Raw genomic sequence first — 144,179 nt, forward strand, 5'->3', positions numbered from 1 at the left:
GATTTAGTCTTCGTTGGCGTTGCACATACGTTTTATGACCTTCTTCCATAAGGATTTTATGTGTGCAATACGAAGGACTTATTCCTTTAATATCATGAATCTTCCATGCAATGGCTGGTTTATGAGCTTTCAACACAGAAATGAGTTGTGATTTCTCATTTTCAGTAAGAGAAGACGATATTATTACAGGTAATTCAGATTCACCATGTAAATAAGCGTATTCCAAATGGTTTGGAAGTGGCTTTAATTCTAATGTCGGTGGTTCTTCTATCGATGATTTATATCGATATCTGTCTTCTTCTTTTAGCATTTGAATTTCTTCTGTTGTTGGTTCATATCCATTAGCTATAAGTGTAGCTAACATTTCAACTTCATCAATTGGTTCAGTTCCTTCTCCTAAAGAACATTCTCCTGTTCCTTGTAATTCTGGAAATTCTTCTAACAATTCTGCATGTGAATCTATAGTTTGAATATAATAACATGTATCATCTGCAGATTGCGGTTGTTGCATTGCTCTATCAACTGAAAAGGTAACACTCTCGTCCTCTATACTTAGGGTCAGTTTCTTACCAAACACGTCTATCATTGCTTTAGCCGTGTTTAAGAATGGTCTTCCTAATATGAGAGGAACTTGAGAATCTTCTTCCATGTCCAGAACAACAAAATCTACTGGAAATACTAAAGTACCAACTTTAACTAGCATGTTCTCCATTATCCCTCTAGGATATTTTATTGATCGATCGGCTAGTTGTATGCTTATTCTTGTTGGTTTCAATTCTCCAAGGTCTAGTTTAGCGTATAGTGAATACGGCATTAAATTTATACTAGCACCTAAGTCTGCCAATGCTTCTATTGAACTAAGACTACCCAGAAAACATGGAATTGTGAAACTTCCTGGATCAGATAGTTTTTCTGGTATCTTATTCAACAGCACTGCTGAACAATTAGCATTCATAGTAACAGCCGAGAGTTCTTCCATTTTCTTTCTATTCGAGATCAGATCTTTCAAGAATTTAGCATATCTAGGCATTCCTGAAATCACATCAATGAAAGGAAGATTGACATTTATCTGTTTAAACATATCCAAGAATTTGGATTGCTCGGCTTCAAGTTTCTCTTTCTTCATTTTACTCGGGTAAGGAAGTGGTGGTTGGTATGGTTTAACATAAGGTTTAGCCTTAACTGTGTTATCTTCATTAACCTTTTCAACTACCGGTTCTTTTTCCTTATCTTGTTCAGGTTGTGGTTCTTGTGGAGTAGAAATAGCTTCATCAGAAGTTACAGGTATTTCAGGTGGTTTAAGTGTTGTACCACTTCTTGTGGTAATGGCTTTAGCTGTTTCATTCCGGGGGTTAGCATTTGTATCACTAGGTAAACTTCCCGATTTTCTTTCACCTATTAACCTTGCTAGGTTACTTACTTCTTGTTCCACATTTTGAATAGAAGCTTGTTGATTTCTAAATGCTTGAGCATTTTGTTCATTCGTTTGTTTCTGAGATGTGAAAAACTGCGTTTGAGTTTCAACTAGCTTTGTCATCATATCTTCTAAATTTGGCTTTTTATCATCGATTTGTGGTGGTTTGTTTTGAAAATGAGGTCTTTGCTGATTGTAAGTATTATTGGATACTTGTTGATTGCTAGGACCTTGTTGGTTGTTGTATGGAATATTTCGATTATAATTCTGGTTTTGATTGTAGATCGGTCTTGGCGGTTGATAATTATTCTGATAATTATTTCCAGGCCTTTGGTTTATGTATGAAATATTCTCTCTTTGTTCCATTGTTAGTTCAATACTATGACAATCTTTTGTCAAATGTGGTCCTCCACACTGCTCACAACTAATTTGTATTGAGTAGATATCTTTAGTCATCTTTTCCATTCGTCTCTCGACAGCATCTATCTTTGCAGAAATGGAATCTAAGTCATGGCTAGAATCGGCTCTAGCTGCTTTAGATGATCTAACGATATCTTTTTCTTGGTGCCACTCATGTGAGTGGGAAGCAGTGTTATCAATAATTTTGTAAGCATCAGTTTCGGTTTTCTTCATAATAGAACCACCAGCTGCTATATCGATGTCTTTCCTTGTAGTGATGTCGCATCCTTGGTAGAATATTTGTACTATTTGACAGGTGTCTAAACCATGTTGCGGACATCCTCTTAATAACTTTCCAAATCTTGTCCACGCCTCATATAGAGTTTCATTCGGTTTCTGTGTGAACGTAACAATTTCTCCTTGAAGTCTTACGGCTTTAGATGCCGGAAAGAATTGTTTAAGAAATTTTTCAACTAAAACGTCCCATGTATCAATCGCCCCTTCAGGTAACGATTCCAACCAATCTTTGGCTTCTCCCTTTAAAGTCCAGGGAAATAACATGAGATATATCTGTTCATCCTCCACTTCTCTTATTTTAAATAGTGTGCAGATCCTATTAAATGTACGAAGATGTTCATTTGGATCTTCCTTCGGCGCACCACTAAATTGGCATTGATTAGTCACCATATGTAGAATTTGTCCTTTGATTTCATAATCTGGCGCATTAATGTCTGGATGAGTAATTGCGTGACCTTGGCCAGTGCGTTTAGCTCTCATTCGGTCTTCCATACTTAAAGGTTCTAAATTCTCCATAATTGAATTTGTTGAATCGGAATCACTAGAGGATTCTGATTTAATGGTTCGTTCCTCAACAATCTCTGTTTGAATGATTGGTGGTTCCGGAGGAAAATTTAATGGTTCAGGATCTATGAATCGTCCCTGAATATTCTCCGGATTCTCAATTGTGAGGTCGGTTTCAAAAAATGGATTATCAACGGCGACAATATTAGCTAGATGTCTTGATCGAGTTACAGGTGGTGAACGTACAAAAGGTGGTGAACGTCTTGCTCGGTGCATTCACTGAATATCCTATTAGTTTTTAAAAAGGAAAGAAAAATTATATAAGTTATCCAATTAATAGACTTTTCTGATTTTGCCCACGTTTCGAATAGCCAAAAGATGCAGCAGAGGGGCAGGATTCGTTTGGTCTCAATATAATTGAGGACTGTTTGGCTCCAATAACCCGGTCTACGTACAAATCCAACTATTACTACGAACCAGAAAATTTTGATGTCTATCAATTTAACCACTTAAAATAAATTTTCGTAATTTTAAGAAATTTAGATAAGAAGTAGAAAAAAAATCTATGTCCTAAAACTAGAATAGCGAGAAATAAGAAAGAAAAAAGAGCGCGTCGAAAAAGGTCGAAAAATAAAAAGGGTTGAAAAATAAAAGGCGTCGAAAAATAAGAAAGAAAAAAAAATGACTCTAAAACTTAAAAAAAAACTCGACTAACCCAACCTTATTACTATCACTAACTTAAAATTATAATCGCAAATTGAGATTACTAATTGGAATGATAATTGATACATAGGTAAAAGGTGTCTAAAAATATTAAAGCTTAAAAGTAAAACTATATCTCAAATAGCAATATCTTAAAAAGGTACTAAAACTTAAAAAGGCGTCGCAAAATTCTAAAGCACCTAAATCTTAGTCTAAAGAAAAAGCACTTAAGGGATTTTACGGCAAAGCCTAAAAATCTAGAAATAAAAATAACTATGGCAAAAACTAAGTTTAAAACTAAATACGAGCGAAAAATACAAAAGTTACGCTAAAACTATTAAAAAGGGACAAAATATAAAAATATACTAAAAGTTATAAAAAGTACAAATTTTATAAAAATATTATTTTTATATTATTTATTTTATAAAACTATTAATTTTGTAATTTAAATAATCTAAATAAACTAAAATACAAATTAAATAAAAAGTAAAACTAAATAATATTAAAATCTAAACCTAATTAGGGTTTAAAATTAATTATAATTAATAATTATCCGTAATTAATGCGAATTAGGGCTTATGTGTGGCCCGTGTCAGACGGCTCCGCGAGTCGCGGTGCCTCGTGGCTACAAACGCCGCAAGTCGCGGGATTTCAAATTTCAGATCAGGTTGTTTCGTTTGACAGGTTTCGACGTAATTATTTTTTTTATTTTTTATTTTTCTGTTTTTAATTTAATTAATATACTTATATAATTTAAATAAAACTTATCTATTAAAAACTAAAATAGAAATAAAATACTTTATAATTTTATAAATAAAAATCTTAAAACTAGATTTATATATATATATTTTTTTTTTTCGGTTTTTGATTTTATGTTTTAAATAAAAACAAAATATTTAAATAAAACTTATATTTTTATAAAATAAAAATAAAGAAACTTTATAAAACTTAAATATTTAAAAAACTTTTAAAAATATTTATATTTTTGTTTTTCTTTTCTTTTTTTTTTATTAGATTTGCGCTTCCGGCTTTTAAGCTAGATTGTTCCCCGGCAGCGGCGCCAAAATACTTGATGTCAAAGCTAAGGGGTATAAAATACTATTAAATTTTACAAAGAAATACTATTAAATACGATACAATTTTATACAAGATATTTATTTATTTAGAGAATGGATATACTTAAACCTTTCTACAACACTTATAGGCAGTGTACCTAATCGTACAGTAGTGTAGTTTTTAGTAAGTCCGGTTCGTTCCACAGGGAAAATCTTTTAATCAAAGCTTAACGCTATATTAGTTTAATTTATAAAAATACAAATATATATAAGTAATATTATTATTATAAAGGGGGATTTTTACCGTTTAATGACCGGTTTGTCGATTTTAAAACTTTAGTCGCAGTTAAATCCAAATGTAAAATATTAAATAAATAAAAGACTTAATTTAAAGCGTAAAGTAAATAACGATAATGAAATTGCGAATAATAAAAGTGCGATAAAATAAACTTGCGATAATTAAAAAGTACGATAATTAAAAGTGCAATTAAATACAATAACAATAAATAAAAATGCGATAATTAGAAGTGCAATTAAATATAAAATAAAGGAAATTAAATATGAAATAAAAGAATTATGCTTATTTAAACTTCCGTAATCATGACGTTTGACGTGTTGATTTTAGTTTTATGCCCATGGTTAATTGTCCTTTGTCTTGGATTATTTAATATGTCCGTCTGATTTTTGTCCATAACAGTCCATCAGTCATAAATATAAAGTGCGAGTGTCCTCGTCAAATTATCCTTATACCCGAAGTCAAATATTTCAACTAATTGGGACTTAAACTGTAACAAGATTTTAATACTTTGTTTAATAATTACACCAGGATGTCGACTGAGTGTAACCCAAGGTTTTAATACTTTGTTAACAATTATGCCAAGTGTCCTTGTACATAATTTCACCCCTGTTTTAATAATTCTAGTGGCTATTAATCCATTCCCGTGTCCGGTTAAATGAACAATTATTCGTACATATAAATACCCCACCCATCGTGTCCGATTGAGTTTATATGGTTATTTATAGGGACGTCCAATTGTAAATCTTTATATTAAAATTAACAAACTATCATTTAGTTAAACAAATATAAAGCCCATTAATAGCCCATAGTCTAATTTCCACAAGTGTCGTTCTTTTGTCCAAACCCCAATTATGGTACAAAGCCCAATTACCTAATTTTAATATTTTTAGCCCAACATCATGATTACTTCAGATTAAATAAGCATAATAATAACTTAGCTACGAGACATTAATGTAAAAAGGTTGAACATAACTTACAATGATTAAAAATAGCGTAGCGTTACACGGACAGAATTTCGACTTACACCCTTACAAAATTTGCTAACATACCCTTATTATTAGAATTAAAATTAAAATTAAAATTAAAATATAAATTATAAATATAAATATTACGTATAGATATATAGAGAGATTGATTTTATGGATATTTTTGTGATCAAACTGCGTTTGCTTTTATAGGGATTTGAGTCCAGGTGAACTCCGCGACTCGCGGCATTTTTTGCCTTCAAACTGTAGTGACCCGAACTTTTCCATGTTTATATATATTAATTTCCCGAACTTTTCCATGTTTATATATATTAATTTATATTGATATTTACATGATTAAATGTTTCCAACATGTTAAGCAATCAAACTTGTTAAGACTTGATTAATTGAAATAGGTTTCATATAGACAATTGACCACCCAAGTTGACCGGTGATTCACGAACGTTAAAACTTGTAAAAACTATATGATGACATATATATGGTTATATATATAGTTAACATGATATTATGATAAGTAAACATATCATTAAGTATATTAACAATGAACTACATATGTAAAAACAAGACTACTAACTTAATGATTTTGAAACGAGACATATATGTAACGATTATCGGTGTAACGACATTTAATGTATATATATCATATTAAGAGATATTCGTACATCATAATATCATGATAATATAATAATTTAAAATCTCTTTTGATATTATAAACATTGGGTTAACAACATTTAACAAGATCGTTAACCTAAAGGTTTCAAAACAACATTTACATGTAACGACTAACGATGACTTAACGACTCAGTTAAAATGTATATACATGTAGTGTTTTAATATGTATTCATAAACTTTTGAAAGACTTCAAGACACTTATCAAAATACTTCTACTTAACAAAAATGCTTACAATTACATCCTCGTTCAGTTTCATCAACAATTCTACTCGTATGCACCTGTATTCGTACTCGTACAATACACAGCTTTTAGATGTATGTACTATTGGTATATATACTCCAATGATCAGCTCTTAGCAGCCCATTTGAGTCACCTAACACATGTGGGAACCATCATTTGGCAACTAGCATGAAATATCTCATAAAATTACAAAAATATGAGTAATCATTCATGACTTATTTACATGAAAACAAAATTACATATCCTTTATATCTAATCCATACACCAACGACCAAAAACACCTACAAACACTTTCATTCTTCAATTTTCTTCATCTAATTGATCTCTCTCAAGTTCTATCTTCAAGTTCTAAGTGTTCTTCATAAATTCCAAAAGTTCTAGTTTCATAAAATCAAGAATACTTTCAAGTTTGCTAGCTCACTTCCAATCTTGTAAGGTGATCATCCAACCTCAAGAAATCTTTGTTTCTTACAGTAGGTTATCATTCTAATACAAGGTAATAATCATATTCAAACTTTGGTTCAATTTCTATAACTATAACAATCTTATTTCAAGTGATGATCTTACTTGAACTTGTTTTCGTGTCATGATTCTGCTTCAAGAACTTCAAGCCATCCAAGGATCCGTTGAAGCTAGATCCATTTTTCTCTTTTCTAGTAGGTTTATCCAAGGAACTTAAGGTAGTAATGATGTTCATAACATCATTCGATTCATACATATAAAGCTATCTTATTCGAAGGTTTAAACTTGTAATCACTAGAACATAGTTTAGTTAATTCTAAACTTGTTCGCAAACAAAAGTTAATCCTTCTAACTTGACTTTTAAAATCAACTAAACACATGTTCTATATCTATATGATATGCTAACTTAATGATATAAAACCTGGAAACACGAAAAACACCGTAAAACCGGATTTACGCCGTCGTAGTAACACCGCGGGCTGTTTTGGGTTAGTTAATTAAAAACTATGATAAACTTTGATTTAAAAGTTGTTATTCTGAGAAGATGATTTTTATTATGAACATGAAACTATATCCAAAAATTATGGTTAAACTCAAAGTGGAAGTATGTTTTCTAAAATGGTCATCTAGACGTCGTTCTTTCGACTGAAATGACTACCTTTACAAAAACAACTTGTAACTTATTTTTCCGACTATAAACCTATACTTTTTCTATTTAGATTCATAAAATAGAGTTCAATATGAAACCATAGCAATTTGATTCACTCAAAACGGATTTAAAATGAAGAAGTTATGGGTAAAACAAGATTGGATAATTTTTCTCATTTTAGCTACGTGAAAATTGGTAACAAATCTATTCCAACCATAACTTAATCAACTTGTATTGTATATTATGTAATCTTGAGATACCATAGACACGTATACAATGTTTCGACCTATCATGTCAACACATCTATATATATTTCGGAACAACCATAGACACTCTATATGTGAATGTTGGAGTTAGCTATACAGGGTTGAGGTTGATTCCAAAATATATATAGTTTGAGTTGTGATCAATACTGAGATACGTATACACTGGGTCGTGGATTGATTCAAGATAATATTTATCGATTTATTTCTGTACATCTAATTGTGGACAACTAGTTGTAGGTTACTAACGAGGACAGCTGACTTAATAAACTTAAAACATCAAAATATATTAAAAGTGTTGTAAATATATTTTGAACATACTTTGATATATATGTATATATTGTTATAGGTTCGTGAATCAACCAGTGGCCAAGTCTTACTTCCCGACGAAGTAAAAATCTGTGAAAGTGAGTTATAGTCCCACTTTTAAAATCTAATATTTTTGGGATGAGAATACATGCAGGTTTTATAAATGATTTACAAAATAGACACAAGTACGTGAAACTACATTCTATGGTTGAATTATCAAAATCGAATATGCCCCTTTTTATTAAGTCTGGTAATCTAAGAATTAGGGAACAGACACCCTAATTGACGCGAATCCTAAAGATAGATCTATTGGGCTTAATAAACCCCATCCAAAGTACCGGATGCTTTAGTACTTCGAAATTTATATCATATCCGAAGGGTGTCCCGGAATGATGGGGATATTCTTATATATGCATCTTGTTAATGTCGGTTACCAGGTGTTCACCATATGAATAATTTTTATCTCTATGTATGGGATGTGTATTGAAATATGAAATCTTGTGGTCTATTATTATGATTTGATATATATAGGTTAAACCTATAACTCACCAACATTTTTGTTGACGTTTAAAGCATGTTTATTCTCAGGTGAATATTAAGAGCTTCCGCTGTTGCATACTAAAATAAGGACAAGATTTGGAGTCCATGTTTGTATGATATTGTGTAAAAACTGCATTCAAGAAACTGATTTCGATGTAACATATTTGTATTGTAAACCATTATGTAATGGTCGTGTGTAAACAGGATATTTTAGATTATCATTATTTGATAATCTACGTAAAGCTTTTTAAACCTTTATTTATGAAATAAAGGTTATGGTTTGTTTTAAAAATGAATGCAGTCTTTGAAAAACGTCTCATATAGAGGTCAAAACCTCGCAACGAAATCAATTAATATGGAACGCTTTTAATCAATAACAACGGGACATTTCACAAACTCCGCGAGTCGCGGAGTTTGAAATTCCAGCTCACCAGCTTTGGCTTCTTTCTTGCCGACGATTTTAAATATTAATATAATATATATATAATTTTTAAGAATTATTTATATATTATATTATATTCATGTGCATAGTTGACTTGTAATTTTTAGTCCGTTGCGTCGAGCGTTGAGAGTTGACTCTGGTCCCGGTTCCGGATTTTCGAACGTCCTTGCGTACAATTTAATATCTCGTACTTTGCGTTTTGAATCTTGTACTCTTGTAATTTTGAGACGTTTCTTATCAATAATTGGAACCTCTTTGATTGTATTTTGTACTTTTGAGCTTTTTGGACCTTTGCGTCTTCAATTCGTCGAATCTGTCTTTTGTCTTCACCTTTTATTATTTAAACGAATATCACTTTTAAATAGAACAATTGCAACTAAAAGCTTGTCTTTCTTGAGGAATAATGCTATGAAATATATGTTCGTTTTTAGCATTATCAGAGATCATCATGGCTGACAATAAGTATGTTTTCATGACGAATACGAGTTGAAAATTAGAGATTTCTCATCAGTGAGTAGTATGGATAAAATAATTTGTTTATGTGAAGAGTACGAGTGAAGCTATCACAAAAGAGTGAAATGAGTAAATGCAGGTTCGTCTTAACCGGTGACGTAGTCACGGTTGATTTCTGGAATTTAAGGGATTTAGAGGAAATCTTCGTAATAAGATTTGATTCTTCGGTAATTAAGGAAATTAGGATCCTCTTTGGTTAAATGCGATAATCTGTCTTGATTGCTCTGTCTGATATTTCACTATAAATCCACTCCTTCGTTTCCTTATTTCCACATCCCTCATCTTCTATACTTTTTCCTCAATTCATACTTCTAAAACATTCGTCAATATGCTCCATCCGGTTCTAATTCTGGATATATTCCTGACTATCGTTTCTGTCATTCTTCTTTTTCATCTACCACCGGAAGAATCTGTTTACTTCTACTATTACCTTGGGGTTATAGTGTTTTTAATTCTCCCGTGTCTTTATGTTTCTATAGGTATTGATATACACAGTTTGTAACTTCTGTGTTGTTGTTGGGCTTTATATTTTCCCTTATATTTCGGAGCTCCATGCTTTTATTTTCTCTTCTCGACTTTAAGTAAAGCGAGTAATGGTCCAGAATTTGTAGGTATGGAGATTCGAATGGACATAACTAATGTTCTTAAGAAATAAATTGTAATAACACGATCTTGATTGGTTAAATTACCAGAAGTTACGGGAAAAGATAGAACTATCAAGAAAATATGTTCTTGATATGTTTACAGACTAGGTAGAATGTAAGAGTCGTGTAACATGGCACATGATGACGGTATAGTCTATGAATCATCATGTTCCATTAGAAACTCAGCATGACTTACTGTAATATAATCACGTTGATCAAGTGTCATTATATTATACTAACTCATGCTTCAATTCCCAACACTACTTCAAAAACATTCATAATTTAAACTCGAAGGTTTACAGAATATAGAAACTAAACAGTTTTCTTTATGATGTAACACTGATAGCGCGAAAAGTTAAATAATTTCAGATAAGAATAGTTATGAAAATATCTTCAGAAATATCGAGGATATTTATAATGAAAGATACGACGATATCTTAGAATTTCTAATATCAAAGGATGATGAAGAAGATTTGTCTGCAAAGGTTTAGAGTCAGGAGCAAGGTATTCGTTAATGACTTCAGCAGATACTGAATCATTTGGATTCTTTGAAGGCAGGTTTAGTCTTTGTGATTTGTCCACAGTCTCCTTCATGGTTTGCTCAATCCGTTTTCCAGTTCCAACTTTTCCGAGCTTTGCCAACACACTATTCTTAATCATCAAACCTTCGACTGTTAAGGTCGTTTACAGTTTTTGCTGCTTCATTCAGCTTTTTCAACATTCAGAGTATCGATTCGTAGACTGGGTACTTTTCAGAATTTCAGAATGGAAGATCATAATTCTAAGAGATAAATGTTATATGTATATACATAACTATTGATGTAGAAACGCTACGAGATTCAAAATACTGATTACTGATTCCCGGTAATTGGTATGGCAATTCTCGTTACAAGATGCGAATGAGTATATGATAGGGTTTTAATGAACAATTATAATGGTTTTTCGGAGAGACTTAAGCCAATGAGTAATGAAGTTGCTGGTAAGTTTACTGCTAATGTGGTGGGATATAAAAGGTTCCCCGGTAACGATGACGAAAAGGGCAGACGTATATATTAAGGTTACAATAAGGTTAAATTGAATGAAAAGTCAAAGTTGATTTGTTGGAGGTGTTACAAAATTGGCTATTTTGGAAAAGGATTGCAAAGTAATTTTCAATGCCATAGGGTCTGACACATATACGTGTTAAAATTTTACTTAGGTTCCGAGTGTTCTTCAGGTGTATGACTATTATGGCTAATTCTTTCTTTTCATAGATAACGTGTGGTTGGTTCCTCTTCTCGATTGTTCATTATTTGAGGTGTCTTCAGGAATTTTGAAGGGTTTAAATGCAGATTGTCATCGTCAATATCCAAATGATGAAATCGTCATGAATCTTGAATGATTCTAATATCTTTCTGAATGTTATGAATAAATGTGATGTTCTAGCACAGTTTTGAATTCAAAGTATGGCTTTGAAAGATGTAAGAATCCAAGAGTGATGTCATCGGTTAAAGTTTTGACTTGAATTCTGTTCTGTCAAAATCAGAATATGTAATTGAATTTGTATGAAAATGATTGTGTATCGCTGTAAATATAGTGAGTATAGTTTATGATTTTTGAATCAAAATTGAAGAATGTACAGTGTAACATATTAATTGTGAATTTAAATATTTCTCGGGTATTACCTACTCGTAAAAAAAAAATTCACAAGTAATATTTTGTACAAGGGAATTTTCTTACAGTTTTTATGAAAATATATGTGTATTTTCTTTAGATGTAATACAGATTTAATGAGTTAATATAATATTAAACTCATTTGATTTTCGACTGAAACTAGAATTGAATAGTCTAAAACATTAGAGATTATATAACCTTTATGAAGTATTTCACTAATGTAGTCAATACTTCATTATTTATTCTTATTGACATTTCTTCAGTGAATGATGTTAATGTGCGTGGAATTCTTGTGAATTTCGCAAGGCACGAATGATATTTTCTAAAAAGTTTCGAGTACATCGAAAATGAAAGTGTGAAATCAAACATGCACTCGAATAATACACTTGGTTTATTATGAAATGGAATCTATTGAGTTGAAGCAGAGATTATAGTTAATGGTTGTTAAGTTATTAACGAAGGATGTACATCATAGCATATTAGTAATATGAATTAACCGAGTAGTATCTACCCTTTAAAATTCACACGTAATAGCTTAGTACGAAAAAATATATTGTGGTTTAAAAATTCATATATATAAAATATACATATAAATTCTTCAGAGGGAATGAATTAATACTTCATAACTCGTTGATACAATATGCTCGTTGTTGATTTGTGATGATGTCGGTGATTATGGAACTGGCGGAGCTTGTGGCATTGTAGGTGCTGCTGGTGCTGGTGATGCTGACGGTACTGTTGATGCTGCTTGTATAACAAGTCTAGCTTGTAAATCGCGCACCATTCCTGTCATGGTTTCACTTCATTATTTCTATTCGCCCACTCATCTGATTTACAATTTTCACTAGAATATATAATCTCTAAAACTTTTAAGAACTACATATTCTCTATAGAATATTTCTTCAATGAAGTTATGAATCAATACTCCATCGTTTGTTGTTGTTGTTGTTGATATTCCTTGGTATCTACAGGGTGTGTGACATTGATGCTCGTGGGACAGATTGTGAAGTTAAGGTTTGCGATGCGGTTGTTGTTGGTGGTGGTAATGGTACTGTTGGTGTTGTTGTCGGTGGTACTGTTGATGCTGGTGGTACTTGTGATGCCTGCAAGTTGTGCATCATATTCTCCAAAGTCACCACTCTAGCGCGAAGCTCGTTGACTTCTTCTAGTACACAGGAATGATTGGCGGTTGGAACGAGTAGATGAATAAGATCTAGAAGTTTAGATAATATATAATCGTGGCGAGATACTCTGGAAATGAGGGTGAAAATGGTATTTGGGACAGGTTCACGGGTAAATGCTTCAGGTTCTTCGTCGAGAGGGAAATTTGGTGGATGGAAAGGATCGCCTTCTTCTTATCTCCATTGATTAAGTCGGCTACGAACCCATCCCTAATCCATCCAGAATAGATAATGGCTAATTGGTTAATCCATTCCGATTACACTACTTTTGGAGCTCAGGTGGATATCCATATCGGAATAGCTGTCGGAATTCGATGAACTTGAACTAGTTAAGGGATCCATCTCGTACAATTAGGGAAATGAATTTTGATATGTAATAGATTATAGGATTTAGTTTGGTATTCTTCGATACATAATTTACATATGTATATATAATACCAAAATCCCATAAGTTACGGAGGAATTTTCGGAAAGTGTAAGGTAGGGTTTACTGTAATAGATATGCTTAAGATATGAAATTTATCTATACACTATCTATGCAATAAATGCAGTAAGACGCGTTTAGACTTAAGATGATAAACATGTAATTTTCGACAAGAAATGATAAGCAAAAATCGGTAAAAACAAATACGTTCATATTCCAGACTCAATAATGCATCCTAACAATTACCAGTTAAACATACTAATGCAAATTCTGGTTCCCTATGACCTCAGGCTCTTATACCAACTGTAACGACCCGTCAAAATCGCTATTGACGCGGTACATTATTCATTGATTTCATAGTGAGGTTTTGACCTCTACATGATATATTTTGTAAACATTGCATTCTTTTGAAAAGGTACACCATAAATGAATATCTAATTCCAAGGTTTTTGATATCTGATGATTTCTACATATAGACAATCACTGTAATAAATAGTTTACAATAACACATCCGTTGACAATGCAGTCAAAATAAGATACATGGTGATGATTTTGTGAATGCAAAGTTTTCTCGAATAAAGCATGTATGACTCCATGCACATAGTTTGTATAACGTATAAGCAAACAATGGAAGACTTCTAGAGACCTGAGAATAAACATGCTAAAAGTGTCAATACAATGTTGGTGAGTTCATAGTTTTAATATTGCTCATAATCTGTATATAAAGGTGGATCACAAGATTTCAGTTATTTCATCCAAAACGTTTATCAAAATATTCTACGAAATTGAGCACCCTGGTAACTAAACTTAACGTATATATAATAATTACCCCTATTTTAACATACATGCAACCAACATGTACAATACACGTAAACCAACGTGTACTAAATTCAAATAGCATACGTCCGCTTTATAGTTCAGGCTAGGGTCTCTATACCTGGAACGGACGGGGATGTCAAACCCTATGGATCCATATACAACTACTCGCGCCTACCAGTTCTTATAACCGGCAGTTACTAGTTACCAAAGCTAAGGGATTTTCAGTTCAAACTCAGTGTAGAATTTAGTATGTACTTGTGTCCATTACGTTTAAAATAAAGTGCATGTATTCTCAGCCTAAAAATATAGATTGCAAAAGCATTTAGTAAAAAGGGATCAAATGAACTCACTATACGATATTTTATAGTAAAAATATGCATACGATGGAACTGAACAATGAAGGGTTGGCCTCGGATTCACGAACCCTCAACATCATCTAATAATCATCATGATCATCGTGTTCAACATTCGTATCTCCATCGAGCACCCGGTTATTATTATTATCGCATCCTATTTATTATTACCATACCATTATCATCTATATCATCATCTAACCTAATCGTCATCATAATCTAATCACCATACGCGTTTCCTCATTGATCATAACATGATCATCACTATCATCATCATTAAATCGTTTATCATTTTCATAATCATCATGCATCACATGCTTCCATGATCAAGATCATCATCATTTTTCACAGACTCATCATCATCATAATCATTCTCGTGATCATCATCACCATCATCATCTAACATCTTCAATGTTATCATCGTCTACACTATCGTTCATAATATTAATCATCATCGTGATCACCTCACTGTACCACCAGCAACTTACCATCATCATCATCTTCGACATCCATCCTCACCATCATCATCTCCATCGTTATTATTCCCATCATCAACCTTAGTGTGGGTATGTGTTGGGTCACGTAAGGCAGCATCAACAACAAGAAGCAGTTTAAAAGTTCTACTGTAAACCGAACCAGAAAACAGAAAAACAAAGTGGGTTTCATACATAAAGGTGGTGGAAGTGGGGTGTTGATTATGGTGATCGAGTAGGGTGTTTGAGGTTGATTCTTGGCGGTGGTTTTTAAGGTGGTTCATGTTTGGGTTGCGTCTGTCCGTACAGTAAGCAGAAAACAGCTGAATTGGTTTTATCAGGAAGAAGCAGAAATAGGTCGATTTATACACTCATTCTGGCACTGACACCTCCGCGATCGCGGAGGCTTTGTGGGTATGAGGGCCGCGATCGCGGAGCCTCCCTTTCCAGCTCATGCACATTTTGGCTCCTAGCTTGTTGACATATTATTTTAATTATATATAATATATATAATTTATATTAATTAATGGTATATTATATTATATTCGTGTGCAAAGTTGACTTGTAACTTTAGCTCCGTTGTCTTGTACGTTGATGCCCGGTTTATGTCTCAGTTCCGGTTTTTCGAATGTCTTTTCGTACGCTTCAAAATCTTGTACGTTATGTTTCGCGGCTTATACTGTTGTCAATATTTAAACTTAAATCATCGATAAACTATATCACTAAAAGTGTAACTTGTACGTTTGAGTGTTTTGACCATTTACTTCTTTAGATCATCTTCTCGTTATTTACTACAATATAATTAATAGTATTTTTAATCAAGACGTTTTATATCTAAGTTAATATTATATTTTATAACATTGTAAAATATACATAAACACGTTTTAAATACACGTTTTATTTTAATGCAAATTATTTATATTATCAATTAATATTTCGACTTATTGTACATATATATATATATATATATATATATATATATATATATATATATATATATATATATATATCCATATATTTATATACATGTTTATTTACAAATAATTGTTCGTGAATAGTCAGGAACAGTTGACGTTAAATGAATGTATGAAAACATTTCAAAAATTTTGAGACTCAACATTATAAACTTTGCTTATCGTGTCAAAATCATATAAAGATTAAGTTTAAATTTGGTCGGGAATTTCCGGGTCGTTACAGATAGTGTTGGTAAGTCTTAACTCCGAGTTTTGAGTTTAATTTGATTTATAGCTAGGATTTGTTCATGTGTGACTTGTAAGACCCATTTGGGGGTTAAATGGGTGGATTTGGGTTAAACTTGTTATATGGAAACCCTAAGGTATGTAATCTAGGGTTTAGTCACGAAATTTGGTGTCCATAGAGTTGATTGTGTTGTTAAATCACTAATACACTTATGTGCTAGTGAAAGGTTTTGAAATGGGTTCAAGTTTGACCAAATTATAGGTCTTGATGTTAAATTGAGTCAAATGGGTAATGGTTGACCTAGCTGGGCAAGATGGGTATGAAAATACCCTAAATTGTGTTAGTTGGTGTTATTAGACTTTAATCACTAGCTTTTAGTGATTAATGTTGAGTCTTGGCCGTGGATGGACAGTTTTGGTGCAAATGGGTCATTTAATGCAATTGGGTCAATAAATGCACAAGAGTTAAGTGTTGGTGGTTAGTTCAACTAGTTTGTATGTTGATTGAGTACTTAATGTATTAGGTACTTTTCTTTGAAGCTTACGGAAGTGTTTAATCATCACCGACGTGATAAGGTGAGTGGAATAATTATGCATGTATGTATATGGTGTATTTATTTATGAGTTATGGTATGAACCTCAGAGCCGGTAGTGCCATAGCATGTGCGACTGTGTTGTATTGTGAACCACGGAGCCGGTAGCACTATAACACGAGTTGTTGAGGTGTGAACCACGAAGCCGGTAGCGCCCTAACATGAGTATGACTCGAGTTATGATGTGAACCACGGAGCCGGTAGCATCATGACAATTGCGTATGGTGTGAACCACGAAGCCGGCAGCACCATGACGCGTGTATGGTTAACCATATGGTTTGAGTATGCGTTGTAGTGTAGCATATTGTGTTGTTTCGATTATATGCTATTGATTATGCTAGTTGCGGTATTGGAGGTTATTAGCTTCATACTTGAGATGGTATGCTAATTATATTGCTAGCGTATATGCGGTATGTGAGTAAGTGTTTGCAAGTAGGTATATTATATTTGTAGGTGTATAATTATTGCATTCACTAAGCGTTTTGCTTACCCTCTCGTTGTTTACCTTTTTAGGCTCCGGCGTGGACAAAGGCAAGGGTATTCGTTTGGATTAGAGATCTCCCACTTTTGATTATGATGGTGGACGCTTTTGGAATTTGGCCTAAGTGCAGGGTAGTTTAGTCCCAAACACCATGCTTGTTAAATGTTTGGAAAGTAAACTATTTGGATCAAAATTTTTACATTAATGTATTTGACGGGTCGTTGGAGTCCCAAGGGTCGTTGTGCTCGTTTTGATGTTTATTTAATTTTATTCTATGAATTTATGGTATTTTGGGTCCCATTAAACTTATGTTTGAGCTTTGGGGTTGTAAATTGCGTTGTGGTTCGATGGATTGGTTGAACACTTAGTAAAATTCGAGTTTGCATCAGTTCAGGTCTAAAAGCACCACTCCTGAGGATAAAAGCACCGCTCTTGGGCAGCAGTTTGTAGTCTGTTTGATCAGACGGCAAAAGCGCCGCTTTTGCCTGTAAAAGCACCGCTTTTGGGTAACAAAAGAGCCGCTTTTGGTAAAAAAAATAATAAAATAAAATAAAATTCAATCGGTATTTAATTAAATGGTTTGGAGTCGTTTCAAGTGGTATCAGAGCATGGTCTAAGGGATTTAGGCGACTTGAGATAGGTGCCTAGACTTAGACTTGAATTGTGTATGCGCATTATGCGGGACTTGTAGGAGACGGGTCGGACCGGGATTGGTTAGTGCCTACGTTTATGTGAACTAACCTTGCATTATTTGCTTTGTGTTGTGTTTGTAATCATCAAAGCGAGATAGACGTTGTACTAGCAAGTTAATGCGACGTGCTCGCGTAATAATGACTAGCTACCATTGTTACGGGTTTAAATCGTGTCAAACGAGCGATGTACAATGAATGTCAAGCAAGATGGGGTGGTGTGGTATATATATATATATATATATATATATATATATATATATATATATATATATATACACTATTCGCGCCCAACAGTTCTTATAACCGGCAGTTACAAGTTACCAAAGCTAAGGGATTTTCGGTTCAAGCTCAGTGTAGAATTTAGTATGTACTTGTATCCATTGCGTTTAAAATAAAGTGCATTTATTCTCAGCCCAAAAATATAGATTGCAAAAGCAATTAAAAAGGGAGCATATGAAACTCACCTTAGCAGCACATAAGGTCATTCACTGAAATGTGACCTAAACTCGGAATGAAAAATAACCGTAGATCTCAACCTAGAGAACATATGTTGGTCAATACATGTCTAACAAGCTAGGTCAGGTCATAGTATATCACAATCCTAATGCTCGAGACCGACATGCAAAAGTTAACAAAAGTCATCTCAAAAGTTAACCTGACCCAATATGATCTTTAAATCTATACATGTTTATTAACATAATATAAGTCTTGATAATTGAACGAATTTATAGTTTATCAAACTCAAAATATTATTTATTTCAGGAGCTATATTATATTTGAATTATCATGACAATCGAACATATTTTATTATTTCACATAGTGTGATGACCCAGAAAATTTCACATTAATAAATTAATTACAGGATAGAATGTTTCCGACACGATAAACAGACCTATTATGTTGAGTCTTAAAACTTTTTGAACTAGTTTACACGTTCAAGTACCCTTTTATCATTTCCGATGATTCACGAACAACGATTTATAAATGGATATATATATATATATATATATATATATATATATATATATATATATATATATATATATATATATATATATATATATATATATATATATATATATATATATATATATATATATATATATATAACGATTTAATTAAATAATTTAATTATATATGTTATATAAATAACTTGATATATATATCATTGAAAATGGCAAGATTGCATTTAGACAAAATGTGGGACTTTCTATTTTTCACTTTTGATAAACATGCATATCTATATAGATTCGATATTAGACGAGGAAAAAAATTTAAAGTAGCTAGACATTTGATCATGCAAGCTGACGTGTGTGTATATAATTAGTCTCACTTAAATATTGTTAAATATAAAATAAAGATTTCTAATGAGCAACAAAAGACTACAACATTTTGTATCAAGATTTCAAGTTAAAATGATGGAAATCACTAAACATGCGCACTTGCACGAGAAAAATCATAACTAAATCAAACTGACTCGAAAAAGGGTGATTCTGGTGTCCAGCCGACTGTAACTCATAAATCTACAAGTTTCATAAAGACACCATACGCGGACCGCGTACCTATCTACGCGAAAAGCGTAATGTTTGTCGACATAAAAAGTGATGGCGGCTTTTAATTTAACACGTTTATTATTATTATATTATTATATTATCTTATCATAATTATTATATTATTATATTTATATTATTATATTTATTATATTACATATATGTACATATATATATATGCATCCGCGAATAACTCTTGACACAGAAATATGTCCGTATCAGTTTTTATCAATTTCAAAATATTAGAAGTTATATACTACAATAAGTTATGTACCGGTTTTTTAATTAGGGTTTCAAACCGTTTTAAACTAAGGAAATATTGGGTATTGTTTGGGGTATTGTTCTTGAATCCAAGACCAACCATACAGTCATCAACTATCTTTACATCTACATAATTTGCCTACAATATTGAACCTCAATATTGAACAGTGAGTTTATAGTCTCCCTTTTTAAATACCTTAAATATTTTTGGGCTGAGAATACATGCATTTTATTTTAAATGCAATGGACACAAGTACATACTTAATTCTACACTGAGTTAAACCTAAAATCCCTTAGCTTTGGTAACTAGTAGCTGCCAGTACATAGGATATGGACTGGTGGGCGCGAATAATTGTATATGGATCCATAGGGCTTGACATCCCCGTCCGAGCTAAAACGCTAGCCTTTTAGCGGACGTATGTTATTTGAGTTTATGACACGTTGGTTTGCGTGTATTAAAACGAATAGGGTAATTATCATTATAGCGTTAAGTTTAGTTACCAGGGTGCTCTGTTATGTAGAATCTATTGATAAACTTTTGAAGAAATCTTGGGTCCATCTTTATATATTTATGACTCGAGCAATTAAACCTATAACTCACCAACATTCGTGTTGACATTTTTAGCATGTTTTTATTCTCATGTCCTTAGACTGCTTCCGCTGTGATGTGCTTGTTGCCTGCATGGAGTCTCTCATGCTTTGTATAAAGTTTATTGCATTCAAAACAAAACCACGTTGTGTAATAAATAAATTGACTGTGATGTCAACCTGTAAAATAAGACTTATGTATTTTGGGGATTTGCTTATACTTAAGCACTCGCCCACATGTTTATAACTTTCTATGTTTAGAAAGTCACTTATTTTAATGAATGCAATATTTTATCAAAACGTATCATATAGAGGTCAAAACCTCACTGTGGAATCAATGATTAACCTGCCGCGTCAATAGCGATTTTGACGGGTCGTTACTGTTGGTATTCGAGCTTGAGGTTATAGGGAACCAGAATTTGCATTAATGTATTTAACTGGTAATTGTTAGGATGCATTAGTGAGTCTGGACTATGACCATATCTGTTTTTACTAAATTTTGCTTATCATTTTGTCAAAAAAATTATATGTGATATATTTATATGCTAACATAATTGTTGTTTCAATTATGTGATAGATGACTTCTTCTAATCCCATCATTTTGTACGATTCTGAATCGGACACTGAGTCTATTCTTTCCACAACTAAAAAGGGCGTTCCAATACCTATTAAAGAAGAAATTGTGTTAGCCGGGGAATCTCAACTCCCCGTAAACCCAGAGGAGGATTTCGCTAATGAAATAAAAGAAATCACTAGGAAGGAATTCAAACTTGCTATAAAGAACCACAAAAATAAAAAGTCCTTAATTATTAAAAAGGAACATGACCATTTGATCCGTAACCACCCTTATTGTATTAAACCCACTGAGGCAACGGGTACCTCAAAACCCCGACCAAAAATTAAATACACTGCTAGAATGTCTGTCGGACCATGCACACATAAACAATTGGCAGAGAGAACCAAATGCGAAGAAGCTTCTGATAGTTCTGAATAAACGACCTCGCAACCATAAATCTTCCATGCGCTATTCTATTGCTTATGTGCGCTACTCTATCTTGTTATATAAAATAAGCATATGTAAAATATCGGTATTGTATGGTATTGTATTATTTTGGTTTATTAATAATAAATGCATGGAATGATTATTTGTATTATTATTACTTCTTATTATTATTATTACATAATAACGTAGTAACTCGCTATAATTTTTCATAGTGGAATATTATTAGGATTTTAGTAGTTAATTCCTTGTACTAGCTATTATGTATGAACTTAACAGGTAGGTACTACCCGAGTTATAATTATAAAGTGCTAATAAAGAAGAAACAACTTTTATAATAATGGGTCCATATTATTAATATGCCATGATGTACCATTAATTACTCGCTACATATATAATATTCTAAGTGATTAATTATATCTGTTGTGTTTATTGAAGAAACATGTCTCAAATGTCGGATGCTGAGTTTGAGGAACTAGTCGAGAAACGTGTGAATGAAAGAATTGCTACAGCCGAGGCGGCAAAAGCAGCAGCCGAAGCAGCAGCCAAAGCAGCAGCTGTAAATACAAACTCACGAAACGGATGCTCATACAAAACTTTTCAAGCATGCAAACCACAGACGTTTAGTGGAACTGAGGGACCAGTCGGTCTAACCCGATGGTTCGAAAAGATGGATTCCGTTTTCAAAATCAGTAATTGTGCGGACGGAGACAAGTCAAAGTATGCTTCGTGTACGTTACAAGACGGTGCACTTACTTGGTGGAACAATTATGCTAAAGCCGAAGGAGTAGATACGACATACGACATCTCTTGGGAAGAACTGAAAAAGATGCTAATTGAAGAATATTGTCCCCAAAACGAGATTAGAAAGATGGAGACTGAGCTACGTAATCTAAAGGTTTTCGGTGCGAATCTCAAGAACTATGAAAAGCGTTTCATGGAACTAGTCTTGTTATGTCCCGAATTAGTGCCAAACGAGAAATGGAAGATAGAGATGTATATTGACGGTTTGTCAATCAATATCAAAGGAAATGTTACATCGTCCAAACCGAATACAATGCAGGAAGCCATGACAATGGCACACCAACTCATGGACCAGATTACGGAGAGTTCAATTAAGGCACCAATTACCGAAGTCAAGACAACTGAAGGAAAGAGGAAATGGGAAGACTATAAGGGCAAAAGTACTCACCTGAAGAGGCGAGAGACTTTTAAAGGTAAACAAGATGGGGCAACTGCTAGTCCAAACTATAAGGGACCCCATCCATTTTGTAAAAGATGTTACACCCATCATTCAGGTTATTGCCAGGTGGTCTGTGATAAGTACAACAAGAAAGGACATGTGGCGAAAGATTGTTATGCCACCGTTTCTGAAGTAAAGACAAAACTGACCGATGTCAAGAAATGTTTTGGATGTGGGAAGCCTGGTCACTTTAAAAATCAATGCCCTGATAATGAGAAGAATAAAGAACCCGCACGGGGAAGGGCATTTAACATTAATGTCAGCGAAGCGCGTGAGGACCCTGATCTTGTTACGGGTACGTTTACCGTTAATAATCGACTAGCTTCTATTATGTTTGATACGGGTGCCGATAGAAGTTATATGTGTAAAGACTTTAGTTCTAAACTGAAATGTGCATCATTGCCTCTAGACGATAAATATACTATTGAATTAGCTAATGGTAAATTGATAAAAGCCGATAAAATGTGCCATGGTTGTGAAATAAATCTCGCTGGTGAAACCTTCAAAATCGATTTGATACCCGTAGAATTAGGAAGTTTTGATGTAATCGTTGGCATGGACTGGATGTCCAAAACAAGAGCGGAAGTTGTTTGCGCTGAGAAAGCGATCCGCATCCCTCGTAAGGATGAAACATCATTAATGATTTATGGGGAGAAGAGCAACTTGAAGCTGAACCTTATCAGCTGTATGAAGGCCCAGAAACTTATAAGAAAGGGTTGTTATGTTATTCTGGCACACGTAAAGAAGATCGATACTGAAGAAAGAAGCATTGATGACGTGCCAGTTGTGAGAGAATATCCCGAAGTATTTCCAGAAGAATTACCTGGGCTACCTCCACACAGATGTGTAGAATCCAGATTGATCTCGTAACAGGAGCCGCACCTGTAGCACGATCCCCGTATAGACTTGCACCTTCAGAAATGCAAGAATTACAAAACCAGTTGCAAGAATTATCGGATCATGGATTTATTCGTCCCAGTTTTTCACCTTAGGGTGCTCCTATTCTGTTCGTCAAGAACAAGGATGGATCTATGAGAATGTGCATAGATTACCGAGAATTAAACAAATTAACGATCAAGAATCGGTACCCATTACCGAGGATTGATGATATGTTTAATCAATTGCAAGGATCAAGTGTTTATTCTAAGATTGATCTACGCTCCGGATATCATCAGCTGAGAGTGAAGGAAGAAGATGTTCCTAAAACTGCGTTCAGAACCCGTTACGGTTACTATGAGTTTTTAGTCATGCCTTTTGGATTGACTAATGCTCCAGCAGTATTCATGGATCTAATGAATCATATCTGCAGACCATATTTAGACAAATTTGTCATTATTTTTATCAACGACATATTGATTTACTCGAATAACAAGGAAGAACATGAGCAACACTTAAGACTGGTACTAGAGGTACTCAAGAAAGAAGAACTGTACGCAAAATTTTCGAAGTGTGATTTCTGGTTACAAGAAGTACAGTTTTTGGGCCATGTTGTCAGTAAAGATGGAATTAAAGTTGACCCCGCCAAGATCAAAGCCATTAGTAAATGGAAAACCCCGAAGACTCCAACACAAATCCGCCAATTTTTAGGTCTTGCTGGTTACTACCGAAGATTCATTCAAGATTTCTATAAAATCGCCAAACCCTTAACTGCATTGACCCAAAAGGGAAAGAAGTATGATTGGTGAACAGAACAAGAATTCGCATTTCAACTGTTAAAGAAGAAGTTAACGTCTGCACCCATTTTGTCATTACCAGAAGGAAATGATGATTTCGTGATCTATTGTGATGCTTCGTGCCAAGGTTTAGGGTGCGTATTAATGCAACGCAAAAAAGTTATCGCATACACCTCACGACAACTAAAAATTCACGAAAGGAACTATACGACGCACGATTTGGAAATTGGAGCAGTAGTTTTTGCACTCAAAATATGGAGACACTATCTATACGGCATCAAGTGTATAGTGTACACCGACCATAAGAGTCTTCAGCATATTTTTGATCAAAAACAACTCAATATGAGGCAATGTCGCTGGGTAGAGTTATTGAACGACTACGATTGTGAAATCCGTTACCAACCCGGAAAGGCTAATGTTGTAGCTGATGCCCTAAGTCGGAAAGAAAGAGTAAAACCTCTTAGGGTCCGAGCTTTGAACATTACAATTCGTATTGATATCACAAAGCAAATTTAAGCAGCACAGTTAGAAGCTTTAAAAGAAGAAAATGAAAAAGGCGAAATGAGCAAAGGAATAGAAAAACAACTTGAAGTAAAAGCCGATAGAACCCTGTATTTTGCTGGTAGGATATGGGTACCAAAACATGGTAACCTAAAGCAACTTGTACTGGATGAAGCACACAAAACGAGGTATTCAATTCACCCAGGAAACGGGAAAATATACCAAGATCTCAAGAAGTTCTATTGGTGGCCTAATATGAAGGCAGAAATTGCTACTTATGTAAGCAAATGTTTGACGTGTGCAAAGGTCAAAGCTGAGCACCAGAAGCGCTCAGGATTACTGCAACAATCAGAAATTCCTCAATGGAAATGGGAAAGAATAACCATGGATTTCATTACGAAATTACCAAGGACTGCAAGTAGTCACGATACTATTTGGGTGATAGTTGATCGCCTTACTAAGTCAGCTCACTTTATACCAATAAAGGAGATAAACAATATGGAGAGATTAGCACGCTTATATTTGAAGGAAATAGTTTCCAGACATGGTGTACCTATCTCCATTATATCTGATCATGACACCCGATTCGTATCACATTTTTGGAAGTCATTACAAAAAGCATTAGGAACTCGATTAGATATGAGCACCGCTTATCACCCACACACAGATGGTCAAAGTGAAAGAACAATACAAACATTGGAAGACATGTTACGGGCATGCGTGATTGACTTTGGAACCGGTTGGGATCGACACTTATCTTTGGCAGAATTTTCATACAATAACAGCTATCATACGAGCATCAACGCAGCACCATTTGAAGCACTTTATGATAGATAGTGCAGATCTCCTATTTGTTGGAGTGAAGTAGGAGAAAAACAACTTACTGGACCAGAAATTATTCATGAAACTACCGAAAATATCTTTCAAATACAACAACGATTGAAAATGGCCATGAGTCGTCAAAAGAGTTATGCTAACAAAGGAAGAAAACCGCTAGAATTTCAAGTGGGCGACAAAGTCATGTTGAAAGTGTCACCCTGGAAAGGCGTTGTACGATTCGGTAAACGAGGAAAGCTAAGTCCTAGGTACGTAGGACCCTTTGAAATCACCGAAAGAATTGGAACAGTTGCTTATCGATTAAAGCTACCGCAAGAACTTAGTGGTGTTCACGACACATTTCACGTGTCAAATTTGAAGAAATGTTTAGCTGAAGAGGATGTCGTAATTCCTCTTGACGAAATACGAATCAATGATAAACTCCATTTTATCGAAGAACCTGTTGAAATCATGGACGGTGAGGTCAAACAATCAAAACAAAATAAAATACCGATAGTTAAAGTTCGTTGGAAAGCTAGACGAGGACCCGAGTTTACTTGGGAACGTGAAGATCAAATGAAGCAAAAGTATCCACATTTGTTCACTGATATCGCTTATAAAACAGGTACTACTCAAAATTTCGGGACGAAATTTTCTTTAACGGGGAGGTACTGTGATGTGACGACCCGGAAATTTCCGATCAAATTTAAACTTTAATCTTTATATTATTCTGACACGATAAGCAAAGTTTGTTAAGTTAAATCTCAAGAATTTTAAACTGTGTTCATACATTCATTATAACCTCGACCAAATTCCGACGATTCACGAACCGTTATATATAAATAGATATGTATATGTATATATATATTATAACTTGAGAATATTAATAAAGTATTAAACGTATAATACCTTACACGAATGTATTTGTTTCAATATGATTTTCGATGAAATTAAAAAAATATATTAAATGATTGAATTATCAGAAACATTGAATTATGATTACAAGTCTCTGTTGAGAGGTCCACTATGATTTGAGAAAATCTATTCCTCTTAACGATATTCAGAATAATTTGTAAAGCTATTTATAAATAAAAACAAAAAGTGTCATTTACGAAAGTTAGACAAAAGTTAGTGGAGTATTGGTTTCCATAATATTCTATTAATTTAGTTTCAAAAGTACAAAAAACGTTTTCAATTTAAGAACTTTATTATTAAAACGTACATATCTTTTATAAATATCTAGAACCACTTTTGACAACTCATTACTTAACCAGTATGATAAAGATAACGATATTTATATTTTATTTTATTAAATATATATAACCATTTAAATTAATATTATATATACTTATACGCGTATTATACGTATATAGTTTTATACTTTTACTATACTTTAACTTTACCTTTACTTTACTTTTATTTTACTTTAACTTTAATAATTCATACTTTAATAATTCAATTTAATAATTCATACTTTAATAATTCACTTTAATAATTCATACTTTAATAATTCACTTTAATAATTCACTTTAATAATTCATACTTTAATAATTCACTTTAATAATTCACTTTAATAATTCATACTTTAATAATTCACTTTAATAATTCACTTTAATAATTCATACTTTAATAATTCATTTTAATAATTCATTTTAATAATTCATACTTTAATAATTCACTTTAATAATTCAAAAATCTGTTATAAATAGAATTCAATAGGTTTCATTATTTCATAGAAACTTGAAAATATATTTCTCTAAACTCTCTCAATCGAATTACATATATATATTTTCTTTGTATTATTTCAAGATATTATTAGTATACATAAAATATTACGACGGAGTGCTGTCCGAGTGATTTCAAAATAGTTTTTTTGAATGAGTCGAAGCTAAGGAAATTATGGGTTATAGCTATGGAGGTGATGGGTATGGTTCATGGGTATGCTCGTGAGGTCAATCTAGTGTTTATCATCTCCGTTGCGTCTACGTACTTTCCTGCAATATTGAATCTCAATATTGATACGTTCGTGAATCCGAGGCCAACCTTGCACTTGTTAAATGACGTTATATGTATTTTTACTACGAAATACAGTATGGTGAGTTTCATTTGCTCCCTTTTATATATATTTTTGGGACTGAGAATACATGCGCTGTTTTTATAAATGTTTTACGAAATAGGCACAAGTACTAAAACTAATTCTACGTGGGTTTAAACCAGAAATATACCCTTAGCTTGGTAACATTAAACTACTTGTCTATGTACGGTAGGCGCGAATCCTAAAGATAGATCTATTGGGCCTGACAAACCCCATCCTGACTATGGGATGCTTTAGTACTTCGAGGTTTATATAACACACCTGATTGGTGTACTTTCAGAGGGTAAAACATGAACGTTAAGGCTTGTTACCGGGTGCCTACAACTTATAGAATACTTTTATACACTTACGAGTGTACATATATTTATAAACGGAAATCTTGTGGTCTATTAATATATTGAAATGATTGTTATGATAAACCTATGAACTCACCAACCTTTTGGTTGACACTTTAAAGCATGTTTATTCTCAGGTATTAAAGAAATCTTCCGCTGTGCATTAGCTTATTTTAAGGATATTACTTGGAGTCATTCATGGCATATTTTGAAAGACGTTGCATTCGAGTCATTGAGTTCATCAAGATTATTATTAAGCCAACTATAGTTGGATGTATTATGAAATGGTGTGCATGTCGTCAACTTTCGTTGTAAAGAAAGTCTGTCTTTTAAAAACGAATGCAATGTTTGTAAAATGTATCATATAGAGGTCAAATACCTCGCGATGTAATCAACTATTGTGAATCATTTATAATGTATATGAACGGGTCCTTTCAGTTGGTATCAGAGCGGTGGTCCTAGCGAACCAGGTCTGCATTAGTGTGTCTAACTGATAGTCGTTAGGATGCATTAGTGAGTCTGGACTTCGACCGTGTCTGCATGTCAAAAGTTTTTCTCATCATTTTTGTCGGAAATTACCTGCTTATCATTCTTAGTCTAGACACATCTTATTGCATTGATTGCATGAATAGTGTATAGAAAAAATTCATATCTTAGCGTATCTGCTAATTCATATCTTAGCGTATCTGTTACTGTAAACTTTGCCTGACATATTCCGTAAATTCCTCCGTAATCTACGAAACCTTTTGCTCTATATAATTAGAATACCACCCGATAGCCGGAAAATCATTTCATATCGAAAAATTCTTTATTCAATCGTACGAAATGGAATTCGTCATTAGTTCAAGTCCCTCGGATTCCGAAATGGAATCCCACTCAAGTTCCGAAAGCAGTGTGACCGGAATGGATCAACCAATTAGTCATCATCTATTCTGGATGAATTGGGGATGGGTTCGTAGCCTCCTTAATCATTGGAGACAAGAAGAAGGTGATCCCTTCCATCCACCACATTGCCCTCTTGGCGAAGAACCTGAAGCACTTACCGGTGAACCTATTCGAAACACCATTTTCTCTCTCATTTCCAGAGTATCTCGTCATGATTATATACTACACCAAATTCTAGATCTTATTTATCTGCTCGTCCGAACCGACAATCACCCCGGTGTAATAGAAGAAGTCAACGAGCTTCGCGCTCAGGTAGTGGCTTTGGAGAATATGGTGCAAAGGTTACAAACACCAGCAGCAGCACCAGCAGCATAAACAGTACCACCATCGGCAACACCAACAGTACCATCACCACCACCAACAACAACATCCACATCCCACACCACAACATCACAATCTGTATCTCAAACATCAACGTCATATGCCCTGTAAATATCCAGGAATATCAACAACAACAAACGATGAAGTATTAATTCATAAACTTCATTGAAGAGATATCTCTACGGCAGTTATGTAATCTCCAAAATCTTAGAGATTATTTAATTCTGACCGTAAATCGGATGAGTGAACGGAGATGGTAGAGTAGAAACTTTGATCGAAAATGGTGTACGATTTACAAGCTAGAATTGTTTTACCAACAGCATCAACAGGACTGTATCATCATCAACACAGTCAGTGCCGTCAGTATCGTCAGCATCAACAGCACCTGTAACATCACAAACTCTGTCAGTTCAAGAATCATTGTGGACATCATTACGAATCAACAACAAATATATTGTATCAACGAGTTATGAAGTATTAACTCATTTCCAATCGAAAGATTTATATGTATATTTTATATGTATAAATTTTTAAACCATAATAAATCTTCCCGTACTAAGCTATTATGTGTGAATCTTAACTACTCAGTTAATTCATATTACAAATATGCAATGATGTACGTCCTTCGTCTGTAACTTAACCATCGTTAATTACAATCTCTGTCTCAATTCAACAAAATTCCAATTCATAATAAATCAAGTGTATTATTTGAATATATGTTTGATTTTACACTTTCATCATCGATGTACTCGAAACTTTTTAAATAACATCATTCGTACCTTGCGAAGTTCACAAGAATTTCACGAAAACCAACAAATAACAAAGTAATGATTCATAATTTCAATATTATTGAAGAAATACTTATGCAATTTATAAAGTTTTAGGGATTACTCAATTCTAGTTTCAACCATAAAACAAATGAGTTTAATTTAATATTAACTCATTAAATCTATATTACACCTAAAGAAAATATACACATATATCTTCATAAAGACTATAATAAACTTCTTTTGTACAAAATATTAATTGTGAATTTTTTTTAACGGGTAGGTAATACTCGAGAGATATATAAATTCACAATTAATATATTACATTTTTCGAAACTGATTCAGCAATCATCAACTATACTCCCTACGTTCACAACAATATCTATTCTTTCATATAAATCAAAACAATCATACTCATTCAAGTTCAATTACATATTCTGATTTTGAAATCGCATAATTCAATTCGAAATATAACCAGTATCATCACTCTTAGATTCCTATATCTTTCAAAGCTATACTTTGACTTCAAAACTGTGTTAGAACATCATATGTATTAACGATTACAATATGTGCTCAAACCCTTCGAAATTCCTGAAGACACTTCAACTAAGGAACAATCGAGATGATGATCCAACCACATGCTACCCACAGTTATACACCTGAAAAACTCTCAAAACCCAAGTCATAGTTCTACAGGTATCCGTGTTAGACCCTTTGGCATTTACTAGCTAAAATAACTTTTCAATTCCGTTTCAAAATAGACAGTTTTGTCACAGCTCCAACAAGTCAACTTCGACTTCTTAATCAAAATAGTCTTATACTTACCAACAACTTCACTGATCTTGGACTTTCAAAAAAAAATCATTATAATTATCGAAACCCTATCATATACTCATTCGTACCTTATAACAAGAATTGCCATACCAATTATTGAGAATCAGCAATCAGTATTTTGAAACGTCGCAGCATGTCTACATCAACAATTACATATACACACAACGTCTACCTCCAAGACTTTCATTCTTTGAATGAGAAATTTCTGAAAAACACCCTAAACTGCGAACCAGTTCTCGAAATTTTGAAAAATGCTGATGAAACAGTAAAAACTGTAAACGACCTTAACAGTAAAAAGTTGGATGATAAAGGATAGTATATTGGCAAAGCTCAAAAAAAGAGAAGCTTTGGAACTGGAAAACGGATTGAGCAAAGTATGAAGGAGGCTGTGGACAAATCACAAAGGCTGAACCTGCCTTCAAAGAATCCAAATGATTCAGTACTTGCTGAAGTCATTAATGAATACCTTACTCCTGACTCTAAACCCCTGCGGACAATATCCTTCATCATCCTCTGATATTAGACATTCTAAGATATCATCGTATCTTTCATTATAAATATCATCCATACTTCTGAAGATATTTTTATAATTATTCTTATCTGAAATCATTTACCTCTTCACGCTATCTGTATTATATCATAAAAGAAACTATTTTAGTTTCTAAATTCTGAACCATTCGAGTTTAAAATAGGAATATTCTTGAAGAAGTGTTGGGAGCTGAAGCATGAGTTAGTATAATATAATGACACTTGATCAACGTGATTATATTACTGTAATTCATGCTGAGTTTCTAAATGGAACATGATAATTCACAGATCATAACGTCATCATGTGCTATGTTACACGACTCTTGTATTCTCTTTGATCTCTAAATATCAAGAAAATATTTCTTGATGATTCGGCCTTTTTCGAGGTATTCTGGTAATTTGACAAGTCAAGATCGTGCCATTACAATTTCCTTCCTAGAACATTAACAATGTTCATTCCAAAATTTATATCTGCGAATTCTGGACCATTACAAGCGGTGCTTAATCGCAAGAAGAAGAAACGAAAGGACAAAACTCCGAAATAGAAATTGGGGTATAAATCGCAGCAAATAAAAGAGAGCATTAATTGGGGATGACAATGATTATAGAAGAAGCAAGGACTTTGAAATATAAGGGAAGATATAAAACCCAACAACAACCCAGAAATCACAAACCGTATATATCAATGCATATAGCAATATAAAGACACGGGAGAACTAAAAACACTATAAACCAAGAGTATAGTAGAAGTAAATAGATTCTTTCGGAGGCAGATGAAAAAGAATAGCGACAGATATGAAAGTGAGGAGTATATCAAGAATCAGCACTGGATGAAGCATATTGACAAATACTTTAAAATATGAGTTGAGAAGGTGTGAGTTGTAAGAAAACAAATGAGGTGGATTTATAGTGAAATATCCGACAGAGAAATCAAAATGGATTATCGCATTAATTCGAAGAGGATCATAATTTCCTTAATCGCCGAATAATCAAATCCAATATAGATTACAAAGATTTTCTTTTCGGAGATCAATCGTGATGACGTCAAAAGATACGACGAATCAATATTATCTTATTTCATTCATTTACGATAACTTCACTCACACGTTTCTATTAATCGAATTATTTTATCCATTCTTCTTGAACATGATAAAACTCTATAATCGTTATAATAACATTCTCATTGTTAGTCATGACGACCTCTATCAAATTTCGGGGACGAAATTTCTTTAACGGGTAGGTACTGTGACGACCCAGAAATTTCTGACCAAATTTAAACTTTAATCTTTATATTATCCCGACACGATAAGCAAAGTTTGTTAAGTTAAATCTCAAGAATTTTAAACTGTGTTCATACATTCATTATAACCTCGACCAAATTCCGACGATTCACGAACCGTTATATATAAATAGATATGTATATGTATATATATATTATAACTTGAGAATATTAATAAAGTATTAAACGTATAATACCTTACACGAACGTATTTGTTTCAATATGATTTTCGATGAAATTAAAAAAATATATTAAATGATTGAATTATCAGAAACATTGAATTATGATTACAAGTCTCTGTTGAGAGGTCCACTATGATTTGAGAAAATCTATTCCTCTTAACGATATTCAGAATAATTTGTAAAGCTATTTATAAATAAAAACAAAAAGTGTCATTTACGAAAGTTAGACAAAAGTTAGTGGAGAATTGGTTTCCATAATATTCTATTAATTTAGTTTCAAAAGTACAAAAAACGTTTTCAAAAAGAACTTTATTATTAAAACGTATATATCTTTTATAAATATCTAGAACTACTTTTGACAACTCATTACTTAACCAGTATGATAAAGATAACGATATTTATATTTTATTTTATTAAATATATATAACGATTTAAATTAATATTATATATACTTATATGCGTATTATACGTATATAGTTTTATACTTTTACTATACTTTACCTTTATCTTTACTTTACTTTTATTTTACTTTAACTTTAATAATTCATACTTTAATAATTCAATTTAATAATTCATACTTTAATAATTCACTTTAATAATTCATACTTTAATAATTCACTTTAATAATTCACTTTAATAATTCATACTTTAATAATTCACTTTAATAATTTACTTTAATAATTCATACTTTAATAATTCACTTTAATAATTCACTTTAATAATTCATACTTTAATAATTCATTTTAATAATTCATACTTTAATAATTCACTTTAATAATTCAAAAATCTGTTATAAATAGAATTCAATAGGTTTCATTATTTCATAGAAACTTGAAAATATATTCCTCTAAACTCTCTCAATCGAATTACATATATATATTTTCTTTGTATTATTTCAAGATATTATTAGTATACATAAAATATTACGACGGAGTGCTGTCCGAGTGATTTCAAAATAGTTTTTTTGAATGAGTCGAAGCTAAGGAAATTATGGGTTATAGCTATGGAGGTGATGGGTATGGTTCATGGGTATGCTCGTGAGGTCAATCTAGTGTTTATCATCTCCGTTGCGTCTACGTACTTTCCTGCAATATTGAATCTCAATATTGATACGTTCGTGAATCCGAGGCCAACCTTGCACTTGTTAAATGACGTTATATGTATTTTTACTACGAAATACAGTATGGTGAGTTTCATTTGCTCCCTTTTATATATATTTTTGGGACTGAGAATACATGCGCTGTTTTTATAAATATTTTACGAAATAGGCACAAGTACTAAAACTAATTCTACGTGGGTTTAAACCAGAAATATACCCTTAGCTTGGTAACATTAAACTACTTGTCTATGTACGGTAGGCGCGAATCCTAAAGATAGATCTATTGGGCCTGACAAACCCCATCCTGACTATGGGATGCTTTAGTACTTCGAGGTTTATATAACACACCTGATTGGTGTACTTTCAGAGGGTAAAACATGAACGTTAAGGCTTGTTACCGGGTGCTACAACTTATAGAATACTTTTATACACTTGCGAGTGTACATATATTTATAAACGGAAATCTTGTGGTCTATTAATATATTGAAATGATTGTTATGATAAACCTATGAACTCACCAACCTTTTGGTTGACACTTTAAAGCATGTTTATTCTCAGGTATTAAAGAAATCTTTCGCTGTGCATTAGCTCATTTTAAGGATATTATTTGGAATCATTCATGGCATATTTTGAAAGACGTTGCATTCGAGTCATTGAGTTCATCAAGATTATTATTAAGCCAATTATAGTTGGATGTATTATGAAATGGTGTGCATGCCGTCAACTTGCGTTGTAAAGAAAGTTTGTCTTTTAAAAACGAATGCAATGTTTGAAAAATGTATCATATAGAGGTCAAATACCTCGCGATGTAATCAACTATTGTGAATCGTTTATAATGTATATGAACGGGTCCTTTCATGTGATGACCCAGAAAATTTCACATTAATAAATTAATTACAGGATAGAATGTTTCCGACACGATAAACGGACCTATTATGTTGAGTCTTAAAACTTTTTGAACTAGTTTACACGTTCAAGTACCCTTTTATCATTTCTGACGATTCACGAATAACGATTTATAAATGGATATATATATATATATATATATATATATATATATATATATATATATATATATATATATATATATATATATATATATATATATATATATATATATATATAACGATTTAATTATATATGTTATATAAATAACTCGATATATATATCATTGAAAATGGCAAGATTGTATTTGGACAAAATGTGGGACTTTCTATTTTTCACTTTTGATAAACATGCATATCTATATAGATTCGATATTAGACGAGGACAAAATTTAAAGTAGCTAGACATTTGATCATGCAAGCTGACGTGTGCGTATATAATTAGTCTCACTTAAATAATGTTAAATATAAAATAAAGATTTCTAATGAGCAACAAAAGACTACAACATTTCGTATCAAGATTTCTAGTTAAAATGATGAAAATCACTAAACATGCGCAATTGCTTGAGAAAAATCATAACTAAATCATACTGACCTGAAAAAGGATGATTCCGGTGTCCAGATGACCGTAACTCATAAATCTACAACTTTCATGAAGACACCATACGCGTACCGCATACCTATATACACGAAACGCGTAATGTTTGTCGACATAAAAAGTGATGGCGGCTTTTAATTTAACACGTTTATTATTATTATATTATTATATTATCTTATCATAATTATTATATTTTTATATTTATATTATTATATTTATTATATTACATATATGTGTGTGTGTGTGTGTGTATATATATATATATATATGCATCAGCGAATAACTCTTTACACAAAAATATATCCGTATCAGTTTTTATCAATTTCAAAATATTAGAAGTTATATACTACAATAAGTTATGTACGGCTGTTTTTAATTAGGGTTTCAAACCGTTTTAAACTAAGGAAATATTGGGTATTGTTCGGATTCTTGAATCCAAGACCAACTATACAGTCATCCACTATCTTTACGTCTACGTAATTCGCCTACAATATTGAACCTCAATATTGAACAATGAGTTTATAGTCTCCCTTTTTAAATACTTTAAATATTTTTGGGCCGAGAATACATGCAATTTATTTTAAATGCAATGGACACAAGTACATACTTAATTCTACACTGAGTTAAACTGAAAATCCCTTAGCTTTGGTAACTAGTAGCTGCCAGTACATAGGATATGGACTGGTGGGCGCGAATAATTGTATATGGATTTATAGGGCTTGACATCCCCGTCCGAGCTAGAGCGCTAGCCTTTTAACGGACGTATGTTATTTGAGTTTATGACACGTTGGTTTGCGTGTATTAAAATGAATAGGGTAATTATCATTATAGCGCTAAGTTTAGTTACCAGGGTGCTCTGTTATGTAGAATCTATTGATAAACTTTTGAAGAAATCTTGTGGTCCATCTCTATATATTTATGACTCGAGCAATTAAACCTATAACTCACCAACATTTGTGTTGACATTTTTAGCATGTTTTTATTCTCAGGTCCTTAGACTGTTTCCGCTGTGATGTGCTTGTTGCATGCATGGAGTCTCTCATACTTTGTATAAAGTTTATTGCATTCGAAACAAAACCACGTTTTGTAATAAATAAATTGACTGTGATGTCAACCTGTAAAATAAGACTTATGTATTTTGGGGATTTGCTTATACTTAAGAACTCGCCCACATGTTTATAACTTTCTATGTTTAGAAAGTCACTTATTTTAATGAATGCAATATTTTATCAAAACGAATCATATAGAGGTCAAAACCTCATTGTAGAATCAATGATTAACGTACCGCGTCAATAGCGATTTTGACGGGTCGTTACACGTAGTTTTTTCAATACTTGTAAAATTAGATTATAGTGTTTATAAAGCTTTAAAACCTGATAAGACAGTCAATTTTGACAATTGTTTACCAAAACGAGACGTGCCTTATATAGAAATTCATTTACTCGATTAGTAATATCTAAAAATCCAATTTATCAATCTCATAGACAAGTTGTTTAAATATTAATTTACAGTTTCAAACACAATTTCAATTAACGTAAAACATAATTCAGTTGACCATATCTTTTAATCCGTTCATCGAAATCACGCGATTTATAAATGAAAAGTTAATAATTTTTCGCCAGCTTTCCAAAAACATGCATATCATATACTTTATATCAGTAGCATATGTATCAATTTCGTGATTCATCATAAACTATCTAATTACAAAATTAAAGCATACAAGCATGCATAAACATATATACTCGAGCACTAGACATGGATACACTATTAATATATAAAAGATAAGATATGAATGCTCACGTATCAATATTGTGACTCAATATTGTAGGAAAGTACGTAGACGTAACGGAGATGATAAACACTAAGTTTGACTTGCGAACAATAACCCCGAACATTACCCATAACCTCCATAGCTATAACCCATAGTTTCCTTAGCTTAAACCCGTTTGAAAACTCGTTTTGAAATCGTTCGAGCATACTCCCGTCGTAATATTTTATGTATAATACTACTAATAATAATTAATAATACCAATAATAAGATTAATAATAATATTAATAATAATAATAATACTAATAATAATAATAATAATAATAATAATAATAATAATAATAATAATAATAATAAAATAAATAAATAATTACGGAGTATATCAGTAAGATAGAGAGATAGAGTGTGAAGAACTGCGCGAGAATTCGATCAATTTATAGACATTTCCTGATCCCAAGCCCCATGCGATCGCATGGGTTTCGTGCCCATTTGCCATGCGATCGCATGGCCAGCTGGTACGCACCCAATATGTTTTGTTTTCTTGTTTGCCGACATATTTTTCAATGTAGCAAATAGTGTTTCACTGTAGCAAATAGTGTGTTAATGTAGCAAATAGTGTTATTGTAGCAAATAGTATTTAATGTAGCAAAGTCGTTTTTACTGTAGCAAATAGTGTTTTACTGTAGCAAAGTCGTTTTTACTGTAGCAAATAGTGATTTTCGAAAACACTGTAGCTTTTCGGGTACTGTAGCAATTCGAAAATACTGTAGTAAATTAGTGTTTTACTTGTTCATCTTAAATGTTTTAGTTAACTTATCTAAATATCAATCGAATCAATAAACGAATGTTACTATCGTTTACTAAATAACTTGAAATTATATTTATGTGTATATCTTTATTTAATATACATAAATCAATTTTTAAATACACATTGTAAGTTATTTATGAATAATTAATATTCTAACTTATTGTGTGTGTGTGTGTGTGTGTGTGTGTGTGTATATATATATACAAATAAATGTTCGTGAATCGTCGGTCAATAGTCAAAGGTTAACTGAATATATAACATTAGTTCAAAAAGTTTGAGAATCAATATTACAGACTTTGCTTATCTTGTTAAAATCATATAAAGATTAAGTTTAAATTTGGTCGAAAATTTCTGGGTCGTCACATTAACCCACTTAGTTCATCAAAGACTCATTTGACCCTTTTCAAGGTTAACACATGTAGTGACCCGAACTTTTCCATGTTTATATATATTAATTGAGATTGATGTTTACATGATTAAATGTTTCCAACATGTTAAGCAATCAAACTTGTTAAGACTTGATTAATTGAAATAGGTTTCATATAGACAATTGACCACCCAAGTTGACCGGTGATTCACGAACGTTAAAACTTGTAAAAAACTAAATGATGACATATATATGGTTATATATATAGTTAACATGATATTATGATAAGTAAACATATCATTAATTATATTAACAATGAACTACATATGTAAAAACAAGACTACTAACTTAATGATTTTGAAACGAGACATATATGTAACGTTTATCGTTGTAACGACATTTAATGTATATATATCATATTAAGAGATATTCGTACATCATAATATCATGATAATATAATAATTTAAAATCTCTTTTGTTATTATAAACATTGGGTTAACAACATTTAACAAGATCGTTAACCTAAAGGTTTCAAAACAACACTTACATGTAACGACTAACGATGACTTAACGACTCAGTTAAAAGGTATATACATGTAGTGTTTTAATATGTATTTATACACTTTTGAAAGACTTCAATACACTTATCAAAATACTTCTACTTAACAAAAATGCTTACAATTACATTCTCGTTCAGTTTCATCAACAATTCTACTCGTATGCACCCGTATTCGTACTCGTACAATACACAGCTTTTAGATGTATGTACTATTGGTATATACACTCCAATGATCAGCTCTTAGCAGCCCATGTGAGTCACCTAACACATGTGGGAACCATCATTTGGCAACTAGCATGAAATATCTCATAAGATTACAAAAATATGAGTAATCATTCATGACTTATTTACATGAAAACAAAATTACATATCCTTTATATCTAATCCATACACCAACGACCAAAAACACCTACAAACACTTTCATTCTTCAATTTTCTTCATCTAATTGAACTCTCTCAAGTTCTATCTTCAAGTTCTAAGTGTTCTTCATAAATTCCAAAAGTTCTAGTTTCATAAAATCAAGAATACTTTCAAGTTTGCTAGCTCACTTCCAATCTTGTAAGGTGATCATCCAACCTCAAGAAATCTTTGTTTCTTACAGTAGGTTATCATTCTAATACAAGGTAATAATCATATTCAAACTTTGGTTCAATTTCTATAACTATAACAATCTTATTTCAAGTGATGATCTTACTTGAACTTGTTTTCGTGTCATGATTTTGCTTCAAGAACTTTGAGCCATCCAAGGATCCATTGAAGCTAGATCCATTTTTCTCTTTTCCAGTAGGTTCATCCAAGGAACTTAAGGTAGTAATGATGTTCATAACATCATTCGATTCATACATATAAAGCTATCTTATTCGAAGGTTTAAACTTGTAATCACTAGAACATAGTTTAGTTAATTCTAAACTTGTTCGCAAACAAAAGTTAATCCTTCTAACTTGACTTTTAAAATCAACTAAACACATGTTCTATATCTATATGATATGCTAACTTAATGATTTAAAACCTGGAAACACGAAAAACACCGTAAAACCGGATTTACGCCGTCGTAGTAACACCGCGGGCTGTTTTGGGTTAGTTAATTAAAAACTATGATAAACTTTGATTTAAAAGTTGTTATTCTGAGAAAATGATTTTTATTATGAACATGAAACTATATCCAAAAATTATGGTTAAACTCAAAGTGGAAGTATGTTTTCTAAAATGGTCATCTAGACGTCGTTCTTTCGACTGAAATGACTACCTTTACAAAAACGACTTGTAACTTATTTTTCCGACTAGAAACCTATACTTTTTTTGTTTAGATTCATAAAATAGAGTTCAATATGAAACCATATCAATTTGATTCACTCAAAACGGATTTAAAATGAAGAAGTTATGGGTAAAACAAGATTGGATAATTTTTCTCATTTTAGCTACGTGAAAATTGGTAACAAATCTATTCCAACCATAACTTAATCAACTTGTATTATATATTATGTAATCTTGAGATACCATAGACACGTATACAATGTTTCGACCTATCATGTCGACACATCTATATATATTTCGGAACAACCATAGACACTCTATATGTGAATGTTGGAGTTAGCTATACAGGGTTGAGGTTGATTCCAAAATATATATAGTTTGAGTTGTGATCAATACTGAGATACGTATACACTGGGTCGTGGATTGATTCAAGATAATATTTATTAATTTATTTCTGTACATCTAACTGTGGACAACTAGTTGTAGGTTACTAACGAGGACAGCTGACTTAATAAACTTAAAACATCAAAATATATTAAAAGTGTTGTAAATATATTTTGAACATACTTTGATATATATGTATATATTGTTATAGGTTCGTGAATCAACCAGTGGCCAAGTCTTACTTCCCGACGAAGTAAAAATCTGTGAAAGTGAGTTATAGTCCCACTTTTAAAATCTAATATTTTTGGGATGAGAATACATGCAGGTTTTATAAATGATTTACAAAATAGACACAAGTACGTGAAACTACATTCTATGGTTGAATTATCGAAATCGAATATGCCCCTTTTTATTAAGTCTGGTAATCTAAGAATTAGGGAACAGACACCCTAATTGACGCGATTCCTAAAGATAGATCTATTGGGCCTAACAAACCCCATCCAAAGTACCGGATGCTTTAGTACTTCGAAATTTATATCATATCCGAAGGGTGTCCCGGAATGATGGGGATATTCTTATATATGCATCTTGTTATTGTCGGTTACCAGGTGTTCACCATATGAATGATTTTTATCTCTATGTATGGGATATGTATTGAAATATGAAATCTTGTGGTCTATTGTTACGATTTGATATATATAGGTTAAACCTATAACTCACCAACATTTTTGTTGACGTTTTAAGCATGTTTATTCTCAGGTGATTATTAAGAGCTTCCGCTGTCGCATACTTAAATAAGGACAAGATTTGGAGTCCATACTTGTATGATATTGTGTAAAAACTGCATTCAAGAAACTTATTTTGTTGTAACATATTTGTATTGTAAACCATTATGTAATGGTCATGTGTAAACAGGATATTTTAGATTATCATTATTTGATAATCTACGTAAAGCTTTTTAAACCTTTATTGATGAAATAAAGGTTATGGTTTGTTTAAAAATGAATGCAGTCTTTGAAAAACGTCTCATATAGAGGTCAAAACCTCGCAACGAAATCAATTAATATGGAACGTTTTTAATCAATAAGAACGGGACATTTCAGTTGGTATCCGAGCGTTGGTCTTAGAGAACCAGAAAATTTGCATTAGTGTGTCTTATCTAGTTTGTTAGGATGCATTAGTGAGTCTGGACTTCGACCGTGTTTTCTTTAAAAATGATTGCTTAACATTTTTGTTGGAAACTATATATTTTTAACATATGAATATTATGTGATATATTAATCTCTTAACGTGTTTGATATTATGTGATAGATGTCTACCTCTAGAACAAGTCCCATTGACTCACCTAATAATAATGAAGAGTCAAATGTAAATTGGAATGATTTGTGGACTGATTCACAAGTTCCCGAAGAGGAACCGGAAGAAGAGTCGGAACCGGAAGAAGAATCGGAACCGGAAGAAGAATCGGAACCGGATGAAGAAATAGAACCGGTGGGGGAAATAATAAAACGGTTAAGTAAAAGAAAATCCTCAACCAACCGACCAATGTTAATTATGGTCAATGGTGTTTCCGCCAAGGAAGCAAAATATTGGGAGGATTACCAATTCTCCGATGAATCGGATTCCGACGAGAATTCCGATGATGTTATAGAAATTACCCCAACTGAATTTAAAAAGGCAAAAGAAAATAATAAGGGAAAGGGCATAAAAATAGAGAAATCTAATTCCAACCCCGATGAACTTTATATGTATCGTCAACCCCCGAAGTCCTTAAGTTGTAACAATGACCCGGGAACCTCTAAACCACCAGGTTTTTCTAAACCAATGTGGACAACGACGGCTCGTATTAGGGGAACATCATATATCCCTAGAAACTTGGCAAAACGAACCAAAACTGAAGAAGAAGAAACGAGCGAGTCGGAATAAGATAGTTGTATTCGTGTGGTGTAATATATGGAATATAGTGTTCTTATGCTTTATGATATATGTAAAAATTGCTTGTATTAATAAGTATTTTTTTTATGAATCTAACTCTTGTCTATTTTACAGTTTAAAAACACAAAATGGATAGACAACCCAATATTTTAAGAGACCTACCCGGAGGCATGATTGATGAAATCTTGTCTAGAGTCGGCCAGAATTCTTCGGCACAACTATTTAAGGCGAGATCAGTTTGTAAGACATTCGAAGAACGTTCCAAGAATGTCTTGGTTTATAAGAGACTTTCGTTTGAAAGATGGGGGATATCACATTGGGAAACCCATAAGTTACGATGTGTTTACTTTGACGCATATATTGCGGGGAACCCAAATGCTATTTTACGCAACGGGTTAAGAAATTATTTTGACTCAATATATCCGAATATTGGACTTCGTGATTTAGAAAAAGCGGCTAACATGCAACATAAAGAAGCATGTTATGCTTACGGATTAGTAAAGTTCGCTTCTCACCAAAGTGAGAACAAGAACATCGGGCTACAACTATTAAACAAAACGTTTCCACAAGTGACGGAGTCGGTAATTGGGGTAAGAAATGAGGTTTTTAGATTATTACGGGACTGTTGGACATTACGTAACCCTCGTCCCTTTGATGACGTTACAACACGCTGTCTTATCAACAGCCATAACGGTTATGTTGCACAAGACCAAGGATGGGAAGTAGTCCTAGTAAAACCAGAATGCATGACTTGTTTCTGGACGTATGAATTACGTGTCTTTATTGCCTTTGCTGAACGACTTGTGTACTAGCTAGAATTGTCTTCACAACTATCTTGTATCAAAGTTATTGTGTGCTATATTTCATGCTTTATGTAAAATAAGCGGTATTGTAAGTTTGTAAAATATTGTATAAAAGTTTGAACGCGAAATATTATTATAATCAGTTTTTCATATAGAATTGTAGTAGTTGAATTGTATATTAGCTACTAAGTATGAACTTAACGGGTAGGTACTACCCGAATTTAAACTTATAAAACGCTAATATGAAGAAAAAGCTTTTATAAATGAGTTCATATTATGCTACGAAATACTATTAACTACTCTTAATATTCTGTATGATTAACTTGTTCCATTTAACTATTTTGAAGGAAATGGCACCGACTACTCGACACACCGTGAATATGAATGAAGAGGAATTCCGTACTTTTCTAGCTTCAAACATAGCCGCAGTACAGGCTGCGCTACATACCAACAATAACCTTGGATCTAGCAGTACAGGAAATCGTGTAGGATGCACCTACAAAGAATTCACTGCCTGCAAACCTTTGGAATTTGATGGAACCGAAGGACCGATCGGATTGAAACGGTGGACCGAGAAGGTTGAATCGGTGTTTGCCATAAGTAAGTGTACTGAAGAGGACAAAGTGAAGTACGCTACGCATACCTTCACAGGTTCTGCGTTAACATGGTGGAATACCTATCTAGAGCAAGTGGGACAAGATGATGCGTACGCACTACCGTGGTCAGCATTCAAGCACTTGATGAACGAGAAGTACCGTCCCAGAACCGAGGTCAATAAGCTCAAGACAGAACTTAGAGGGTTACGAACCCAAGGATTTGATATTACCACGTACGAAAGACGATTCACAGAATTGTGCCTATTGTGTCCGGGAGCATTCGAAGATGAGGAAGAGAAGATCGACGCGTTTGTGAAAGGATTACCGGAAAGAATCCAAGAAGATATAAGTTCACACGAGCCCGCCTCCATACAACAGGCATGTAGAATGGCTCACAAACTAGTGAACCAGATTGAAGAAAGAATTAAAGAACAGACTGCTGAAGAGGCCAATGTGAAGCAAGTCAAAAGAAAGTGGGAGGAAAACGGTGATAAGAATCACCAATACAACAACAACAGCAATTACAACAATAATCGCAACAATTATCCCAACAATCGCAACATCAATCGCAACTACAACAAACGGCCCAACAACAACAACAACAACAACAACAACAGCAACTACAACAATCATCCCAACAACAATAATAACCGCAACAACAACAACAATCAGAAGCAACTATGCCAAAGGTGTGAAAAGAATCACTCGGGGTTCTGCACCAAATTTTGCAACAAGTGTAAAAGAAATGGTCATAGCGCGGCGAAGTGTGAGGTCTACGGACCAGGGGTTAATAGAACGAAAGGAACAAATGGTGTCGGAACGAGTAATGGCGGAGCAAGTAGTGTCGGAGCAAGTTATGCCAATGTAGTTTGTTATAAATGTGGAAAACCAGGCCACATTATTAGAAATTGCCCGAACCAGGAGAACACGAATGGACAAGGCCGTGGAAGAGTTTTCAATATTAATGCGGTAGAGGCACAGGAAGACCCGGAGCTTGTTATGGGTACGTTTCTTATTGACAATAAATCTGCTTACGTTTTATTTGATTCGGGTGCGGATAGAAGCTATATGAGTAGAGATTTTTGTGCTAAATTAAGTTGTCCATTGACGCCTTTGGATAGTAAATTTTTACTCGAATTAGCAAATGGTAAATTAATTTCAGCAGATAATATATGTCGGAATCGAGAAATTAAACTGGTTAGCGAAACATTTAAGATTGATTTGATACCAGTAGAGTTAGGGAGTTTTGATGTGATAATCGGTATGGACTGGTTGAAAGAAGTGAAAGCGGAGATCGTTTGTTACAAAAATGCAATTCGCATTATACGAGAAAAAGGAAAACCCTTAATGGTGTACGGAGAAAAGGGCAACACGAAGCTACATCTTATTAGTAATTTGAAGGCACAAAAACTAATAAGAAAAGGTTGCTATGCTGTTCTAGCACACGTCGAGAAAGTACAAACTGAAGAAAAGAGCATCAATGATGTTCCCATTGCAAAAGAATTTCCCGATGTATTTCCGAAAGAATTACCGGGATTACCCCCACATCGATCCGTTGAATTTCAAATAGATCTTGTACCAGGAGCTGCACCAATAGCTCGTGCTCCTTACAGACTCGCACCCAGCGAGATGAAAGAACTGCAAAGCCAATTACAAGAACTTTTAGAGCGTGGTTTCATTCGACCAAGCACATCACCGTGGGGAGCTCCTGTTTTGTTTGTCAAGAAGAAAGATGGTACATTCAGGTTGTGTATCGACTACCGAGAGTTGAACAAACTTACCATCAAGAACCGCTACCCACTACCGAGAATCGACGACTTATTTGATCAACTACAAGGCTCGTCTGTTTATTCAAAGATTGACTTACGTTCCGGGTATCATCAAATGCGGGTGAAAGAAGATGATATTCCAAAGACTGCTTTCAGAACACGTTACGGTCATTACGAGTTTATGGTCATGCCGTTTGGTTTAACTAATGCACCAGCTGTGTTCATGGACCTTATGAACCGAGTGTGTGGACCATACCTTGACAAGTTTGTCATTGTTTTCATTGATGACATACTTATTTACTCAAAGAATGACCAAGAACACGGTGAACATTTGAGAAAGGTGTTAGAAGTATTGAGGAAGGAAGAATTGTACGCTAAGTTTTCAAAGTGTGCATTTTGGTTGGAAGAAGTTCAATTCCTCGGTCACATAGTGAACAAAGAAGGTATTAAGGTGGATCCGGCAAAGATAGAAACTGTTGAAAAGTGGGAAACCCCGAAAACTCCGAAACACATACGCCAGTTTTTAGGACTAGCTGGTTACTACAGAAGGTTCATCCAAGACTTTTCCAGAATAGCAAAACCCTTGACTGCATTAACGCATAAAGGGAAGAAATTTGAATGGAATGATGAACAAGAGAAAGCGTTTCAGTTATTGAAGAAAAAGCTAACTACGGCACCTATATTGTCATTGCCTGAAGGGAATGATGATTTTGTGATTTATTGTGACGCATCAAAGCAAGGTCTCGGTTGTGTATTAATGCAACGAACGAAGGTGATTGCTTATGCGTCTAGACAATTGAAGATTCACGAACAAAATTATACGACGCATGATTTGGAATTAGGCGCGGTTGTTTTTGCATTAAAGACTTGGAGGCACTACTTATATGGGGTCAAAAGTATTATATATACCGACCACAAAAGTCTTCAACACATATTTAATCAGAAACAACTGAATATGAGGCAGCGTAGGTGGATTGAATTATTGAATGATTACGATTTTGAGATTCGTTATCACCCGGGGAAGGCAAATGTGGTAGCCGATGCCTTGAGCAGGAAGGATAGAGAACCCATTCGAGTAAAATCTATGAATATAATGATTCATAATAACATTACTACTCAAATAAAGGAGGCGCAACAAGGAGTTTTAAAAGAGGGAAATTTAAAGGATGAAATACCCAAAGGATCGGAGAAGCATCTTAATATTTGGGAAGACGGAACCCGGTATAGGGCTGAAAGGATTTGGGTACCAAAATTTGGAGATATGAGAGAAATGGTACTTAGAGAAGCTCATAAAACCAGATACTCAATACATCCTGGAACGGGGAAGATGTACAAGGATCTCAAGAAACATTTTTGGTGGCCGGGTATGAAAGCCGATGTTGCTAAATACGTAGGAGAATGTTTGACGTGTTCTAAGGTCAAAGCTGAGCATCAGAAACCATCAGGTCTACTTCAACAACCCGAAATCCCGGAATGGAAATGGGAAAACATTACCATGGATTTCATCACTAAATTGCCAAGGACTGCAAGTGGTTTTGATACTATTTGGGTAATAGTTGATCGTCTCACCAAATCAGCACACTTCCTACCAATAAGAGAAGATGACAAGATGGAGAAGTTAGCACGACTGTATTTGAAGGAAGTCGTCTCCAGACATGGAATACCAATCTCTATTATCTCTGATAGGGATGGCAGATTTATTTCAAGATTCTGGCAGACATTACAGCAAGCATTAGGAACTCGTCTAGACATGAGTACTGCCTATCATCCACAAACTGATGGGCAGAGCGAAAGGACGATACAAACGCTTGAAGACATGCTACGAGCATGTGTTATTGATTTCGGAAACAGTTGGGATCGACATCTACCGTTAGCAGAATTTTCCTACAATAACAGCTACCATTCAAGCATTGAGATGGCGCCGTTTGAAGCACTTTATGGTAGAAAGTGCAGGTCTCCGATTTGTTGGAGTGAGGTGGGGGATAGACAGATTACGGGTCCGGAGATTATACAAGAAACTACCGAGAAGATCATCCAAATTCAACAACGGTTGAAAACCGCCCAAAGTCGACAAAAGAGCTACGCTGACATTAAAAGAAAAGATATAGAATTTGAAATTGGAGAGATGGTCATGCTTAAAGTTTCACCTTGGAAAGGCGTTGTTCGATTTGGTAAACGAGGGAAATTAAATCCAAGGTATATTGGACCATTCAAGATTATTGATCGTGTCGGACCAGTAGCTTACCGACTTGAGTTACCTCAACAACTCGCGGCTGTACATAACACTTTCCACGTATCGAATTTGAAGAAATGTTTTGCTAAAGAAGATCTCACTATTCCGTTAGATGAAATCCAAATCAACGAAAAACTCCAATTCATCGAAGAACCCGTCGAAATAATGGATCGTGAGGTTAAAAGACTTAAGCAAAACAAGATACCAATTGTTAAGGTTCGATGGAATGCTCGTAGAGGACCCGAGTTCACCTGGGAGCGTGAAGATCAGATGAAGAAGAAATACCCGCATCTATTTCCAGAAGATTCGTCAACACCTTCAACAGCTTAAAATTTCGGGACGAAATTTATTTAACGGGTAGGTACTGTAGTGACCCGAACTTTTCCATGTTTATATATATTAATTGAGATTGATGTTTACATGATTAAATGTTTCCAACATGTTAAGCAATCAAACTTGTTAAGACTTGATTAATTGAAATAGGTTTCATATAGACAATTGACCACCCAAGTTGACCGGTGATTCACGAACGTTAAAACTTGTAAAAAACTAAATGATGACATATATATGGTTATATATATAGTTAACATGATATTATGATAAGTAAACATATCATTAATTATATTAACAATGAACTACATATGTAAAAACAAGACTACTAACTTAATGATTTTGAAACGAGACATATATGTAACGTTTATCGTTGTAACGACATTTAATGTATATATATCATATTAAGAGATATTCGTACATCATAATATCATGATAATATAATAATTTAAAATCTCTTTTGTTATTATAAACATTGGGTTAACAACATTTAACAAGATCGTTAACCTAAAGGTTTCAAAACAACACTTACATGTAACGACTAACGATGACTTAACGACTCAGTTAAAAGGTATATACATGTAGTGTTTTAATATGTATTTATACACTTTTGAAAGACTTCAATACACTTATCAAAATACTTCTACTTAACAAAAATTCTTACAATTACATTCTCGTTCAGTTTCATCAACAATTCTACTCGTATGCACCCGTATTCGTACTCGTACAATACACAGCTTTTAGATGTATGTACTATTGGTATATACACTCCAATGATCAGCTCTTAGCAGCCCATGTGAGTCACCTAACACATGTGGGAACCATCATTTGGCAACTAGCATGAAATATCTCATAAGATTACAAAAATATGAGTAATCATTCATGACTTATTTACATGAAAACAAAATTACATATCCTTTATATCTAATCCATACACCAACGACCAAAAACACCTACAAACACTTTCATTCTTCAATTTTCTTCATCTAATTGAACTCTCTCAAGTTCTATCTTCAAGTTCTAAGTGTTCTTCATAAATTCCAAAAGTTCTAGTTTCATAAAATCAAGAATACTTTCAAGTTTGCTAGCTCACTTCCAATCTTGTAAGGTGATCATCCAACCTCAAGAAATCTTTGTTTCTTACAGTAGGTTATCATTCTAATACAAGGTAATAATCATATTCAAACTTTGGTTCAATTTCTATAACTATAACAATCTTATTTCAAGTGATGATCTTACTTGAACTTGTTTTCGTGTCATGATTTTGCTTCAAGAACTTTGAGCCATCCAAGGATCCATTGAAGCTAGATCCATTTTTCTCTTTTCCAGTAGGTTCATCCAAGGAACTTAAGGTAGTAATGATGTTCATAACATCATTCGATTCATACATATAAAGCTATCTTATTCGAAGGTTTAAACTTGTAATCACTAGAACATAGTTTAGTTAATTCTAAACTTGTTCGCAAACAAAAGTTAATCCTTCTAACTTGACTTTTAAAATCAACTAAACACATGTTCTATATCTATATGATATGCTAACTTAATGATTTAAAACCTGGAAACACGAAAAACACCGTAAAACCGGATTTACGCCGTCGTAGTAACACCGCGGGCTGTTTTGGGTTAGTTAATTAAAAACTATGATAAACTTTGATTTAAAAGTTGTTATTCTGATAAAATGATTTTTATTATGAACATGAAACTATATCCAAAAATTATGGTTAAACTCAAAGTGGAAGTATGTTTTCTAAAATGGTCATCTAGACGTCGTTCTTTCGACTGAAATGACTACCTTTACAAAAACGACTTGTAACTTATTTTTCCGACTAGAAACCTATACTTTTTTTGTTTAGATTCATAAAATAGAGTTCAATATGAAACCATAGCAATTTGATTCACTCAAAACGGATTTAAAATGAAGAAGTTATGGGTAAAACAAGATTGGATAATTTTTCTCATTTTAGCTACGTGAAAATTGGTAACAAATCTATTCCAACCATAACTTAATCAACTTGTATTATATATTATGTAATCTTGAGATACCATAGACACGTATACAATGTTTCGACCTATCATGTCGACACATCTATATATATTTCGGAACAACCATAGACACTCTATATGTGAATGTTGGAGTTAGCTATACAGGGTTGAGGTTGATTCCAAAATATATATAGTTTGAGTTGTGATCAATACTGAGATACGTATACACTGGGTCGTGGATTGATTCAAGATAATATTTATTGATTTATTTCTGTACATCTAACTGTGGACAACTAGTTGTAGGTTACTAACGAGGACAGCTGACTTAATAAACTTAAAACATCAAAATATATTAAAAGTGTTGTAAATATATTTTGAACATACTTTGATATATATGTATATATTGTTATAGGTTCGTGAATCAACCAGTGGCCAAGTCTTACTTCCCGACGAAGTAAAAATCTGTGAAAGTGAGTTATAGTCCCACTTTTAAAATCTAATATTTTTGGGATGAGAATACATGCAGGTTTTATAAATGATTTACAAAATAGACACAAGTACGTGAAACTACATTCTATGGTTGAATTATCGAAATCGAATATGCCCCTTTTTATTAAGTCTGGTAATCTAAGAATTAGGGAACAGACACCCTAATTGACGCGAATCCTAAAGATAGATCTATTGGGCCTAACAAACCCCATCCAAAGTACCGGATGCTTTAGTACTTCGAAATTTATATCATATCCGAAGGGTGTCCCGGAATGATGGGGATATTCTTATATATGCATCTTGTTATTGTCGGTTACCAGGTGTTCACCATATGAATGATTTTTATCTCTATGTATGGGATATGTATTGAAATATGAAATCTTGTGGTCTATTGTTACGATTTGATATATATAGGTTAAACCTATAACTCACCAACATTTTTGTTGACGTTTTAAGCATGTTTATTCTCAGGTGATTATTAAGAGCTTCCGCTGTCGCATACTTAAATAAGGACAAGATTTGGAGTCCATACTTGTATGATATTGTGTAAAAACTGCATTCAAGAAACTTATTTTGTTGTAACATATTTGTATTGTAAACCATTATGTAATGGTCGTGTGTAAACAGGATATTTTAGATTATCATTATTTGATAATCTACGTAAAGCTTTTTAAACCTTTATTGATGAAATAAAGGTTATGGTTTGTTTAAAAATGAATGCAGTCTTTGAAAAACGTCTCATATAGAGGTCAAAACCTCGCAACGAAATCAATTAATATGGAACGTTTTTAATCAATAAGAACGGGACATTTCAACACACTCATTTGGGTCACCATCAAACCCAAATACACCCATTCACATTAACCACTAAGTGTGCTAGTGATTTACTAAACATTTAAGACCCATAAACTAGTTCATCATTTCAAAACCCTAGGTTTGACATCTTTGAGTCCTCATGACCCAATTGTACTCAAAAACCCCCAAATCACTATCAAATGGGTTTTATGTTCATCACTAACCCAAACCCCAACCCTTATCACTAATTAAGTAAAGAAATTAGGTTTAGGACTTACCACCATAATCACAACGTAGATAGTGACTAGATGAACAACTTTAAAACACGCACTTTAACCCGAATCAATATTCTTCCTCCTTAATTTGAGCTCTCTCACTCTAGAACTCTTTTCTCTCTCTAGAATTTAAGTGAAAAGATGAAGGTAGGTGATAATGGAGTTATGACACTCCACTAACTGATCTTGTGGTCTTAAATTCGTCCCAAGTGTGAAATTACCAAAAAGCCCTTTTGAATATCTTAAAATAAAACAGCTGGTCTGCCAATTCATCTGGACGGCGTCCAATATCCTGGACGGCGTCCAGTCCTTCAATGTTGGACGGCGTCCTCTATTTTGGACGGCGTCCCACTTAACTGGAAAACAGGATCTTACATCACGCTCCGTTAATGGTGGTCTAAAAGATGTTTATATTTTATTTTATTTTATTTATTTAATATTGGTACACTTAATTGAAAAACAGAAACAACAGAATTAAAAATATAGAGAATTGGCAGCAAGCATTATATGTTCCTTATCTGGGTCTCTAGTTCATCTTGTGTTCCTTTCTTGAAGATCGAGCCCCATCCCTTCACGAGCACTTGCCTCCCTTTTCGATATCTTCTTTTTTTAAATTAACCAAAACTGATACCAAGATCCAGTTTTCACTACTCCCACTTTTATCTATTTCTACACCCAATCCAATTTTCTTATACAAATCCATATACATACATCTTCCTGAATCTATACCCTTCAACATTCAATCATGAAACGAGACCGTGAACGTAAGAAAGAACCCAAAAAAATCTCATCTTCAACAACCAATGAATTAATACCTGATTCCGGTGGAATGGATGACCTTTTACAAGTCTTGGGTTACAAAGTCCGGTCAACTGATATGGCTGACGTGGCACACAAGCTTGAACAGCTTGAAATGGTTATGTGTGAAGATGGGGTCCTTCAACTTTCCGATACTATTCATTACAACCCCTCCGATCTTTCCTGTTGGGTTCAGAGCATGCTTTCCGAGCTCAATAACAACTCCTCTGATCATATCGTATTACCAGGTGAATCTTCATCAACTACCATGATTGATTTCTCCAATAACAAAGAAACTGATGACTTGTGTGCGATTACCGGTGGGGCTATTTTCGGTCCCACTTGTACCGACGACGAATCTGGTGAGGCTAGAAACGGAATTAAGCGGATGAAATCTTCCGTTTCTACAGCAGTTTCTGGATCTGAAGTTGTTGATGCACCGCCTGAATCGCCACGCCCTATGGTACTAGTCGATTCCCAGGAGTCGGGGGTTCGACTAGTGCACACACTGATGGCGTGCGCGGAGGCGGTGCAACAGGATAACATGAAGTTAGCGGACGCTATAGTGAAACACGTGGGACTTCTTGCGTCAGCACAAGCTGGCGCGATGGGAAAAGTCGCCACGTATTTTGCTGGAGCGCTTGCGCAAAGGATTTACCAAATCTATCCGAAAGATGGTCTTGAAACATCTAGTTGGGAAATGTTACAAATGCACTTTTATGAAAGTTGCCCTTACTTAAAATTCGCACACTTTACGGCGAATCAAGCAATACTAGAAGCGTTTGCGGGTGCGACCCGGGTTCATGTTGTGGATTTTAGTTTAAACGAGGGGATGCAATGGCCAGCGCTTATGCAAGCGTTGGCCTTACGAAGTGGCGGTCCACCTGCGTTTCGTCTAACAGGTGTTGGACCGCCACAACCTGATAACACCGACGCGTTACAACAGGTTGGATGGAAATTAGCACAGTTAGCCGAGACTATTGGTGTAGAATTTGAATTCCGAGGGTTTGTTGCCAGTTCATTGGCGGATATCGACGCAAAGATGCTAGATATACGACCGAGTGAGGTCGAGGTTGTGGCGGTGAACTCGGTATTCGAGCTCCACCGTCTCTTGGCTCGACCTGCTGCGGTCGAAAAAGTACTGGATTCAATCAAAGCAATGAAACCGAAAATTGTTACGCTCGTGGAACAAGAATCGAACCACAACGGTGTCGTTTTCTTAGATAGGTTCAACGAGGCTTTACATTACTATTCCACTATGTTTGACTCTTTAGAAAGCTCGGCGTTGACTCAACCCATGAGTCAAGATTTGGTCATGTCCGAGGTGTACTTGGGGCGACAGATATGTAACGTGGTGGCATGTGAAGGAACTGACCGAGTCGAACGACATGAAACACTGAGTCAGTGGCGAACTCGGATGAAATCAGCTGGGTTTGACCCGGTTCATCTGGGGTCCAATGCTTTTAAACAAGCGAGTATGTTGTTGGCTTTATTCGCCGGCGGTGATGGGTACAGGGTAGAAGAAAACGACGGGTGCTTAATGCTTGGTTGGCATACGAGACCACTCATAGCCACGTCAGCATGGCAACCAGTTAGTAGCGAGTAGGGAATGAGTTGACCCGGGAATCAGTTTGGTGAACTCAATGATTTTGGGCGGTGGAATGAGGGACAATGATAGAAAGAGTGAGACCCATATGAGTCAAATCAGGTCTTTTCATATATTTACATTTCAAACTCCAAAGTCACCTTTTTTTACTTTTTTTCCCACTACTACTTTTGTGGGCCTTTTTTTTTTTTTTTTTTTTTTTTTTTTTTTTTTAAATACGAGTCGATTGTACTTGTTCTAGTTTTGTAGGGCTATGGCCCAAAATATGTTTATATCTTTTTTTTTTATCTATTTTAGATGAATAAAGTTAAGTGAGTTTCTTCTATTGAAATTCATAGGATTGGCTATTGGTTATGAAGTTGCTTGCAATGTTACTTAATCGCTATTGAATTGTTGGCGTTACTTAATTTATGATTAAATTTACTAACAGCGAATTTGAGGAAATTGTGTCAGAGATTTGAGAAAACTAAAACTACACCTACGACCACAAACCTTAATTGTTTGAGAAAACCAACAATGAATTAACTTAATGGGAGTTGATCCGTACAACACTTGTTTTTTTGCCATACACCACAAAACTACAATCTTTGACTATTTTATCCTTTCTAACTCAAGGCTCTTTTCCCTAAATTAATTATGAGAAAGGGTAAAATGGTCCAAAATTAAAGTTTGGTGGTGTATGGCAAAAAGTAAGTGGTGTACGTATCAGCTCCCCTTAACTGGTTCAATTATTCCTTCTGTCACAATTTAATGTTCAAATAAAAAAATACTGTATACAATTTAAAAAATGTCATTATCATATTGTATTTTTTGTTCACTTTCCTGTCTTACCACTTACATTTTACCTACTTTTTATTTTATATACATAAAGCAAATAAATAAAGAACTTTACATTATTATTCGTATTTAGTTTTGGAGGCCGATTATTAAATTAGGATATCAAAAAGGATAATAAACATATTAAATTGGAATGGAGGGACTAGGTAGTTTGCATAATTTGGTGTGTATCGATAATAAATTTGGTATGCAAGGATCATCATATTAGTGTGTGAAGATCACATGCTCTATTTTATAGATATATGTATTTAAATTATTAACTAGCTGATCAGCTCTAGTACTGAAACCCTGTTATCACAAATCAACAAATATACGGAGTACCAATTTGACACACAACATTCCGAGCATAGACAAGACGTAAGATGTATACATATACATGACGATGGATCGTAAAATTTCACATTATGACGTGAAACAAGAGAAAATGGAGGTGACACAAATATTGTACATTGTTGACACCCTTTTTCCATTTTTGGCAATAGAGGTGACTACCAAACATGATATTCTACATTTGCACCAACCATTTAACGATCAAAATTTTATGCTATTCATACTAACGGTAATAATAATTAATAAAATATCATAAATTTGGGACAAGATTTTAACCTGATTCTCAAGCACATGGAATGGTCTTTCATTTGTGATGGGATTGTGCATTATGTTGTGGGTCAATCTTCTTACGTAGATTTCTTGCAATATTTCAATTTGGTGTACAAAATTAATTAATTACTAGTTAAACAACCCGTGGAACCACGGGTCAGTTTAAATATTATTTTGAATGATATATTCATATTAATGTTGACAATTGATGGATTGTTTGAAATATACGACAAATTAGATGTAATGTTTTTTTTTTTTTTTTTTTTTTTTTTTAACTTAATGTAATTTATTTTTTAACATCTTATCAGCAGCGTCACATATGTATAAAACGGGTTAGAAAAATTCATTAGAGCTTTTAGTTTAAACAAATTTATTATATCAATTAAAGTTTTAGAGAGTTTATTTTTCATAGATTAATAAATTTTATTAACCTTTTTAAATAACGTATTACATGAAATCGTAAAAAATTGATGTAAAAAGTATCGAATACTACTATCGTAATTTGATTAAATTTAATCTGCATATATTTAAATATAGATTGTTTAATAAATTCAATTTGATTAATACAGTAATAGCCGAAGTGTATTAAAATTAAAAGGTTTATTTAATTTAAATGGTTAATTAGTTGCAATTTTCCTACACATAGTTTCCCTAATTTAAGATTAACCTAAAATTCTTTGGGTCGCTACCTCCAAAGTACAAAAAGAATTCAAATTACTTTTGAAATCCTCAAAGTCTCAAACTCTCTTCATGTTACTTGATTTACAAGGACTTTAAGCGTAATCATAACATATGTCATTTGGAATTGATTTTAAATAATCAATTCGATTGTAATATGATAAGTCGCTTAATAGAATGCTTCGATTGTAATGATAATTTTCATCCATTGATTGTTAAGGTAAGCTTATGGTCATCCTGCAACTTTTATGAATTGAAAGGCAGTCTTATTTTGTGTTTAATTACAGTATATTATCTACACTTGATTTACAATTGATTTTGACATATGGTTATGTACTTTAGGAGAAGATGATTGAATTAGAGCTTGATTCTACAATATGAAAGCTTCAAAAGGTATGTTTCATGTGTTAATCACCTATATAGTAATTGTGTATCGATAATTTTGTTTTTATTTTTGTGTGTGTGTGTGTGTGCATCTATATGGTTACAGAGTGTATATGTGTGTGTATGTGTGTTCGAGTTATAAAATGTGTCTGCTGATTTTGATGTTCTTTAGAGTCTGTACGTTAGTGTTCTTGTAACACTAATGGTTCCAAATAAATGAAAAACGCCATCCAACCCAAAGTAAATTATTAAGATAAATGATCCTGAATAACGTTGCAATCAACATCACACTCCAGAACAAACAAAAGGAAGTAAAAATCTTTTCTAACGTGCACATCATCATCATCATCCAAATTCAATATAGGATGCCAGCCTACATGTTAAAATTATTTGATAATGATTAGAACTATACATAGTAAAAATAAATAGAGTAAGAAGAATGGATTAAGAAATTTACATCATTTTCCATATCCATTTTTTTTGTAGCATCGTAAATTCGAAATGTTGTAATCGGCACCTATCTGTTAACATATAAATCATCAACAATTATTAATAAATAGCATATCACCATCACTAAATTGTAAAATAAGGTCATATATGCCTTTGTTATATTTTTCTAATTTACTTAAAAAGTAGAAACTTAACTTTTGAACAATGAAGTATTAAAAGCTTTGTAGAACTTCCTTGTAAACAACATTAGTTGTAGTGTTGGAAACATTCACGTCCTTATCACAAATGAGTATCTTCAGTCCATTTTTATTCTTTACTCTTGAAATAGCAACGTATAACTGTCCATGAGTAAAGACCGGCCGTGGTAAATATAACCCAACCTGGGAGAACGATTGACCTTGACTTTTGTTAATGGTCATGGCAAAACACATAGATACTGGAAACTGCTTTCTAGTGATCTTAAAAGGTAATGTGTTATCGGATGGACTCATTTTCATGCGCGGAATCAAGGTTTCAAAGCCAATATTTGTACCAGTTATAACCTTGGCTGTTATCACAGATTTTACAAGTTTAATAACTCTTAGTCTTGTTCCATTACACAAACCATTTGGTTGGTCGATGTTTCTTAGTAACATGATCGGAACACCTATCTTTAGTACTAACTTGTGATTAGGAATACCTGCAAACTTGAGACTGTTTAAGAATTCAGGCGTTTGCATACCACGATGACCTGTCATAGAGTTGTCAGACGCATCCACACCATCACAACTTAAGTAAGTCATTTCTTCCCCTGGCATAAGTTGTAACAAACGATCATTAATCTTATCTACATGTTCATGCGTAGGAGCGAGAATGGCTCTCTCTTGAAAATATGCCGGCTCATATAGGTTATTAATTAAATTCGGGTACGTGGAATCAACAATAGAGGTAATTGGATCATCTGTCTGCTTAATTAGAAATTCATTTGGTATGATGATTTCTACTTCGCCATCATTTTCTCCTCCAACAGTTCCATTGCCAACATCTAAAATCCAGTTTGCAAACGCTTTCATATCTGCCACTTCTTCCGTATTACATCCGGATTGTAACCTCATGTTTATAGTCAACTTTAATATTTTAATGTGATCCCAGAGATATGATGAGTTCAACGAAGCATTCACGATGTCTTGTCTGCTACCTTTAGGAACAACCGGCAGTATTTGTCTAAAATCTCCACCAAAAACGACTACTTTCCCTCCGAACACTTTATCTTCATTCTCAGGTGACGTTTGTCGCATTATATCTCTCAATGTCCTGTCTAGAGCTTCAAAAAAATGTTTGTGTATCATTGGGGCTTCATCCCATATTATTAAAGAAGCTTGCCTCAACAAATCAGCAAGTTGACTGTTAACATTAATAGAACAAACAAAATCCTCGTTTATATTTATTGGAATCACAAATCTGGAATGTGCTGTTCTACCACCACTTAGCAAAAGTGATGCAATTCCACTCGAAGCAACGTTTAACACAATTTTTCCCTTAGATCGAATGGCCGTAGATAGTGTTTTCCATAAAAAAGTTTTGCCAGTACCGCCATACCTGATGTGTGCGAGGTGTACTAGGAAATAGTATTATTTTTACAACGAAATACTATTAAATACGATACAATTTTACACAAGATATTTATTTATTTATAGAATGAATATACCTAAACCTTGCTACAACACTTATAGGCAGTGTACCTAATCGTACAGTAGTGTAGTTTTTAGTAAGTCCGGTTCGTTCTACAGGGATCTTTTAAATAAGCTTAACGCTATATTTTTAAAAACTATATTTGTAAAAATACAAAAATATATATAAGTAGTATTATTATTATAAAAGGGGGTTTTTACCGTTTAATGACCGGTTTGTCGATTTTAAAACTTTAGTCGCAGTTAAAACCTAATGTAAAATATCAAAAATAAATATAACTTAATTTAAAGCATAAAGTAAATAACGATAATGAAATTGCGATAAATAAAAGTGCGATAAAATAAAATTGCGATAATTAAAGAGTACGATAATTAAAAGTGCAATTAAATATAATGACAATAAATAAAAGTGCGATAATTAAAAGTGCAATTAAATATGAAATATATAAATTATGCTTATTTAAACTTCCGTAATCATGATGTTCGACGTGTTGATTTTAGTTTATTCCCATGGGTTAATTGTCCTTTGTCCTGGATTATTCGATATGTCCATACGGATTTGTCCATAATAGTCCATCAGTCATAATCATAAAGTGCGAAAGTCTTCGTCAAATTATTCTTATTCCCGAAGTCAAATATTCCAACTAATTGGGGATTCGAATTGTAACAAGGTCTTAATACTTTGTTTAATGAATACACCAGGTTATCGACTGCGTGTAAACCAAGGTTTTACTACTTTGTTAACAATTACACCAATTACCCTTGAATGTAATCCACCCCTGTTTCAACAAGTCTATTAACTATTAATCCAATCCCGATTCCGGTAAAATGAACAATTATTGGTATTTATAGATATCCCGCCCACCGTACCCAGTGAAGCGTATGTGGTTATATATAAATACGTCAAATTATAAGTCAATATATTAAATTAACGAGGTGTCGTTTAGTTAATATAAAGCCCATTAATAGCCCATAGTCTAATTTCAACAAGTGTCGTTCTTTTATCCAAACCCCAATTATGGTCCAAAGCCCAATTACCCAATTTTAGTATTTAGCCCAACATCACGATTACTTCGGCATTAAATAAGCATAATAATAACTTAGTTACGAGACATTAATTTAAAAATAGCATTAACCATAACTTACAGTGATTAAAAATAGCGTAGCGTTACACGGACAGAATTTCGACTTACACCCTTACAACATTCGCTAACATACCCTTATTATTAGAATTTAAAATTCAAATTAAAATTAAAATATAATATATATATATTTACGTATATGAATGAGAAGAGAAAAAGATGGATATATGATCAACCAAAACTGCGAATTTATAGGCATGTGGGCTGTCACCTACTGCCATGCGATCGCATGGATTTTTGCCTTCCAGGCCATGCGATCGCATGGCCACTTTTTCCAGCTCACATGATTTGTTTTCTTGTTTTGCCGACGGTTTATAATAATAATATAATATATAAATAATTTATAGAATTATTTAAATATTATATTATATTCGTGTGCATAGTTGACTTGTAATTTTTAGTCCGTTGCGTCGAGCGTTGAGAGTTGACTCTGGTCCCGGTTCCGGATTTTCGAACGTCCTTGCGTACAATTTCATATATTGTATTTTGCGTTTCGCGTCTTGTACTCTTGTAATTTTGAGACGTTTCTCATCAATAATTGGAACCACTTTGATTGGACTTTGTACTTTTGAGCTTTTTGGTCGTTTGCGTCTTCAATTCGTCGAATCTGTCTTTTGTCTTCATCTTTTATTATTTAAACGAATATCACTTGTAAATAGAACACTTGCAACTAAAAGCTTGTCTTTCTTGAGGGATAATGCTATGAAATATATGTTCGTTTTTAGCATTATCAAATATTCCCACACTTGAGCATTGCTTGTCCTCAAGAAATATAGTCTTGAAATAAAAATACTAGAATCACTTCTTTATTCTTCATACTTTGTACATCAGTGATTTCTATACGGCGGTATGAACAATGGTAGTAACGATGTGGTTTACAGTCCCACATGACTATAAAAATTTAGATCCTTTAGGAAATTGGATCTTTATGAAAACATTTGATCTTTTGAAAATTCAATCTAGCTTTTACCGTAGATAAGTTTTTCGGAATAACCCTTTACCGGTGTTTGCAAAATGTTTTTGTGAGTTTGGTGGGTTTCATATTTGAAAATTTTAGCTCAAAACTTGCGGTTTTGTGTCACCCACTTGCTAACCTTGTATTAGGAAAGCAACACGTCCAGTATACTTGCTCCGTATATTACCTTTCGGTAAACTACCGTCCGGTTGTAAAGGAAAGCGTTGAACAAGCAACTGTTAAGGCATTGTCCCCTGACATGCTTTTAATTATGGTCTATAACGTGTCGGATGCAATTACTATCCTTGGTAGAAGCAATAGTAAAGCTCACCCTTATAATTTTTCGGTCTGGCACAAGGTCCTGTCTTTGACCATGCTATGCAACCACCATTCTTACGGTTGACACCCGATTTGGTACAGGTGACCTAATGAATTCCAGGTGAATTCCTAGGATTTTACGTTCAATGGTAATGAACGCATTGAAAATGGATTTTCAGAAAACAAATCGGTTTGTAATTTTGATCAAAATATTTTCTCGTTAAATCTCGAGTTTAGATATCATCGAATTCCATGAGTTTGTAATTCTCAATCTTTAAGGTCAATCTCTAGAATTGAGTAATATCAGGCTTAAAAGCTGATTTTTAATCTTTAAGGAGATTATCCTTTTCTGGGGGTCTGATTCATTAGTCTTATCAAGCTAATTTGCACGGCGTCCTCCCCATTTTACGAGACAGATCCTCTCATGGTTAGGATAAGTCTGACCACTTGGCGACCTTGTTTGATGCTGAGGTCCGTGGATTTCCTGCTGATTTTAGAGATGACTTTTCTAGATATTTCGTCAACCTACAGCTGGTCTGGACGACAACTTCATGACCTAAATCAAGAAGCGCGTTTCTTTTTCGGAAGACTTTACTTCCTTTTAATGATGGAATTGATTCATCGTGTAGATCCATCTTTCTTTCAAAAGTATTACAATAAATCGGGTAAAATGGTTAATTTTGTCCAAAACAAAAGTATCTTTGTACAAAATATGTGATATATGTTTTAAAAAACTCGGTAATTTTTCCCACACTTGGCTTTTATTTTTCTTTTTATTGTCCTCTATTCCATTTTAAATGAATTCTAACATTTTGGTTTGTTTCTCAATTTATGTCCTTTCCGAGGTAACAATAATTTCGGTATTAACACCTAGTTTTATCGTTCATAAATATGTATAAACATGATTTTGAATTCATTTAATTGAAAATTTTGAAAATTGTACTAGAATTGGGTAGTCAGTATATAAGACTAGGGTTGTTCTTTATTATCAGAGAGCACTAGATTCTAATACAACTACTGCGTTACTAGTATTTTTAATAGTAACCAAGTGTATAAGTCAAAAATTTTAAAAATTCGAAAGAATTTTAACCCCTTCCCACACTTAAGATCTTGCAATGCCCTCATTTGCAAGAAATCAGTAGCAATTTAAATTATTGAGGGTGAGTAGCGTAGAAAAATGATTAAATTTTACTAAAGTTTCCAAACATATTGGCTTTTTTTTTTTTTTTTTTTTTTTTTTTTTGCATACTTTAGATCAATAAGATTAAAAATAATGATAATAAAATTTCTCGTCCAACTCTCGGGTAAAGCAATTTCGGTTCAACGACCTAGTTTTCAACTCACGACGAATTTTTAGAAATCAATTTTTAACTTAGCGAAATAAAGTAAATTTTTATTTTTAAATTCACACCAAACTTAAATTTAAAATGCATAAAATTAAAAATTCATATTAGTAATATTAAAAATTCATACCAAATTTATATTATATTTTTGTTTTTATACATACAAACTTATATTAAAAATATTAATTTTTCAAATATTTACAAATTTAAATATATTGATTTTAAAAAATTTATAATATTAATTTAATATTTATATATTAATTTTAAAAACAAAGTAAAAATAAAATTAAAAATCTTTTTGGTCTTTTATCCCACTTTAATCAATCAAATATTATCAAAAATATACGCCCCACTTTTCGGTAAAGTAATTTTGGCTATATTACCTAGTTTAACTCATGACGAATTTTTGAAATATTTTGGGTTGAATGATTAAAGATATTTATACCTTAAGAATAAACGGTAAATTTCGCAGTGGTGTAATAAATTTTTGTATGATATCAATAATTTCGCTCGCAAAACCTAATTTTATTGAATACCAATTTAATACTTTATAGCGAACGATTTAGCGTTTATTATCAAAAGGTTAAAAGCAATAAAAATAAACATAAAAACTGTACATACTTACCTGTGATATGGAATTCTCAGTGACCTGTTTTAGCCCACTCATAAGATAGTCGGACTAATTGGTTTTCCATAGCTACATAGGCGTAACCTCGAGCATTCAATGGTTTTTCTTCGAAACATATGAATGGTCCATCTCTGCATAAAGTAATGAATTCGGTATTGGAATATGTCTGATTCGTCGAGCATTTTCCTTCGTGTGACCATTTTCCGCATTTGTGACATCTTTCAAGGTGTCGTGCTCTTCTTTTCACTGCGGATTTCGATTTTCCTTTACCAAAATGCAACTTATTATTTTCGTTCCTGGATTCTTTTCTTACTCCGTCCAATTTACCTCTGATTAATGATACCAATTCACTTGGAAGGGTGTCATTATTACGTTTAGTGATCAAAGCGTGTAGCATTAGACCATGGTTTAGTTCACAGGAAGTCTTCATCTCGTAAAACCTAAAAAAAAATAAAAATTCAGAATGGGGGGAGAAGACTAGTTCTTTAGGGTCTGCTAGGGAAAGACCATTTGGATTCCATTCTCGAGAACTACACGAAAATAGAATATCTAACTCTAACAGAAATACATATTATCCTTAAAAGACTTGATTCTCCCCACACTTAGTTAGCTGTGGTGTTGAAATTGTGATTAACTTCATTGTCAACTTCCATCGGATCATGTACGTAATGTTTAACTTTGTGACCATTAACTTTAAATTCAATCCCATTTGAATTTATTAACTCTATTGTTCCATATGGGAAAACTCTTTTGACTATAAATGGTCCAGACCATCTTGATTTCAATTTTTCAGGAAATAGCTTGAATCGTGAATTGAAAAGAAGAACTCTGTCTCCTTCTTTAAATTCTTTTGAACTTCTGATTCTTTTATCATGCCATTTCTTCGTTCTTTCCTTATAGATTAACGAATTTTCGTATGCTTTATGTCTCAATTCTTCTAATTCGTTTAGTTGGCTTAACCGTAGACGTCCAGCTTCATGTAAATCAAGATTACATGTCTTCAAAGCCCAAAATGCTTTGTGTTCAATTTCTACTGGAAGATGACATGCTTTTTCGTAAACGAGTTTAAAAGGTGTGGTTCCAATTGGAGTTTTGTAGGCTGTTCTAAAAGCCCAGAGTGCATCCTCCAATTTCATGGATCATTCCTTTGGATTTGATCCTACGGTTTTCTCTAGAATACGTTTTAAAGCTCGGTTGGTATTTTCAACTTGTCAACTTATTTGTGGATGATATGCGGTGGAGATTTTATGAGTTACTCCATATCTTTTGAGAACTTTTTCAAGTTGATTATTACAAAAATGAGTACCCCGATCACTTATTAAAGCTTTCGGTGTTCCAAACCTTGCAAAAAGACGTTTTAAGAAGTTGACTACAACTCGTGCATCGTTATTTGGGAGAGCTTGTGCTTCCGCCCATTTAGATACATAATTAATGGCAACGAGAATGTAGAGATTATTATGAGATTTTGGAAATGGACCCATAAAGTCAATACCCCAAACGTCAAATACTTCACATACTTGAATGACATTTTGTGGCATTTCATCACGTTGACTTATTTTTTTTCCCTTTGACAAGCATCACAGGATTTGCAAAGAAGGTGTGAGTCTTTGAAAATTGTAGGCCAATAGAATCCAGCATCGTAAACTTTTCTTGCTGTGAGCTGAGGCCCATAATGCCCTCCTGTTGGTCCTGTGTGACAATGGTTTAAGATTTGACTAGCTTCATCTCCGAATACACATCGGCGTATTATTCCATCGGGACAACTTTTAAACAAATGTGGATCTTCCCAGAAATAGTGTTTTATATTACTAAAGAATTTCTTTCGTTTTTGGTACGATAATCCTTTTTCAAGGAATCCACATACTAAGTAGTTTGCATAGTCTGCAAACCATGGAATTTCATTATAATCTATCTTCAATAGATATTCATCAGGAAAGTTGTCTTGTATGGCCGATTCATTCAGAACTTCTAATTCAGGATTTTCAAGACGAGAAAGATGATCAGCGGCGAGATTTTCTGCTCCCTTTTTATCTCGGATCTCAATATCGAACTCTTGTAAGAGTAAGATCCAACGGATTAATCCTGGTTTGGCATCTTGTTTCGAAAATAGGTATCTAAGAGCAGAATGGTCGGTATAGACCACCGTTTTAGCTAGAACGAGATATGATCGAAATTTGTCAAAAGCAAAGACAATAGCAAGGAGTTCTTTTTCAGTAGTTGTATAGTTCATTTGTGCTCCTTGTAACGTCTTACTAGCATAATAAATAGGTTGAAATCGTTTTTCAATCCTTTGTCCTAAAACGGCTCCCATTGCAAAATCACTTGCATCGCACATAAGTTCAAATGGTAGATTCCAATTTGAAGTTATCATGATCGGCGCATTAGTGAGTTTTTCTTTAAGAATATTAAAATATTTGATGCATTCATCTGAAAAGATGAATGGAGCATCCTTTTCTAGGAGTTTATTCATAGGAGTGGCAATTTTAGAAAAATCTTTTATGAAACGTCGGTAAAAACCGGCATGCCCTAGAAAACTCCTAACTCCTCTAACATTGGTGGGATGTGGAAGTTTAGCAATTACATCTACTGTAGCTCTATCCACTTCAATTCCTTCCTTTGAGATTTTATGACCAAGAACGATGCCTTCTTTAACCATGAAATGGTATTTCTCCCAATTAAGTACTAGATTTGATTGTTCGCATCTAATAAGCATTCGTTCAAGATTAACTAAATATGATTCAAATGTATCACCGAAGACTGAAAAGTCATCCATGAAAACTTCCATGCATTCTTCTATCATGTCGTGAAAAATCGCCATCACGCACCTTTGAAAGGTTGCAGGGGCATTGCAAAGTCCAAATGGCATGCGTTTGTAAGCAAAAGTACCATAAGGGCACATGAACGTGGTTTTCTCTTGGTCCTCAGGTGCTATTGGAATTTGAAAATACCCGGAAAAACCATCAAGAAAATAATAGTAACTATTTCCAGCTAATCTTTCCAACATTTGATCAATGAAAGGTAAGGGAAAGTGATCTTTTCTGGTGGCGTCATTTAATTTTCTATAATCAATACAAACACGCCATCCTGTTACAGTCCTATTAGGAATAAGCTCATTTTTTTCATTTGTGATGACAGTCATGCCACCCTTCTTAGGTACGCATTGAACTGGGCTTACCCATGGACTATCAGAAATTGGATAAATTAAACCTGCATCAAGCAGTTTTATAATTTCTTTCTTAACAACATCTTGCATATTAGGATTTAGTCTTTGTTGGCGTTGCACATACGTTTTATGACCTTCTTCCATAAGGATTTTATGTGTGCAATACGAAGGACTTATTCCTTTAATATCATGAATCTTTCATGCAATAGCTGGTTTATGAGCTTTTAACACAGAAATGAGTTGAGATTTTTCATTTTTAGTAAGAGAAGACGATATTATTACAGGTAATTCAGATTCACCATGTAAATAAGCATATTCCAAATGGTTTGGAAGTGGCTTTTGAAATGTCCCGTTCTTATTGATTAAAAACGTTCCATATTAATTGATTTCGTTGCGAGGTTTTGACCTCTATATGAGACGTTTTTCAAAGACTGCATTCATTTTAAAATAAATCATAACCTTTATTTCATCAAAAAAGGTTTAAAAAGCTTTACGTAGATTATCAAATAATGATAATCTAAAATATCCTGTTTACACACGACCATTACATAATGGTTTACAATACAAATATGTTACAACGAAATAAGTTTCTTGAATGCAGTTTTTACACAATATCATACAAGCATGGACTCCAAATCTCGTCCTTATTTAAGCATGCGACAGCGGAAGCTCTTAATAATCACCTGAGAATAAACATGCTTAAAACGTCAACAAAAATGTTGGTGAGTTATAGGTTTAACCTATATATTATCAAATCATAATAATAGACCACAAGATTTCATATTTCAATATACATCCCATACATAGAGATAAAATTCATTCATATGGTGAACACCTGGTAACCGACATTAGCAAGATGCATATAAGAATATCCCCTATCATTCCGGGAAATCCTTCGGATATGATAAAAACGAATTTGAAGTACTAAAGCATCCGGTACTTTGGATGGGGTTCGTTAGGCCCAATAGATCTATCTTTAGGATTTGCGTCAATTAGTAGATCGGTTTACTAATTCTTAGACTACCAAGCAAAAGGGGCATATTCGGCTTCGATCATTCACCCATATAATGTAGTTTCAATTACTTGTGTCTATTTCGTAAAACATTTATAAAACTGCATGTATTCTCATCCCAAAATATTAGATTTTAAAAGTGGGACTATAACTCACTTTAACAGATTTTTACTTCATCGGGAAGTAAGACTTGGCCACTGGTCGATTCACGAACCTATAGCAAATATGTACATATATATCAAAGTATGTTCAAAATATATTTACAACACTTTTAATACATTTTGATGTTTTAAGTTTATTAAGTCAGCTGTCCTCGTTAGTAACCTACAACTAGTTGTCCACAGTTAGATGTACAGAAATAAATCGATATATATATTATCTTGAATCAATCCACGACCCAATGTATACACGTCTCAGGCTAGATCACAACTCAAAGTATATATATTTTTGGAATCAACCTCAACCCTGTATAGCTAACTCCAACATTACTGCATATAGAGTGTCTATGGTTGTTCCAAATAATATATATACATGGGTCGATATGATATGTCATAACATTTGCATACGTGTCTATGGTATTCCAAGATTACATAATATATTAGAATGCATGTATAATACAATATAAGTTAGCTAGGATATAATTTGTATAGAATTGTTAATATTTCCCGTAGCTACAAAAATCAAAAAAATATCCAATCTTGTTTTACCCATAACTTCTTCATTTTAAATCCGTTTTGAGTGAATCAAATTGCTATGGTTTCATATTGAACTCTATTTTATGAATCTAAATAGAAAAATATAGGTTTATAGTCGGAAATATAACTTACAAGTCGTTTTTGTAAGAGGTAGTCATTTCAGTCGAAAGAACGACGTCTTGATGACCATTTTGAAAAACATACTTTCACTTTGAGTTTAACCATGATTTTTGGATATAGTTTCATGTTCATAAGAAAAATCATTTTCCCAGAAGAACAACTTTTAAATCAAAGTTTATCATAGTTTTTAATTATCAAACCCAAAACAGCCCGCGGTGTTACTACGACGGCGTATGTCCAGTTTTACGGTGTTTTTCGTGTTTCCAGGTTTTAAATCATTAAGTTAGCATATCATATAGATATAGAACATGTGTTTAGTTGATTTTAAAAGTCAAGTTAGAAGGATTAACTTTTGTTTGCGAACAAGTTTAGAATTAACTAAACTATGTTCTATTGATTTCAAGTTTAAACCTTCGAATAAGATAGCTTTATATGTATGAATCGAATGATGTTATGAACATCATTACTACCTCAAGTTTTTTGGATAAACCTACTGGAAAAGTGACAAATGGATCTAGCTTCAAAGGATCTTGGATGGCTTGAAAGTTCTTGAAGTAGAATCATGACACGAAAACAAGTTCAAGTAAGATTTCCACTCAAAATAAGATTGTTATAGTTATAGAATTTGAATCAAAGTTTGAATATGAGTATTACCTTATATTATAAAGATATATTACTGTAAATAAGAAAGATTTCTTGAGGTTGGATGATCACTCTACAAGATTGGAAGTAAGCTAGCAAACTTGGAAGTATTCTTGATTTTATGAAACTAGAACTTGTAGAATTTATGAAGAACACTTAGAACTTGAAGATAGAACTTGAGAGAGATCAATTAGATGAATAAAATTGAAGAATGAAAGTATTTGTAGGTGTTTTTGGTCGTTGGTGTATGGATTAGATATAAAGGATATGTAATTTTGTTTTCATGTAAATAAGTCATGAATGATTACTCATATTTTTGTAATTTTATGAGATATTTCATGCTAGTTGCCAAATGATGGTTCCCACATGTGTTAGGTGACTCACATTGGCTACTAATAGCTGATCATTAGAGTGTATATATCAATAGTACATACATTTAAAAGTTGTGTATTGTACGAGTACGAATATGGGTGCATACGAGTAGAATTGTTGATGAAACTGAACGAGGATGTAATTTTAAGTATTTTTATTAAGTAGAAATATTTTGATAAGTGTCTTGAAGTCTTTCAAAAGTGTATGAATACATATTAAAAAACTACATGTATATACATTTTAACTGAGTCGTTAAGTCATCGTTAGTCGTTACATGTAAGTGTTGTTTTGAAACCTTCAGGTTAACGATCTTGTTAAATGTTGTTAACCCAATGTTTATAATATCAAATGAGATTTTAAATTATTATATTATCATGATATTATGATGTATGAAAATCTCTTAATATGATATATATACATTAAATGTCGTTACAACGATAATCGTTACATATATGTCTCGTTTCAAAATCATTAAGTTAGTAGTCTTGCTTTTACATATGTAGTTCATTGTTAATATACTTAATGATATGTTTACTTATCATAATATCATGTTAACTATATATATATATATCCATATATATGTCATCATATAGTTTTTACAAGTTTTAACGTTCGTGAATCACCGGTCAACTTGGGTGGTCAATTGTCTATATGAAACTGTAACGACCCGTACTTCTCCACCTGGACGAAGTCATCAACATTTGGTCCCATTGCGATGATCGAATCCAAGTAATGTCCTTAAAATGAGCAAATGCACAGCGGAAGACTTAATTCGTACCTGAGAATAAACATGCTTTAAAGTGTCAACCAAAAGGTTGGTGAGTTCATAGGTTTATCATAACAATCTTTTTAATATATTAATAAACCACAAGATTTCATAATCATAAACATAATACACTCGCAAGTGTATGTAAAGCATTCTAAGTGGTTGAGCACTTGGTAACCATACTTAACATTTAATCAACGTCGCATATTCCTTTATTATGAAATCTCCCTACACTGTACCAAGTGTAGTCACCGAAACGAAGTACTGTGCAACCGTTGAATACTGGTCGTCCAGTCCGGTTGGGGTTGTCAGGCCCGATAGATCTATCAACAGGATTCGCGTTTACAATACCGCATGTAAATGGTAGTTACCAAGCTATTAGGGAAAAATATGCAAAGTGGTACAACTCAACGTAGAATATGTTTTTAGTACTTGTGTCCATTTCGTAAAACTGTTATAAAACAGTGCATGTATTCTCAGCCCAAAAATATATATAAAAAGGGAGTAATGAAACTCACCATACTGTATTTTGTAGTAAAAATACATATGACGACATTGAACAAGTGTAGAGTTGACCTTGGATTCACGAACCTATATTATTTATATATATATTAACACCTATATTTGTAATCGAACAAATTTATATATTATTAGTGATTTAATTGTTATTTTAATTATGTGTTTCATTAATAACCTAATATAAAATATTACTATAGTCATGTTAGATGTAGTAAATATAGTTTTATATAGCTAACAGTTATTGTTAAAATAATATTGATAATAATAAATATATGTTTTTGTTTTATAATAATAATAGTAATAATAACAAAAATGATAGTTCTTATAAAAATGATACTTTTAAAAATGTTAGTTTTAATAATAATGAATATTAATAGTAATAATTATAGAAAATGTTGATTTTACTAATAATAATGATACTAATATTTATATTAATAATAATAATGATAATATTAATAATAATACTTATTTTAGTAAATATGATAATAATAATAATAATAATAATAATAATAATAATAATAATAATAATAATTTTACATATTTTACATAGTAATAACAATAATAATAGTAATTATTAATAATAATAATACTACCTTAAAAAGATAATAATTTTGTCACAGGCAAGGCTCGAACTTAAGACCTTTTGCTCAACACCAACACTCTTAACCACTCCACTTCCTATTCAATTCAGTTAAAATTCGCAACCCATTTTATTTAACCAAATTATGCTCAACTGCAAGCCCAACAGAGATACTTGGATCATGGCCCAGCAGCAGTTTCTATAGTCCTACTTATCTCGGCCCAACAATTAAGTTTTCTAAATCAGGATGCACAAATCCACTGACTTTTTAATTTAATTTGTACGAGGGGTTTGTGGGGTTCGATAACTAAAAAAAAAAATAGAAAACTGCAAGTGGTAGCAGCCACTCCGTCCCACCCATATTTAATAATCAGTCACCATCATCTTCAATATATATCATCGACATCACCTTTAAATCATCATCATCGATCATCATAAAAAAAATTCCAACCATCATCATCATTCCCACTATTCATCATCCTCATCGAATCTTCATCACCATTATCATTGTTATAGCAAGAAACAGAAACAGGATAACAAGTATAGCAGTCGCTGTAACAGCGTTTTCGTCTCATCTGGGTGTCGACCGAAAAGAAGAAAAATAATAAAGTAACAGATGGTGTTGGTTGGTTGATTGGCCAGGAAGAAACACAAACAGGAAATCGTAATTTGCAGTAATATTAATAACGATAGGTGTGGTGGTGTTTCTCTTATTTTGAACATGAACGTATCAGCTTTAAAGCAAATGGGTTTATTGATGGTGTTTAGTGATGGTGTGTGGTGACCGAAGGCAGCAGCCTTGCTGCAGCTATAGTGGCGGTTTGTCTGCAGAAAACACGAACACGATGGTGAGGGTTTTATATGATGAAAGTGGTTATGGAAGGTAACCGTGGTGATGACTTGGAGGAAGATGATGGTTACAAGTGGTGTTTGAAGGTGGGGGAGGTATAGGGTGTCGATGGGTTCAAGGGTGATGGTCGATTGTAATTGTATGGTTGACGAGAGTGATTCAAGAAGAAACATGAAATGAAGAAAAAAAAAATATAATCAAGTTAATGATGGTGGTTTAGCTTGTTTACCGGCTGTGAATATGATGTACACATATATCAATGGAGGTTCGACTATAACAAAGATACAAGTTGTTATGAGGGCAGTTGTGAAGCTTTGTTCGTATCGATAGTAAAATAAACGAGAGTTTGGGTTTTAAAGTGACTATAGGGTGGTGGTAATTCATGATGTTTAACGCGTTCAAGATGGAAGGTTGGTGATGGCATGGTAGGTCACAAATAAGAAACATGGAGTAGGATATAGGTGTCTTTGTTCCTTCATGATATAGGTATATATATAGAATTTTATACATAGTTATAAGACAACAACAGTACACCTAAAACAATCTTTATGCATAGTGCATAATACTATTCTTAATTTGAATTCCCTGATTGAAAAACAAATGGAGGAATATATAGCTCGACATTTAATCACGGAGAACACAGGAAAAGCAGGAATAATAAAAAGCTGAAGCTGATAGGAAACAGAATTTGTAGCCATCTGTAATTATAATTCATATTTAATAAATATTAATAATTAATAAATATATTAATAATAATAATAATTATATTAATAATAATAGTAATTAACAAAAAAAAATGGTGACAAGTTGGTGATCGGTGGTAGTGGTGTTCACGGCAATGGAAACAGAAAACATAAATCTTAGATGATGATGCTTTCTTAAACTCAGTGTAAAATATATATATATATATATATATATATATATATATATATATATATATATATATATATATATATGATAACTCCTTTATTATATGTTTGTATATATATGTTTGTATATATATATATATATATATATATATATATATATATATATATATATATATATATATATATATATATATGTTGAGTTAGTTTGTGATACTTTCATAAACTCATGTTAAATCTCTATTAACGCTAATGAAATGTCAACCGAGTAATACAGACTTTGACAAATTAAGCTCGAAATTATTTATATTTAATATACTTTCTCTCTCTCTCTCTCTCTATATATATATATATATATATATATATATATATATATATATATATATATATAAACAGTTTTTAATAGCAAGTTTTACTACATAAATATATATTATATATTTTTAAACAAATAGATTAATACATTTATATATATATACAAGTAATATTTATATACCTATATATATATATATATATATATATATTTAAATATGTATATAACTATTTACAAATAGTTGTTCGTGAATCGTCGAGAACAGTCGAAGGTCAACTGAAAATATGAAACAGTGCACAATTTTTGAGACTCAACCTAACAGACTTTGCTTATCGTATTAAAGATATTAAATCGAATCGAGAGTTTGGTTCAAAATTAGTCGAAATTTTCCGGGTCGTGACAGAAACCTATTTCAATTAATCAAGTCTTAACAAGTTTGATTGCTTAACATGTTGGAAACACTTAATCATGAAAATAACAATTTCATTTAATATATATATATATATATATATATATATATATATATATATATATATATATATATATATATATATATATATATATATATATATATAACATGGAAAAGTTTGGGTCACTACAGCACCTACCCGTTAAATAAATTTCGTCCCGAAATTTTAAGCAGTTGGAGGTGTTGACGTATCTTCTGGAAATAAATGTGGGTATTTATTCTTCATCTGATCTTCTCGTTCCCAGGTGAACTCGGGTCCTCTACGAGCATTCCATCGAACCTTAACAATTGGTATCTTGTTTTGCTTAAGTCTTTTAACCTCACGATCCATTATTTCGACGGGTTCTTCGATGAATTGAAGTTTTTCGTTGATTTGGATTTCATCTAACGGAATAGTGAGATCTTCTTTAGCAAAACATTTCTTCAAATTTGAGACGTGGAAAGTGTTATGTACAGCCGCGAGTTGTTGAGGTAACTCAAGTCGGTAAGCTACTGGTCTGACACGATCAATAATCTTGAATGGTCCAATATACCTTGGATTTAATTTCTCTCGTTTACCAAATCGAACAACGCCTTTCCAAGGTGCAACTTTAAGCATGACCATCTCTCCAATTTCAAATTCTATATCTTTTCTTTTAATGTCAGCGTAGCTCTTTTGTCGACTTTGGGCGGTTTTCAACCGTTGTTGAATTTGGATGATCTCTCGGTAGTTTCTTATATTATCTCCAGACCCGTAATCTGTCTATCCCCCACTTCACTCCAACAAATCGGAGACCTGCACTTTCTACCATAAAGTGCTTCAAACGGCACCATCTCAAGGCTTGAATGGTAGCTGTTGTTGTAGGAAAATTCTGCTAACGGTAGATGTTGATCCCAACTGTTTTCGAAATCAATAACACATGCTCGTAGCATGTCTTCAAGCGTTTGTATCGTACTTTCGCTCTGCCCATCAGTTTGTGGATGATAGGCAGTACTCATGTCTAGACGAGTTCCTAATGCTTGCTGTAATGTCTGCCAGAATCTTGAAATAAATCTGCCATCCCTATCAGAGATAATAGAGATTGGTATTCCATGTCTGGAGACGACTTCCTTCAAATACAGTCGTGCTAACTTCTCCATCTTGTCATCTTCTTTTATTGGAAGGAAGTGTGCTGATTTGGTGAGACGATCAACTATTACCCAAAGAGTATCAAAACCACTTGCAGTCCTTGGTAATTTAGTGATGAAATCCATGGTAATATTTTCCCATTTCCATTCTGGGATTTCGGGTTGTTGAAGTAGACCAGATGGTTTCTGATGCTCAGCTTTGACCTTAGAACACGTCAAACAATCTGCTACGTATTTAGCAACATCGGCTTTCATACCCGGCCACCAAAAATGTTTCTTGAGATCTTTGTACATCTTCCCCGTTCCAGGATGTATTGAGTATCTGGTTTTATGAGCTTCTCTAAGTACCATTTCTCTCATATCTTCAAATTTTGGTACCCAAATCCTTTTAGCCCTATACCGGGTTCCATCTTCCCGAATATTAAGATGCTTCTCCGATCCTTTGGGTATTTCATCCTTTAAATTTCCCTCTTTTAAAACTCCTTGTTGCGCCTCCTATATTTGTGTAGTAAGGTTATTGTAAATCATTATATTCATAGATTTTACTCGAACGGGTTCTCTGTCCTTCCTGCTCAAGGCGTCGGCTACCACATTTGCCTTCCCCGGGTGGTAACGAATCTCAAAGTCGTAATCATTCAACAATTCAATCCACCTACGCTGCCTCATATTCAGTTGTTTCTGATTAAATATGTGTTGAAGACTTTTGTGGTCGGTATATATAATACTTTCGACCCCATATAAGTAGTGCCTCCAAGTCTTTAATGCAAAAACAACCGCGCCTAATTCCAAATCATGCGTCGTATAATTTTGTTCGTGAATCTTCAATTGTCTAGACGCATAAGCAATCACCTTCGTTCGTTGCATTAATACACAACCGAGACCTTGCTTTCATGCGTCACAATAAATCACAAAATCATCATTCCCTTCAGGCAATGAAAATATAGGTGCCGTAGTTAGCTTTTTCTTCAATAACTGAAACGCTTTCTCTTGTTCATCATTCCATTCAAATTTCTTCCCTTTATGCGTTAATGCAGTCAAGGGTTTTGCTATTCTGGAAAAGTCTTGGATGAACCTTCTGTAGTAACCAGCTAGTCCTAAAAACTGGCGTATGTGTTTCGGAGTTTTCGGGGTTTCCCACTTTTCAACAGTTTCTATCTTTGCCGGATCCACCTTAATATCTTCTTTGTTCACTATGTGACCGAGGAATTGAACTTCTTCCAAACAAAATGCACACTTTGAAAACTTAGCGTACAATTCTTCCTTCCTCAATACTTCTAACATCTTTCTCAAATGTTCACCGTGTTCTTGGTCACTCTTTGAGTAAATAAGTATGTCATCAATGAAAACAATGACAAACTTGTCAAGGTATGGTCCACACACTCGGTTCATAAGGTCCATGAACACAGCTGGTGCATTAGTTAAACCAAACGGCATGACCATAAACTCGTAATGACCGTAACGTGTTCTGAACGCAGTTGTGATGACCCGAAAATTTCTGACCAAATTTAAACTTAATCTTTGTATGATTAACATTTCCGACACGATAAGCAAAGTCTGTAAAACTGAATCTCAAAATTTTTGAACTACTTTTATATATTTAAATACCCTTCGGTTGTTTTCGACGATTCGCGAACAATTATATGTAAATAGATACATATATACTATAACTTGAAAAGGTAACAATATATTAATTATTTGATACCGTACATTAAACTTATTGGTTTAAATATCTATTTGAATATATATGATAAGTTGAAATATTTATTATTAAAATTTATTTATAAATAACTTCCAATGTGTATTTAAAAACTGATTTATATATATTAAAAAGATATATACATATATATAATTTCAAGTTATTTAGTAAACGATAGTAACATTTTCAAATTGCTACAGTACCCAAAATGCTACAGTGTTTTTGAAAATCACTATTTGCTACAATGAAATTGACTTGCTACAGTGAATTGCTACAGTAACTTTGCTACAAGTGGTATAGTTTATGGATGATTTAACACTATATTTTGACAAAGGTACGATTCACGAAACGTAAAGTACAAGTTTTCTCAGTATACGATAGGACGTTCGAAAAACCGGAACCGGGACATAAGTCGAGTGACGACGTACGACTTATCGGAACAAAAATTACAAGTCAACTATGCATGTGAATTTAATATAATATATAATTAATTATATAAATTAAATATATTATATTAATAATTAAAAAATATGTCGACAAACTAGAAGTTAAAAGATCATGAGCTGGAAATCCATCCCATGCGATCGCATGTGAAATGGTCTTGGAGGCCATGCGATCGCATGGCAGTCCTGGACAGGCCACACCTATAAAGCTCGAGATATCTGCCTCTGTTTTAATTTAAAAATTACTCCGTATTATATTTATTAATTATATTATTATTATTATTATTATTATTATTATTATTATTATTATTATTATTAAGATTAATATTATTACTAATCTTATTATTATTAGTAGTATTTGTATTATTATTAGTATTATACATAAAATACTACGACGAGGTCATGAGCGTGTCACTTTCAAAATAGTTTTATGAGCGGGATAAAGCTAAGGAAATTATGGGTTATTGCCAAGGAGGTTATGGGTAATATTCATGGGTATTATTTGCAAGTCAAACCTAGTGTTATCATCTCCGTTACGTCTACGTACCTTTCTACAATATTGAATCTCAATATTGATATGTAACTACTTATATTTTATCTTTTATATAATAATTGTGTATCCATGTCTAGTGCTCGAGTATATATATTTATACATGCTTGTATGCTAAATTTCCTTGTTAAATAGTTTATGATGTACCACGAATTAAATACATATATTACTGGTAAAAGGTATATGATATACATGTTTTTGGAAAGCTGACGAAAAATCAATAACTTTTCATTTAGATATCGAATAATTTCGATGAACGGATTAAAAGATATAAGGAACTGAATTATGATTGAAGTTAATTGAAATTGCTTTTGAATCTACAATTAAGATTTAAACAACTTGTTTACGAGATTGATAAATTAGATTTTTGAATATTACCAACCGAGTAAATGAATCCTTATATAAGGTACGTCTCGTTTTGTTAAACTATTGTCAAAATTGACTTTTTGAAACAACATTGGATAACTTTTGTATGTCAATATCGAGCATTAGGATTGTGATACACTATGACCTGACCTAGCTTGATATACATTTATTGACCAACATATGTTCTCTAGGTTGAGATTTACGGTTATTTGGTAATTCGTGTTTCGATCACATTTTGGTGAACGACCTTATATGCTGCTAAGGTGAGTTTCATTGATCCCTTTTTAATTGCTTTTGCAATATATATTTTTGGGCTGAGAATACATGCACTTTATTTTAAACGCAATGGATACAAGTACATACTAAATTCTACACCGAGTTTAAACCGAAAATCCCTTAGCTTTGGTAACTGTTAACTGCCAGTTATAAGAACTGGTGAGCGCGAGTAGTAGTATATGGATCCATAGGGCTTGATATCCCCGTCCGAGCTAGAGCGCTAGCCTTTTAATGGACGTATGCTATTTGAGAAGCGTACACGTTGGTTTGCGTGTATTATTAAGATGATTATACAAAGGGTACAAATTATATATACGTTAAGTTTAGTTACCAGGGTGCTCAATTTTGTAGAATATTTTGATAAATGTTTCGAGATGAAACAACTGAAATTTTGTGATCCACCTTTATGTACAGATTATGCATAACATTAAAACTATGAACTCGCTAACCTTTGTGTTGACACTTGTTAGTATGTTTATTCTCAGGTTCCTTAGAAGTCTTCCGCTGTTTGCTTATATGTTAGACAAGCTATGTGCATGGAGTCTTACATGGCATATTTTTCAAGAAAACGTTGCATTCACCAAATCATCACCATGTATCTTATTTTGACTGCATTGTCAACGGAAGTACTGTTGTAAACTATTATTTATGGTGATTGTCTATATGTAGAAATCATCAGATGTCGAAAACCTTTGATTTAAATATTCATTTATGGTGTGCCTTTTTAAAAGAATGCAATGTTTATAAAACGTATCATATAGAGGTCAAATACCTCGCAATGAAATCGATGAATGACGTGTTCGTCCATATGGATTTGGAGCGAATGTCACAGCAGTCTTTGGAATATCATCTTCTTTCACCCGCATTTGATGATACCCGGAACGTAAGTCAATCTTTGAATAAACAGACGAGCCTTGTATTTGATCAAATAAGTCATCGATTCTCGGTAGTGGGTAGCGGTTCTTGATGGAAAGTTTGTTCAACTCTCGGTAGTCGATACACAACCTGAATGTACCATCTTTCTTCTTGACAAACAAAACAGGAGCTCCCCACGGTGATGTGCTTGGTCGAATGAAACCACGCTCTAAAAGTTCTTGTAATTGGCTCTGAAGTTCCTTCATTTCGCTAGGTGCGAGTCTGTATGGAGCACGAGCTATTGGTGCAGCTCCCGGTACAAGGTCTATTTGAAATTCAACGGATCGATGTGGAGGTAGTCCCGGTAATTCTTTCAGAAATACATCGGGAAATTCTTTTGCGACAAAAATATCATTGATGTTCTTTTCTTCGAAATTGACTTTCTCGAGGTGTGCTAGCACAGCATAGCAACCTTTTTTATTAGTTTTTGTGCCTTCAGGTTACTAATAAGATTTAACTTTGCGTTGCTCTTTTCTCCGTACACCATTAAGGGTTTTCCTTTTTCTCGTATAATGCGAATTGAATTTTTGTAACAAACGATCTCTGCTTTCACTTCTTTCAACCAGTCCATACCGATTATCACATCAAAACTCCCTAACTCTACTGGTATCAAGTCAATCTTAAATGTTTCGCTAACCAGTTTAATTTCTCGATTCCGACATATATTATCTGCTGAAATTAATTTACCATTTGCTAATTCGAGTAAAAATTTACTATCCAAAGGCGTCAATGGGCAACTTAATTTAGCACAAAATTCTATACTCATATAGCTTCTATCCGCACCTAAATCAAATAAAACATAAGCAGATTTATCGTCAATAAGAAACGTACCCGTAACAAGCTCCGGGTCTTCCTGTGCTTCTGCCGCATTAATATTGAAAACTCTTCCACGGCCTTGCCCATTAGTATTCCCCTGATTCGGGCAATTTCTAATAATGTGGCCCGGTTTTCCACATTTATAACAAACAGCGTTGGTATTACTTGCTCCGACACTATTCGTTTCGGCATTACTTGTTCCGGCATTATTTGTTCCCTTAGTTCTGTTAAACTTTGGTCCGTAGACCTCACACTTTGTCGCGCTATGACCATTTCTTTTACACCTGCTGCAAAATGTCGTGCAAAAGCCCTAGTGATTTTCTTCACACCTATGGCATGGCTGTTTTTGGTTTTTGTTGTCGTTGTTGTTATTGAGGTTGTTGTTGGGATTGTTATTGTTGTTGAAACGGTTGTTGTAGTTGGTGTTGTTGTTGGGATGTTTGTTGTAGTTATTGTTAGGATTGCGGTTATTGTTGCGATTGTTGTTGCGGTTGTTGGGATAGTTGTTGCGATTGTGGTTGTAATTGTTATTGTTGTTGTACTGGTGACTCTTGTCACCGTTTTCCTCCCACTTCCTCTTGAGTTGTTTCGTGTTGGTTTCTTCGGCCGCCTGCTCTTTAATTCTTCCCTCAATCTGATTTATGAGTTTATGAGCCATTCGACTTGCCTTCTGTATAGAAGCGGGCTCGTGTGAACTTACATCTTCTTGAATCCTTACTGGTAACCCTTTTACAAACGCGTCGATCTTCTCTTCTTCATCTTCGAATGCTCCCGGCCACAATAGGCACAACTCTGTGAATCGTCTTTCATATGTGGTAACGTCGAACCCTTGTGTTCGTAACTCTCTAAGTTCTGCCTTGAGTTTATTGACTTCGTTTCTAGGACGGTACTGCTCGTTCATCAATTGCTTGAATGCCGACCACGGTAGTGCGTAAGCAGCATTTTGTCCTACCTGTTTAAGATAGGTGTTCCACCACGTTAACGCAGTACCTGTGAAGGTATGCGTAGTGTACTTATCTTTGTCCTCTTCAGTACACTTACTTATGGCAAAAAACCGATTCGACTTTCTCGGTCTACCGTTTCAATCCAATTGGTCCTTCGGTTCCATCAAATTCCAAAGGTTTGCAGGCAGTGAATTCTTTGTATGTGCATCCTACACAATTTCTTGCGCCGTTAGCTGCATTGCTAGATTCAGCGTTATTGTTGGTATGTAGCGCAGCCTGTACTGCGGCTATGTTTGCAGCAAGAAAGGTACGAAACTCCTCTTCGTTCATACTCACGGTATGTCGAGTAGTTGGTGCCATTTCCTTCAAAAATAGCCAAAAGAAACGAGTTAATCATATAGAATATCAAGAGTAGTCAATAGTATTTCGTAGCGTAATATGAACTTATTTATAAAAGCTCTTTCTTTATATTAGCGTTTTATACTCTTTAATTCGGGTAGTACCTACCCGTTAAGTTCATACTTAGTAGCTAACATACCATTTCAACTACTACAATTCTATATGAAAAACTAATCACAAAAAAAAAAATCATATTCAAACCTTTATACAATAACTTGCAAACTTACAATACTGCTATTTTACATATAGCATGAAATATAGCACCTATAACTTTGATACAAAATAGTTGCGAAGATAATTCTAGTTAATAAATAAGGCGTTCAGCAAAGGCAATAAAGACACCTAATTCATACGTCCAGAAACAAGTCATGCATTCTGATTTTACTAATACCACTTCCCATCCTTGGTTTTGTGGAACATAACCGTTGTGACCGATAGTAAGACAATGTGTTGTAACGTCGTCAAAAGGATGAAAGTTATGTAATGACCAACAGTCTCGTAATAACCTAAAAACTTCATTTCTTACCCCAATTACCGACTCCGTCACTTGTGGGAACGTTTTGTTTAATAGTTGTAGCCCGATGTTCTTGTTCTCACTTTGGTGAGAAGCGAACATTACTAATCCGTAAGTATAACATGCTTCTTTATGTTACATGTTAGCCGCTTTTTCTAAATCACGAAGTCCTATATTCAGATATATTGAGTCAAAATAATTTCTTAACCCGTTGCGTAAAATAGCATTTGGGTTCCCCGCAATATATGCGTCAAAGTAAACACATCGTAACTTATGGATTTCCCAATGTGATATCCCCCATCTTTCGAACGAAAGCCTTTTATAAACCAAGGCATTCTTGGAACGTTCTTCGAATGTCTTACAAACTGATCTCGCCTTAAATATTTGTGCCGAGGAATTCTGACCGACTCTAGACAAGATTTCATCAATCATGTCTCCGGGTAGGTCTCTTAAAATATTAGGTTGTCTATCCATTTTGTGTTTTTATACTGTAAAATAGACAAGAGTTAGATTCATAAAAAAATACTTATTAATACAAGCAATTTTTACATATATCATAAAGCGTAAGCACACTATATTACATATATTACACCATACGAATACAACTATCTTATTCCGACTCGCTCGTTTCTTCTTCTTCGGTTTTGGTTCGTTTTGTCAAGTTTCTAGGGATATATGATGTTCCCCTAATACGAGCCGTCGTTTTCCACATTGGTTTAGAAAAACCTGGTGGTTTAGAGGTTCTCGGGTTATTGTCACAACTTAAGAAATACGGGTGTTGACGATACATATAAAGTTCATCGGGTTTGGAATCAAATTTCTCTATTTTTATGCCCTTTCCCTTATTGTTCTCTTTTGCCTTATTAAATTGTGTTGGGGTAATTTCTATAACATCATCGGAATCCTTGTCGGGATCCGATTCATCGGAGAATTGGTAATCCTCCCAATACTTTGCTTCCTTGGCGGAAACACCATTGACCATAATTAACTTTGGTCGGTTGGTTGAGGATTTTCTTCTACTTAACCGTTTTATTATTTCTCCCACTGGTTCTATTTCTTCTTCCAGTTCTGATTCTTCTTCCGGTTCCGATTCTTCTTCCGGTTCCGACTCTTCTTCCGGTTCCTCTTCGGGAACTTGTGAATCAGTCCACGAATCATTCCAATTTACATTTGACTCTTCATTATTATTAGGTGAGTCAATGGGACTTGTTCTAGAGGTAGATATCTATCACATAATATCAAACACGTTAAGAGATTAATATATCACATAATATTCACATGTTAAAAATATATAGTTTCCAACAAAATTTGTTAAGCAATCATTTTTCAAGTAAATACGGTCGAAGTCCAGACTCACTAATGCATCCTAACAAACTCGATAAGACACACTAATGCAAAATTCTGGTTCTCTAAGACCAACGCTCTGATACCAACTGAAATGTCCCGTTCTTATTGATTTAAAATGTTCCATATTAATTGATTTCGTTGCGAGATCTTGACCTCTATATGAGACGTTTTTCAAAGACTACATTCATTTTAAAATAAACCATAACCTTTATTTCATCAATAAAGGTTTAAAAAGCTTTACGTAGATTATCAAATAATGATAATCTGAAATACCCTGTTTACACACGACCATTACATAATGGTTTACAATACAAATATGTTACAATGAAATAAGTTTCTTGAATGCAGTTTTTACACAATATCATACAAGCATGGACACCAAATCTCGTCCTTATTTAAGTATGCGACAGCGGAAGCTCTTAATAATCACCTGAGAATAAACATGCTTAAAACGTCAACAAAAATGTTGGTGAGTTATAGGTTTAACCTATATATTATCAAATCATAATAATAGACCACAAGATTTCATATTTCAATATACATCCCATACATAGAGATAAAATTCATTCATATGGTGAACACCTGGTAACCGACATTAACAAGATGCATATAAGAATATCCCCTATCATTCCGGGAAATCCTTCGGACATGATAAAAACGAATTCGAAGTACTAAAGCATCCGGTACTTTGGATGGGGTTCGTTAGGCCCAATAGATCTATCTTTAGGATTCACGTCAATTGGTAGATCGGTTTACTAATTCTTAGGCTACCAAGCAAAAGGGGCATATTCGGCTTCGATCATTCACCCATATAATGTAGTTTCAATTACTTGTGTCTATTTCGTAAAACATTTATAAAACTGCATGTATTCTCATCCCAAAATATTAGATTTTAAAAGTGGGACTATAACTCACTTTCACAGATTTTTACTTCGTCGGGAAGTAAGACTTGGCCACTGGTCGATTCACGAACCTATAACAAATATGTACATATATATCAAAGTATGTTCAAAATATATTTACAACACTTTTAATACATTTTGATGTTTTAAGTTTATTAAGTCAGCTGTCCTTGTTAGTAACCTACAACTAGTTGTCCACAGTTAGATATACAGAAATAAATCGATATATATATTATCTTGAATCAATCCACGACCCAGTGTATACACGTCTCAGGCTATATCACAACTCAAAGTATATATATTTTTGGAATCAACCTCAACCCTGTATAGCTAACTCCAACATTACTGTATATAGAGTGTCTATGGTTGTTCCAAATAATATATATACATGGGTCGATATGATATGTCAAAATATTTGCAAACGTGTCTATGGTATCCCAAGATTACATAATATATTAGAATACATGTATAATACAATATAAGTTAGCTAGGATATGATTTGTGTAGAATTGTTAATATTTCCCGTAGCTACAAAAATCAAAAAAATATCCAATCTTGTTTTACCCATAACTTCTTCATTTTAAATCCGTTTTGAGTGAATCAAATTGCTATGGTTTCATATTGAACTCTATTTTATGAATCTAAACAGAAAAAGTATAGGTTTATAGTCCGAAATATAAGTTACAAGTCATTTTTGTAAGAGGTAGTCATTTCAGTAAAAAAAGAACGACGTCTTGATGACCATTTTGAAAAACATACTTCCACTTTGAGTTTAACCATGATTTTTGGATATAGTTTCATGTTCATAAGAAAAATCATTTTCCCAGAAGAACAACTTTTAAATCAAAGTTTATCATAGTTTTTAATTATCAAACTCAAAACAGCCCGCGGTGTTACTACGACGGCATATGTCCAGTTTTACGGTGTTTTTCGTGTTTCCAGGTTTTAAATCATTAAGTTAGCATATCATATAGATATAGAACATGTGTTTAGTTGATTTTAAAAGTTAAGTTAGAAGGATTAACTTTTGTTTGCGAACAAGTTTAGAATTAACTAAACTATGTTCTAGTGATTTCAAGTTTAAACCTTCGAATAAGATAGCTTTATATGTATGAATCAAATGATGTTATGAACATCATTACTACCTCAATTTTTGTGGATAAACCTACTAGAAAAGAGACAAATAGATCTAGCTTCAAAGGATCTTGGATGGCTTGAAAGTTCTTGAAGTAGAATCATGACACGAAAACAAGTTCAAGTAAGATTTCCACTCAAAATAAGATTGTTATAGTTATAGAAATTGAATCAAAGTTTGAATATGAGTATTACCTTATATTATAAAGATATATCACTATAAATAAGAAAGATTTCTTGAGGTTGGATGATCACTCTACAAGATTGGAAGTAAGCTAGCAAACTTGAAAGTATTCTTGATTTTATGAAACTAAAACTTGTAGAATTTATGAAGAACACTTAGAACTTGAAGATAGAACTTGAGAGAGATCAATTACATGAAGAAAATTGAAGAATGAAAGTGTTTGTAGGTGTTTTTGGTCATTGGTGTATGGATTAGATATAAAGGATATGTAATTTTGTTTTCATGTAAATAAGTCATGAATGATTACTCATATTTTTGTAATTTTATGAGATATTTCATGCTAGTTGCCAAATGATGGTTCCCACATGTGTTAGGTGACTCACATGGGCTGCTAAGAGCTGATCATTGGAGTGTATATACTAATAGTACATACATCTAAAAGCTGTGTATTGTACGAGTACGAATACGGGTGCATACGAGTAGAATTGTTGATGAAACTGAACAAGGATGTAATTGTAAGCATTTTTATTAAGTAGAAGTATTTTGATAAGTATCTTGAAGTCTTTAAAAAGTGTATGAATACATATTAAAAAACTACATGTATATACATTTTAACTGAGTCGTTAAGTCATCGTTAGTCGTTACATGTAAGTGTTGTTTTGAAACCTTTAGGTTAACGATCTTGTTAAATGTTGTTAACCCAATGTTTATAATATCAAATGAGATTTTAAATTATTATATTATCATGATATTATGATGTATGAATATCTCTTAATGTGATATATATACATTAAATGTCGTTACAACGATAATCGTTACATATATGTCTCGTTTCAAAATCATTAAGTTAGTAGTCTTGCTTTTACATATGTAGTTCATTGTTAATATACTTAATGATATGTTTACTTATCATAATATCATGTTAACTATATATATATCCATATATATGTCATCATATAGTTTTTACAAGTTTTAACGTTCGTGAATCACCGGTCAACTTGGGTGGTCAATTGTCTATATGAAATCTATTTCAATTAATCAAGTCTTAACAAGTTTGATTGCTTAACATGTTGGAAACACTTAATCATGAAAATAACAGTTTCATTTAATATATATATAAACATGGAAAAGTTCGGGTCACTACAGCTTTAACTCTAATGTCGGTGGTTCTTCTATCGATGATTTATATCAATATCTGTCTTCCTCTTTTAGCATTTGAATTTCTTCTATTGTTGGTTCATATCCATTAGCCATAAGTGTAGCTAACATTTCAGTTTCATCAATTGGTTCAGTTCCTTTTTCTAAAGAACATTCTCCTGTTCCTTGTAATTCTGGAAATTCTTCTAACAATTCTGCATGTGAATCTATAGTTTGAATATAATAACATGTATCATCTGCAGATTGCGGTTGTTGCATGGCTCTATCAACAGAAAAGGTAACACTCTCGTCCTCTATACTTAGGGTCAATTTCTTACCAAACACGTCTATTATTGCTTTAGCCGTGTTTAAGAATGGTCTTCCTAATATGAGAGGAACTCGAGAATCTTCTTTCATGTCCAGAATAACAAAATCTACTGGAAATACTAAAGTACCAACTTTAACTAGCATGTTCTCCATTATCCCTCTAGGATGTTTTACTGATCTATCTGCTAGTTGTATACTTATTCGTGTTGGTTTCAATTCTCCAAGGTCTAGTTTAGCGTATAATGAATACGGCATTAGATTTATACTAGTACCTAAGTCTGCCAATGCTTCTATTGAACTAAGACTACCCAGAAAATATGGAATTGTAAAACTTCCTGGATCTGATAATTTTTCTGGTATCTTATTCAACAACACTGTAGAACAATTAGCATTCAGAGTAACAGCCGAGAGTTCTTCCATTTTCTTTCTATTTGTGATTAGATCTTTCAAGAATTTGGCATATCTAGGCAGTCCTGAAATCACATCAATGAAAGGAAGATTGACATTTATTTGTTTAAACATATCCAAGAATTTGGATTGCTCGGCTTCAAGTCTCTCTTTTCTCATTTTACTCGGGTAAGGAAGTGGTGGTTGGTATGGTTTAACATAAGGTTTAGCCTTAACTGTGTTATCTTCATTAACCTTTTCAACTACCGGTTCTGTTTCCTTATCTTGTTCAGATTGTGGTTCTTGTGGAGTAGGAATAGCTTCATCAGAAATTACAGGTATTTCAGGTGGTTTAAGTGTAATACCACTTCTTGTGGTAATGGCTTTAGCTGTTTCATTCCGGGGGTTAGCATTTGTATAACTTGGTAGACTTCCTGGTTTTCTTTCACCTATTAACCTTGCTAGGTTACTTACTTCTTGTTCCAAATTTTGAATCGAAGCTTGTTGATTTCTAAATGCTTGAGCATTTTGTTCATTGGTTTGTTTCTGAGATGTGAAAAACTGAGTTTGAGATTCAACTAGCTTTGACATCATATCTTCTAAATTTGGCTTTTTATCATCGGTTTGTGGTGGTTTATTTGAAAAAATAGGTCTTTGCTGATTGTAAGTATTATTGGATACTTGTTGATTGCTAGGACCTTGTTGGTTGTTGTATGGAACATTTCAGTTATAATTCTGGTTTTGATTGTAGATTGGTCTTGGCGGTTGATAATTATTCTGATAATTCTTTCCAGGCCTTTGGTTTATGTATGAAACATTCTCTCTTTGTTCCATTGTTAGTTCAATACTAAGACAATCTTTTGTTAAATGTGGTCCTCCACACTGCTCACAACTAATTCTTATTGAGTGGATATCTTTAGTCATCTTTTCCATTCGTCTCTCGACAGCATCTATCTTTGCAGAAATGGAATCAAAGTCATGGCTAGAATCGGCTCTAGCTGCTTTAGATGATCTAACAATATCTTTTTCTTGGTGCCACTCATGTGAGTGGGAATCAGTGTTATCAATAATTGTGTAAGCGTCAGTTGCTGTTTTCTTCATAATGGAGCCACCAGCTGCTATATCGATGTCTTTCCTTGTAGTGATGTCGCATCCTTGGTAGAATATTTGTACTATTTTTCAAGTGTCTAAATCATGTTGCGGACATCCTCTTAATAACTTTCCAAATCTTGTCCACGCCTCATATAGAGTTTCATTTGGCTTTTGTGTGAACGTAACAATTTCTCCTTGAAGTCTTACGGCTTTAGATGCCGGAAAGAATTGTTTAAGAAAATTTTCAACTAAAACGTCCCATGTATCAATCGCCCCTTCAGGTAACTATTCTAACCAATCTTTGGCTTCTCCCTTTAAAGTCTAGGGAAATAACATGAGATATATCTGTTCATCCTCCACTTCTCAGATTTTAAATAGTGTACAGATCCTATTAAAGGTTTGAAGATGTTCATTTGGATCTTCCTTCGGCGCACCACTAAATTGGCAATGATTAGTTACCATGTGTAGGATTTGTCCTTTGATTTCATAATCTGGCACATTAATATCAGGTTGAGTAATTGCGTGACCTTGGCCAGTGTGTTTAGCTCGCATTCGGTCTTCCATACTTAGAGGTTCCAGATTTTCCATGATTGAATTTGTTGAATCTGAATCACTAGAGGATTCTGATTTAATGGTTGGTTCCTCAACAATCTCTGTTTGAATGATTGGTGGTTCCGGAGGAAAGATTAATGGTTCAGGATCTCGGAATCGTCCCTGAATATTCTCCGAATTCTCAATTGTGAGGTCGGGTTCAAAAAATGGATTATCGGAAATTTGAATTTGAGTACTTGGTCGACTTGATGACGATTCTAAAGAAAAATCAACGGCGACAATATTTGCTAGATGTCTTGATCGAGTTACAGGTGGTGAACGTACAAAAGGTGGTGAACGTTTTGCTCGGTGCATTCACTGAATATCCTATTAGTTATAAAACTAAGAAAAATTATATAAGTTATCAAATTAATAGACTTTTCTGATTTTGCCCACGTTTCGAATAGCCAAAAGATGCAGCAGAGGGGCAGGATTCGTTTGGTCTCAATATAATTGAGTACTGTTTGGCTCCAATAACCCGGTCCACGTACAAATCCAACTATTACTACGAACCAGAAAATGGATGTCTATCAATTTAACCACTTAAAATATTTTTTTGTTGAAATTTAAAGAAATTTAGAGAAGAAATAGAAAATTCTATGTCCTAAAAACTAGAGCGTCGAGAAATAAGAAAGAAAAAGATTGCGTCGAAAAACGTCGAAAAATAAAAAGAACGTAGCGCGTCGAAACTTAAAAGTCTAAAAACTAAGAATTAAAAGTTACGTCTAAAAATATTAAAGCTTAAAATGAATTCTATATCCAAAACGGCAATAACTTAAAAAGGTACTAAAATATAAAAATGGTGTCGCAAAATTCTAAAGCACCTAAATCTTAGTCTAAAGAAAAAGCACTTAAGGGATTTTACGGCAAAGCCTAAAAATCTAGAAATAAAAATAACTATGGAAAAAACTATGACTTAAAACTAAATATGAGCGAAAAATACAAATATTATGCTAAAATAAATTAAAAGTTACAAAATATGAAAATAATCTTAAAATTGTAAAAAGTACAATTTTTATAAAAATATTATTTTTATATTTTTATTTATAAAAGTATTAATTTATATATATTAATTAAACTAATTAAACTAAAAATACAAATTAATAATAAAAACTAAACTAATAATTAAAAACTAAACCCTAATTAGGGTTATAATAATAATAATTATAAATTAATTAAAACCCTAAACTGGTCGGCTGAGGTTTCAGACCAGTCAAATCACCTCATGCGATCGCATGGATTGATAGTTAAAATCTCATGCGATCGTATGAGGTAGGGTTTCGGGCCAAAAGTTGGGCTGCTACAGTACCGGGCCTCGAGTGTTTTTTTTTTCTGTTTTAAATTTCTGTTTTATATTTATAAAATATTTAAATAAAACTTATATTTTTACAAACTAAAATAAAAATAAAGAAACTTTATAAAACTTAAATATTTAACAAACTCTTAAAAATATATAAATTTTGTTTTTCTTTTTATATTTTTGTATTAAAACGTATTTTTACAAAAAACGTATTTTCACAAAAGTAAATTAAAAATTTTTATTTTTTTTATATAGCGTTTTGCTTCCGGCGTTTGACTGTTCCCCGGCAGCGGCGCCAAAAATACTTGATGTGTTCGAGGTGTACTAGGAAATAGTATTATTTTTACAACGAAATACTATTAAATACGATACAATTTTACACAAGATATTTATTTATTTATAGAATGGATATACCTAAACCTTGCTATGTAATGACCCAGAATTTTCCGACCAAATTATACTTATGAGATTAATATTTACATAAATTAAACTATACCAACATGATAAGCAATCCAAATTGTTGAGACTTGTATTTTTGAAAAGAGTTTTACACAACGTTTGACCGTCCAATATGACCGATGATATCACGAACTATATAACATACGATAATTATACGTTTGTGTATATATATGTATTTATATATATTTAACATGATCTAAGGATGGTTTAACATCTCATTGTGTACTAATGACAATGAGTTATAAGTATATTTTGAAACTACTAACTTAAGTTTTCAAAACGATAACTATACGTAACATTCTTTGATATATATACTTATAATCTATAATGCTTATACATGTATCGTATATATAATGTATTTAATCACTTTTTAAGGACTTAAATACATAAAACAATATAAGTATATTCACAAAAGATAGCTATATTTGAATTCTCGTTCCGTTTCCTCAAGATTTCTATACGTATATCTAGGGTATATGTACCCGTATCATACCCAGCTTCTATACGTATTTACTATTAGTATATACACATCAAATCAACATCCTAATCAACATTATTACTGCCCTAGATATGAGGTAACTAGGATTTGTCAAGTAGTATGAATTATTAGTAAGAAAACAAAATTAGGAATCCTTTTCTTTCTTTATAAACTAAAAACGTTTTTATAAATGAACACCATTTCTTCACTCCATTTTCTCATACCTACAACCTCATTTCTCTCTCAAAATACTCCTAACTTCATACTTGATCATCTCCAAGCATTTTTTCCCATCATTTAGCTTCAATTACAAGCCTTAAACACCATAAGAAAACTCTTTCAAGAACATATCAAAATAACCACCCATTTGAAGAAGTTTACTTCCAACCTTTTGATCTAACTCCACCACTCTTTGATTCCAAGATTATTTCTTATCTTTTGCAGTAACTTTTTCCAAGTAACTTGAGGTAGTAACCTTGTTCATAATCTTATTCAATTCATATTCATATAGCTATCTTATTTTGTGGTATAAAATTTTAACAACAAGAACATAGTTTGAATGATTTCAAACTTGTTCGCAAACTAAATAGATCCTTCTAACTTGACTTTTAAAATACTTCAAGACCTGTAATATATCATAATGATATGCTAACCTTACAAGATATAACTTGGTTTTACAAAGAACATCTTAAAAACTGAATCTACGTCGTCGGAGTGCAACCGGGGGCTGTTTTGGGTTGGATAATTAAAAACTATCTTGAACTTTGAATTGGAAGTTCATGTTCTGGAAAAATGATATTTTGTATGAATATGTTAACACATAAAAATTTCATGGTTTAACTCAAAGTGTAAGTATTTTTAGAAAAATGATCATTAAATGTTGTTTTTATGATGGAAAATGATCACTTTCATAAGTTTCACCAAAGTTTGACCTATAACCTATGATTTCGAATACAAACTAAGGTATTTTCAGTTCATATTCTTAAAATTTGACTCGATCCAAGGAAGTGGCAAGTTGAACCAACAAAAACAGAGTTGTAATGAAGAAACTACGACTAAAACAAGATTGGGTATCCGAAGCTAGTTTAGCTCCGAAAATATTTGGAGAAAAAGAAAATTAATCATATCTTTTCTAATTAATATGATATTTTATATATAATTACTTATGATTTGATTTTATATATTTCAGGACCATCCGTAAACAACACGAGAAGATTAATCATAAGACCTCATGATTGTAGGCAACACGTCATTTGACAACACGGTACTTTATGTACGCAACACGTCATTTGACAACATGGTACCATGGGTCGAGATTAATTCTGATCAATACGAATATGATGGGGTCTTTATTTATTTTATTTAAGCAACTAATTTTGGACCACTAACATCGGACTGCTAACCACGGACTAAGAAAATATGTTGATATATTATATATATGTAACGATTACTTAAAAAGAAAATATGTTGATATATTATATATATGGTTAGGTTCGTGATATCTATCGGAGACCAAGTCGAATTAAATACCTTCAAGGCAAAAGTGAGTTTCATTTGCTCCCTTTTTAATTGCTTTTGCAATATATATTTTTGGGCTGAGAATACATGCGCTGCTTTTATAAATGTTTACAAAATAGACACAAGTACTTAAAAATATATTCTACGTTGAGTTGTACCACTGGCATATTTCTCTGTAGCTTGGTAATTACTATTTACATGGGTATTGTAAACGCGAATCCTGTTGATAGATCTATCGGGCCTGACAACCCCAACCGGACTGGACGACCAGTATTCAACGGTTGCACAGTACTTCGTTTTGGTGACTACACTTGGTACGGTGTAGGGAGATTTCATAATAAAGGGAATATGCGACATTGATTAAATGTTATGTATGGTTACCAAGTGCTCAACCACTTAGAATGCTTTACATACACTTGTGAGTGTATTATGTTTATGATTATGAAATCTTGTGGTCTATTAACTTACTGAAATGATGGTTATGATAAACCTATGAACTCACCAACATTTTGGTTGACACTTTAAAGCATGTTTATTCTCAGGTACGAATTAAGTCTTCCGCTGTGCATTTGCTCAATATAAGGACATTACTTGGAGCCGATCATCGCAATGAGACCAAATGTTGATGACTTCATCCAGGTGGATTAGGACGGGTCCTTTCAGTTGGTATCTGAGCGGTGGTCGTAGCGAACCAGGTCTTGCATTAGTGTATCTAACTAGTAGTTGTTAGGATGCATTAATGAGTCTGGACTTCGACCGTGTCTACATGTCAAAAGTTTTGCTTATCATTTCTAGTCGAAAATTATCTGCTTATCATCCTTAGGAAATTACCTGCTTATCATTCATAAGTCTAGACACGTTTTACTGCATTTACTGCATTGATAGTGTATAGACGAATTCTTATCTTAGCATATCTGTTATTGCGAACTTTGACTGATATCTTTTCAAAGATTCTCCGTAATTTACGGGATTTTGGTATTATATATACATATGTAAATTATGTATTGAAGAGTACCAAATCTAACTCCTATAATCTATTCCATACCAAAAATTCATTTTCCCCATTATACAAGATGGATTCCGCATCTAGTTCGAATTCTTCAGATTCCGACAGTTATGTCGATATGGATTTCCATTCGGGCTCCGAAAGCAGCGTCACCGGAATGGATCAACCAATTTCCCATCATCTATTCTGGATGAATTGGGGATGGGTTTGTAATATACTAAATCACTGGAGACAAGAAGAAGGTGATCCATTCCATCCACCAAATTGCCCTCTTGGCGATGAACCTGAAGCACTTACCGGCGAACCTATTCAAAACACCATTTTCTCTCTCATTTCTAGAGTATCTCGTCACGATTATATACTATCCCATATTACAAATCTTGTTCATTCGCTCGCTCTAACCACCAATCATCCCGGTGTACTAGCAGAAGTTAACGAACTTCGCGCTTGCGTGACGGCTTTGGAGAACATGGTGCGAAGGTTGCAAACACCAGCAGCAGCACCAGAAGCATAATCAGCACCACCATCAATAACATCAACAATACCATCATCACCACTAACAAACAACATCCGCATCACACGTCTCGACATCATAATCTATCCCACAAACATCAACATCATACTCACCATAGATACCAAGGAGTACCAACAATAATGAACGATGAAGTATTGATCCATAACATCATTGATATTCTGCGAAGAATATGTGGTTTCAAAAAGTTTTAGAGATTTCTTATTCTAGCTCAAACCGAAAAGCAAATGAGATTAATATCATATTAACTCATTAAATTCATGATTTCATCTTAAGAAAATATATATGTATATATGTTTTCATAAAGATTGTAATTAAAAGTTCTTTTGTACAAAATACTAATGGTGAAATTTTTTTAACGGGTAGGTAATACCCGAGGAATAATTAGATTTCATCTTAATAAGTTACATTGTACATTCGTCGAAGCTGATTCAACAGTCATTTACTATCCTACTTACAACCACCGATATACGTATCCATTAACCGCAGAATAACCATTTTCATTCAATTTCATATTTGGATTTTGACTTCCCAGAATCCAACAAGTGGCATATGAAGAAAACATATGACAAAATAAAATCTGTTAGAAACAAACAAATTAACTATGAAAAATTTTGTTAAGAATCCACGCTAACTGTTCCAGCTAACTGTTCCTAGCTAACTGATTACATTTTATTTATCGCAGTTTATTTATCGCAATTTAATTATCGCACTTTTATTTATCGTCATTTAATTTCTGTAATTATTTTACGCACTTTAAATATCAGGACACGTATACAATGTTTTGACATATCATATCGACGCATCTATATATATTATTTGGAATCACCATAGACACTCTATATGCAGTAATGATCGAGTTCTCTATACAGGGTTGAGGTTGATTCTACAATAATATATATAGTTTGAGTTGTGATCGAGTCTGAGACGTATACGGGTCACGACACGTATTAATTAATTCGTATATTATATATTAAACTATATATGAATTATTGGACTGTTACTGTGGACTATCGACATTGGACAATTAAAATGAATTAAAATATTGATTATAACATATGAAACTAAACATTGCTTCAAGATTGCCACTTGATTTCATCTTAAACCTCATTGTATCTCGACGATTACAATCAGTGTTCAAATCTATCATGATTCTTAAAAACACCTCAATCGAGAGGATAAACCAACCGCACTTCATCTACGGAAGAAAAGATTGATGCATATAGTTATGCACCTGAAAAACCCTCGGAAACTGAGTAAACGTTTGACACGTATCTGTTCTAGTTCCTTTGACATTGTTATTACCGAAGATCGTTTTGCAATCCCTTTCCAAAGTAGCTAATTTTGTCACAGCTCCAGCAAGTCAACTCCGACTTTTCATCCGAAACAACTTTAGTATAACCGCGATATATATATGCGTACTCTTTATTGTTACTGGGGAACCTTTTATATTCCACAATATTACCATCAGCGATTAATCATTCTAAAAACACAATTCTCCTGAAACTACCTCGGTTTGATAACCGATGACCCAGATCAGTTAACTTTGAAAATGCTGACGAAGCAGCATGTTGTAGATGATCTTAATGGCCAAAAGTTTGATGATAAAGAAAGGAGTGTTAGGAACGCTCGATAGAAAATTTAGTACCGAAAAGCGAATTATGCGAAACTATGAAGAAAGCCGTGGACAAATCACAAAGAATAAGTTTGCCTTCAAAGAATCCAAATGATTCCGTGCATGCTGAAATCGTTAGCAAACATCTTATTTCTCATTCTAAACCTTCACAGACAAATCTTCTTCATCATCCATTGATATTAGAAATTCTAAGATATTCTCGTATGTTCTATTATAAATATCCTCCATATTTCTGGCGATATTTTCACAACTATTCTTATCTGAGATCATTTATCTCTCCATAATATCTGCAAACATAAAAGAAACTGTGTTAGTTTCTAAATTCTGAAACCTTCGAGTTTAAAATATGAATGTTTTGAAGTAGTGTTGGGAGCTGAAGCATGGATTAGTATAATATAATGACACTTGATCAACGTCATTATATTACAGTAAGTCATGCTGAGTTCCTAATGAAGCATGATGATTCACAGTACCGTCATCATGTGCCATTTACACGACTCTTACATTCTATCTAATCTCTAAACATATCAAGAGAATATTTTTCTGGATGACTCGGTCTTCTACAGGGTATTCTGGTAATTTAACAAATCAAAATCGTTCTATTACCATTTTCTTCTTAGAGCATTAGCTATGTTCATTCTGAATTTCATATCTACGAATTCCGGACCATTACTCGCTTGACTCGAAGTCAGGAAGAGAAAACGAAAGCATGAAGCTCCGAAAAATAATGAAGAATATAAACTCCGATAATAACCCCGAAATTACAAACCGTGTATATCGATGCAGATAGCAATATAGAGACACGGGAGAATTAGAAACACTATAAACACAAGAGTATAGTAGAAGTAAATAGATTCTTCTGGTGGTAGATGAAAAAAAAGAATGACAGATATAAAAGTTAGGAGTATATCAAGAATCAAGACTGGATGGAGCATATTGATGAATGCTTTAAAGTAAGAATGAAGGGAGAAAGAATAGAAGGTGTGAGTCGTGGAAAATAAGGAAACGAAGGGGTGAATTTATAGTGAAATATCCGATAGAGCAATCGAAACAGATTATTGCATATAATCAAAAAAGATCCTGATTTCCTTAATCACCAAAGAACCAAATCTTATTACGTAAGATTCTCTTTAAATCCCTTAAATCCCGAAAATCAATCATAACTACGTCATCGGTTAAGACGAATATATTTTACTCACCTCACTCTTTTACGATAGTCTCATTTATATTCTTCACATAATCGAATCGTTTTATCTACATTACTCAATGATGATAAAACTCCATTATCACCTTATATTTGTCATGAAAACCTTCTTATTGTTATCCATAACAACCTCTATCAAATTTCGGGGACGAAATTTCTTTAACGGGTAGGTAATGTAATGACCCAGAATTTTTCGACCAAATTATACTTATGAGATTAATATTTACATAAATTAAAATACACCAACATGATAAGCAATCCAAATTATTGAGACTTGTGTTTTTGAAAAGAGTTTTACACAACGTTTGACCGTCCAATATGACCGATGATATCACGAACTATATAACATACGATAATTATACGTTTGTGTATATATATGTATTTATATATATTTAACATGATCTAAGGATGGTTTAACATCTCATTGTGTACTAATGACAATGAGTTATAAGTATATTTTGAAACTACTAACTTAAGTTTTCAAAACGATAACTATACGTAACATTCTTTGATATATATACTTATAATCTATAATGCTTATACATGTATCGTATATATAATGTATTTAATCACTTTTTAAGGACTTAAATACATAAAACAATATAAGTATATTCACAAAAGATAGCTATATTTGAATTCTCGTTCCGTTTCCTCAAAATTTCTATACGTATATCTAGGGTATATGTACCCGTATCATACCCAGCTTCTATACGTATTTACTATTAGTATATACACATCAAATCAACATCCTAATCAAAATTATTACTGCCCTAGATATGAGGTAACTAGGATTTGTCAAGTAGTATGAATTATTAGTAAGAAAACAAAATTAGGAATCCTTTTCTTTCTTTATAAACTAAAAACGATTTTATAAATGAACACCATTTCTTCACTCCATTTTCTCATACCTACACCCTCATTTCTCTCTCAAAATACTCCTAACTTCATACTTGATCATCTCCAAGCATTTTCCCCATCATTTAGCTTCAATTACAAGCCTTAAAGACCATAAGAAAACTATTTCAAGAACATATCAAAATAACCACCCATTTGAAGAAGTTTACTTCCAACCTTTTGATCTAACTCCACCACTCTTTGATTCCAAGATTATTTTTTATATTTTGCAGTAACTTTTTTCAAGTAACTTACGGTAGTAACCTTGTTCATAATCTTATTCAATTCATATTCATATAGCTATCTAATTTTGTGGTATAAAATTTTAACAACAAGAACATAGTTTGAATGATTTCAAACTTGTTCGCAAACTAAATAGATCCTTCTAACTTGACTTTTAAAATACTTCAAGACCTGTAATATATCATAATGATATGCTAACCTAACAAGATATAACTTGGTTTTACAAAGAACATCTTAAAACTGAATCTACGTCGTCGGAGTGCAACCGGGGGCTGTTTTGGGTTGGATAATTAAAAACTATCTTGAACTTTGAATTGGAAGTTCATGTTCTGGAAAAATGATATTTCTTATGAATATGTTAACACATAAAAATTTCATGGTTTAACTCAAAGTGTAAGTATTTTTAGAAAAATGATCATTAAATGTTGTTTTTATGATGGAAAATGATCACTTTCATAAGTTTCACCAAAGTTTGACCTATAACCTATGATTTCGAATACAAACTAAGGTATATTCAGTTCATATTCTTAAAATTTGACTCGATCCAAGGAAGTGGCAAGTTGAACCAACAAAAACAGAGTTGTAATGAAGAAACTACGACTAAAACAAGATTGGGTATCCGAAGATAGTTTAGCTACGAAAATATTTGGAGAAAAAGTAAATTAATCATATCTTTTCTAATTAATATGATATTTTATATATAATTACTTATGATTTGATTTTATATATTTCAGGACCATCCATAAACAACACGAGAAGATTAATCATAAGACCTCATGATTGTAGGCAACACCTCATTTGACAACACGGTACTTTATGTACGCAACACGTCATTTGACAACATGGTACCATGGGTCGAGATTAATTCTGATCAATACGAATACGATGGGGTCTTTATTTATTTTATTTAAGCAACTAATTGTGGACCACTAACATCGGAATGCTAACAACGGACTAAGAAAATATGTTGATATATTATATATATGTAACGATTACTTAAAAAGAAAATATGTTGATATATTATATATATGGTTAGGTTCGTGATATCTATCGGAGACCAAGTCGAATTAAATACCTTCAAGGCAAAAGTGAGTTTCATTTGCTCCCTTTTAAATTGCTTTTGCAATATATATTTTTGGGCTGAGAATACATGCGCTGCTTTTATAAATGTTTACAAAATAGACACAAGTACTTAAAAATATATTCTACGTTGAGTTGTACTACTGGCATATTTCCCTGTAGCTTGGTAACTACTATTTACATGGGTATTGTAAACGCGAATCCTGTTGATAGATCTATCGGGCCTGACAACCCCAACCGGACTGGACGACCAGTATTCAACGGTTGCACAGTACTTCGTTTTTGTGACTACACTTGGTACGGTGTAGTGAGATTTCATAATAAAGGGAATATGCGACGTTGATTAAATCTTAAGTATGGCTACCAAGTGCTCAACCACTTAGAATGCTTTACATACACTTGCGAGTGTATTATGTTTATGATTATGAAATCTTGTGGTCTATTAACATATTGAAATGATGGTTATGATAAACCTATGAACTCACCAACCTTTTGGTTGACACTTTAAAGCATGTTTATTCTCAGGTACGAATTAAGTCTTCTGCTGTGCATTTGCTCAATATAAGGACATTACTTGGAGCCGATCATCGCAATGGGACCAAATGTTGATGACTTCGTTCAGGTGGATTAGGACGGGTCCTTTCATGCTACAACACTTATAGGTAGTGTACCTAATCGTACAATAGTGTAGTTTTTAGTAAGTCCGGTTCATTCCACAGGGATCTTTTAAACAAGCTTAACGCTATATTTTTAAAAACTATATTTGTAAAAATACAAAAATATATATAAGTAGTATTATTGTTATAAAAGGGGGGTTTTTACCGTTTAATGACCGGTTTGTCGATTTTAAAACTTTAGTCGCAGTTAAAACCTAATGTAAAATATTAAAAATAAATATAACTTAATTTAAAGTGTAAAGTAAATAACGATAATGAAATTACGATAAATAAAATTGCGATAATTAAAGAGTACGATAATTAAAAGTGCAATTAAATAAAATGACAATAAATAAAAGTGCGATAATTAAAAGTGCAATTAAATATGAAATATATAAATTATGCTTATTTAAACTTCCGTAATCATGATGTTCGACGTGTTGATTTTAGTTTATTCCCATGGGTTAATTGTCCTTTGTCCTGGATTATTCGATATGTCCATACGGATTTATCCATAATAGTCCATCAGTCATAATCATAAAGTGCGAAAGTCTTCGTCAAATTATTCTTATTCCCGAAGTCAAATATTCCAACTAATTGGGGATTCGAATTGTAACAAGGTCTTAATACTTTGTTTAATGAATACACCAGGTTATCGACTGCATGTAAACCAAGGTTTTACTACTTTGTTAACAATTACACCAATTACCCTTGAATGTAATCCACCCCTGTTTCAACAAGTCTATTAACTATTAATCCAATCCCGTGTCCGGTAAAATGAACAATTATTTGTATTTATAGATATCCCGCCTACCGTACCCAGTCAAGCGTATGTGATTATATATAAATACGTCAAATTATAAGTCTATATATTAAATTAACGAGGTGTCGTTTAGTTAATATAAAGCCCATTAATAGCCCATAGTCTAATTTCAACAAGTGTCGTTCTTTTATCCAAACCCCAATTATGGTTCAAAGCTCAATTACCCAATTTTAGTATTTAGTCCAACATCACGATTACTTCGGAATTAAATAAGCATAATAATAACTTAGTTACGAGACATTAATTTAAAAATAACATTAACCATAACTTACAGTGATTAAAAATAGCGTAGCGTTACACGGACAGAATTTCGACTTACACCCTTACAACATTCGCTAACATACCCTTATTATTAGAATTTAAAATTAAAATTAAAATTAAAATATAATATATATATATATATATATATATATATATATATATATATATATATATATATATATATATATATATATATATTTACGTATATGAATGAGAAGAGAAAAAGATGGATATATGATCAACCAAAACTGCGAATTTATAGGCATGTGGGTTGTCACCTACTGCCATGCGATCGCATGGATTTTTGCCTTCCAGGCCATGCGATCGCATGGTCACTTTTTCCAGCTCACATGATTTGTTTTCTTGTTTTGCCGACGGTTTATAATAATAATATAATATATAAATAATTTATAGAATTATTTAAATATTATATTATATTCGTGTGCATAGTTGACTTGTAATTTTAGTCCGTTGCGTCGAGCGTTGAGAGTTGACTCTGGTCCCAATTCCGGATTTTCGAACGTCCTTGCGTACAATTTAATATCTTGTATTTTGCGTTTCGCGTCTTGTACTCTTGTAATTTTGAGACGTTTCTCATCAATAATTGGAACCACTTTGATTGTACTTTGTACTTTTGAGCTTTTTGGTCGTTTGCATCTTCAATTCGTCGAATCTTTCTTTTGTTTTCATCTTTTATTATTTAAACGAATATCACTTGTAAATAGAACACTTGCAACTAAAAGCTTGTCTTTCTTGAGGGATAATGCTATGAAATATATGTTCGTTTTTAGCATTATCAATACCCATACACAAAGAACACACCTCCAACATTGTTATGAACAGCGAACATAATTTCATCATATACACCTTTGTGTTCTGAAGTCAAACTACTAAACAAAATGTCATGTTCTGATTTCAAAGCGACACGATCATACCGTAGCTCATCGTGAATCAATCTGTTAGTAGTGTCTATAACAAAGTCATTGGATGGATAAGGCATCCCTGAAAACTTCTTTAACGAACTACCTTGATTACGCAAGAGTAATTCAATTTCATACAATGCATGATTGTCAATATCCTTTTGTTCCATGGTATATGCTGAAAAAAATCAGCTAAATAAAATAAGTAAATTCATATGATATGAGTAGTTGTTATATTAATTTTAAGAGTAAAGGTTATGATAATGTACTAATAAAGTATGTAATTAGAGCATATTACATCAATAATCTAATGTTGTATTATTACAACTCATATGTGATCAGTAGTTTTTAACGCATAATTCATAGGTCAATATCGTATGTGTTGTAATATCGTAGTGAACGTTATTAGAAGAAACTATCTAATTCATAGGTGTATAGTTGTTATACTAAATTATTAATAAAGGATGTATGTAATACTAATAACACAAATAATAATAAGTCGATGTGCATGTGATATATATATATATATATATATATATATATATATATATATATATATATATATATATATATATATATATATATATATATATATATATATATATATATATATATATATAAGCCTGTGGCTAAATATGTGTTAAAAGTTGAAGATTTATTGCCTTTTTCCAAGGCATGTCCATATGATCCATATATAGTGTTTTGATGTTACTGTAAATATATGTATAAACCAGCAGCTATAAATTTGATTATGAAAATTATTTAGAATAAAGGGTTTTGCTCAATGCATTTTATGTAAGTACTGATATGTATAATATTAGGTAAATATGTTGGATATGTTGGTTTATACACATATATATGCTGATGCATCATATCTATATATATGATACTACATATATATATAAATTGAAAAGACATGTGCATGTGATGCATATATATATATATATATATATATATATATATATATATATATATATATATATATATAACAACATGCAAATATCAGTACTTATGTCAAATAGGATATAAGATTTTAGCATAACTAATATTTACGTGTTGTAATAATGAAGATTATGTTTATGTAAATGAACCTGGAAACGCGAGTCTTTTTCTTTGCTTATGGAGTATGTCCTCACTAAGTAGGTTACTACATTGTGACCATACATCCTCTGGTCTAGACAAATTGTTAGAAACTAACAACATCACAAATAAGGATCGTAAATACGGCCCAGTTGAATACTGACTTGCTTGTTGAATGGCTTCTATATATTCTTTGTCATCATCTAACAAACCAAGTTCATAGCAAGCATCTTAAATGTTGGACATAGCTTTCCATTAACCGTTCGAATATCTTCAAAGCATGTTAGACCTCTTACCTTGTTCAAAAGAATCCTCAAGTAGTATGCTTCACCAGCAGAATGAGGAACGTGATGGATTCGTCCAACATTTAAGCCTGTGGCTAAATATGTGTTAAAAGTTGAAGATTTATTGCCTTTTTCCAAGGCATGTCCATATGATCCATATAGTGTTTTGATGTTACTGTAAATATATGTATAAACCAGCAGCTATAAATTTGATTATGCAAATTATTTAGAATAAAGGGTTTTGTTCAATGCATTTTATGTAAGTAATGATATGTATAATATTAGGTAAATATGTTGGATATGTTGGTTTATACATATATATATGCTGATGCATCATATCTATATATATGACACTACATATATATATATATATATATATATATATATATATATATATATATATATATATATATATATATATAATTGAAAAGACATGTGCATGTGATGCATATATATATATATATATATATATATATATATATATATATATATATATATATATATATATATATATATATATATATATATATATATATATATATATATAACAACATGCAAATATCAGTACTTATGTCAAATAGGATATAAGATTTTAGCATAACTAATATTTACGTGTTGTAATAATGAAGATTATGTTTATGTAAATGAACCTGGAAACGCGAGTCTTTTTCTTTGCTTATGGAGTATGTCCTCACTAAGTAGGTTACTACATTGTGACCATACATCCTCTGGTCTAGACAAATTGTTAGAAACTAACAACATCACAAATAAGGATCGTAAATACGGCCCAGTTGAATACTGACTTGCTTGTTGAATGGCTTCTATATATTCTTTGTCATCATGTAACAAACCAAGTTCATAGCAAGCATCCTTAAATGTTGGACATAGCTTTCCGTTAACCGTTCGAATATCTTCAAAGCATGTTGGACCTCTTACCTTGTTCAAAAGAATCCTCAAGTAGTATGCTTCACCAGCAGAAGGAGGAACGTGATGGATTCGTCCTAATTTTGGTTTTATTTTTCTTACTGTCCAAACTCTATCAGCTGCATTCCAAACATACTTTTGAGGGAATTCCGTATATGTTAGGTTTCGAGCATTCTGGTCCCATGTATTCCTTTTCATCCAACTGGTAAATTGAGATGATGCTACTGAGGGTTTTTCAATCACATCTTGAAGATCGGCATCATCTTCAAAATTAACTGGCTATTCATTTGGAAGATGAAATGATAACCTTTCAACTGCATGAGTTCTATAGTGAATCTCTTCCCCAAAGATTCTCCAAGCAGCTTCGCAAGCTGAAATATACCTGAAAAAAATATATAAATATGTGAGGTCCGAGTTAGATAAAAAGTATTTGTCCAACGAATAAATACTTCAAGTACAATAAAATATGTATTATGTATCGTAAATTATCAAACCTGCAGTCGTAATACTCTTTGATTTCATCAACGGGTTTTCCAGCGACTTCACCATTACTGTCATCATTCCTAACTAAACCTGCAGTTATTCTGTCGTATCCTTTATTTATATACTTTAACAAATATTTAATGGCACCAGATTGGTTAAACCTTTCAACATTTATATGTGACTGGTATTTTTTTAGAAGAAAAGGATTGTATGGAACTACATATCCATTGTGAAGTTCAGCTTCACCTTTGTAAACACGACTTTCATTATCACGTCTTCTATATACAGGGTATCCATTCTCATCAACAAACGTATGCTCTTGAAATCTCTTTGGAAATGATTTGGTGCAGGTTTTTGTCATTTCGTTCATGCAAGCACTCTTCGGGTTTTGACTACCACAAGGACCATGCAACATAAAGTCTGCCACAAGTTCATATAGTTCCAAATTTGTTGACTTGTCTGGAATTTCAGCAGAAATTATAGAATCGATGTCTTGACTGGTCGTTAACTTATAAGATGCTTTCAAAAATGTGCAAATGTGTGCGTGAGGGAGTCCACGTTTTTGAAATTCAATCCTATATAGTACTGCACAAAGAAAGTGTGATCAATACAAATTATAAGTAAGAGAAAAATAGGTCAGTAACTAATTATAATGTATCAAATATGTTTTGTAATTTAATACATAATGTTATACGTACATGAATCCATCTCTCCAAATACGTTCTTTTTTTTCAAATCCTCAATCATACTATCCAACTTTATTTTGAATAATCTGCATATAATATCAGGCCCGTCTTCTGGTTTTTGTTGCTTGTTGTTCAGAAACCGAGCAATCTCCGGCCAATTAGGGTTACACGTGAAAGTTATGAACAAATCTGGGTATCCAAAATGTCAGACTATCGCCATTGCATCCAAATAATTTTGCATTAGATATCGGGAACCTCCCGTAAATGACGATGGCAAGATTATCCTCTTTCCTGTGTTTCCCGCTATTGTATTTCCTTCCGTGACATTATTAGATACGTCACTGGCACTTGTCAATCGCATCTTTTTTTGTTGGTACCGTATGTAAGTCAACCTGTTAGATTCGATCATAGTATATGCGTCGACCAAAAATTGCTGGTACAGTTTTTTGCCAAGTGCATCAAAGAATGTGTATTTACCCTATCTTGGATATGATATGCAAAGTACTCTCTGAAGGTTAAATCAGTATGATCGGTGGTATTATTATCAACATTTCTATGCTTGATTCCGCGTCTGTAACCATCTTGTCCTAAAGGAAATATCATTGGATACTGAAGTGACAAGAATGGATTCAAAGCGAGATCGTAAGAACTACTCTGGTCAATATTGACTACTAATGATTAAAAGGTAAGGTTCTTATTTTTTAAATACTAAAACTTTTTTTCTTTGACTCTGGTCCATTTTGTACATATGATAGTGAAGAACATATGTAATATATGGCATTGTAGAACTTATGTAACCTATGACCAACATATTCAGCGGGAGGTTAAGACAATTGAGTGGCTTTTTTTTTTTTTGTTTTTTTTTCTTTAAAGTTGGTCTCTTATTTAATATTAATTAGTTTGATAAGTTTCTAAGTGATCAACATGAAAAATTAAATAATTGTTTTAGTTCTTTAGACACATTTGATCTTATTTGTTGCAAAACTAATATTCTATCATCAGATTTGGGTTTTGGTAGTTTTTATTGCTATTGCTATTGCTATTAAATTTGTCATTTTATTTTATTACAGTATATTATCTAAAAAATGCCGTGATTATCTATTTGACCAATATTACTTGTTTAATTCCTTAATTTTTTTTTATAATAACATCATCAAAATAGGGGGTGCTGATGATACATCTAATGCACTTGCCCATTTTGTTATTTAGCAGCTTTCGCATAAAAATTTGCACGTTTATGGTTTAAAGCAATAACTACGAATAAAGTGTAAATATTGGCGAGGTTTAAAGCAATAAGTACGACTAAGGAGTAAATATTGGCGAGGTAAGTGGCTACATGCCTTATTTTTTAATTATTTTCTTAATGACATTATGAAATGCTATTGTGCATATATGCACGTTTAGATTAGTAGTTTAAGAAAGAGGATTAGTAGTGGGCGCGGTAAATTTTGGTCCACTTAAGACACTTCAGTAACATTTAACCTTCTACTTAGTTTCATTACTTATCTGCTAACATGAAATGATCGAAATCATGTCATACATAAGTTTGCTTAACCTTGTAGCAAAAGTGTAAATATGCTAGAATATGAAATGTCCCGTTCATATTGATTATAAACGTTCCATATTAATTGATTTCGTTGCGAGGTTTTGACCTCTATATGAGACGTTTTTCAAAGACTGCATTCATTTTTAAAACAACCATAACCTTTATTTTATCAATAAAGGTTTCAAAAGCATTACGTAGATTATCAAATAATGATAATCTAAAATATACTGTTTACACACGACCATTACATAATAGTTTACAATAGAAATATATTACATCGACATATGTTTCTTGAATGCAGTTTTTACATAATATCATACAAACATGGACTCCAAATCTTGTCCTTATTTTAGTATGCAACAGCGGAAGCTCTTAATATTCACCTGAGAATAAACATGCTTTAAACGTCAACAAAAATGTTGGTGAGTTATAGGTTTAACCTATATATATCAAATCGTAACAATAGACCACAAGATTTCATATTTCAATATACATCCCATACATAGAGATAAAAATCATTCATATGGTGAACACCTGATAACCGACATTAACAAGATGCATATATAAGAATATCCCCATCATTCCGAGACACCCTTCGGATATGATATAAATTTCGAAGTACTAAAGCATCCGGTACTTTGGATGGGGTTTGTTAGGCCCAATAGATCTATCTTTAGGATTTGCGACAATTAGGGTGTCTGTTCCCTAATTCTTAGATTACCAGACTTAATAAAAAGGGGCATATTCGATTTTGATAATTCAACCATAGAATGTAGTTTCACGTACTTGTGTCTATTTTGTAATTCATTTATAAAACTTGCATGTATTCTCATCCCAAAAATATTAGATTTTAAAAGTGGGACTATAACTCACTTTCACAGATTTTTACTTCGTCGGGAAGTAAGACTTGGCCACTGGTCGATTCACGAACCTATAACAAATATGTACATATATATCAAAGTATATTCAAAATATATTTACAACACTTTTAATACATTTTGATGTTTTAAGTTTATTAAGTCAGCTGTCCTCGTTAGTAACCTACAACTAGTTGTCTAACGTTAGATGTACAGAAAAAATTGATATATATTATCTTGAATCAATCCACGACCCAGTGTATACACGTCTCAGGCTAGATCACAACTCAAAGTATATATATTTTTGGAATCAACCTCAACACTGTATAGCTAACTCCCACATTACTGCATATAGAGTGTCTATGGTTGTTCCAAATAATATATACACATGGGTCGATATGATATGTCAAAACATTTGCATACGTGTCTATGGTATCCAAAGATTACATAATATATTAGAATACATGTATAATACAATATAAGTTAGCTAGGATATGATTAATATAGATTTGCTATCAATTTTCACGTTGCTACAACAAGAAAAATTATTCAATCTTGTTTTACCCATAACTTCTTCATTTTAAATCCGTTTTGAGTGAATCAAATTGCTATGGCTTCATATTGAACTCTATTTTATGAATCTAAACAGAAAAAGTATAGGTTTATAGTCAGAAATATGAGTTACAAGTCATTTTTGTAAAGGTAGTCATTTCAGTCGAAAGAACAACGTCTAGATGACCATTTTAGAAAACATACTTCCACTTTGAGTTTAACCATGATTTTTGGATATAGTTTCATGTTCATAATAAAAATCATTTTCCCAGAAGAACAACTTTTAAATCAAATTTTATCATAGTTTTTAATTAACTAACCCAAAACAGCCCGCGGTGTTACTACGATGGCGTATGTCCGGTTTTACAGTGTTATTCGTGTTTTCAGGTTTTAAATCATTAAGTTAGCATATCATATAGATATAGAACATGTGTTTAGTTGATTTTAAAAGTCAATTTAGAAGGATTAACTTTTGTTTGCGAACAAGTTTAGAATTAACTAAACTATGTTCTAGTGATTACAAGTTTAAACCTTCGAATAAGATAGCTTTATATGTATGAATCGAATGATGTTATGAACATCATTACTACCTCAAGTTTTCTGGATAAAGCTACTGGAAATGAGAAAAATGGATCTAGCTTCAAAGGATCCTGGGATGGCTTGAAAGTTCTTCAAGCAGAATCATGACACGAAAACAAGTTCAAGTAAGATTTCCACTCGAAATAAGATTGTTATAGTTATAAAAATTGAATCAAAGTTTGAATATGAATATTAACTTGTATTAGAAAGATATCTTACTGTAAATAATAAAGATTTCTTGAGGTTTGATGATCACTCTACAAGATTGGAAGTAAGCTAGCAAACTTGGAAGTATTCTTGATTTTATGAAACTAGAACTTGTAGAATTTATGAAGAACACTTAGAACTTGAAGATGGAACTTGAGAGAGATCACTTAGATGAAGAAAATTGAAGAATTAAAGTGTTTGTAGGTGTTTTTGGTCGTTGGTATATGGATTAGATATAAAGGATGTGTAATTTTATTTTCATGTAAATAAGTCATGAATGATTACTCATATTTTAGTAATTTTATGAGATATTTCATGCTAGTTGCCAAATGATGGTTCCCACATATGTTAGGTGACTCACATGGGCTGCTAAGAGCTGATCATTGGAGTGTATATACCAATAGTACATACATCTAAAAGCTGTGTATTGTACGAGTACGAATACGGGTGCATACGAATAGAATTGTTGATGAAACTGAACGAGGATGTAATTGGAAGCATTTTTGTTAAGTAGAAGTATTTTGATAAGTGTTTTGAAGTCTTTTAAAAGTGTATGAATACATATTAAAACACTACATGTATATACATTTTAACTGAGTCGTTAAGTCATCGTTAATCGTTACATGTAAATGTTGATTTGAAACCTTTAAGTTAACGATCATGTTAAATGTTGTTAACCCAATGTTTATTATATCTAATGAGATGTTATATTATTACATTATCATGATATTATGATATATTAATATATATTAGTATGATATATACATTAAAATATCGTTACAACGATAATCGTTACATATAAGTCTCGTTTCGTAATTCTTGAGTTAGTAGTCTTGTTTTTACATATGTAGTTCATTGTTAACACACTTAATGATATATTTAAATATCATTTTATCATGTTAAATATAGTGTATCCATATCTTAATATGATACATATGTATTTAGTAGACGTTATCATAACGATAATCGTTATATATATATCATTTCGAGTTTCTTAACTTAGTATTCTCATTTCTTATGTATATCACACATTGTTAATATACTTAGTGAGATACTTACTCATCATAATCTCATTTCAACCATATATATATGTCAATATATACCACAACATGTAGTTTTTACAAATTTGTAACGTTCGTGAATCGCCGGTCAACTAGGGTGATCAATTGTCTATATGAAAGTTATTTCATTTAATCAAGTCTTAACAAGTTTGATTGCTTAACATGTTGGAAACATTTAATCATGTAAATATCAATTTCATTTAATATATAAAAACATGGAAAAGTTCGGGTCACTACAGTACCTACCCGTTAAATAAATTTCGTCCCGAAATTTTAAGCTGTTGAAAGTGTTGACGAATCTTCTGGAAATAGATGCGGGTATTTATTCTTCATCTGATCTTCATGCTCCCAGGTGAACTCGGGTCCTCTACGAGCATTCCATCGAACCTTAACAATCGGTATCTTGTTTTGTTTAAGTCTCTTAACCTCACGATCCATTATTTCGACGGGTTCTTCAATGAATTGAAGTTTTTCATTGATTTGGATTTCGTCCAACGGAATAGTGAGATCTTCTTTAGCAAAACATTTCTTCAAATTCAAGACGTGGAAAGTGTTATGTACATTCGCAAGTTGTTGAGATAACTCAAGTCGGTAAGCTACTGGTCCGCCACGATCAATAATCTTGAATGGTCCAATATACCTTGGATTTAATTTCCCCCGTTTACCAAATCGAACAACACCTTTCCAAGGTGCAACCTTAAGCATGACCATTTCTCCAATTTCAAATTCTATGTCTTTTCTTTTAATGTCGGCGTAGCTCTTTTGTCGACTTTGGGTGGTTTTCAACCGTTGTTGAATTTGGATGATCTTCTCGGTAGTTTCTTGTATTATCTCCGGACTCGTAATCTGTCTATCCCCCACTTCACTCCAACAAATCGGAGACCTGCACTTTCTACCATAAAGTGCTTCAAACGGCGCCATCTCAATGCTTGAATGATAGCTGTTGTTGTAGGAAAATTCTGCTAACGGTAGATGTGGATCCCAACTGTTTTCGAAATCAATAACACATGCTCGTAGCATGTCTTCAAGCGTTTGTATCGTCCTTTCGCTCTGCACATCAGTTTGTGGATGATAGGCAGTACTCATGTCTAGACGAGTTCCTAATGCTTGCTGTAATGTCTGCCAGAATCTTGAAATAAATCTGGCATCCCTATCAGAGATAATAGAGATTGGTATTCCATGTCTGGAGATGACTTCCTTCAAATACAGTCGTGCTAACTTCTCCATCTTGTCATCTTCTCTTATTGGCAGAAAGTGTGCTGACTTGGTGAGACGATCAACTATTACCCAAATAGTATCATAACCACTTGCAGTCCTTGGCAATTTAGTAATGAAATCCATGGTAATGTTTTCCCATTTCCATTTCGGGATTTTAGGTTGTTGTAGTAGACCTGATGGTTTCTGATGTTCAGCTTTGACCTTAGAACACGTCAAACATTCTCCTACATATTTAGGAATATCGGCTTTCATACCTGGCCACCAAAAATGTTTCTTAAGATCCTTGTACATCTTCCCCGTTCCAGGATGTATTGAGTATCTGGTTTTATGAGCTTCTCTAAGTACCATTTCTCTCATATCTCCAAATTTTGGTACCCAAATTCTTTCAGCCCTATACCGGGTTCTGTCTTCCCGAATATTAAGATGCTTCTCCGATACTTTGGGTATTTCATCCTTTAAATTTCCCTCTTTTAAAACTCCTTGTTGCGCCTCCTTTATTTGAGTAGTAAGGTTAGTGTGAATCATTATATTCATAGATTTTACTCGAATGGGTTCTCTGTCCTTTCTGCTCAAGGCGTCGGCTACCACATTTGCCTTCCCCGGGTGGTAACGAATCTCAAAGTCGTAATCATTCAACAATTCAATCCACCTAAGCTGCCTCATATTCAGTTGTTTCTGATTAAATATGTGTTGAAGACTTTTGTGGTCGGTATATATAATACTTTTTACCCCATATAAGTAGTGCCTCCAAGTCTTTAATGCAAAAACAACCGCGCCTAATTCCAAATCATGCGTCGTATAATTTTGCTCTTGAATCTTCAATTGTCTAGACGCATAAGCAATCACCTTCGTCCGTTGCATTAATACACAACCGAGACCTTGCTTTGATACGTCACAATAAATCACAAAATCATCATTCCCTTCAGGCAATGACAATATAGGTGCCGTAGTTAGCTTTTTCTTCAATAATTGAAACGCCTTCTCATGTTCATCCTTCCATTCAAATTTCTTCCCTTTATGCGTTAATGCAGTCAAGGGTTTTGCTATTTTGGAGAAATCTTGGATGAATCTTCTGTAGTAACCAGCCAATCCTAAAAATTGACGTATATGCTTCGGAGTGTTTTGGGGTTTCCCACTTTTCAATGGTTTCGATCTTTGCCGGGTCCACCTGGATACCTTCTTTGTTCACTATGTGACCGAGGAATTGAACTTCTTCCAACCAAAATGCATACTTTGAAAACTTAGCGTACAGTTTTTCTTTCCTCAATACTTCTAGCACTTTTCTCAAATGTTCTTCGTGCTCTTGATCATTCTTTGAGTAAATAAGTATGTTGTCGATGAAAACAATGACAAACTTGTCAAGATATGGCCCACACACTCGGTTAATAAGGTCCATGAACACAGCTGGTGTGTTAGTCAATCCAAAAGGCATAACCATAAACTCGTAATGACCATAACGCGTCCTAAAAGTAGTTTTTGGAATATCATCCTCCTTTACTCGCATTTGATGATATCCAGAATGTAAATCGATCTTCGAATAAACTGACGAGCCTTGTAGTTGATCAAATAAGTCGTCAATTCTCGGCAGTGGATAACGGTTTTTGATGGTAAGTTTGTTCAACTCTCTGTAGTCAATACACAACCTAAATGTACCATCCTTCTTCCTGACAAACAAAACAGGAGCTCCCCATGGTGATGTGCTTGGTTGAATGAAACCACGTTCTAATAGTTCTTGCAGTTGGCTTTGCAGTTCTTTCATCTCGCTGGGTGCGAGTCTATAAGGACCACGAGCTATTGGTGCAGCTCCTGGTACAAGATCTATTTGAAATTCAACAGATCGATGTGGAGGTAGTCCTGGTAATTCTTTCGGAAATACATCGGGAAATTCTTTTGCGACGGGAACATCATTGATGCTCTTTTCTTCAGTTTGTACTTTCTCGAGGTGTGCTAGAACAGCATAGCAACTTTTTCTTATCAGTTTTTGTGCCTTCAAATTACTAATAAGATGTAGCTTCGCGTTGCCCTTTTCTCCGTACACCATTAAAGGTTCTCCTTCTTCTCGTACAATGCGAATTGCATTTTTATAACATACGATCTCTGCTTTCACCTTCTTCTGCCAGTCCATGCCAACTATTACATCAAAACTCCCTAACTCTACGGGTATCAAATCAATCTTAAATATTTCGCTACCCAGTTTAATTTCTCGATTCCGGCATATATAATCTGCTGAAATTAATTTACCGTTTGCTAATTCGAGTAAAAATTTACTATCCAACGGCGTCAATGGACAACTTAATTTAGCACAAAAATCTCTACTCATATAGCTTCTATCCGCACCCGAATCAAATAAAACGTAAGCAGATTTATTGTCAATAAGAAACGTACCCGTAACAAGCTCCGGGTCTTCCTGTGCCTCTGCCGCATTAATATTGAAAACTCTTCCACGGCCTTGTCCATTCGTGTTCTCCTGGTTCGAGCAATTTCTAATAATGTGGCTGGGTTTTCCACATTTATAACAAACTACATTGGCATAACTTGCTCTGACACTACTTGCTCCGCCATTACTCGTTCCGACACCATTTGTTCCTTTCGTTCTGTTAACCCCTAGTCCGTAGACCTCACACTTCGCAGCGCTATGACCATTTCTTTTACACTTGTTGCAAAATTTGGTGCAGAACCCCGAGTGATACTTTTCACACCTTTGGTATAGCTGCTTCTGATTGTTGTTGTTGTTGCGGTTGTTATTATTGTTGGGATGATTGTTGTAGTTGTTGTTGTTGTTGTTGGGCCATTTGTTGTAGTTGCGATTGATGTTGCGATTGTTGGGATAGTTGTTGCGATTATTGTTGTAATTGTTGTTGTTGTTGTTGTTGTTGTTGTTGTTGTTGTTGTTGTTGTTGTTGTTGTTGTTGTTGTATTGGTGATTCTTATCACCGTTTTCCTCCCACTTTCTTTTGACTTGCTTCACATTGGCCTCTTCAGCCGCCTGTTCTTTAATTCTTTCCTCAATCTGGTTCACTAGTTTGTGAGCCATTCTACATGCATGTTGTATGGAGGCAGGCTCGTGTGAACTTATATCTTCTTGGATTCTTTCCGGTAATCCTTTCACAAACGCGTCGATCTTCTCTTCCTCATCTTCGAACATTCTCGGACACAATAGGCACAATTCTGTGAATCGTCTTTCGTACGTGGTAATATCAAATCCTTGGGTTCGTAACCCTCTAAGTTCTGTCTTGAGCTTATTGACCTCAGTTCTGGGACGGTACTTCTCGTTCATCAAGTGCTTGAATGCTGACCACGGTAGTGCGTAAGCATCATCTTGTCCCACTTGCTCTAGATAGGTATTCCACCATGTTAACGCAGTACCTGTGAAGGTATGCGTAGTGTAGTTCACTTTGTCCTCTTCAGTACACTTACTTATGGAAAACACCGATTCGACCTTCTCGGTCCACCGTTTCAATCCGATCGGTCCTTCGGTTCCATCAAATTCCAAAGGTTTGCAGGCAGTAAATTCTTTGTAGGTGCATCCTACACGATTTCTTGCGCCGTTAGCTGCATTGCTAGATTTGAAGTTATTGTTGGTATGTAGCGCAGCCTGTACTGTGGCTATGTTTGAAGCAAGAAAGGCACAAAATTCCTCTTCGCTCATATTCAAGGTGTGTCGAGTAGTCGGTGACATTTCCTTCAAAATAGTCAAATGAAACGAGTTAATCATATAGAATATCAAGAGTAGTCAATAGTATTTCGTAGCGTAATATGAACTTATTTATAAAAGCTCTTTCTTCATATTAGCATTTTATACTCTTTAATTCGGGTAGTACCTACCCGTTAAGTTCATACTTAGTAGCTAACATACCATTTCAACTACTACAATTCTATATGAAAAAATAATCACAAAAAAAAATATCATATTCAAACCTTTATACAATAACTTGCAAACTTACAATACCGCTTTTTTTTTTTTTACATATAGCATGAAATATAGCACATAAAACTTTGATACAAAGTAGTTGCGAAGATAATTCTAGTTAATAAATAAGGCGTTCAGCAAAGGCAATAAAGACACGTAATTCATACGTCCAGAAACAAGTCATGCATTCTGGTTTTACTAATACCACTTCCCATCCTTGGTTTTGTGGAACATAACCGTTGTGACCGATAGTAAGACAATGTGTTGTAACGTCGTCAAAAGGATGAAGGTTACGTAATGACCAACAGTCTCGTAATAACCTAAAAACCTCATTTCTTACCCCAATTACCGACTCCGTCACTTGTGGGAACGTTTTGTTTTATAGTTGTAGCCCGATGTTCTTGTTCTCACTTTGGTGAGAAGCGAACATTACTAACCCGTAAGCATAACATGCTTCTTTATGTTGCATGTTAGCCGCTTTTTCTAAATCACGAAGTCCTATATTCGGATATATTGAGTCAAAATAATTTCTTAACCCGTTGCGTAAAATAGCATTTGGGTTCCCCGCCATATATGCGTCAAAGTAAACACATCGTAACTTATGAATTTCCCAATATGATATCCCCCATCTTTCGAACGAAAGCCTTTTATAAATCAAGGCATTCTTGGAACATTTTTCGAATGTCTTACAAACTGATCTCGCCTTAAATAGTTGTGCCGAGGAATTCTGACCGACTCTAGACAAGATTTCATCAATCATGTCTCTGGGTAGGTCTCTTAAAATATTGGGTTGTCTATCCATTTTGTGTTTTTATACTGTAAAATAGACAAGAGTTAGATTCATAAAAAAATACTTATTAATACAAGCAATTTTTACATATATCATAAAGTATAAGCACACTACATTACATATATTACACCACACGAATACAACTATCTTATTCCGACTCGCTCGTTTCTTCTTCTTCGGTTTTGGTTCGTTTTGCCAAGTTTCTAGGGATATATGATGTTCCCCTAATACGATCCGTCGTTTTCCACATTGGTTTAGAAAAACCTGGTGGTTTAGAGGTTCCAGGGTTATTGTCACAACTTAAGAAATACGGGTGTTGACGATACATATAAAGTTCATCGTGTTTGGAATCAAATTTCTCTATTTTTATGCCCTTTCCCTTATTGTTCTCTTTTGCCTTATTAAATTTTGTTGGGGTAATTTCTATAACATCATCGGAATCCTTGTCGGGATCCGATTCATCGGAGAATTGGTAATCCTCCCAATACTTTGCTTCCTTGGCGGAAACACCATTGACCATAATTAACTTTGGTCAGTTGGTTGAGGATTTTCTTCTACTTAACCGTTTTATTATTTCCCCCACTGGTTCTATTTCTTCTTCTGGTTCCGATTCTTCTTCCGGTTCCGATTCTTCTTCCGGTTCCGACTCTTCTTCCGGTTCCTCTTCGGGAACTTGTGAATCAGTCCACGAATCATTCCAATTTACATTTGACTCTTCATTATTATTAGGTGAGTCAGTGGGACTTGTTCTAGAGGTAGACATCTATCACATAATATCAAACACGTTAAGAGATTAATATATCACATAATATTCACATGTTAAAAATATATAGTTTCCAACAAAAATGTTAAGCAATCATTTTTAAAGAAAACACGGTCGAAGTCCAGACTCACTAATGCATCCTAACAAACTCGATAAGACACACTAATGCAAATTTTCTGGTTCTCTAAGACCAACGCTCGGATACCAACTGAAATGTCCCGTTCATATTGATTATAAACATTCCATATTAATTGATTTCGTTGCGAGGTTTTGACCTCTATATGAGACGTTTTTCAAAGACTGCATTCATTTTTAAAACAACCATAACCTTTATTTTATCAATAAAGGTTTCAAAAGCATTACGTAGATTATCAAATAATGATAATCTAAAATATATTGTTTACACACGACCATTACATAATGGTTTACAATAGAAATATATTACATCGACATATGTTTTTTGAATGCAGTTTTTACATAATATCATACAAACATGGACTCTAAATCTTGTCCTTATTTTAGTATGCAACAGCGGAAGCTCTTAATATTCACCTGAGAATAAACATGCTTTAAACGTCAACAAAAATGTTGGTGAGTTATAGGTTTAACCTATATATATCAAATCGTAACAATAGACCACAAGATTTCATATTTCAATATACATCCCATACATACAGATAAAAATCATTCATATGGTGAACACCTGGTAACTGAAATTAACAAGATGCATATATAAGAATATCCCCATCATTCCAGGACACCCTTCGGATATGATATAAATTTCGAAGTACTAAAGCATCTGGTACTTTGGATGGGGTTTGTTAGGCCCAATAGATCTATCTTTAGGATTCGCGTCAATTAGGGTGTCTGTTCCCTAATTCTTAGATTACCAGACTTAATAAAAAGGGGCATATTCGATTTCGATAATTCAACCATAGAATGAAGTTTCACGTACTTGTGTGTATTTTGTAATTCATTTATAAAACCTGCATGTATTCTCATCCCAAAAATATTAGATTTTAAAAGTGGGACTACAACTCACTTTCACAGATTTTTACTTCGTCGGGAAGTAAGACTTGGCCACTGGTCGATTCACGAACCTATAACAAATATATACATATATATCAAAGTATATTCAAAATATATTTACAACACTTTTAATACATTTTGATATTTTAAGTTTATTAAGTCAGCTGTCCTCGTTAGTAACCTACAACTAGTTGTCTAACGTTAGATGTACAGAAAAAAATTGATATATATTATCTTGAATCAATCCACAACCCAGTGTATACACATCTCAGGCTAGATCACAACTCAAAGTATATATATTTTTGGAATCAACCTCAACCCTGTATAGCTAACTCCCACATTACTGCATATAGAGTGTCTATGGTTGTTCCAAATAATATATACACATGGGTCGATATGATATGTCAAAACATTTGCATACGTGTCTATGGTATCCCAAGATTACATAATATATTAGAATACATGTATAATACAATATAAGTTAGCTAGGATATGATTAATATAGATTTGTTATCAATTTTCACGTTGCTACAACAAGAAAAATTATCCAATATTGTTTTACCCATAACTTCTTCATTTTAAATCCGTTTTGAGTGAATCAAATTGCTATGGTTTCATATTGAACTCTATTTTATGAATCTAAACAGAAAAATTATAGGTTTATAGTCGAAAATATAAGTTACAAGTCGTTTTTGTAAAGATAGTCATTTCAGTCGAAAGAACGACGTCTAGATGACCATTTTAGAAAACATACTTCCACTTTGAGTTTAACCATGATTTTTGGATATAGTTTCATGTTCATAAGAAAAATCATTTTCCCAGAAGAACAACTTTTAAATCAAAGTTTATCATAGTTTTTAATTAACTAACCCAAAACAGCCCGCGGTGTTACTACGACGGCGTATGTCCGGTTTTACAGTGTCCTTCGTGTTTCCAGGTTTTAAATCATTAAGTTAGCATATCATATAGATATAGAACATGTGTTTAGTTGATTTTAAAAGTCAAGTTAGAAGGATTAACTTTTGTTTGCGAACAAGTTTAGAATTAACTAAACTATGTTCTAGTGATTACAAGTTTAAACCTTCGAATAAGATAGCTTTATATGTATGAATCGAATGACGTTATGAACATCATTACTACCTCAAGTTTTCTGGATAAAGCTACTGGAAATGAGAAAAATGGATCTAGCTTCAAAGGATCCTTGGATGGCTTGAAAGTTCTTGAAGCAGAATCATGACACGAAAACAAGTTCAAGTAAGATTTCCACTCGAAATAAGATTGTTATAGTTATAGAAATTGAATCAAAGTTTGAATATGAGTATTACCTTGTATTAGAAAGATATCTTACTGTAAATAATAAAGATTTCTTGAGGTTGGATGATCACTCTACAAGATTGGAAGTAAGCAAGCAAACTTGGAAGTATTCTTGATTTTATGAAACTAGAACTTGTAGAATTTATGAAGAACACTTAGAACTTGAAGATGGAACTTGAGAGAAATCACTTAGATGAAGAAAATTGAAGAATGAAAGTGTTTGTAGATATTTTTGGTCGTTGGTATATGGATTAGATATAAAGGATGTGTAATTTTGTTTTCATGTAAATAAGTCATGAATGATTACTCATATTTTTGTAATTTTATGAGATATTTCATGCTAGTTGTCAAATGATGGTCCCCACATGTGTTAGGTGACTCACATGGGCTGCTAAGAGCTGATCATTGGAGTGTATATACCAATAGTACATACATCTAAAAGCTGTGTATTGTACGAGTACGAATACGGGTGCATACGAATAGAATTGTTGATGAAACTGAACGAGGATGTAATTGGAAGCATTTTTGTTAAGTAGAAGTATTTTGATAAGTGTTTTGAAGTCTTTCAAAAGTGTATGAATACATATTAAAACATTACATGTATATACATTTTAACTGAGTCGTTAAGTCATCGTTAGTCGTTACATGTAAATGTTGATTTGAAACCTTTAAGTTAACGATCATGTTAAATGTTGTTAACCCAATGTTTATTATATCTAATGAGATGTTATATTATTACATTATCATGATATTATGATATATTAATATATCTTAGTATGATATATACATTAAAATATCGTTATAACGATAATCGTTACATATAAGTCTCGTTTCGTAATTCTTGAGTTAGTAGTCTTGTTTTTACATATGTAGTTCATTGTTAACACACTTAATGATATATTTAAATATCATTTTATCATGTTAAATATAGTGTATCCATATCTTAATATGATACATATGTATTTATTAGACGTTATCATAACGATAATCGTTATATATATATATATATATATATATATATATATATATATATATATATATATATATATATATATATATATATATATATATATATATATATATATATATATATCATTTCGAGATTCTTAACTTAGTATTCTCATTTCTTATGTATATCACACATTGTTAATATACGTAGTGAGATACTTACTCATCTTAATCTCATGTCAACCATATATATATGTCTATATATACCACAACATGTAGTTTTTACAAATTTGTAACATTCGTGAATCGCCGGTCAACTTGGGTGTTCAATTGTCTATATGAAACTTATTTCATTAAATCAAGTCTTAACAAGTTTGATTGCTTAACATATTGGAAACATTTAATCATGTAAATATCAATTTAATTTAATATATAAAAACATGAAAAAGTTCGGGTCACTACAGCATAACCATGTAGCTATAGTGTAAATATGCATGTAATAGAAAGACTCAAACTTTGCAAAAACCATACAAATACAAACCATCAAATTTGAAACAGAGTTTGCAAAAACCAAATAACATAATAAAGTAGAAACCAAATAATATGTCTTTCAGAAGGAAAACAACAAAATCAAACAAATACAAACCATCAAATTCGAAACAAAGTTTGCAAAAACCAAACTACCATAATAAAGTAATAACAAAATAATGTCTTTCAAACAACAAAACCAAACAAATACACACCATCAAATTCATAAGAAAGTTTGCAAAAACCAAACGTCTTCAAATAAGTTCAGAAGGAAAACAACAAAGCGAGTACTGGAAGGAGCATCAATCAGATAAGATTGACTTCTTTGACTTAGTTGAAGAAGACTTGACCGACGTCGGTGAAGTCCCGGGCTCCTGTTTGATTGTTTTCTTTAAAGGGCTAAAACCGGTTGAACTATCTCCTACTACACTTTCAGAAGTCCTAGTTGAAGAACCACACTGCAAATTAGTTATGTTGATAATGTTAGTGAGTAGCCTTGATGCTAAATGCGGTTTTAATAACGTATAACAATAATTACTCATATAATGCAATGTGAAATAGCTGATATTACAATTTTTGAGTGTAATGATAACATGAAAATGAACTACCGTTTTTTAATGTTGATACAACTTAATCATCAAGGCTACTAATTAAGTTATACTTACATTTGTTCCACCTCTCTCATCACTTAGCACATCGGTATAACAAACAGGATCTTCATGAAACTCTTCATCTTCATTAAGCTACCAATTCAAAGCAATAGATGTTCAAGGTTAAAAATCCATGTCCCAAATAATATGTTTTAAAGACCATAGATGTTAATAGTGAGAATATATTAAGTTTACCTGGCATTTGGGATCTTCTTTAATAAATTCAGAAATTATAGCTGGATCCGAACATAGTTTCTGACATGTATAAACTCGATAACTATTTTCAACATTAAATTTCGACACCTCAACCTTGAACAAAAACTTCTTCTCCTCCAATTGTACAAATTCCGAAGGAAAGTCATCAATGCCATCCTTAAAATGACAAATTTCGAATGAAAGTCATCAATGACATCTTTAAGTCATACATTCTTATTAAATGTGTAATATTACTAACCCTTTGTTGCTTTTCAACCATGTCAGCTGCAATAACATTTAGCAACTTCACAATATCAGTGTCAAACAATATAAAGGATGTAGTACCATGCAAATCTTGAACTCTCACATGAACCTTAAACCTATCATTTAAACACCAGATAAACGAATCACTATATTCAGTTAATTTAATAATTAGATTGATTGTGTAACTAAGAATAAAAAACATTTAAATTTAACAACCATGGGCACACCGCGGAAGTATATATTTTGCATTTTGTGCAATACAATCTTCCATCAGCAGCATTATTCTCCCCATCATCAAAGTCGTCAACAGTAACCATGACAGACCCCTTGATAACCTTCTGTTTGTCTCTTCTACAACCAATATAGTTCCATCCATGCTCTTCTTGGAAGGAGCTGGTTTTTGCTAACACAACAGCATATCCTGGCTGGTATTATTTTTAACATCTTTAGAACAAACTTATTTATAAGTAAAAGCGTATGGAATAATATGAATACTAATTGTTATACTGAGGTTAAATCAACGATTTCATCAATAGTCTTCATTAAATCCTTGTTCAGGAAATCATCAACAGTTGAATCTTTCACCTTGCTAGACAGTATTGTACTACCATTGCTAGAAGAGGCACCTCCATTGCTTGTCAAATACTTGGATCGAAATTCTTTTATTTCCGGAAGACACTCATCGGTCCACAACTTAGTTCCAAATAATGCATTTTGGTAAGTGGTAACCCCTGGTAGTATTCAAGATCTTATGAAGTAGCATATACTAATTGAAAAGTAGCATATACTAATATACTAATTGAAATATAAGTATCATTAAAAGTTATTATATATCCATCTATGGTGCTATATATATATATATATATATATATATATGATGTTATAAAAAAGGAACATTATATTAATTTACAAACATACTGATTGCGTAAGTTGATAAATTGAAACTGTTGGCTACTCATATAATATATTATTTTAGCTAAAAAGTTTGAAGATGCCTATTGAGTATATGTATTCTATCCACCGAGTATGTTATATATATACAAAGTAACTACACTAAGAAAAAGTATGATAATTGAATTACTGATTTATGGTTAAAAGTTCCATAGATGTGTTTGTGTAACAAATCAAAACATACTTTTTGTGAGCCATTGATCATTGATCATAATATATTACATCCATGACATAATTAAAATTCACATTATAAGATGATAAAAATAATATATACCTTTTTCTACCCAAGTTTTGATTCTACCAAATTGTAGTAGAATGAAGATGTTGCTGTCCGTTCTTTCAGCGTTCACATGTTCATGGAGTCGTTCCGCATATTTGTCCCAGAAAGTACACCCAACCTTCACGCCACTACACAAGATATCCGAGCAAGTTAAATTCAAAACGTAATACGTTGTAATTATAAGCTAATATATTGATAAGCAAGTAGGTAACATAGTCCAAATCTTGAAGTTCAAGATTAATACGCTTGCCCTTAATTTTCCCTTCCTTGTCTTTGTTGTAGTTAGTAAGATCACCACAATCGACAACACATCCAATGATATCTAACACATCAAGTCAATAGTCAACAAAGGTGTATTAGTCAGTCATTGTTAGCAACAATTTTCATTTTTAAATGGCATACAGAACTTTGCATAATATTAAAGTGAAATACTATAATTGCTTACCAACTGGAAGATGTTCATCGTTTTTATGGTTCATTAATTCAGAGAACGAAAAAAAATCGAATCCGTTATCGGAACCTTCAAAATTGTCACATTGATTGACAACTGAACCACGAAGCAGAGTAATCTTGTATTTATGCGTGGTAGCGGGAAACTTAACTTTGTTGTCTGTTACCATGAATTTGCTTATGATTACAACAAATCCTTCCCGTAGTTTTTTCTCGAATGAGTGGATCCACTCATGCTTGATAGTAGCATGAATCTTGTCATTCTATAGTAAAGAGAGTTAAATTTAATTAGTTACAAATAAGGATGGACAAAATAAATTTGATAATTAAATAAAAATAGTAGTTAGTTTATAATACGTATACCTTCTCATCCATGATAATCATTTCAAAGTTCCAATTTGTCTTCCAAAAACTAAGTATCTTAACTTTTAGTATCCATGAATCTTTTTTCACATTCAAATCTTGAATGTAATTATAATGTGTATTCACCATAGTAGGATAAATGGTGTATTGTATTTGAAGAATTGCAATTTGAGAAATTGTGCTTTGATAATGTTTTCATTTATAGAGTTAAGAATAAAGGGTGAAGTGAGTTATTCGCTCCATGAATTCGCTCCATGAACGGTTTACGATTATTTTAAATTTGAAAGAAAAAACCCGCTAATCAAACAAATGCAAAAGGAAAATTAATGATGAAAAAGTTTAATGTGGTCCATTAGATCATGGAATTTCTAGTGGTTACAGTGAATTTGAATAGGCAATATGTCCACACATTTAGTGGAGGATTGAAATGAAATTGTTTTTTGTTTAATTAATATTGTTCCTTTAACAATGAGAATGATGATGGAAAAGGTAACGTGGTCCATGAGATCATTTCAATTTTTAGTGGTAAACAACATTTATGGAAGAATAGATGATTACTCCTCCTCCGTAATACATGATCTAATTAAAGGAATTTGTGATTAAATTATACTATTTGGTTGGGACCATTGTTGCACTCATTTAAAATTTGTAGTAGTTTTTAAAAAAAATGCGGTGATTTTAAATTGTTATTGTTATAGTAATGACATCATGAACCGAATCTGTGAAGATGCCACGTGCAGATAATTTTTTTAGATAGGGTTTTATTTTCGTTAGATGACATCATCAGATTTCTGTTTGAATATTAAGTATAGATAATATTTTCATTTAATTAAATCATAAGTTATACACTAAATTGATATTGATCGTGTTTTTTTTTTCTAAAAAATAAATAAATAAAAGACATTTTTTTTTATAGGCAATCATAAGTAGTATATATTAATAAAACTAGCAAGATGCTAGGAGTTACAATAAACTTCCAGGACTATAAAACACGAAACTAAAATGACAAGACATAACCATTCCTAAAACCTTCACTCGAATTGGCCTAAAACACTCAAATTGGCCTAAACACAAACATAACAATACACGACAACAACAATTCTAGGAAGTGGCCTGAAACACGATAATTAATATGACAACAATCCTAAGACCTCCCTCGAATGACCTAAACACGAAATTTAACAACACACGACAGATCCAACCATCAATGGAAACTCTCGATTCAAACCAAAACACATTACAAATTCACAAAAGGGAAATCACTCGTTCGATAGCATGGAATCCGAGCACATCAACAATAATCACGAAAGCCGGAGCACACAATACCCATGAATGTCACGAAACTCGAGCACCCAAACGATTAATCACGAAACCCCTGAAATCCAAACCAAAATTCCAAGCACAAATCAAATCGAGAGGTGAACATGTAATATGTCAAGATGTTTCACAAGAGCCAAACCACGATAGAACGAACACCACACAACGAACCAAATGCAACCACAACCGGATGATACAGAGAACACTAAGAAACCACAAAAAGGACCCCCTTGCTACCACTCAAAACCACAAACCCGAAAAAATCCGAGCCACAGACTGAAAAGCACCTGCACCGCAATGAGAACAAGGCAACCAAACAAGACCACCTAAAAACGGAGGCCACTAACAGTCTCATTGCAACCACCCGAACCCACGAAAACAGAGAACTACAAGACTAATAAAAACCCACGAACGAGTACGAGTCCAACTCCCACGAAACTATAAAACACTAACCTGAAAATATGAAGTTGAAGCCACGAACCGAAGTAGCGGCAGCAAGGAGGATCCAGACCGGATGTGGCAGACATCAGCACAAAAATTGAGGACCACTGTCGTATTGTGAGGAACGAAACTCCGGTGACCAGCAAGTCATCGGATGACAAGCTACCTAGATAAAATCGTCGAGAACCAGTCCCCGGATCACCACAAACACCACAGAAAGCCAGATCTACTAAAGATATTCGCCGACTATAGGGACTTTCAAAGAAAGGAGAGGCCATCGAGAGGGAAGTTGCAGGAGGCACGAAAAGAACGCAAGAAGGACAAAAGGGAAACAAGAAAAAGAAAAGAAAGGAAAGGAGATCCAGACCACCGGCGGAGCGCCGGTGGCCGGAGGAACAAGGCGGCCTTTTAGATCTAGGTTTTGAAGAGTTTCAAAGAAAGAGAGAGAAAAGGGAGTGAGTTTTTCTTAATTAAAGACCATTGATGTAATAAATAAAAGACATTGGATAGTGTTTAGTTTTGTGTGCAAATGTATTGGTTCAGTTTTAACCGTCTGAATATAAGTTTCGGGAAAGCATTGTACTTTTTTCAGCAGTGCCTATATAAACAAATTTAACTTTATTGATTAGTGATTTTGATTGACTAATCATTAACCAAATATCAATGGTCATATTGTAACAAGGAGACAAATTATTTGAATATGAAGACAAAGAAGCCATGTCACATCTCATATCCATACCCGGAACCTCAACAATGAAGGAGACTTGTTGAGTATATTACATATTACATAAAATAATCTAAACAATACAAATACCACAAAAGAAGCCTGCCCTTTGCCATGAAAGTCACGATCTTGAAATCCTATTGACGATTTTAGATTTTTGTTGTAAATAAGAAACGACGATTTTGAGTGAGAAAAGTTTAATCGCAATGAACTAGTTGACAACAATACCTGATTATTAAATACACCAAACGAAAACTACATATCTATCTATCTATCTATCTATCTATCTATACATTATTATAAAGCACGTGCTATAAATCATACATGTCAATTTCTTAATTAATTTGAATTATTTAGGCTGACGTGTAATTTTCTTAATTAATCTGAATTATTTTATTTATCTATTTTAGTAACAAACAAAATACGAGATAGATATAACTCGAGATATTTATGGAAAAAATATGGGATAGATATGATCAAGTTTGATGCTATGAAAACAATCAACAAAATCTAATTGTGACAAACGTGAAAAAATGTGTGTGAGAGAGAGAGAGAGTTAATGTGAGAGTGAGAGGTTGTGGATATGCGAGGAGTACGGCGGCGGCGCGTGATTGTGACAACGGATATGGCTACAGGAATCATTCTTCAAGGGTAAACGGCAAACGAATCACATCATTCTTGTTCTTCAACTTCCCGCTAACTTGGGTAGTGGCAGATCTATGGCGCTTTTTCAAAAGACACGGCAACGTAATGGAGATTTACATGGCCAGAAAATGCCTTACTATCGGACAACGTTTCGGTTTCGTCAGATACGAAGGTGTTGAAGATCCTGACAGATTTGCAGAAAGGTTAAGAAACATTCAACTTGGCGATTCATATCTAAGGGTATATAGAGCAAAAAGTGAAAAACAAGAACTACATAATGTTGGTAACTCACAAAAGGAACATCATAACTACTATACTGTTCGAAATAATATGAAATATCGAAAGGCTTATCCGGCAATGGATCGTTATCACGATGGCAGAAAATTCAATGATGTTGTTTCCAATTCGGCTAAGAAACCTCTCTACACATCAAACCCTAACCACCACCAATCCTTCCCTAATCCAAACAACCATCAACCTTTTCACTATACCGAAAAAAACTTCCGAAACCTTCCAAAGCAATCTAATCGTGTTCCTGAAACAAATTATCCCCAACCCAGTAACACAAAAATTCACCACCAGAAACCAAACCATCAACAACAGTATTTTCATCATGAACCACAACAAAACTCCAAATCCCATCAAACTCCAAATCCCAAACACCAACCCTTCCAATACAAACCCAAAACAAACCCTCACACCCCTAACCCAATTCCAACTAACCTACAAACATCTAACCCCATCTTGAAACCGATTGCCAACGCCAACACGAGCAGGTTGATACAACTTGACGACGAAGACAATAGTTATGATGAAATTTTCAAGAAAGCTTTGACCGGTGAAGTTGAGAACATTGATATTCTCGAGCAAATACATGAGATGTGCAAAGAAGAAGGCTTACACAATGCCTTAATCAAATATATGGGAGGTCTTGAGATCATGCTTATTCTTGATTCAGAAATAGCAGTAGAGAATATAATGGTTAATGAAAATCACAACATAAAACGATGGGTGACAAATCTAAGAAGATGGGATAATAATCGTATTTGTCCAGGAAGATTAACATGGGTCAGCATATACGGAGTCCCAATCTCACGATGGAATAAAAAACATTCAAGAGAATTGCTTCATGGTGGGGCCCAATCTTAGATACGAAAAACTGTAGCATAACGGATAAAAACCAAAATCTTATTGCAGGTAAAGTTTTGGTAAAAGTTCTGGGTGCCAATCCTATCCAAGAAGAAATTACAGTCAAGATAAAAACCTCCATCTTTTATGTTAGAGCTTCAGAGGAATATAGAGAAGTCATTGAACTCGATGTTGATGAGGAAGAATCCTGGTTTTTGGATGAAAACTCACAAACTGAAATTGATTCGGATGAAGAGTCGGCGCCGGAAACTATGATTCCGGCAAAGAAGGTAAGCAAAGTGGCGGAAGAGAGATCATCAAAATGTCTAGGGACTGGTGATAATTTTAACGGCCATAATAATGATGGCATTGTTCCACATGAAGATGTTTCAAAAGAAAAAAACCTAGAACCCCGCAAAATCCAAGCAGAGAAATCGAAGGGTTCTCCTAGAAGGACCCACAACATTAACTGTCCAGGTAAATCACAAAAACCTATCTCGAATGATGGACTGAAACCACAAAATAATGACCCAAGCCCAACAAAAATAAACTCCCCCCAAACGGACCAACCCAACATGTAAGATCCTGTTTTCCCAGGTGCTTTGGATGCCGTCCAAATTGGTGGGACGCTGTCCCATTGTGAAGGGCTGGACGCCGTCCAGATTAGCTGGCAGGCCAGCTACCTTGTTTTTAGATATTTTAAGTGGGTATTTTGGTAAATTCACTTGGGGAACGAATTTAAGGCCTTAGATCAGTTGTTGGAGCCTCATTCACTCCATTATCAACCACCTCATCCTTCCACTTCAAGTTTCGAGAGAGAGAGAGAGGAAATTTTTAGAGTGAGAAAGCTCCATCTAAGGAAGAAGAAGCTTGTTTCGGGTTAGAGCTCGAGCATTAAAGCTGTTCATCTCCTCACTAGCTACGTTTTGATTGTGGTGGTAAGTCCTAAACTTGATTTCCTTAGTTTAAATTGTTTAAGGGTTAGGGTTTGGGCTAGTGATGAACATTAAAACCCATTTGTTAGTGATTTGGGGGTTTGTGGGTAAGTTTGGGTCATGAAGACTCAAAGATGACTAACCTAGGGTTTTGAAAAGTTAAAGTATGTAAATGGGTCTTAAAGGCCAAGTAAATCGCTAGCACACTTGTAGTTAATGTTAGTGGGTGTCATTTGGGTTAGTGGATGACCCGAAATGGGTATGTTGACTTTAAATTAGTCAAAGGGCTAATGGACTTAGTTGGGAAATGTGGGTGTGAAATACCCTAATGGTGTAATAGTTAGTGTTGTTGGACCTTAATCACTAGCTTTTAAGCGATTAATGATGGTCTTGACCCTTAAGGGGCGGTTTTGGTGAAATGGGGCATTTAATGCATTTAAGTCACTAAATGCACATAAGTGAATTGTTGGTATTTAGTTGATGTGCGTAGAGGTGTATACGAAATAGTTATATATTTACTACGAAATACTATTAAATACGATACAATTTTACACAAGTTATTTATTTATTTATAGAGTGGATATACCTAAACCTTGCTACAACACTTATAGGCAGTGTACCTAATCGTACAGTAGTGTAGTTTTTAGTAAGTCCGGTTCGTCCACAGGGAACTAGCCAAGTTTAACGCTATATTTTTAAAAACTATATATATATATATATATATATATATATATATATATATATATATATATATATATATATATATATATCTATATCTATATATAATATTATTATTATTATAAAAGGGGGGTTTTTACCGTTTAATGACCGGTTTGCCGATTTTAAAACTTTAGTCGCAGTTAAAACCTAATGTAAAATATTAAAAATAAAAATAACTTAATTTAAAGCGTAAAGTAAATGACAATAATTAAAGTGCGATAAATTAAAATGCGATAAATTAAATGACAATAAATAAAATTGCGATAATTAAAAAGTACGATAATTAAAAGTGCAATTAAATAAAATGACAGTAAATAAAAGTGCGATGAAATATGAAATAAAGGAATTATGCTTATTTAAACTTCCGTAATCATTATGTTTGACGTATTGATTTTAATTTATTACCATGGGTTAATTGTCCTTTGTCCTGGATTATTCAATATGTCCATACGGTTTTTTTTCATAACAGTCCATCAGTCATAAATATAAAGTGCGAGTGTCCTCGTCAAATTATTCTTATATCCGAAGTTAAATATTACATCTAATTGGGGACTTAAACTGTAATCACATCAATTTTCCTTGTATATAATTCACCCCTGTTTTAATAAGTCCATTGACTATTAATCCATTCCCGTGTCCGGTTAAATGAATGATTATTAGTACTTATAAATATCCCGCCCATCGTGTCCGATCGAGTGTATGTGGTTATTTATAGGTACGTCCAATTGTAAATCTTTATATTAAATTAACGAACTATCATTCAATTAAACAAATATAAAGCCCATTAATAGTCCATAGTCCAATTTCCACAAGTGTCGTTCTTTTGTCCAAACCCCAATTATGGTACAAAGCCCAATTACCCCGTCTTTAATATTTTAGCCCAACATCACGATTACTTTAATTTAAATAAGCATAATAATAACTTAGCTATGAGACATTAATTTAAAAAGGTTGAACATAACTTACAATGATTAATAATAGCGTAGCGTTACACGGACAGAATTTCGACTTACACACTTACAACATTCGCTAACATACCCTTATTATTATTATTAAATTAAAATTAAAATTATATATATATATATATATATATATATATATATATATATATATATATATATATATATATATATATATATATCGTAAGAGTGAGAGATAGATTAGAGAAAGGTGTGTTAAAATCGATCAGAATGCGCGACTTTTATAGGCCCACGTTATACTGTAGATCTCCGCGAGTGCTGAACTTTTATAATTTAAACCTTTGCGAGTGCGGAGGTATGTAATCCAGCTCACCAATTGAATTAAACGTGGGCTGCTTTGATTAAAATAATATATAATATATATATAATTAATTATATATAATATTATATTCTTGTGCATAGTTTACTTGTAATTTTTAGTCCATTGCGTCGCACGCTAAAAGTTGACTCTGGTCCCGGTTCCGGATTTTCGAACGTCCTTTCGTACTATTTAATATCTTGTACTTTGCATTTTGCGGCTCGTACTCTTGTAACTTTTAGACGTTTCTCATCAATAATTTGAACCACTCTGATTGTACTTTATACTTTTTAGCTTTTTGGTCGTTTGCGTCTTCAAATCGTCGAATCTGTCTTTTGTCTTCACCTTTTATTATTTAAACGAATATCACTTGTAAATTGAACAATTGTAACTAAAAGCTTGTCTTTCTTGAGGGATAATGCTATGAAATATATGTTCATTTTTAGCATTATCAAATATTCCCACACTTGAGCGTTACTTGTCCTCAAGCAATATAGTCTTGAAATAAAAATACTAGAATCACTTCTTTATTCTTCACACTTTGGTCATCAGTGATTTCTATACGGCAGTATGAACAATGATAGTAACGTTGTGGTTTACAGTCCCACATGACTATAAAAATTTAGATCCTTTAGGAAATTGGATCTTTATGAAAACATTTGATCTTTTGAAAATTTAATATAGCTTTTACCCTAGATAAGTTTTCCTGAATAACCCTTCACCGGTGTTTGCAAATTGTTTTTGTGGGTTTGGTGGGTTTCAGATTTGAAAATTTTAGGTCAAAACTTGCGGTTTTGTGTCACCCACTTGCTAACCTTGTATTGGGAAAGCAACACGTCCAGTTTACTTGCTCCGTATATTACCTTTCGGTAAACTACCGTCCGGTTGTAAAGGAAAGCGTTGAACAAGCAACTGTTAAGGTAATGTCCCATGACATGCTTTTGATTATGGTCTATATCGTGTCGGATGCAATTACTATCCTTGGTAGGAGCAATAGTAAAGATCACTCTATAGTTTTTCGGTCTGGCACAAGGTCTTGTCTTCGACCATGCTATGCAACCACCATTCTTACGGTTGACACCCGATTTGGTTCAGGTGACCTAATGAATTCTAGGTGAATTCCTAAGATTTTACGTTAAATGGTAATGAAAGCATTGAAAATGGGGTTTTCAGAAAACAAATCGGTTTGTAATTTGATCAAAATATTTTTTCGTTCAAGCTCGAGTTTAGATATCATCGAATTCCATGAGTTTGTAATTCTCAATCTTTAAGGTCAATCTCAAGGATTGAGTAATATCAGTCTTAAAAGCTGATTTTTGATTTTTAAGGAGATTATCCTTTCTGGGGATCTGATTCATTAGTCTTATAAGCTAATTTGCACGGTGCCCCCCATTGTACGAGACAGATCCTCTCATGGTTAGGATAAGTCTGACCACTTGGCGACCCTGTTTGATGCTGAGGTCCGTGGATCTCCAGCTGATTTTCGAGAAACTTTTCAAGGTTTTTCGTAGACTCTACAACTGGTCTGGACGACAACTTCCTGACCTAAATCAAGAAGCGCGTGTCTTTTTCTCGAAAGACTTTATTTCCTTTTAATGATGGAATTGATTCATCGTGTAGATCCATATTTCTTTCAAATATATTACAATTTATCGGGTAAAACAGTTAATTTTGTCCAAAACAAAAGTATCTTCAATTACTTGTACAAAAATATGTGACATATGTTCTAAATAACTTGGTAAATTTTTCCCACACTTGGCTTTTATTTTCCTTTCTTTGCCTTTTTATTATCCTCTATTCCATTTTAAATGAATTCTAACATTTTAGGTTGTTTCTCAATTTATGTCCTTTCTGAGGTAACAATAATTTCGGTGTTAACACCTAGTTTTATCGTTCATAAATATGTATAAACATAATTTTGAGTTCATTTAGTTGAAAATTTTGAAAATTTTTACTAGAATTGGGTAGTCAGTATATAAGACTAGGGTTGTTCTTTATTATCAGAGAGCACTAGATTCTAATACAACTACTGCGTTACTAGTATTTTTAATGGTAACCAAGTGTATAAGTCAAAAATTTTAAAAATCCGAAAGAATTTAACTCCTTCCCACACTTAAGATCTTGCAATGTCCTCATTTGCAAGAAATCAGTAACAATTTAAATTATTGAGGGTGATTAGCGTAGAAAAATGATTAAATTTTACCAAAGTTTCCAAACATATTGGCGTTTGTTTGTTGAATGATAAATGGTGCACATCATTTGTTCATTCCTGCAGTTGTTATTTCACATATATTTTGAGCCTTGTCGTCAAAATTAGTTGCTTTTGCTGAACTTAATGCCAGTCTTTGAAAATGCGCTGTTTTACCCTGTTTTGTACATGAGATAAACTGCAAACATATATATACATATTTTTGAAGTTGGGTATATCACCCCACATTCAAAAATTATTAAAAATCTAATAATAAAAGTTAGAAAATTATAAAAAATATTATAGTATCAAAAGAAATATTAAAAGTATAAAATTACAAGTTACCAAATAAATAAAAATAAGCATAAAAGAAAATTAGGGTTGATGAGGATGGTGCCAGTAGGGATCCCATGCATAGCCGTATGTGCTGTAGAATGCTTGAGCTGGGTCATATGTAGGGTACGGTGGTCGGGTCTGTATAGTCCAGGGAGGAAATACGGGCATTGGAGTAGGAATATAGTTTGTATTTATGTGTGCACAATGACTTATGATTTGGTTTTGATGATACTGCCAATCTTGAAATGCTCGTTGTCTAGCCATTTTATACTCATGTGTAGCCATAAAAACTTGCATTTCTGTCATCTGATTCCCCCCTCCCGCATTACCTTGCTGCTGATCTCTTTCGACCTGTGGATGCGGGCCATCATATGGTGCTGCAGCGTTATGTCATTTCTTTAAAACCTTAGCACCATGATATACTTTCAAACCAATTGTATCACGGGGTTCTGGTGCTGCAATTATTAATCCCCCCCCCCCCCCCCCCCCGACTTCTATCGACACCGAGATACTCAGCAATTAAAGTAACAAAGATACCACCTCCTATTATAGAATTAGGCCGTATACTCTTAACTATATATGATAAATAATAACCCACACAATAAGGTATACTCACAGCGCTCTGTGGGTCTCGAATACACATGAGATAAAATAAATCATTCTCATTTACTTTCTCTTTGTTCTTACCTCGCTGTGTAATTGAGTTTGCTAAGAACCTATGGATTACTCTTAGCTCAGCTCTATCAATATCAGTATAAGAGTTATTCCCCCCACAAAATCGGTTATGCCTAGTCATTCTACTCCATATTCCATTCATATCAAAATTTTCATCAACCCTCCTACCATTAACTATCAACCTTTGACAATCAGTAGATACTATTTCCTCAGGCATATATATACACAAAGCCTGAGCCATGTCTAGTAGAGACATATGGCGCATCACACCTCCTAATAAAAATCTAATAAAACTACGATCGGTTAAGGTAGCTACCCGATCATTTATTTCAACACTACATAATAATTCCACACACCATTCTCTATATACACGCCTACGTATATTAAACAAACGTTCCCAATCATTAAAAGTAGAATTACCATACCTTTGTGTAAGTAATTCTCTGATTGGTCCGGCCAATCCTACTGTTTCTAACGGTTCCCAATCTATTACTCTGGGTACTTCAACAACATTAGACTGAAGGGTGTGCAAGTTCCTCTGGTATTTTAGATAATCTATCCAATGTCGGTCAAACCTTAAATTATGATGTAAATATGCCAATTCAATATTTGAATATGAAATGAATTGATGCGGTAGATTTTATCTATATTGGTCGTTAATCTCCTGTTCTTCTGCATTCTCAGGAGGAGCATTGTGAGCCTGAGATGTGGATGAAGATCCACCCCTTTCAGTCTGCAAAACACATTAAACACAATTTTTGTGCATAAAAATATGCATTTGTGTTAGCAAAATCATAAATCAAAACAATCATACTGACATGTTTAATCTGAAAGGACCCGTCCTAATCCATCCGAATAAAGTCCATATCGATTATAAACGATTCACAACAGTTGATTTCATCGCGAGGTACTTGACCTCTATATGATACATTTTACAAACATTGCATTCGTTTTTAAAAGACAAACTTTCTTTACAATGAAAGTTGATGACATGCATACCATTTCATAATACATTCAACTATAATTATCCTAATAATAATCTTGATGAACTCAACGACTCGAATGCAACGTCTTTTGAAATATGCCATGAATGACTCCCAATAATATCCTTAAAATGAGCTAATGCACAGCGGAAGATTTCTTTAATACCTGAGAATAAACATGCTTTAAAGTGTCAACCAAAAGGTTGGTGAGTTCATTAGTTTAACATAAATAATCATTTCCATCATTTTAATAGACCACAAGATTTTCATTTCTCATTAATAAACGTCCCATGCATAGAGACAAAAATATCATTCATATGGATTGAACACCTGGTAACCGACATTAACTTAATGAATAGAATATCCCCAAACAGAACCTCTCGTCTGTATAATAATAATCTCGAAGTACTAAAGCATTCGTACCCCGAATGGGACTTGTCAAGGTCCATAGATCTATCTTTAGGATTCGCGTCAATCAGGGGCCATTCCCCTAAATTCATAGGTTACCAGACTTGAAGGGCGATATTCGGTTAATAATCCAACCATATAATGTAGTTTTGATTACTTGTGTCTATTCCGTAAAACATTTATAAAAGCAGCGCATGTATTCTCAGTCCCAAAAATATATATTGAAAAAACATTTAAAAAGGGAGCAAATGAAACTCACCATACTGTATTTTGTAGTAAAAATACATATGACGTCATTTAACAAGTGTAGGGTTGGTCTCAGATTCACGAACCTATATCAGGTATATATATTAACACATATATTTGTGATCGAACAAATTTATATATATATAAATTTATTAGTTATATCATTTTTATATTAATAACCTATATGTTTCATATATTTATTTTATATATTTAAAATAAATAAAAATATAAATTTTGTTATGTTATATGTATTAAATATATTTATATTTATATATATATATATATATATATATATATATATATATATATACACACACATACATACATATAACTTTTGTTTGTTTAAATTATAATAATACTAAAATAATATTAGTAATGATAAAAATATTAATAATGATAATAGAATTAAAAATGATACTTTTAATATTAATAATAAAAATGATAACTTTAGTAAAAATGATACTTTTAAATAAAATTGTTAATTTTAATAATAATGAATACTAATAATAATAACTATAAAAATGATGATTTTACTAATAATAATAATGATACTAATATTTATATTAATAACTACAATGATAATAATACTACAAATAATAATACTAATACTTATCATAATAATAATAATAGTAGTAATAATAATAGCTATAAAAATAATATTTTTTTCTAATAATGATAATAATAATAATAATAATAATAATAATAATAATGATATTAATGATAATAATAATAATACTTATAATACCTAATACTAATACTTGATAATGATATATTTATTAATGATATTAATATTATTCGTATAACAACAATAATTAATAATAATAATGAAATATTAATAATTATAAAGTGCTACCTTAAAGAATGAGGTTTTCAAAAGAGAAAGAAAAAATTGCCACAGACCAGAATCGAACCCATGACCTATCATTAGCCCCATACACCCCTGACCATCCCTCTGCCATTTCATTCATGCTTTTAAACCCGAATTATAATATATATATCCGAGTACGTATGGTCTTCATCCCCCCTACACTAATAGATTTTTTCATCATCATAATTCTTCTCCCGGCCCAATAAGCAATAACCCGTTTAAGCAGCCCATCAATCCTATTCCAAGCCAGTTAAAAAAAAAATTTGTAGCGGCCTAGATTCGAACACAGGACCTCCTGTTTCCCAAAAACACACCTTAACCATGGAACCACTTGTTACTTCTTGTATTAATTCGATTGTCTATTCATTTAATATGTACCAACTCAAACATGGCAGCTCAATTAAAATCTTAATCATAGCGACCAAAAAATTGATTCAGTAATCTAGTAATTTGATTAAATTAATACCATGATCACGACTTGATCATCAAACAAAAGGGTTTCGTTCATCTTCATCTTAATTAACATTATCATTAATTTAATCATTTATCAACTTTCATCATGTAAATAACAACTAGCACTTTCACTAATATCATCTCCATGTCATCTTCCATTATCCCAATCATGACAAGCTATTACCGACACCTTAATAATATTACTATTTTTATAACCACAAGTGCTATCCTCGGCCCACAATAGGAAAATGTGGCATCCCTAAATGATCAAGTGGTTATTTATTAATCAAAATAGAGAATAGAAAGAGTATAAACATTTGATTATCATTTTCACATCATGTCATCAACTTTAACTGTCCATCTTTTAAATAGATGTCGGCCATCAAGAAAAGCACAAAATAGAAATGATAAACCAATATAGAATCACAAACATGGTAGTCGATAAAGTAGGATTTCTGTTTTGTTTGAGCAGTAGTAAAAGAGTAATGGAAACAGCTGAAACAGTAAAACAATAACAGGTTTTGTTGGTGTGAAGGCCATTATTTTCGAAGTATCAGCAGAAGTAAGAACTCGAGTGGTGGTTAGCGGTGATTTGGGCTGCACTCGTCCAGAAATAGCAACAGTAGGGTGTCGGTTTTGGGAAAAGACAGAAATAATAAAAATAGCAGGAATAGTACGTTAGAGTCATCTTAAGAAGATGATGTTTAGTATAGGTTTCGATGGTGGGAACAAAAGGAGAATTGGGCTGTTTAGTATCCTGAAAGAAACAGAAATGAAAAGTATGCAGAAGTAGTAAAGGTGTTTGGGTTTAAGATCGAAACAAAAAGACTGAAACACAAGGTGGTGATCGTATGTGGATGATGGGTTCAAAACAATAGAAATTTTAAAAGGGTGATCAAACCGTAGCATTTAATGGTGGTTCGGGTTCGCTAAATAAAACGTGGTAGTAGCTTACAAAGATGAAACATGGTGATTGTGATTATAGGCCGAGATGGTGCGGGTTTGATGGTGAGAGTTTAGTGTTTGAAGATGGTTGAGGTTATAATTGATTAGAAATAGAAATATAATATCTTCACTTGATTATGGTTTGTATTATGGTTCGAAGTAGGAACATGATCTTAGTGTTGCAGGTGCGTGATCATGGAGGCGAGGGTGTTTGGTTAAGAATATGAGAGATAAATAGAGAGAGTAAAGGTGGTACCTGATGGTCGTGATGTTTAATTGATGTTTGCAGGTTATGGTGTTAGTTGAAGATGATGGCGGTTATGGAGACTACCGAATCAAGAAGAGAGGGAGGAAAACAATATGATGGGTTTGGTTTTGTTCATCTCCCTTCCATTCAATGTATATGTGTGATTTATGTAAGAGTTAGGTGATAATTATGAACAATGAAATCCCACTAGTGCTTCAATCACGGATGAAAATGCATGAATCATTGAAAGTAGAAAAGACTTTGAAACCGATTTTTGGAGCAGTCTGTTTGTTTATTATATTAATAATTAATAAATATAAATATATTAATAATAATAATACTTTTAATATTTAATATTATTAATAATAATAAAAGTAATAATAATACACATAACACGGATAATGATGAAATTTTAATAAAAAACTAAGTTTAATAGTAATTAATAATAATGATAATAATAAAAATTTAAAATCATGTTAATACTAATAATATGTGACGATCGCTCCAAATCCATATGGACAATACGTCATTCATTGATTTCATTGCGAGGTATTTGACCTCTATATGATACGTTTTGTAAACATTGCATTCTTTTGAAAAGACACACCATAAATGAATATTTAAATCAAAGGTTTTCGACATCTGATGATTTCTACATATAGACAATCACCGTAAATAATAGTTTACAATAGTACTTCCGTTGACAATGCAGTCAAAATAAGATACATGGTGATAATTTGGTGAATGCAACGTTTTCTTGAAAAGTATGTCATGTAAGACTCCATGCACATATGTGATGACCCGAAAATTTCTGACCAAATTTAAACTTAATTTTTGTATGATTAACATTTCCGACACGATAAGCAAAGTCTGTAAAACTGAATCTCAAAACTTTTGAACTACTTTTATATATTTAAATACCCTTCGGTTGTTTTCGACGATTCGCGAACAATTATATGTAAATAGATACATATATACTATAACTTGAAAAGTTAACAATGTATTAATTGTTTGATACCGTACATTAAACTTATTGGTTTAAATATCTATTTGAATATACATGATAAGTTGAAATACTTATTATTAAAATTTATTTATAAATAACTTCTAATGTGTATTTAAAAACTGATTTATGTATATTAAAAAGATATATACATATATATAATTTCAAGTTATTTAGTAAACGATAGTAACATTCGTTTATTGATTCGATTGATATTCAGATAAGTTAACTAAAGCGTTTAAGATAAACCAGTATACTACAGTATTTTCAAATTGCTACAGTACCCAAAATGCTACAGTGTTTTCGAAAATCACTACTTGCTACAGTGAAATCAAATTTGCTACAGTGAATTGCTACAGTAAAAATTGACTACAGTAAACACTATTTTAAAATGTATTTTAACAAATAGCGAGACGATGATTTATAGAAGTAAATGACCAAAACATTTGAAAGTTTAAGTTATACTATGAGTGGTATAGTTTATGAATAATTTAAGACTATATTTTGACAAAGGTACGATTCACGAAACGTAAAGTACAAGTTTTCTCAGCGTACGAAAGGGCGTTCGAAAAACCGGAACCGGGACATAAGTCGAGTGACAACGTACGACTTATCGGAACAAAAATTACAAGTCAACTATGCACGTGAATTTAATATAATATATAATTAATTAATTTAAATTATATATATTATATTTATATTTATTTTATATTATGTCGACAAGCTAGGAGCCAAAACAATATGAGCTGTCCCTGGTCCTCATGCGAGTCGCATGGCCAGAAGGCCATTTCCATGCGAGTCGCATGACTCCAGATTTCAGGCCACATCTATAAATTTCAGTGTTTTCACTCGATTTAAATCACACACATACACAAATATATATATACTCCGTAATATTATTTATTATTTATTATTATTATTATTACTAATAAGATTATTATTAATCTTATTATTATTATTTTTTTTATTATTAGTGTTATTATTTTTGCGATACAAAAATAATAATGTACAAAAAAAAATATATACGACGGAGTGATGTCCAAGTAATTTTCAAAACGAGTTTCCGAGTGAGCTAGAGCTAAGGAAAATATGGGTTATTGCCAAGGAAATTATGGGTAATGTTCGGGGGTGTTTTTGTGAATCAAACCTCGTGTTTATCATCTCCGATGCGTCTACGTGCTTTCCTGCAATATTGTATATCAATATTAAACAGTGAGTTTCATTTGCTCCCATTTTAATTGCTTTTGCAATATATATTTTTGGGCTGAGAATACATGCGCAGTTTTATAAACTGTTTTACTAAATGGATACAAATACTAAAACTGATTTTGTGTGAGTTTCATATGATCCCTTTTACTCAATATATTTTTGGGCTGAGAATACATGCGACTGTTTATAAATACTGAAAATACTAGATTTATATGCGTGAGTTTCATATGATCCCTTTTACTCTCTACATTTTTGGGCTGAGAATACATGCAAATGCTTTACTAACTGATTTACAATATTTATATGCGTGAGTTTCATAAGATCCCTTTTACTCTCTACATTTTTGGACTGAGAATATATGCACAGTTTTATAAACTGTTTTACTAAATGGATACAAATACTAAAACTGATTTTGTGTGAGTTTCATTGATCCCTTTTTAATTGCTTTTGCAATATATATTTTTGGGCTGAGAATACATGCAAATGCTTTATTAACCGATATACAATATTTATATGTGTGAGTTTCATTTGCTCCCTTTTTAAATACTTTTGCAATATATATTTTTGGGCTAAGAATAATGCACTTTATTTTAAACGCAATGGATACAAGTACATACTAAATTCTACACCGAGTTTGAACCGAAAATCCCTTAGCTTTGGTAACTAGTAACTGCCAGTTATAAGAACTGGTGGGCGCGAGTAGTTATATATGGATCCATAGGGCTTGATATCCCCGTCCGAGCTAGAGCACTAGCCTTTTAACGGACGTATGCTATTTGAGAAGCGTACACGTTGGTTTGCGTGTATTATTAAGATGATTATACAAAGGGTACAAATTATATATACGTTAAAGTTTAGTTACCAGGGTGCTCAATTTCGTAGAATATTTTGATAAACGTTTCTGGATGAAACAACTGAAATCTTGTGATCCACTTTTATATAATTTTGATAAACGTTTCTGGATGAAACAACTGAAATCTTGTGATCCACTTTTATATAATTTTGATAAACGTTTCTGGATGAAACAACTGAAATCTTGTGATCCACTTTTATATAATCTATTGATAAACATTTCTGGATGAAACAACTAAAATCTTGTGATCCACTTTTATATACAGATTATACGAAACACTAAAACTATGAACTCACCAACCTTTGTGTTGACACTTGTTAGCATGTTTATTCTCAGGTTTCCTAGAAGTCTTCCGCTCTTTGCTTAGATGTTAGACAAGCTATGTGCATGGAGTCTTGCATGACATATTTTTCAAGGAAACGTTGCATTCACCAAATCATCACCATGTATCTTATTTTGACTGCATTGTCAATGGAAGTACTGTTGTAAACTATTATTTATGGTGATTGTCTATATGTAGAAATCATTAGATGTCGAAAACCTTTGATTTAAATATTCATTTATGGTGTGCCTTTTCAAAAGAATGCAATGTTTACAAAACGTATCATAGAGGTCAAATACCTCGTAATGAAATCAATGAATGACGTGTTCGTCCATATGGATTTGGACCGATCGTCACAACATAGCTTGTCTAACATATAAGCAACAGCGGAAGACTTCTAGGAAACCTGAGAATAAACATGCTAACAAGTGTTAACACAAAGGTTGGTGAGTTCATAGTTTTAATGTTTCGCATAATCTGTGTATAAAGGTGGATCACAAGATTTCAGTTGTTTCATCCAGAAATGTTTATCAAAATATTCTACAAGATTGAGCACCCTGGTAACTAAACTTAACGTATATAATTTGTACCCTTTGTATAATCATCTTAATAGTACACGCAAACCAACGTGTACGCTTCTCAAATAATATACGTCCGTTAAAAGGCTAGCGCTCTAGCTCGGACGGGGATATCAAGCCCTATGGATCCATATACTACTACTCGCGCCCACCAGTTCTTATAACTGGCAGTTACTAGTTACCAAAGCTAAGGGATTTTCGGTTCAAACTCAGTGTAGAATTTAGTATGTACTTGTATCCATTGCGTTTAAAATAAAGTGCATGTATCCTCAGCCCAAAAATATAGATTGCAAAAGCAATTAAAAAGGGAGCAAATGAAACTCACCTTAGCAGCACATAAAGTTGTTCATCGTAATGTGACCGAAACTCGGATTACCAAATAATCGTAGATCTCAACGTATCAATATTGTGATTCAATATTTCAGAAAAGTACGTAGACGCAACAGAGATGATAAATACTAGGTTTGACTTGCAAACAATACTCTTGAATATTACCCATAACCTCCTTAGAAATAACCCATAATTTCCTTAGCTCTATCCCGCTCGTAAAACTCATTTTTGAAAGTGACACGCTCATAACCTCGTCGTAGTATTTTATGTATAATACTAATTATTAATAATACTAATAATAATAAGATTAATAATAATATTAATCTTAATAATAATAATAATAATAATAATAATAATAATAATAATAATAATAATAATAATAATAATACGGAGTAAAATGATTTTAATCAGAAGTGGAAGTGGTCGAGCTTTTATAGTGTGGCCTGATTTCTCCTTCCATGCGATCGCATGGATTTTAGGCTATCTGGACATGCGATCACATGGCCTCTTTTTCCAGCTCACATGTTTTTAACTCCTAGCTTGTCGACATAATATAATAATATATAATATATATAATTTAAATTAATTAATTATATATTATATTTTATTCCCGTGCATAGTTAATTTGTAATTTTTGTTTCGATTAGTCGTACGTCATCATTCGACTTATGTCCCGGTTCCGGTTTTTCGAACGTCCTATCGTATACTGAAAAAACTTGTACTTTACGTTTCGTGAATCGTACCTTTGTCAAAATATAGTCTTAAATCATCCATAAACTATACCACTCGAGGTATAACTTATACATTTAAGTGTTTTGGTCATTTACTTCATATCAAAAATGGTTTTACTGTAGCAAAGCTACTGTAGCAACGTCATTTTTTACTGTAGCAATTTACTGTAGCAAATAGTGATTTTCGAAAACACTGTAGCATTTTGGGTACTGTAGCAATTTGAAAATACTGTAGCAAATTAGTGTTTTACTGGTTCATCTTAAATGCTTTAGTTAACTTATCTAAATATCAATCGAATCAATAAACGAATGTTACTATCGTTTACTAAATAACTTGAAATTATATATATGTATATATCTTTTTAATATATAAATCAGTTTTTAAATACACATTGAAAGTTATCTATAAATAAATTTTAATAATAAATATTTCAACTTATCATATATATTCAAATAGATATTTAAATCAATAAGTTTAATGTAAGGTATCAAACAATTAATACATTTTACCTTTTCAAGTTATAGTATATATGTATCTATTTACATTTAATTGTTCGCGAATCGTCGAAAACAACCGAAGGGTATTTAAATATATAAAAGTAGTTCAAAAATTTTGAGATTCAGTTTTACAGACTTTGCTTATCGTGTCGGAAATGTTAATCATACAAAGATTAAGTTTAAATTTGG

The 144,179-nt window shown here is 32.9% G+C and overlaps 3 protein-coding genes across 3 annotated transcripts; 1 reads left to right on the forward strand and 2 right to left on the reverse strand.

Annotated features, from left to right (window-relative positions):
- The first annotated feature begins 52,583 nt into the window (after positions 1-52,583).
- On the forward strand, positions 52,584-54,680 carry LOC139896649 (DELLA protein GAI-like). Its single transcript, XM_071879295.1, has one exon. It carries the CDS (start codon positions 52,853-52,855, stop codon positions 54,509-54,511), a length of 1,659 nt encoding a protein of 552 aa, XP_071735396.1. The 5' UTR covers positions 52,584-52,852; the 3' UTR covers positions 54,512-54,680.
- A 2,578-nt stretch (positions 54,681-57,258) lies between these two features.
- LOC139900298 (uncharacterized) lies at positions 57,259-105,835 on the reverse strand. The gene is made up of 10 exons (XM_071883084.1): positions 105,730-105,835; positions 105,487-105,663; positions 104,800-105,373; positions 104,613-104,687; positions 104,032-104,507; positions 103,387-103,470; positions 103,109-103,300; positions 101,920-102,195; positions 57,744-59,057; positions 57,259-57,383 (listed from the first exon to the last, which is right to left on the reverse strand). The coding sequence occupies exons 1-10, from the start codon at positions 105,833-105,835 to the stop codon at positions 57,259-57,261; spliced, it is 3,399 nt and encodes a 1,132-aa protein (XP_071739185.1).
- Positions 105,836-121,078: 15,243 nt separating this feature from the next.
- On the reverse strand, positions 121,079-124,058 carry LOC139900299 (uncharacterized). The gene is made up of 9 exons (XM_071883085.1): positions 123,930-124,058; positions 123,562-123,829; positions 123,367-123,438; positions 122,393-122,616; positions 122,147-122,310; positions 121,881-122,001; positions 121,622-121,798; positions 121,442-121,519; positions 121,079-121,234 (listed from the first exon to the last, which is right to left on the reverse strand). The coding sequence occupies exons 1-9, from the start codon at positions 124,056-124,058 to the stop codon at positions 121,079-121,081; spliced, it is 1,389 nt and encodes a 462-aa protein (XP_071739186.1).
- Between the last annotated feature and the right edge of the window lie 20,121 nt (positions 124,059-144,179).

This window comes from Rutidosis leptorrhynchoides, chromosome 3, assembly GCF_046630445.1.
Source record: "Rutidosis leptorrhynchoides isolate AG116_Rl617_1_P2 chromosome 3, CSIRO_AGI_Rlap_v1, whole genome shotgun sequence".
In the NCBI taxonomy this organism is placed as follows: domain Eukaryota; kingdom Viridiplantae; phylum Streptophyta; class Magnoliopsida; order Asterales; family Asteraceae; genus Rutidosis; species Rutidosis leptorrhynchoides.

Coding starts and splice junctions, on each gene's coding strand:
- LOC139896649 (XM_071879295.1), top strand. CDS start 52,853: ATGAAACGAGACCGTGAACGTAAGAAAGAACCCAAAAAAATCTCATCT.
- LOC139900298 (XM_071883084.1), bottom strand. CDS start 105,835: ATGCGATTGACAAGTGCCAGTGACGTATCTAATAATGTCACGGAAGGA. Junction 103,471..104,031: donor AAAAAGACTCGCGTTTCCAG/GTTCATTTACAT, acceptor ATTTAGCCACAG/GCTTAAATGTTGGACGAATC. Junction 103,301..103,386: donor TCTTTTGAACAAGGTAAGAG/GTCTAACATGCT, acceptor TTGGTTTGTTAG/ATGATGACAAAGAATATATA.
- LOC139900299 (XM_071883085.1), bottom strand. CDS start 124,058: ATGGTGAATACACATTATAATTACATTCAAGATTTGAATGTGAAAAAA. Junction 122,002..122,146: donor AATGCTGCTGATGGAAGATT/GTATTGCACAAA, acceptor TTTAAATGATAG/GTTTAAGGTTCATGTGAGAG. Junction 121,799..121,880: donor TGGTTGAAAAGCAACAAAGG/GTTAGTAATATT, acceptor TGTCATTTTAAG/GATGGCATTGATGACTTTCC.